We start from the raw sequence: 115,967 nt of genomic DNA, 5'->3' as shown, positions 1-115,967 counted from the left end.
GCATCTGACGTGGAGCAAGGGCAATCTTGTCCTTAACTTGTGAGAATCTGACACTCTCTCCAGGTAGATAGTGTTAGAATTGAGTTAAATTATAGGACACCCAGCTGGTGTGGCAGAGAACTGTTTGGTATGGGGAAAAGCCCCACGCAGTTGGTGACCAAAAGTGTCAGAAGGGAGGTGTTCTGTGTGAGTAGTAAAGGAGACACACAGGACTCAACTGTTTTCTTCCACAACTTGGTTAGGGTGGTGTCCACCAGGCCTCCATTGTAAAGACACCTTTTCCTTTTTAATAAGTAATTTCTGGGGAGATACTTTATATGAATATTCTGTTCCCCAACAACTTTTCACCCAATGGTTTTCGCGTCCATTAATGATGCTAAATTATTGATGATGAATCAGTTTTTATCATGATGGTTGCCAAACGGTGATTTTCTAATTTCTTCTTCATTTATTAAGCTGAAAACCTTTTGTATAGCCGAGCTCTCTCCATTCTTTCTCTTTTTTGGGTGGGGAGGGAGGTTGAGTATCACTATGCACTATGGATTCTTTCATTTATTTAATGTATAGCAATCCTTTATCATCATTATTCATTTTGATGTTTAAATTGCCCCAAATTTGAACAGTGGGAGGTGCTCTGAGCCAGCTCCTGTGTGCCTTGGTGTGTCTCCAATAACTTTGAACACTCCTTTGCTTTCGGGTACAAGATATTCCAGGCTCACCATTTGCCCTTGAAGAGGAGAAAAAGGAAGCTTGGCTCCTCACAATATTTAAAGATCTTGATCAAGCTCGGGAGTTTGATTCCAAATCCCTATGAAAGTGGTTAAACTGACAGACCAACCGTTTCTATAGTGCAGAAAGGAGCTTAATCAAGACATGGTGTGTAGCTGATACCAGATCCAGCTAAATCCTTGGTTGACTGTGCACCGAGCTTGCCTAAATAAGATGCAAACGTTGGGAAGATAACTTTAAACTTAGCAACACATTTCAAGGGTATCTCTTAAGAACAAGAACGCTTTTCTGCACAATCATGATGCCATTGTCACACTTGACAAATATAAATTGAATAAATGTGGGACAAGAGTGTCGGTTTTGGCCTAAGGGAGAACAGGGTTTCCTTTAAGACCCAAGAAGATTCTGCCCTTGTCTGTGTTTTTGGGCAAGTGACTTGACCTTGTGAAATCCCTGACTTTTACATCTGAAGGAAGGATTCATTCATATACATTACCTACTCCAGTGTCTGACATATGTTAAATGCTTGATAAATGAAAACTACCTTTATGAAGAGTGCTGTTATTATTATTGAAATCTGAGGAAATTCTGTTATTCAGAAGATTAAGATGATTGAAAAAGCAATGAATTGGGGTTTTGAAGATCCTAATCCAGCTCCGTGACCTTGAATGATTCTCGTCCTCATTCTGATGAACCTCATTTTCCTCTTTTGTAACTAAGAGCTGGGAATCCCTCCCCTGCAAACTTCATAGCATCATTCAGCGGATTTCATGAATACCTCCAATACTGTGTGCAGAGTAATCCACAGTCCTAATGCTAAAAGCCGGGAGTGAGTGTTGCTTTTCCCCTCCTTGAACACATGGTTAATTGGCAGTTTGAAGCCAAAGCGTAGCAAAGCAGGGATTCCATCCAGCTGTCCCTGACCTCCATGCCTGTCCTCTTTCCTTTAGGTTGCAGTGTTCGGAAGAGTAAAGGAGCACTGGATGCGAAAATGCTCTGCGAAGCTGCAGGGCCCTGTAAAGGTAAAGGGGTCTTTCATCAGCATAATTATATTCCTTCTATGGAAAACATGTAGCCGGGAGCACAGCAGGGGACTTCAGCAATTTTTTTCTTCTTTTCAATTCTTGAGATAATTCATGAGCATCTTAGGTTGATATTATTTACCAAGGACTCCTACATTCAAACTCACTGGGTGAAGGTAGCAGAGATCCAGCCAGCCCAGAACCAAATCCTCAATTGAAGAGGCTGATTAGAAAAGCTTTTTGAAGCTGTAATTCATTTAGGACACTATTTTGAAGAAGGAGGAGGGGGAGGAGGAGGGGGAGGAGAAGGAGGAGGAGAAGAAAAAAATAGAAGAATGAGCAATGAAGATTACTCAAACCCAGTTGCTGAAGTGGGTGTCAGACCTCCAGTCAATTCAACTGAGAGCTGGAGGGGAGGGAGATGCTCCAAATCCTTGACAAAGTGACCAAGAAGGCTGGCAAATGTTGTCTTAACTCAGCGTGCCCACACACCCAGCTATAAATTCTACCCCTTTAGGTAAAAAAGGCCGCTGGGAAACTATTAGCAGTGCCTACCCCACCTCTGTGTCCTGGAAAGGGAGAGAGCCAGGGAAACAGATGGGCCACTTCCAGAGGAGAGCAAGCAGTTATCTCCCGGAGGACAACGTGAGCCTCTTCAAGGACATCCTGCTGTTTTATAAGGCCAGCTGCTCCTGGATCACCAGGGGGGCCCATTAGGCAGACAGCGAATCCTGTGGGCATTAGGGCATTGCCACTTTTGCTGTGAGGTGAGTTCCTTAATAGGAGTCAATGCTGTGTGACATATCATGACCAGGTAGAAAGCTTCCCATAAAGCAATGGGCTATGGTGCTGGCAGAGACAAAAAGGGCAGGGAAAGCAAATCTAAATAAAAAGTAAATATAAGTATCACCTCACACTTGTCAGAAAGGTTTTCACCAATAAATCAACAAACAGCAAGTGCTGGTGAGGATGTGGAGAAGAGGGAACCCTTGTGCAGTGTTGGTGGGAATGTAGATTTGGTGTAGCCATTATGGAAAACAGTATGGAGTGTCCTCAAAAAATTAAAAATGGAACTGCCTTGTGACTCAGAGATTTCACTATTCCAAATAGTCCATATTTCCTTGAGGACCTGTTAGTTTTCTAGGCTTGTCATAGCAAAGTACCACATATTTGGTGGCTTAAAACAGCAGAAGTTTGTCGCTGCCATTCTGGAGCGCAGAACTCTGAAATCTAGGTATCGTCAGGGCTGTGCTTTCTCTAGGGCCACTAGGGAAGGGCCTGTTCTCCATGTCTTTTCTAGCTTCTGGCTGCTTCTAGGGGTTTCTTGGCTTGTAGGTGCATCACTCCAATCTCTGACCTGACAAGTCCTTCTCTCTGTATGTGTTTCCACATTGTCTTCCCTCTGATGTGTCTGTCTCTGTGTCTGAATTTGTTTCTTTTGAGGACACTAAACATATTGGATTAAGGCCCAGTTTAATGACCTCATTTTAACTTAATTACCTCTGTAAAGAGCATATTTCCAAATAAGTCTACATGTGGAGGTGTTCAGAGTTAGGGCTTCAACATACCTTTGGGGAGGGATACTATTCCATTGATAACAGGGTCTGTTATCTGCAATCCACTCTTGGGTTCTGATATCTGCATCATTTGTAACAGAAGGAAACTGAATGTATTGAGGGGGAGAGATATTGGGTAGCTCCTGGAATTAAAGGAGCACTTGAACAACAAGGCTTTGGGAGACACAGAAATCAGGGCATCCCCAGGTCAAAACTCGTGGACATCTCCTTAGGGCCTGTCTCCTAGATGACACTGCTCCCAAGTCCTTCTGGCCACGTTACCCTTCTCTCAAGATGCAAATTCTTGGAAGAGCTCGTTGGGTTAGCCTGTGGTGTAATCAGTCCCTATTTAGAGGCATGTGGATAGGATCAAGTAATGGGCAGTTTAGCTGGAACTTCATGGGGTGTGAGAGGGATAGTTCCTCCAAAAAAAGAGGGGCTTCTATCAAAAGATGGGGAGAGTGATGTTGTGCAGATAAAACCACAGCTGTTTTGCTACACATTGTAATTAATTTGAGAAAGATTTTCAGCGCAGGCAGTTACATTTCTAAACAGTTTGGCACTTAAAGTAGTCATTTAGTCATCCGGAAAGTGGAGAGTACTGGAAAAATGCAGTGTCATGTGGTAGAAAGAGCACTTATGGTGGAATTAGAAGAGCAGGTTTTGTTTTTTAAAAATATTTTCAGATGGTATAATACTATCCTGAAACCTGAAACAAATTACCAAGCTCTTGGAAGCAACAGGAATATTCAACCAAGTATCAAGTTACTAACTGGAAATAAAAATAATGCAATATAATCAAATAGAAAAATAGCATAACAGAACTGAAGATGTTATTCAAATTAGCAACCAAGGCAAATTGTAAAGGATTAAACTCAGCAAAAAAACACAGAGGGTCTCAGATTCTCCTGGGAGGCATAAAGGGTGAAGCGTGAAAAGACTCATGATATAAAGATGTAATTTCTGGACTTTCGGTCAAGATGGAGGCGTAGGTAGACATGCTTTACCTCTTTGTGCAACCACAGAAAAGAATTACAATTAAATCTCAAAACAAATAACACCCAGAACTGTCAGAAAACCTAACTGTATGGAAGTCCAACAACCAAAGAGTTAAAGAAGCCACAATCACCCAGGCAGGTAGGAGAGGTGGAGACACAGAGATGGGGTGGAGAGGCGGGGAGACACCGTGTGGCATGGAGAGGTGGTGTCAAAATGGGCACAGGTGGTCCCACATTCATGTGTATGGATAAAAATCAGGAGGGATACCTTGGGAGCGAGTGATCCCAGCCCCAGGCCAGACTGCACAGCCCAGGGTTCCAGTACCAGGAAGATAAATCCCCATAACTTCTGGCTGTAAAAACCAATGGGGGTTGGGGCAGCAGAAGAAACTTCCAGATTTTCAGGAAACTTCACTTAAAGGGCCAGCAAGGTCTTAAAATGTATGCAAACCTACTCACTCTGGGCTCAACACCAGGGCAACAGCTGAAACGGCGCCAGTCACATACGGGGAGTGGGTGAAGTGACTGGAAACAGGGTGAGTGCCAGATAAACCCCCGGAAGCCAGGCAGCAGCACAGTCCCCTCTCCGAGTCCTCCCCCAACACAGAGCCACAAACCAGTAAAGTGGGTTGGCCCACCTATTGATTACCTAAGGCTCTGCCCCACGCAATTTATAGGTACCAGGGAATTAAAGCAGCTCTACCTAATACACAGAAATAAACACAGGGAAGCTGTCAAATTGAGGAGACAAAGAAATATGGCCCAAATGAAAGAAGAGAACAAAACCTCAGAAAAAGAACTAAATGAAATGGAGATAGCCAATCTATCAGAAGCAGAGTTCAAAACACTGGTGATCAGGATGCCCTAAGAACTCAGTACAGCAACAACATAAAGGAAGAAATGAAGGTTACACTAAGTGAAATAAAGAAAAATCTACAGGAAACCAACAGTGAATGCAAGGAAGCTGGGATTCAGATCAACGGTTTGGAACATAAGGAAGAAATGAACATTCAATTGGAACAGAAAGAAGAAACAAGAATTCAAAACAAACAAACAAACAAAAAACCGAGGAGAAAATAAGAAGACTCTGAGACATCTCCAAATGTGCCAACTTCCAAATCATAGAGATGCCAGAAGAGGAAGAGCAAGAAACTGAAAACTCATTTGAAAAAATAATGAAAGAAAACTTCCTTAATTTGACAAAAGAAATAGACATACAAGTGTAGGAAGTACAGAGAGGCCCAAAGAAGTTGGACCCAAATAGGAACACCCCAAGACATATCATATTTAAAATGCCAAAGATTAAAGGTAAAGAGAGAATCTTAAAAGAAGCAAGAGAAAAGCAGAGGGTTACCTCCAAAGGAGTACCCATAAGACTATTAGCTGATTTCTCAAAAGAAACTTTTCAGGCAAGAAGGGACTGGCAAGAAGTATTCAAAGTAGCCCTGGCTGGTATGGCTCAGTGGACTGAGTGCTGGCCTGCAAAACAAAGGGTAGCTAGTTTAATTCCTAGTCAGGGCACATGCCTGCCTGGGTTGTGGGCCAGGTCCCTGGTAGGGGCATGCGAAAGACAACCACACATTGATATTTCTCTCCCTCTCTTTCTCCCTCCCTTCCCCTCTCTCTATAAATAAATAAAATCTTTTAAAAAAGTGTTCAAAGTGATTAAAAACAAGGACCTATAACCTAGATACTCTATCCAGCAAAACTATCATTTAGAATGGAAGGACACAGTGCTTCCCAGACAAGGTAAAGCTAAAGGAGTTAATCATCACCAAGCCATTAATACATGAAATATTTAAGGGACTTATTTAAGAAAAAGAAGATCAAAATTATGAACATTAAAAAGGCAACAAATTCACAACTATCAACAACTGAATCTAAAAAGAAAACAACAACAAAACCCTAAGCAAACAATCAGTACAGGAATAGAATGATAGGTATGTAGATCATTTGGAGGGTTATCAGCTTGGAGAGGGAAGGAGGTAAATGGGGGAAAAAGGTACAGGGATTACAAAGCATGATTGGTAGGTACAAACTAGACATGGGGATGTTAAGAATAGTATAGGAAATGGAGAAGCCAAAGAACTTATATTCATGAACCATGGACATGAACTAATGGGGGGATTGCTGTAGGGAAGGGAGCCATATACTAGGCAAATGGGGGCAAAGAGGGAAATATTGGGACAACTATAATAACAATCGATAAAATATATTTTTTTAAAAATGTCATTTCTCCATAAATTAATTTATTAGTGCAAAAATCTCAGTAAAAAAAATCACCTCAATCAAAATCTTAATTAAATTTTTTAACTTGAAAATATAGGTCTAAAATACATAGGTAAAGTGCCTATCCTTGGCGGTCTGGCCCTGATAGCCAAAAAGCTTCCTTCCAAGCTTCCTTCCAAGGGACGGAGCCTAGGTTTTGACTCTGTCTCTGCCACTTAATGATCTGTGAGACCTTAGGCAAGTAATGTAATCTTTTCATGCCTTAGTTTCCTCACCCAGGGAGTGGAATAATTGTTTTCCTGCTTCACAGAGCTGAAGCAGAATCACATGAGAGAAAGTATTTGAAAGCACTTTCTAAATTGTAAGGCACTCTTTGTGCTGTAACTTTTGTAAAACTCCCCCAACGATGCCAGATAAATTAGATAATCACAATGAAAAATGTTTTCATTGCTCTCATTTTGCAAAAAGGCATCCACCTTTTCTCTTATTAAACTCAGTTACATGTGATTTGTAACTATTTGATCCCTTCCAAGGAGAGAGAAAAGCTAATGTGAGCTGCTTGGTGCATTAGAGGGGCAGTCGTTTGTTTGGCCGCTCACTGGTCACGTGAACTGAGCAAGATGCTTATGCCTCCCAGCACTGCCTCTGCTCCACCCCCCAACCCCACCCCGAGTTATCATTTCTCATCTGTAGAATGAAAGGTTAGGGACTTAATGGAATTTGAGAATAAAAAGTTTGGAGTCTTTACAGACCTCAGTTTGAACCCTGATGCCAGCATTTACCCAGGACAATTCATCTTTTCTTTTCCTGGGTTTCAAAGTCTATCAGACAGGCTGATTCTAACAAGAAAAAGACTTGAGGATTAAATGCAATAATACATGCAAAGTGCCTGCAACATAGTAAATGCTCAATAAATGGAGCTGTTGTAATAACCATAATAACAATAGTTATTATATGTTAATATGATTAGTATTATTTTTATTACTACCTCTAAGGGCCTTTGCAGCTCTGAAATTCTAGGATAATATGTCAGAGAAGCTAAAACAGGGAGAAAAGAGAAAAGATTCCCTTAATAGGACTGTAGTCAGTATTGCAAGTGGGACATTTTTATGGAAGTCTGGCCAGTGTGCTCACAGAGCCTTATTTAACCTTGGTGACTCATAGTCACAGCTCAGTGGGACCCTGCCTCCTCTGGAAAAAGGGGAAGAGAGTTGGGCAGAGCCAGATGGGGCTGAACAAGGAAAGCTCTGGCCTGGGAGGCTACAATGCAGCTCGTGGCCCTTCAGAGAGTCTAGCCCAGGAGTTTTTAACTCGTATAAAATGTATATTGAACTGAGGGATTTCTTCTTTTGCAAATTATTTTTGAGATAGGTGTCACTGGCGGCCAACCCAAAGCTATGCCCCTCTCCTTCCTTGGGGGCAGAACCCTCATATGGGTCAGGATCAGGCAGCTGTGAGGGTCAGGAGAGAATGATGCAGCCTTAGGCCAAGTGCTGGGTACAGGGGTGTCCAACCTGTGGCCCACAGGCAGCATGCAGCCCAGGACGGCTATGAATGTGGCCCAACACAACATTGTAAATTTACTTAAAACATGATGAAATTTTTTTGTGTGTGTGAATACATGTCGCGATGTATTTAATGTGTGGCCCAAAACAAGTCTTTTTCCAGTGTGGCCCAGAGGCGCCAAAAGGTTAGACACCCCTGGTAGGAGGAAGCTTGATTATGAATGGCCATGTGACACAATTCTGGCCAGTGAGATACGAGGACATGTCTGCTCTGAGGCTTCCGGGGAAAACTTTCCTCATTCCCTACCTATACTTTTGGTGGGACTGCAAAAGTAGTACAGCCCCTATGGAGGGTGTATTGGTTTCCAGTTGTTACTAATTACCACGAACTTGGTCACTTAAAACAACAGAAATTTTTCTGTTAAAGTTCAGGACATTGGCAGGGCTGGCGCTCCCTTTGGAGGTTCCAGGGGAGATTCTGTTTATTTGCCTTTTCCACCTTCTAGAGCTTCATTCCTTGCATTCCTTAGCACATAGCTCTTTCCTCCACCTTCAATACCAGCAATGTACTATCTTCAAAACTCTCTCTGCTCTGTCTTCTTATGGCCTTCTCTTCCATGGTAAAATCTCCCTCTGCTTCCCTATTATGAGGATGGTTATGATTGTATTTAGGGTTTGCCTGGGTGATCCAGAATATTGTCCTTCTCAAGATTCTTAACTTAATCACATCTGTGAGTTCCTTTCTGCCATATAAAGTAACATCCAGGAATTAGGATCTAGATAAATGTGGGAGCCATGAATCATCCTACCAGTGGGGGAATTTTGGCACTAATTAGCAGAAGTACCTGTGCATTTATCTTTTTTTTTTTTTCAGAAGTCAGGTTTATTGAGGTATAATTTACATATAAAAAGTCACTCTTTTTCAACAAACACACGTGGCAGTGTAATTACCATCACAGTCAAGATATACAATAGTTCCATCACCTTAAGAAATCTCTTCATGCTGCCCCTTAGGAGTAAAACCATCCCCTCTTCTCAGCCCCTGGCAATCACTGCTGTGTTCTCTGTCCCTACAGGATCTCCTTTTGCAGAATGTCATATAAATGGAATTAGGGAGTGTGTAGCTTTTTAAATCTGGCTTCTTTCTCTTAAAATAATGCATTTGAAATTCATCCATATTGTAGTGTACTGGAAGTTTGTTCTTTTTCATTGCTGGGTGGTATTCAGTTGTAGAAATGTATCACAATTACTCCATCAGAGGAAGGACCCTTGAGTTGTTTCCAATTATTGGCAATTATTAATTAAGCCTTTATAAATGTTCAGGTACAGACAACATGTGAATATAAGTTTTCATTTTTCTTATAGAAATATGTAGGAAAGAGATGGCTGGGTCATACTGTAAATATATGTTAAACATTATAAGGGACTGCCAAACTGTTTTCAAAATAGCTGTACTATTTTGCTTTTCCACTAGTAATGTATGGGAGTTCCAGTTGCTCTACATTCTCATCGGCATTTGGTATTGTCATTTTTTTCTTTTAATTTTAGTCTTTCTGATAGGTGTGCAGTGATGCAGCAATCCCACTTCTAGAAATCTATCACAGGGATGCAGTGGCAAAAACGTAAAAAGACATACTTACAGAGCTATGCAATGCAGCTCTGTAATCACTAGAGACCGGAAGCAACCCAGTGCCATCAATGGAAGACTAATTGAAGAAACCTGAATGCCCATCAATAGAAGACTAATTGGTTGCTCCCAGTCTCTTACTATTTCATACAGACCTGCATTATCTAGTTGACTCAGGCCAAATTGTGACATTGTGAGTGGGTACAAAGATTGCGGAGAACGATGACTTGGATGGGTTTTATTGGTTGAGTAGGGAAAGCAAACAAGCAGTGCAGAGGATGCATGTGAGACAGGACACGAGCGAGGGGGCTGAGCTCCTCGCTGCCCCTGGGTCTTCACAGGGGCATGCTCCTGTGCATTGGTCAGCGCAGTCAACCTGGGAGTCAGGACCAGCCAGGCCGCAAGTGCTCAGGCCTCGGCACTGGTGGACACCGGAGCCAGCCCTCAGGGCTCCATTCACTCCCATGCAAGGGTCCCCTTGCCACATTGTGGTCCCACATTTGTCCCACATTATCCTATTTCTTACCAGGTCAGCAGGTCTAATACAGATCCCACCTGGTCTACCAGACAAGTGCAAGTGACAGCTGTAGCCTTCCATCTGTGCAGCTTCTGAGTTCCTTCTGCCTTCTGTTTTGGTTGCATAGGTTTGAGAAAATCCTGATTCACAGAGATAAATCAGGATTTTCTCAAACCTGTGTAACCAAAACTGAAGCGCGTTTTCACCATCTCCCATTGCAATGTCAGGCTCAAGTCACTTTTCAATGAAACTGATCCAAAAGATTAAGAGAGAAGAGAGTAGAAAAATTTTTATTTAAGTTTAAGTCATTAATAATAGTCCTATTTATGGATATTTCTTACTGTTCACCTAAATCAGGACAAAAGGAGCACCCAAGATTTAAAAGGAGTGCAAAAAGTATCCAAAATAAAATAATGTCATCAAATACACTCAGTAGTTACACTGTGATGCTAACAAACCCTGAAGTCAGCTCTGACTCACATAGTTCTGGTAATGAGTCATTAATGAAATATAATTAAAACTGCCTCACGGCCCTATCCCTGTCCCCTGCCCCCCCCCACCAAAAGGAAGTTCTGACCAATGAAGGGGGTCCACTAAGACTGCAGTGTTCGGTTAGTTAGGAGAATAAATGCTACACGATGGCTAATTCCTAATAACTAATATTTTCACAGAAGTGAATATAGTGCTTCCATATTCTTTCCTTTATTTGGTCTCCAGTAAGCCTGCGAGTTGGGTAGGACAGATGTAATTTTATACAGGGGGAGACTGAGTCTCAGAGAAGGGCCATAACCTAAGTTTGTCAGTGATACATAGTGGAGAAAACAAGTGTTGCAACTTAGAACCCTTGGCCTTTCCTTAATTCATCCATCTATCCTCCCTCCTTTCCTTCCTTCCTTCCTTCCTTCCTACCTTCCTCCCCGCTCTTCTCTTTTTCCTTCCTTCTCTCCCTCCCTCCCTTTCTCTTCCCCTCCATTTCTTCTCTTCCCTTCCTCTTCTTTCTTTTTCTCCCACTCCCTCCCTTGTACCCTCCCTTCCTCCTTACATCCTCCCATAAGCATTTGCAGATTCCTACTGTTGGTCAGGCCCTAGGCATGGAACCAGGGACTAAAGATTAATGAGATGTGGTTACTGTTCTGGAAGAACACAGCAGGAGAGACACATGTATCCACAGCAAAAAAAGGACACAATGTGAGGGCACCACAGAGGGAGGGAGGATATCTGACTGGACCTTGAAGGGTAAGCAGATCCCCAGACAGAGCTAATGGAGAAGGGAAGGGCATCCCGGGCAGAAGAAACAGAGCAAGTGCTTGGGAGGACACGAAAGCATAGACTGCTGGTAGGTAGAAGGGTAGGAGGGAAGCCCTGGTTTCTAGGAAAGAAAGAGAGCGGGTGAAGCTGGTGTGAGATCAAAGAGGGCCCTGAAGGTGGTTCTAAGAAGCTTGGAAGGTGGTGAGGGCTGTTGAAGAGTTTGAAGCAGGAACATTGTAGGATTATGTTTGTAAGAAAGATCATTTCAAGGCCATTTTGTGGTGGATAATTAGAATGAGGTTAAGCTGGAGGGACTGAGCCCAGTTAGGAGAACAGCTGGAACTGTTCAGACAAAGATGATAAAGTAGGATCTGAGGCCACGGAGAAGGTGAGTGGGGAGCTAGTTCACAATGACTTCAGAGAGAGAATTGATAAGACCTGCAGAGGGATACACAGGAGAGTGGGAGCATAACTCTGAAGTGGCTCCTGATGTTTTAATTCCTTCCCAAATAATGTGATCTTATCATCCATTCTTTTCAGAGGATATTTATATTTATGTTTTCTCTCTCCAAAGCTACTTTCTCAAAAATGGTTCTCCCTCTTCCTGATTTTAGTGAGCCTAATTGCTTTTTCTCCCGAGCCCCTACTTTCTGGTGCCTGGTTCCTCTATCATGGTCATAGTGAAAACCAACCGCACCCGGGGACTACCACTCTGGTCACCTGTGATTTGGACAACTGGGAAGGGAACAAGCTGAGCCAATCGGAGTCCTTCCCCAAGGTCTTGAAACTGGGTCAGAAAACATGGCTGCTGCTCTCTGGGAAGGAATTGGAAACTCCCAGATGTTGGCTGATGGTTCAAGTTCAAAATGGTTGTTTTCTGAGAAGTAAAGAAAGATGCTTTTTAGTGACAGGGAATAATGAAGTGTATATTCCAAGAAACAGATGAAAGAAGTAAAGAGGACCATGTGCTCCCCACAGTCCTGATCCCTCCTGATTCTGAGGCAGGATGGTGCTGCCCTTGGGGTCCCTTTTGCTTTAGCCAGCTCTGGCCAGTGTGACTGTGCCCAAAAGAATGTTAATACTGTTGTCAACAGATGCTGTCACACACCAGTGACTACATCTTCCAGAAGTGCCTTGGTGTTTCTGCAGTTTACTCTCTGAATACTTCCCTTTTTTGCTTTTTAATTCTTGTTTGTTTTTTAGAGTAAATTTTTAAATTGAAGGATAACAAACACACAGCTGATTTCATTGTTAAAAGACCTGTTTTCGATTATTTTTAAGTCATTATTCAAAAGTAAATAGAAGGCAAGTTAATCAATTCTCCTCCAAACATTTACTGAAAAAATTTCCAGTGCCAGCAGGTAATAGGGAAATGGAGATAAATAACATCCAGTCTGTATCATCCAGAGCATGCAACCTGTGGTAGGGGGGAGAGTGGGCAGATGGGTGTGGTCAAAGACAAACAAAGTTCTAAAGTAGGAAAATTCTAAAGTAGGAGCATTTATTTGACAAATATTTATTTAGTGTCCACTATGTGACAGGCCCTGTGAATGGAACCAGGAAGTCAGTCCTACGGACCCTAATTGCTGATGGAAGTATGGTATGTAAACAGATATGTGGCCTAACTGAAAATCAATTAATTTGAGCTGGGCTACCAGGAAGTAGAATTTTGGCAGGTGGGAAAGGTGGAAAAGGGGCATTTTATGTTCAAGAACCAGCATTAACAAAGGAGGAGCAATGGTTGGGAAGCTGAGGGAAGACTCCCATGACCAGAGGCGGATTATGAGTTGGGAAGCAGGGCAGTGGCAGGAAATGAAGCTGGATGAGACCCTGGGGCCAGATCACTAAGAGTTTTGAGATTTACTGCTCACCAAGTACCCATCTACTCCCTACATCTGCCAGTCTCCGTGCAGCTGGAGGGAACCACGTGATTTGTTTCACCAGTGTGCTGTAAGTAGAAGTCACATGTGTCAGTTCTGGGCTAAAGTATAAAAAAGCAAGCTCTCCCTTAGTTTTCCTGCCCTGCCACAATGAGCAAAGAGGCCACGTGTTCTAAGTGATATAGTTCCACAACGGTGACCCCTCCATCAGTCTGAGTCCATGAGTGATTCTGTGGAGCATATTCATGGGATATGTTCCATGAACGGGAAATAAATTTATGTTGTGTTAAGCCATTAGTCTTTGGGGGTTAATTTGTTACTGCAGCATAACCTAGTCTATCCTAACTAATATACCAGGCTGAAAAATTTGGAATTTACCCTAGAGGTGGAGAGTAGCTCTTAGAAAGTTTTAAGCAGGTGAGTAATATTGTCAGATTTACCAGACACTGCCATCCATATTGTCCCTATCTGAGTGTAACAGCAGTGTCATTAACCACTGTCCCATCTCAGGAGGGTTTGATCTTGTTCATTTCAGCTCCCACTTGATGATTCCTTTTCCCCCACCAGGTACAGAAGCCCAGAGCTTTCTTGTCATCACTCCACTGGGTCCGGGGCCCCATTCCCTTGCTTTGGGCTTATTACACCAGGGCATTATGTCACCTGGTGTATTGGGGCAGGTTTGTGTTGAAGTTGTATAGCATGGATGGGCATCTGTCCATCTGGGCAGGCATCCAGTGAGTTATCAATGCTAATGAAGTGACCTATTCACCAGCTGCCCATAGAGGAAGAGTATTGGGAAAGTTTGGTACAGGCCACGGGTGGTTCCCTCTCCGGTCATGGCTCAATGATCTGTGACAATGACGTAGCTCTTATCCCCTCCCCTTGTTCAAACAATGTCCCGTGAAGCCTTCTTTGCAAGTTCCATTCAGCTGGCTCAGTTGAGCTTCATGTCTTGCTCCTTTTTGGTAAACTGTCCCAGACTAGCTCCCAGGCCAGTGGGGTCCTTGTTTGTGGTGGCCCTCTGTCACTTCTCTCTCCTCTTCTCTGACCTCCTTCTACTTTTAAGAAAATCTTTCCTCTTTTCTGGCCTCCTCCATAGTAGTTCCTTCTCTCTCTTCTAGTTCCTATGTTCTCCCCCTCTTTAACAGAAAACCGTTGATTTATTAAATCTGGAGCATGGTTCATCAGCAATTAATACAAACAAACCAAAAAAAGAAAAAGTTTCTGTTTTCTTAAGGGTAAGGAGGGCTCAACATTCAAACTGCACAGTGAGGAAAAGCAGTTGCGGTAGGTTGGCAAGAAAAGGGAGGCAACTTCGAACTGTTTTAGTATGAAAACAGCCTGAGCCTTCATATCCTGTTACATGTACACTAGCAAGATTTGGCTTCCTCACCAAGACAGTCACTGTTCTAAAAGCTCTTAGCCCTACACCATTATAGAGAGCTGCTCTGTGCTGGAGGCCCATTCTTGTTTTTTTATTCTTACTTAGTCCCTTCTCTTTCCTTTTCCCTCCTTCCAGGTCCCCAATGCCCTCAACTTCTCTCTCTTGGGTCCACCACAGAAGAGATGAATTAAAATGAGAACTCCCTTTCCACCTGAAGAAATCATCCTTTACTTTCCAGCGGTTGGAACCTTTTCCCTCCAAACTGGGCTCTGGGCTTTGGCTTTGCACAACCAAAAGGCCCTTAGAAGGTTTTCTTCCCTAACACCGGAGCAGTTTTCTCCGGAAGATGAAGTCTCCTGCCACCTCTAGCAACAAGCACGTATAGCAATATTTTCGTGTCTCCATAGGTATGCTTTCTGCTTATTATTGCTACTATTTGGAATATATAACACAGTCACATGGTTTAAGATTCAAAGGCAACAAAGGGCATACACAGAAATACCCCCTTTTGGTCCCTGTCTACCAGCCCCAGTACTCTCCCCAAAGGTGACCAATGTTGCTAGTTTCTTACGTGTCCTTCCAAAGTGTTTTACACAAGTACAAGCAAACATGTATATCTCTCCTTTCCATTATTTTTTATTCTTCACGCATGCTGACATGCCGTACACATTGCTTTGTACCTTGCTTTTTTCAATTTAAAATAGGCATGTAACTTGGGGGTGCCCCTGTCTTACTACATGGGGTTTTACCATTCTGCGGTATTCAGTATACGCATGTTACATAATTTATTTAAACAATCCCCAACTGATGAACTTTTATGTGATTTCCAATTTTTTACTACTATAAGCAATGCTGCCCTGATAATCTTAGATATTCCATTTTTCACCTTTTTGAGTACATCTGTAGAAAAAATTTCCTAGAGATGGGATTGCTGGATCAAAGAGGATGACAAGTATTTTGATTGCTTGTTGTTGCACCGAATTACAGTCTTGCTTGCCATTAAGAGACTCTGTTTTCCCACAGAGAACATGTATTTCTAGAAACACCCTTCTGGGGCCCTGTGGAAGTTGGATTAGAGGGCAAGGACGCAGGAGCGCCTATGAGGGAGGTGACATTTTAGGAATGAAACGGATATTCATTCTCTGGGGGCCGAGAAGGCTCTCTGAAGGTGAGGCTCTGGAGGAGTCAGGAGCTCACCAGGCAGAGAGAGCAAAAGACTGTGTGGTCACGCTGGTTTATCCTGCGAGTTTAAACTAAAGAGAGAATTTTGGGGGGAAGAATAGGCCGTATGCCCAAGAATGTACACTGTAGAATTACTTGTAAGAGTAAGGAACAGGAAACCGTTTGGTAAGGGTTAAGTAATGATGATATATGAACTCAATGGAAAAGCAAAGTATAACAACAACAACAACAACAACAACAACAATATCAGCCACTGATTATTAAGAACTATGTGTCAAGTACTGGATTAAATATTACACGTGCATTTAAAAAAAAACCCCACTTAATCCGTATACCAACTCTCTGCATAAGGCACTCTTATTTCTAATTTACAGATGAGAAAACAGAATCAAAGATGATGAGTAACTTGCCAAAGGTAACATAACAAGGACATGGCAGAGCCAGGGTTCCACAAAGATGTGTGTGACCCCAAAGCCTCCGCTCTTGAATTCACCAGAATGCCTCCTCCCAAGAGCTCTGGGGGAGGTGTCATCGGAGACAAAGTGATCACAGGTGAGAAAACAGCGGCTCAGGAGGTTTTATGACGTTTTGGGGAGGAAATATAAAGAAGTTATTGCAACCTGGACAAATGTTTGCTAAATAATATAATGAGAGAAAAAACTGGCATATGACTACTTAAATGTGATGGTCACAAACTATGTAAAAATAGAAACACTTGTGGGTGCGCTAACTACTGATCCACAATATTCTAGCACAGTCCTGGGTTTAAAGTTTCTGATTGTTGTCCAGCTTATATCAGGTGTTTTGCTCTGACTTTAGGAAAGTTGGGAAAATATGGTTACTTACAGCTAAAGACTATATTGAAGACACTTAGTAGTTGCTATAGTTTTAATGCCATGAGCATTTAAATATGTATCTGTTATGGAACAAACACTGTGATACTTGGATTTCATCCCGGCTTCAGGTCAGAGCTCCTAAAACCTGCGTCATTTCCCAAGCGATAAAAGGAACATCTTTTGTTTTAATAGTTGGTCTTTGACCCCTGTTCCTGAGATGGAGCTCCTAAATTCCTTGGAATTTCTTGGGTGACAGGAGCATTTATTATTCTAATGAGGACGCTCTCAATGGACCCCTGAATAGCTGCAGGGTGGGGTCTGGTCACCAGAGAGACCAACCTGTGATTAGAACCTTTCTGCCCTCCCTCCACCCCCATCCTCTGAGAAGGGGAGAAGAGCTGGAGATGGAGTTAATCATTGATCAGGCCTATGTGATGAGGCCTCCATAAAAATCCCTGACATATGGGGTTCAGAGAGCTTCGGGGTTGCTGAGCACACAGAGGGGGCACACCCAGGCAGGCATGGAAGCTCCACGCCCCTTCCTCCACACCTCGCCTGATGCATCTCTTCCAACTGGCTATTCCTGAGTTCTCTCCTTCATAATAAACTGGTGCCCTAGAAAATAAATGGTTTTCCTGAATTCTGTGAACCATCCTAGCAAATTAGGAAATCCAAGAAAGGTTTGTAGGAACCCTTGATTTATAGCTGGTTGGTCAGAGGTATTGGAGGCCTGGACTTGCAGTTGGCATCTGAAGGGGGAGTGGGGACAAGTTTATGGGACAGAGCACTTGACATGTGGGATCGGATGCTATTTCCAGGTAGATAGCGTTAGCATTGAACTGAATTGTAGGTCGCCCACTGGTGTCGCTGAATTGGTTGGTGTGGGAAACCTCCCTGCGCCCCCACCCCCCGCATATTTGGTGTCAGAAGTGAAGCTCTGTGTGAGTAGTAGAAAAGAAAGAGTAGTTTCCCGTTTACAGACACAGACACACACGCACACACACATACACACACACACAGTTCAGTGTTGCTACAGTGACTCAAACTTTTTCAAAATGTGAAACTCAGAAACAGCAAGAGGTGATATTTGATACAAATCTAAAAGGTTAAGGAAGCATACATTTTGAGAGGGTATCTTAGCCTTACTAATTAATGTAAATTGATATCGATGTCTTGCCTATTCATTAAAAGGCTACTCCAGTCATTAGATTTCTGTGGTGATTGTTTTTTAAAGGTTAGCCTTGACCAACTCCATTCTTAATTTTTTTTCAGCAGTGCAAGTGAACAGAAGCAAGACAGGAGGCTTATATTTATTTCAAACAGTGGAAGTAGCAGCTATTAATTGGTTGTTGCAAGAAGGTTATTTGGAATTCCTTTATGCGCTCATTTGTTCATCCTGTCTTCGCATTCGTTCTTCTCTTTATTCATTTAATTCATTTATGTATGCATTTTTTGACTAGTTTCCTATTGTGTGCCAAGTCCTGTGCTGTGCACAAGGGGTTTTCTGGCAGAGCTAGAAACAAAAAGATGATTATAACACAGTGTGATAAGTGCCATTTCAATTCTAGACATGTATGTTGAGGGTCCGCTCTGTGCTGGGTGCTGTGCTGGGCACTTTCATAGGCGGAAGAGAATGGCCCTGCCTTCAGGGAGCCCACAGGCTAGTAGGGGGAGACAGGAAACAACCCGGTAACTCAGTCATTACAAATACCATCATTTATAGAGGAATTAGCAGGGTTCTGCGATAAGGAATGAGAGGGCAGGGGAACCAATCTTGGCAGGACGGGCCAGGAAGCGCTGTGGATGGAGTCATCGCAGGAGACCGTGGGAGCGTGGAGGGGCAGCTAACGTGGTGTTCTCTGGGGGTGTCGGGGTATGCTTTGCCAAGGAGGTTCCCCAAAAACTGAGCCTGCACAGGTAGGGGAGAGTTAAATAGGAGAATAATGTCAAAACAGGCCAGCCTAAGAGACAGAACTGGGGTACAAAGGTTTAGAGGTGTCGAGGTGACCGAAAGCAGGATCTGCCAGGGAGTCGAGGAGCACAGGGTTCAGGTGGGACACGATGAAACCGGAAAGAGAAAACAGGTCCAGATCACGTGTGGCCACCAGTGCCAGCTCCAGAGGCTTGGAGTTTGGATGATGATATAAAGTGGAACTCACTGACCCATGGCCCTGGCACAGAAGGTTCCCATAGCTTTTCATGGGTCCCATAGAACCAGACTGTATGAATGTGTTTTGTGCCATGATTAAGTAGCATACTTTAACAGAGAGGGTCACAGGTTGCCCGATGAAGATTTAACTTTTACTTTTTTAACTCCAGGGAAAGATGAAATTAAGTGCCCTTTTGGAGTAACTTACCTTTAACTACCTGAAAGTTGCTCCCTCGTCCCTGCAGGGGGACATGTGGGGCACCTGGAGACAAGAATGGGGGAGGTTTGGAGTCCCTAAGGGTGTATATGCAGGCACGTTTTGACACAGAGCTCCTAGCAGGCTGGAACCTTGGAGAAAGGCTGTGTGAGAAATGGAGCGCATGGCCTGGGCCGAGCGGTGGGGTTGCTGGACAGCTCCTGAGACACCTGGCGCCTGCCCAGGGACTGGGTCTGTAGGGTCATCTGAGGTCAGGGTCAAAACAGCAAGACTGGTGCACAGGGAGAAAGCAACACTCCAGCCTGCCTGCTTGTTGTGCCTGCGGACGATCCCTGGCTGGGGCTGCATTAGCCTCTGAGTTTGGGAGCATTCGGGGAGAAGCAAGCTCCACCTGGAAAACTCGAGCTTCTCTTAATCAGGCATTGGGTTTCTCAAGTCGGTGGTTTTATTTGAGAAAAAAAATAGACTCAAAGTGATTGCATTTACACTGTGAGTTTTTGAAGACATTCTTACAAATTACAGATATAATATAAGGTAACCTAGAGTGACTTGACTTAAAGTCAAATGTTTTGAAGGACAGTTCACTAGACCTTATAGACAGATGCCCTCTGGCTCTCCCTGGGGCAGGACATTCATGCCGAGGCCAGTGCAGTGGAACCAGGGACTGGAAACACTCCTGGTTTTATGAGTCAGGCATAACTCTTTTCAGAAATCGTTACCTCTGTTGTCCCACTTTGCAGATGAGATAGTAGAGGCTGAGAGGAATGTGGCTTGCCCAGGATCACCCTGTAAGAAAGAGGCAGGTAGGGAGTGAACTTGGAGGTCCTAATTCCTCCAGCGAGGATATTTAGGCTCCAGCAAAGTGCTGCCACTGCTGAACCAGTGGTGAGAACTGAGAAAGAGGAAGAGGGAAGAAAGGAAAAGGGAAGCCCAAAGGACAAGGGAGAAGGGAAAGGAGGAGGAACAAAGTGCAAGAGGAGGAAAGTGGAGAAGGGAGATTAACTTTAGACTAAAACCTTAATCTAATCAGCTGTTCAGGGTAGATTTTTTTTTTTTAAGTTTGTGCAAATTCCAAAGAAGGTAATGCATTGCTGGCCTTATTGTGTTTCCACTATAACTTGGAGCACAAGACAGCAGCACAACATTTGAAAAGCCCATTGTTCTGTGTTGTGATAATATAACTCACTGTAAATGCTGCAGTCCAATGTACAAAGTGCTGGCCCCTCCCACTCCACTGGTGACCTCCGGAGACAGCTGAATGCCTTCTGGTCCACTGAGCCCAGAAGAGTGGGGCTGGGCTTTCAGAAACAGCTGGGCTGATTCATCTGGAACAAAAGCTGGCTCTTCCTGCTTAATCCCTGGCAGGCACAGCCTGCGAGGCCAGCAGGCCCCGGTGCCCCTCAGCGGAAGCTTCTTGATCTAGCTCCAACAGTGTCAGTCTCCTGCATGAGAGCCTTCGACAGCTTCCCACTAAGCCCATCCCTTCAGTCTGGCATGTTCTCAGCCCCACGTGGGAGACAGCGGCTTTGGAGGGAAATCTGGGTTCTCAGCTCTGCCATTTGCCGCTGTGCAATGTGAGCAAGTGACTTTACCTCTCTGAGCCTCAGTTTCTCCATCTGTGAACTGGGAGTGAGAGCAGTTCAACCCAAGGAATTTGTTGTCAGATTTGAAGATTAGGCTTGGAACAGGCGCCCATACACCCCACTCTCCTCTTGCTGTCCTGAAATCCTCTGGCTGTCTGGTTCCATCTTCCATAACACAGTCCATGTGCCCTGCATTCCAGACACTCTGGGACATGCTCATGACTCATCTTAATCCCTCCATGCCTTTACGTACAGGATTTCCAGAGTGGTACCAGCTACTGTTTACGGAACCCATTCTGTGCCCCACTCTTTGCAGCAAGCAGTTGACATGAACAACTTCATCTTCGCACAACTCTTTGAGATGGACACAATGATCAGAAAGAGAATTGGAGGCAAGAGAGGTATCCTCCAAGGCCCTGCTCATCTCCTTCTTTGCAGTCCCCCAGCCTCTCATCACATCCCCCGCAGAGCTTCTTCTATCTTAGTGCCCATAACACTCTATTGTAAATGTCTGTTTCCTTGGCCACAGCCCCTGCAAAGATTGAGTTCATGTCTGATTCATTTGTATGCCCTTAGCACAGGGCTTACTCATAGCTGGTGCTCAGAAAAGTAGTAAGTAAACAGTAAGTAAGGAAAAGGCAGAAAACATGAACTTCTTTTGTGAGTGTAGTATAAAAGAATACAAAAATAGCACTGCCTCAAAAAATTTTTTTGGCCTGTGTATTTAAGGGGTTTTATGAATTTATTTTTATTTCTGCGGCACAGAAGTTTATAATCTTTCTTAAAATAGGCCTGCATTTCTTAAACAACTCCAAGTAACTCTCATATAAATAATGACTTGCCATAAATCATTACATGAAGTGTAGGGGGAAGGGGCTAACCTCAGACCCTAACATTGTCAAGAGGAAATTAAATAATCCCTGATCCTGAATGGGAGGCATGGAAGATGCCTTACCTTCCTCTTGACCTTCTTTCACTTTTGCTATTGAAAGAAGCTGGGCTTTGGCAATAGACCCATGTTCAAATCCCAGTTTACCACCCACCCAGATCTGGAGGCTTAAGCAGGTCACTTACCTTTTCTGAGCCTGTTTATTTATTTGAAAAATTAGAAATTATACCTAACCTAAGGCTTAATTGAAATAATAATACAGCCAGCATATAGTAAGCGCTTAAAAAGTGGTAGTTAAAATTACAGTTTTAGTTATTACAATAAGTGCTGCTGTTGTAGGGCCAGCAGCTGCGTGTAGTTGGAGACGGCAGGGACGAGCCTGGTAGAAAAAAGGATGGGGTCTGGGTGCTTTTGCTGTTTCCTTGAGGCTCATGCTGTCCGGCATCTGACCTGTGTTTGTTACGGAGCACAGCTGTAGAATTGTGCCTGCTAGGAATCCAACCATGTAGACATTCTCCCACTGTGGGTTTTAGAGCTGAACTGACAGTGACTGTATGGAACGCATACTTCTAAGTTCTCATTAAAATAATGGGACAAACACATTCCTGCCCGGGGATTCAGAAGACGTTGGGATTGGCAGCTTTTGGAGTTCAAGGCACAGCCCTCTCCTGAGTCCTTCTGGTGCATCCCAACTCGCTCTCTCTGACCAACGCAGCTCTCATTTCCCTCACCTACGGATTAATTCAATAAAAATTTTGCTAAGCATCTCTTCTGTGTTAGGCACTATTTGACCCTGGGAATGTATTAGAAAACCAAGCAAACGCACTGTCTCCTTCTGAGCTCCCAGCCAGTGAGGGAGAGATACAAGTAAATAGGCAACCTCGATGCAGAGGGATGAATGGAGGAACCCAGTGTATTGGATAGTATTGTGCTGGTAAATGTTAAACAGCAGGCTCAGGGGTCAGGGAGAAGGGAAGCTCTGATCTAGAGTCTTTGCTGATTTCTGTGGTATAAATACTCCCCCCATAGCTGATTTCACATTACCAGTGTGATGTTACTGAGTGTGGAATTGGGAAGTGATGTGCAATAGCACGCCATTATATGGTGTTTCCACTGTACAGATAAATAGCAAAAATACCCGTAAGAGCATAGATAACAATATATTAAAATAATTAGGAGGTGATAAGTTTTGAGGAGTTATACTAGCTTTATTTTATAATTCATTTAATTATGAGGTCATGTAAATTAACTTTTATTGAAGGCTGTGTTTAACAACTAGCTCTCAAAATTCCTGGAAACTTAACAACCAGCTTTTGCAAGCTGGTTCTAGCACACCACTGCAGGGACCCAGGCTGGAGCCAACAGCAGACTCCTTCCCTTCTTCCAGGCTTGTCTTCCTCCAACCTCCACACCTTGGCTTGTTCTGTGTCCTTAGCAGAAGATGCTGTCCCATTCCTCACCTCCGTTCTCTTTTCCTTCCTTTCAAGGCCAGCTGCTCCTTCTGCATAGTGAAGCTGTCTTCTTTGCCTGGAGTCCCTTCCTCATTTCTCTCCATCTGTAAATTCCAGTGGGAGCCCAGGTTTGTGTGGTGTGACCCTGCCTCTCCGGATAGAGTCAGCTGGATAAAAGGTAGGCGTCTGACCCAAGTTAGCTTGTAGGTCACAGACAAAGACTTCAGCTCACTGCTGATAAAAGCAGAAATGCTTACCTGATGTGACAGAGAAATAATCGGGTGGGCAGTGGGGAAAGATGGGGTGAGAGTACCATCCGGGTTTCTGTTAGTACTTAGGTCCTGCTTCTGCTCTGACCCCGAGGTCCAGCTGCATTCCTGCCCTAGGGCTCCTGGGGATATTCCAGGGTTTCCTAAGAGCACCCCCTCAACTAATCCTTGGCACTAAACTTCCATCTTGTGCTCTGCTTCTAGGAACTTGCTATAAGGCATTTGAAGCTCAATAAATACTTATTCTTTCTGAAGTTAGCTCCAGGAGAGGTCTGCACCTGGAGAGGCCCTACGGATGCATGCCTCCCCTGGCCAGCACAGCCTTCTCCACTCTGAGCTTTTCTACACCCATCTGGCCTTTTAATGAGGCTCTCACTAGCTTTCTCTGTGGAAGATGGCTGCTTCAGAATGGTGGCCTTAGCCTTCAGGGATGACCAGTCCCTCAGGCCTAGTTAATTATTCAAAATTGTTATGTCCCAAACGCTAATTCCAAATTCTGATAGCCCAGCTTGATTCTGGTGACTTCTAATGCTATCAACTATGTTTGGGGTGGGTGGGGGTTATTACAAACACAGGTGCGAGGTAAGGGCCACCCCTATGGGTGGGAGAGGCCGTCTCAGAAGAGGGACCAGGCACCCCCAAGTTGCCTACTGCATGGCCTGGGTGTAGCCCAACTCCTCACTCTCGGGGAGGAGGTGGTCTTCTGGCAAAAGGATACATCAGAATTCTTCCCTGAGCGGAGCTCCACGTCAGCAAGAACAAGGAGACATTCACTCTGAAGGTGAAGACTCAGGGAAGATAGGCTTCACTGATGCCTAGATCCAGTGGGGAGAGGAGTACAAAAAGGAGCCTAGAATGGAATAAGAATTAGCCACCACGGCAGAAGGGACTTCTGAGCATCCATGCAAGGCAGACTTAACCCGGACTGAAAGGTCAGGCCAAGATATTTCTTGACCAGCTGTGAAACCCACATGTTGATGTATAAAGCAAAGCACTAGGAATTTGGTTGGCCCTTCAATATAAGTATTTGTCATTATCATTGTCATTATTATTTTAAATTATTTTCAGGTGACAGCCTTGGCTACAGGCCTTTCTAATATGAAATGAAGAAATCATAGTGTTATGTGTGCAAGCTTCTCCTCTCTTGGCCTGTTTCCTTATTTCTGCAATGAGGGGTTGAACCAGATGTTCTCCAATGTTTCCTCCATCCCAGTATGATATTCTCCAGTTTAATGGAGGCACAGATTCAGAGGTTTACCTCTTTGCCTAAAAGAAGTTGCTTGGGTTGGAAATGATATGTTAGATAATAACAGGACATGTGTCTGCCAGAGAATATAATCAAAGAGCTCAGAGTCGAATAGTCTGCATTTCTGCTTTTCTCCCCGCTTGACCCACAGGGGATCACAGGAAGCCTCTGGAAAAAGCAGAGTGGCAGAGAGAGGGTATGAGCCTCCATGGGGGGTGGGTACCCTGCTTTAGTTCTGAGAGAAAGTGGAACTGGACAGAGTTTCCCAAGAAGAATGGTAGAGTATGATGACAGAGGACATTGTGCAAAGGAGAGAGTGCCAACAAATCAGGCATGTGTGGTGTCACTTGTGTGAACTTGGAGAGCAACTTAAAACCCTCTCTATGCCTTGGCCGCCTCATATGAAAACTGCACATGGTACTGCCTACCTTGTGTGTATGTGTGTGTGTTGGGGGTCTGGGGGAGGTAGTAGAGAAGCCCAGAGCATGGCACAAAGTGTTCAAGACATGGTTCCTGTAATTCCAAGTGTTGTATAAAAGAGCAGGGGCAGGAGGAAGAGCCAGGCTGGGATTCCCCAGGCCTTGTGGCTTCCCTGGCTGCCAGTCGATGGCAAAACCAGGAACTGAGTGCTCTGTTCTTGGCTTCTCTACTTTTCTTAACCTGATCCCCAGCACCCAGCAATTATCGACTTGGTGCATTTATTCTTGTGTTAGAGGGAGATTTAACCCAGCTGAAAGCATGGGGCTGCTGCCAGTACCTATACTGAGAAAGGACATCTTGGTCACCTGGTCCACTCTCCTGTTGTGTTAGTCTCCTGACTTGGAGCCACAGAGCAGCTGCAAGAGAGCCGGGAACCTATGTTTGCTGTTGGGAAGATGTCCTGGGCGCCCCCTTCCCCCGCCCCCATCATAAATGGCCAGCTCTCAAATGTATGTGAGGTGCTGTTGAGAAAAATAAAATGACACTTGTTTACATTACCTTGCGTTCATCTCTCTGACAATGTGGATTTGCTGACTCACCTAAACTAATACCTGCCATCACACTAGCAAAAACTACCATTTATAGGGAACCCACAGTACCTGTCATTTTGCTAAGTCTTTCTTTCACTGAGCCTTCCCAACGGCCCCACCAAGACGCAATTTTACAGAGAGGAAATTGAGACTTGGATGGGTTAAGTCATTTGCTAAAGTTACAGGACTAGTGTCAGGAGTTCCATCCTAGGCGGCCTGACTGCAAAGCCTCTGATCACTGTTTTAACTTAGGGAAAGAGTTGTGCTTTGGCATTTCCTGTTTCTTTGCTCTGAATGAAGTTGGGAATCATTCTTCCGATTTATTCATTTCAGTGGGTCTAGCTGCTCTTTGCAGACCTTCCCTGCTTTTGCGAGTAGTCCGTTTAACCCGCTGAGGGCTCCGCTGCCCCAAGTCGGACCTCAGCCGGGCTGAAATGCCTCCGCCGGCCCTAGTGGAAAAGGCACGCTGCCCACCCCAGCAGAGCTCTCCGACCCCGGCCCGGCCCCCGCGCTCCGCAGGGTCTCTCCCCTCCCCCCGCCCCGCCCCCGCCCCCCCCCCCCCCCCCGGCTCCTGCGGCTCCCTCCTGCGTGCTCCGGGCCTCAGTTTCCTCGCACAGAAAGCAGGGGGGTTTGCTGCCGTCCTTGGGCAAGTAGCGAGCAGTTGGTAAAGCGACTCGACTTGCAGGGCACTCGAAGAAGGCTAGCCTGAAGGCAGAGTCGCCATTCTCCCGGCAGCCTAGGGGCGGGGCGGGAGCTCTACACCCTCCCTTCCCCCTCAACACCCTTTCCCTGCCGCCCCGCCCCGAGGGCGGCTCCGGCCAGCGCCCAGCCCAGCCCTGCCCAACCGCGCCAGGCGACCTCAGGCTGCCGCTCCGCCGCCCGGAACCAGCTGAGCACAGCTGGACCCAGCAGCAGCCGTCGCCAGCGCCGCAGCAGCAGGTAGGGGAAGGGGGTGACCGTGGCCCCGAGCATCTGGGGATCTCGGGCGTCTGCGTCGTTCTTCTCCCTCCCCTTCTGGTCCCAGCTCGCCCACCCCGGGGGCTCGGCCTGGGGCACCGCTGGAAAAGGGCTTCCTCTTTCACCTAGCTCGTCTTCCAGAGGACTAAGGAAGTTTGGGTTGGGGGGCTAGGGCGGCAGAGGAGAAGGGTCGGGCCCCCACCGTGGGCCCCGCTGTGCGGCAAGCATCTGAGCTAACCCTGATCCCGCCCTCGCGGCTGGTGGAACTGGGCCCGGGGTTACCCCGGCGCTCGGTGTCTCTGACCGCGGCTTGCAGGTAGTTGCTCGCCTGCGGTGTGGGCGGTGGCTCCGCTGGGGAGCCTGCTCCGCGGATCCTTGACTCCAGGGTAAATAGTGCCTTTGCCTGCTCATCCTGGACCGTGGGGAGCCCTTCACCTCCTTCCTCTTTCTGCACTCAGCACTGTTAGAAAGTTTTCCCTGTACTCCCCGGAGATCTTGCATTTGCTACCTGTAGGTGCTGTCTCCTCCCCACTACAGTGTTTGTCCCCTTCCCTGACTCACAGGCAAACGCCTTTCAGAGCTGAAGATAGTGACTGGAACCTCCCTTTCTCCCTGGGCCCCCTTCTCTTCTCAGGTCTGATCACCCCAGACCTGTTTGCTCCTCCAGGGCAAGCAGGCTGCTCTGGGCCATGCCCAAGGGCAAGCCTGAGCCCTTGGAAGTTTTGGGTAGGCAGGGGACATCCTTGGTAGCCCCTCCTCTGCCCAGAGTGCTAAAGAGCCGGAGGCGCCCAGGGCTGTGCTGGGGGAACAGCAGTTTTGTGGAAGGCAGAGGCCCTGCTTCTGTGTGGCCTGGAGGACTTCTCAAAGACTTAATCTTGCACATCCCGTTCTTCCAGGACCACATTTCTCACCAGGGCACCCTCACCTTTTGCTGCATTCCACTTCTCCGTGAGCATAGCTTGAAGTCTGCCCCAACCAACATTCCACAGTTGAGAGCACTGAAGGGTCCTGAGAGTTTGTGACAGGCTCATAGTGACACAGAGAGGAAGGGGCAGGGTTGGGATCCAGTTCCAGTCGGCCCTTCGCTGACTCCCTGCAGCTGGTGGGACCCGTGACTCTTTCTTGAGTGTTCGATTCACTAAGGGACTGAGCACCTCCTCCCCATCCCCACGTACACACTTGGGAGGCCGGTTGGTGTTTCTTGGGGATGTGAAGAGGAGGAGGCTGGGAATGGAGGAGGACAGGTGGGAGGGGAGACAGTGGGCATCCAGCTTCCTTGAAACTCCATTTTCCTCTCTGAGGCCTCGCTATTTATAAATGCCAGGGAAATTGTAAACAGCCGGGGGAGCTTGAGTTGGCACCAGGGTGAGTTACACAGCAGCAAAGAAGGTTTCCGTGTGAATCAGGGAAGGAAACTTTACTCCAGAATTTTCCACAGTCTTTTTTACTATGGACTAATGTGAACTTGGAAGGGCAGGCAGCTCCCTGGAGGGGAGGCTGCAGGGTTCATCTACCATGGCATTTTCTCCCTCCCTGCTTCCTGATTCAGTACTCTTCGGATCTAGTGCTGTGTCCTCTGCGGGCCTTGCCCCTGAGGGGGACAGAGCTCTCTGTCCTGAAGATACTTCCCATCTATAGTGGTCAACACAATCATGTGACACTGATAGTTACTTCAGCCTGTAAGAGGGGTGGCTAAGTCTGTACAGGTGACCCAGTCCTCAAAAATGAATAATAGTTTCCCAGGAGATAAAGGGATTGAGGGAAAAGACATTCTAAGAAACCAGAAGAGCTTGTGCAAAGGCACTGAGGTTTTCTGAGCAATCCACATGGCTACGATGGAGAATGGGGGAAGGGTAGAGTGGTGGAGTTGAGACTGTAAATAAAGATGGAACTAGGCTGTGAACTAAGGGCTTGGACTTTATTTTTAAAGGCAATGAGTCGAGAAAGGGTTTTGGCCAGAGGAATGATAAAAACTCTCAATCTGGTGGCTGATGAGAAGATGCATTGGAAGGGGCTCAACTGGACGCAAGGGGAACCCAAAGAGGCTGTTGGATGGTCAAGTGAAAGAGAGTCCAGTTCTGACCCAGAGCAGTGACCCCGGGATGGAGCGGAGTGGCAGATTCCGGAAACGCAGATGAAGATCTCAGAACCTGCTATTAATTTTTATCTAAAAGCAGCCCTGTCCAGTGTGGCTTAGTTGGTTGGAGCTTATAGCTACTGGTTAAAGCTGTGGTTATTGTGAGTTTTACTGTGATATTTTTTCTTCTTTTTTAAGTGAAAAAAATATATATATTATTGAAGATTCAGTCCTGGCCGGATAACTCAGTTGGTTAGAGCAACGTCCCTATAACCCAAGGTTGTGGGTTTGATCCCTTATCAGGGTACATACAGAAATCAACCAGTGACAACAAATCAATGTTTCTCTCTAAGGAAGGAAGGAAGGAAGGAAAGGGGAGGGGAGTGGAGGGGAGGGGAGGGAAGGAAAAAAATCAATACATTTTTTAAAAAGTAAAAAAACAGCCCTGGCTGGTGTGGCTCCGTGGATTGAGTGCCAGCCTAAGAACCAAAGGGTTGTGGGTTTGATTGCCAGTCTAGGGCACATGCCTGGGTTGTGCATGAGGTCCCCAGTGAGGGGTATGCAGGAGGCAAGCACACTTCAATATTTCTCTCCCCCTCCTTCTCCCTCCCTTTCCCTCTCTAAAAATAAATAAATACAATCTTTTTAAACAATTAGAAAAAAACAAAGATTCAAACATGGAGAAGAGTGTAGAGTGACTTTCATCTTTCCAAATCCCCCTTTTTTCCCCCAGAGGTAGCCACTGTGAACAGCTGTGTATGCATTTGTGCAAAATTATTACAAGCAAGAGCTGCAGATTAGATGCTTTCACACTTCTTGGGTACCCAGTGCCAGTAGATCACTTCTCCCTACTCCGTTTGTGTGGTAGTTTGGGTCTTTCATGAGAAGTTGCGGAGCCATAGTGATGATTTATGCATGGTCTATAATCCTTGGCTGAGGCTGTGGTGTCTGGTTTTCTTCAAGAAAACTTTATAGCCTACATCTACAAACTCTGAGGGTATATATTTGCTTATTTGAGACTACAGGACTGAGAGGAGTTAAAAGCACTAACTTGGGAGTGGAGCCACAATGTTGGTTCTTCTGAGTGACCTTGGACAAGTGCTGGTTCTCTGGGCCTCAGGTTCCTTATCTGTAAAATGGGGGAAATGTTGATCTGCATCATAAGCCTAGAAAGCTACCTTTTTAGCATATGAAGCCCTGGAACATTAATTACTTTGTGGATTCCTCACAACCATTCCTCTGAGGTAGGTGCTATTACCCCCTTTTACAGATGAGATAACTGAGGCTTAGAGAGGCTAAATAACGTGCCTCAGGTTATAAGGCTACTTGGTGTTGGTGCCAGGATTCTGGAGGCCTGACTGTAGAGCCATGGATCTTGATCACTGCAAACGTTCTCCTGAAGGTTCTGTCTAGTCCTGACAAGAGAACTGATGGGGAAGTTTCGTTGAGGCTGTGACAGCGGCCATGAGTCAGTGTGCATGGCTCGGGACGCTCAGTCCTGCAGCAGAGGCCTGGAGGAGCCTCCCGGGGCTGTTTGTAAACTCATACTTTTCTGTAATACTCTCCATAGGACTGCAGAGGGGCGATCAGTTTTTCCTCCATTTCAAAGAACAGAAGACTTGCCCAAGGTCACTTGTTGAGTTGGAGGCCTAGCCAGGACCAGTCCCTCTCCTTTTACCATTTGAGCCCATGCCCAGGAAAAGTGGGAACCCCCCTGCTCCACAGTTATTCCCTGAGAAAATGCCTACAGATGCAAGAAAATGCAGGTCCCAAGAGTTATGCATTTTGAGGGGGAGGGAAAGAAAGAGACCAGTGTTTAGGCCTAAGTAAAAATATCTCCTCTCTTTGAACTGAGTGAGCGTGTGTCATATTTCAGCCTGATGTGGTTTGTGAGTTTGGAGACCACAGGCAGACTCAGTTCCTGCTGCTCTCGGCTTCCCCTCTCCCCGCTCTGCCTTGCCTGGGACCACATCGGCAATTGAAGGGCAGGACAAAGAAAAGCAGTGGGCGTGGACCTGGTTTTGCCACTGACAAAGTACTGGGTGACTCTTGCTAATACATGCCTTTCTCTGGGCCCCAGTGTTCCCTTGGCACTAGGGGGGTAGACAGGATAATGTCAGGCTTTCCTGGTCCTGATGGCCTTGAGTGAGAGGGCTTTGTGCTCAGTGGAGGAACATGGGACCGGCTTGTCTGCCAGCACTGAGTGAGCCCACGGCAGTCATGGCATTTAAGGTACTTGCTCCAGTGCCAGCTGGAGACTCAGCTGCTGTTTGTGGATGTGGTCTTCGTGGACTGAGTTGGTTACCCCGTTTTGCAGATAAGGAAGTCAAGGCCTGGGATTCATTTATGTTTCCTTTTCCCTGTTGTACAAAAAATGAGAATCATGGCCACCCTACACAGCATGCTTACTCTGCGTTCATCTTTTGTCTTCATTGTCTTGTTTAATCTTTTAACAGCCCTACGAGAGAGGCGAGAGTGACTCAGCTTTACAGATGAGGACACTGAGGCTTGGCCTAGAGGGATGAAATGATTTGCTTTCTGTTCTTCGAGCTTCACAGTAGCCCTGAGATTGTCATTATGGACCTCATTTTATAGAGGAGGAAGTTGAGACCTGGAGATGTGAGCTTTCCTGCCCAAGGGGTCCCCAGGGGCCACATGGCCACTTAGGTTCCTTCCCAGGCCCTCCATCCAACTCCTTCCTGGTGCCTTGCTGTCTCTGTCTCAGAAGGAGCCCCTGTGCCTCTTGCATTCAATGCTTGGACTAAGGGGTAGCAGTTTTCTTCCTGGGCTGTAAAGCATCCCTGAAATTTGCTCTTCCCAAGGGGACTCCAGGGATGTTTTGAGCCCCAGTGTCTCAGGGACTTCTGACGGAGGTGCCACACCGGTGGGACTGGATTCATTGATTCTGCTTTTAAGCAAACGGCCTTATTTCTTTCCAGTCTCAACGAGGATATCATATGGGTCCAGTTTATTTACCAAGCAAAGAACATATATATGGTAGATGTATGCTTTCAGGGTGGAGGTTGGCCCTTTATTTCCTTCCTATGGTGTCTGTGGCTGGGCTGGGCCCTTGGTGGGTTACTCAGTAAATACTAGTGCATTTGGGGGGAGTGGCCGAGTGCTATGGGTGGGATACCCATGGGATGTGGGGCGTTTTTTCCTCCTCTCCTCCAGGGATTTTTTTTTTTTTCTTTTTCTAATTATAACAAATGTTGGTCATAGGAAATTTGGGAAATAAAAAGTATTAAAAAAAAAAAGGACTGTCTGTAATTCTGCTGACCAGAGATAATGACTGCTGACATTTGGGTGCATTTCCTTCCTAATATTTTAAGCACTTTTTTTTATTTTTTTACCACCACATATTTGTGGTCATACTGCATTTATAATTTTCTATTATGACTTTTTGTTTCTTTTAACAGTATGACATAAATATTTTCTCATGTTATTCAGTACTCTAAATTTAATTTTAAAAGAGTTTTTAAAGTATACTGTATCTCAGTAGATAAATGCACATTTATTGCTATTTTAAATCTTTTGTTCCAATAGTCCAGGGGATTAAAGAAGTGAAATTATGCATTTTATTTGTAAAAAAGAACAGGTTTTACCTTTTTGTTATGAAAATGATAAGTGCCAGTCCAATCTTTAATCACTGTCTGTTACTGGATTTATGGTGTAAATATGCCATGGTTCATTTAACTGATCCTCTAGTATTAGGCATTTAGACTGTTTATAAACAATGCTTCAGTGAACATCCGAGGGCATAAATTATTCTTCTCTCATTATTTCTTAGAAAGGTACCCAAGACTTGGAGTTTCTGGATGAAAAATGACATATTTAACAGTTTTTACTGCATTTTGCCAAATTGCTGCCCAGAAAGGTTGCAGCCATTCTTGCTCCCACAAGCCACACATTGAAGGTGACAGCCTTTTGAGGGAGGCTTGGGAGCTGGTTATCAGAATTCTAGCTCATGCCCTGGCTGGTGTAGCTCAGTGGAGTGAGTGCTGGCCTGCGAACCGAAGAGTCGCTGGTTCGATTCCCGGTCAGGGCACATGCCTGGGTTGCAGGCTAGATTCCCCAGTAGGGGGTGCACAGGAGGCAATGACACATTGATGTTTCTCTCCCTCTCTTTCTCCCCCCTTTCCCCTCTCTCTAACAATAAATAAATCCAATCTTAAAAAAAAAAATTCTAGCTCAGGGCCCGTTAGCGGAGGCATCATCCTTCATTCATTCATTTAGCAAATGCATTTGCCCAGTTCAGCATCAGTACAGGATAACAGTTAACGTCCAGGCTGAAGAGGTAGAGAGAAGCTGGTTTCCATTCTATGAGTAGTTTCTGCTTTGCACTTGCTATAAGACCTTGAGCTTAGGCCAGGTCACTGCTCTGCTTCCTGACTTAGAACAGAAGGGCTTGACTTTGTGCTCCCATGACTTTGGTGTGACTGTGGTGACCCTCAGGTGAAGACCTGTCTTACCTCAAAACAGTTTTCAGGCTTTGACCTTTAGAGCTGGACCGTGGGGCTTGCCTGGCCCTACCTCCTTACTTCATGGCTGGGGATATTCATGCTCAGAGGGGGCAAGTGAATTTCCTAAGCACACTGCAAGGCCTCTGATTGCTACTCATCAAAACCAAAATGATTTCAGTTATTATTAAACCTAAGGCCTGGGAAGATTGAGGAACCTGGCCATGGTCAGATCTCTAGGTTGTCCTTGCAGTGTGGTCCTGGGCAAGTCACTTCCCTCTCTCACCGGTTTCCCTCATTGTAAAATGGGGCGTGGCACCTTCTCTTGTTCTCCCAGGTCTGCTTTTCTGCCAGTTGAAGGTTTGATTTCAAGATCCAATGGCAGGTCTTGGTGTGTCAATGTGCATCCTAAATTGGGGTGCTTTTTGAGGTCACTAGTAGAGATGTTAGGTCAGAGACTTCATACTATGACATAAAGAAAAATAACTTTGGACCCTTGCCCTCCTCAGGGGTAAGGTTTTGTTAACAATGTTGCAGCTGGACATAAAAGATGTTCTAGAGCATCTCAAACTTACCCTGCACACAGATGGACTGCAGATTTTGTTAAAGTGCAGATTCTAGTTCAGTACATCCGGGACAAGGGCTGAGGCTCTGCATCGCTAATGACCTCCCAGGCGGTACAGACCTTGCTAGTCCAGGGACCACACTTGGCATAGTGAGAGTCGAACTCCCTTCCTTGTTCACGGCTCAGACAAAAGCCCACATTTCTTAATGTCTTTTCTCTGAGGGTCCTCCTACCCATCACATTTGCCTCCCTCTTCTCTTCCCAATTCTGAGTCAAACTATTTGATCCACAGCTATGAGTTTCTAGAATCTGAACAGCTCTGGAAATACTTTGCTGCCTAATTTCAGGCTGGTCCTTCTTTAAGAGAGAGTGACTCAGTAGGAAGACATCTGAAGAGGGAGAAACACAGCTGCAGGACCTAACATTTGACTTTAACGTTCCCACCTGAAGTTTTTATACTTAAGCTTATAAACATTACTCTCAACCTACAGGCTGCAAACCGTGGCCCTGGAGAGGTCCCAGGCTGCTTTCTGCCTCTGAGCTAAGAATGGTTTTTACATTTTCAAAAGGCTGTTTAAAAAAAAAAAAATCCAAACCCAAACAAGGAAGAAGATGCAAAAGAGAGGGTATGAGGCCTGAAAAACTTAAAATATTTTATGACTGGCCCTCTGCAGTAAAAGTTTGCTAACCCCTGATCTGGAGTAACCAGAGCTTTATGTCCTCTGTTGAGCAAGAGGCCTAGCAGCCTCATTGCTTGAAAGTTAGTGAGACCAAGATGTAGGGCAGGCAGCTTGATTTGGTGGGAAATGCCCAGGCGTCTTAGCTCTGTGACCCTGAGCACATTATTTCACCTCTCTGAGCTTATGTCTGTCCTTCACAAAGTGGGACAAGGATATCAGCCTGGCAGAGTTATTGTGAGGATGAGAGATGATGTATGTTAGAGTTCAACACTTGGTAAGTGCTCAGAAAATGGTAACTTGTCATTGGGGTGGCCCTTTGAACCCTTCTGGCTTTTCTGGACAGATACCCTGTTTCTCCTGCCAAATCTGAAGGTCTTCCTGGTGAGCTGGATGCAGACTTTTAGGAGAAAAAACACTTCTGTTCCAGTCGCCCTCACCCCACTGCCAGGGCAGAAAGCCCCTCCTCAGCCACCTTCTAGACAGATGGGTTTCCTGGTGGCTTACATGCTTTTGCTAATGGGGAGCTCTCTATCCGAAGGCCAGCCTTTGCACTGGTAGGCAGCTCTGGCTCTTAGAAAGTGCCTCCTCTCCCTGTGCTCTAAGTTATAATTCAGCGAACAGGCACCTAGCTAGCTTGCACTGGGATCTGAGTACTGGAAGGAACCACCTCTCTTCATGGCTCTGACTAGGGCGTGTGGGCGATGGACTAGAGTCAGCGGTTTGTTCACCTTGTTTTTAAGCTGCTGCAAGCCTTAAGGTCCGAAATGGAAAACAGACCAGCTTGGAGTTAGCTGGGGCTCATTCTAAACCCCGCTGAGTTTGAAACTCCCAGGGTCCAAATCTTGGGAAAGAGTGTAATGCTCTTTTTGCTCATAGATGGCAGCACCTGTACTCTTAGCCAGCTCTGTGTGACAGGGACAGCCAGAGAGGCCTGTGGGATCGCAAGCTCTGGTCGTCCAAAGGGGGAGTTAGAGAAGATTTCCTGGGGGAAAGCTGGGCCTGATCAAGAGTGGAAGGAAAGAAGAACAGAGATGAAAGGGAGTTCCGAAACAGAGGAAGCAGTCTGGGCAAAGACTATGTGAGGGATGAAGGAACAGAGTGCAGCTGTGTCTGGCTGGCCCTTGGAGGGAGGGGAACAGGAACTGATGAGAGTCGAGGCTCCAGGGGCCAACAGGGGCAGATCATAAAAGGGGTCCAAAAGTTTGTAAAGGCTCTTGGACTTGATCTGGGGGCCTCGGGGAGCCAAGGTGGAATCTGAAGTACAGGCGTAACATGGTCTGACCGTGCTCTGGAGAGACTGCTTTTAGGGAAGGAGAGGAAGTGGGAGGAGCAGTTAGCAATCATTGCAGTCCCCGAGGTGAGAGGAGATATCATTTCTAGAAAAAGACTTAGGGATTTGATTAATAATCAGAGTAAATATATGTGCTGTTCAAACCCTTGACATATTTTATCTTTTTATATCTTTATAATGGCTCTGGCTTGGGTTCTTAACATAATACCTTGTTTACAGAGAAGGAAACTGAGAGTCAGAGGGGTGCACTGACTCGGTCAAGGTGCAGAGTTAGTTAACTGAAGGGCCATTTCGTCTACCTCCAGAATCCCCAGCCACTGCTCTGAAGTTGATTGTAAGGATTGTAAGCTGAATTCAGTCATGCAATAAGGTTACCTTAAATGCTAATGGGATTTTATGTTGGATTAATAGAGGCATGATATCTAGGATGATGGTGATGAGAGTTCTGCTTGCTCTGCTTTGGACAGAGCTCAGCTGTATGTCTAGTTCTTTCTTTTTTTTTTTTTTTTTTTGGTGGGAGGGACAGGATTCATTTGGAGTAGATCAGGGAAGGGGGTAAGGGAATTGGACACCCTGGTCTCAGGAGAAGCTGGAGGAAAGGGGCTGTACAACTTGTAGAAAACATAGGGACCCAGGATCACTGTTTTCAAGTCTCCAAGGAGCCATTGAGAAGCAGACCTGTTCTGGGTGACCGCAGAGAGAGATTTTAGCACCTCCTAATGACAATGTGTTTAGCCAAACTTTCCAACAGTTGGGCTTGAGGCCTCGGCAGGAAGTGAGTGTTCTGTTATTGGAGGTCTGCAAATAGGGGCTCTGTGACCCTGGTCATGGGGGCTGGGGAGCAGTGGGAGCTTTTGATTTGATCAGATGATCTTGAGCCTTTGACATTGAGTCTTGGCCCTTTATCTACAGGTGGTGCTGACACCCGCTCTTACGGTTTCTGCCTTGGTCCTAGTGCCTCTGCCTGGAAGAGCCTTCTTCACCCTTACAGCCCTGCAAGGTAGGTAGAGCAGTGCAGACTCCCCGAGTCCTCCTAAACCGGGCTCTGACTACCCCCCAGGAAGTCTGAAAGGGACAGTGAAGCAGTGCTGGTCGCCATAGTGGATTCAAAGGTAGTTTCTGAGGTTTTCTAGTAAAGCTCAGAGTACATTTCTGCCCGTTATCTCATGTGCTTCTCACCTGCCCTTGAGAGGGAGGCCAGGCAAGGCTGATCTTGTGGGGGAGCAGCAAGGACTGACGGGGCTGGGTGCCAGGGTGCCTGGGCCCCCGCCTGGCTGTGCTGCTTGCTGGCTGTGTGGCTGCCTCTATCGAGGCCTCTGTTGACTCTTCTGCAAGAGGGTGGGTTCCCTTGAGGAGGAAGGAGGTGCACAGATTCTCCCTGGAGGCTTTGGAGAGGTGAGAAAATCTGGGGTGCGGCTGCCAAGTCTCCAGCTTGTTGTCTGTAGGAGGAGCACCTGAGAGTGTGAGTCATGGCAAAGGTGGATGAGTCATACCCACCGGGGCTGGCTGGTAGGGCTTGCAGGGTGGGGGCCACCTGACGATCGCATTCGCAGGAGACCTGATGAAGTAGGCTGAGATCCAGGGGGCGGGGTGCAGAGTCCTGGGCTGGAAGCAGGAGACTCTGGTCACTTCCCAGCTTGGGACTCAGTGTCTCTGCCTAAAATATGAGTGTGTTGATCGCCCCTGTACCCCCGAATGAGATGTGATGAGGACTGCACAAGCTCGTAGATGCTGGAGGACTTTGTGAACCGCAAAATGGGAAGGATCACTGCTAGGGACTATCCCAGCTTCCAACCACAAACGGAAGTGAATTCCTAATAGTAGCAACCATGCAGAGAGCCTGAAAAACACCACTCCAGCTCATGACATCACCTTCGTGGCCAAAAGGAGAAGCGGCGGAATGCCTGCCCACTTACTCATCAGCTGCGGCCCAGATGGCTTCCAGGGGGTGACACTGACTGCAGTCAGCTGTTCCTCTTTCCCCAAGCTCAGATGAAGGGGCCTCCTGATGGCCTCCAGAGTGCCTTGTCCTCAAAGCGAGGATTCCTAGAAGCCTCGCTGGGCCCAGACAGGACTCTTGTCCCACTTCAGCCAAAGTGTAATACTACCCAGAGAGGAGGGGGGAGCTGGTCTTGGTTCTGAAGCTCCAGCTTTTGGGACTGAGCCCAGACCACTCCAGCTCCTAAAGCCAAATTGCCTCTAAGTGATCTGTCACCAAAAAGAGTGTGACGCTCTGTTCGCACTTTGGGTAACAACGGCACAGTGCTCTGTCTTCTACCTTCCACACTTGCCCAGACCCTGCAGGGTTAGACTGGCTCAGGCCCAGCTGTTAAGTGAGCTTGGCTGGCTCGCCCCTGCACTGTGCCCACCGCACGCCCTCTTCTGCTGAACTTGGGCTCAACCAAGGAGGCCCAGTGAGCTCCTGCTTGTCCAAATCCAGTGGAATTTCCTCAGATCTCCAGGTGCCACCTCCCTGGAGTCTGTGATACCTTCTGCTTTTAGAAGCTCTCTTTTTTGCTTCTGAGAGGCTGCACCAGCCAGTTTATCTCCTGTTTCCCTGACCTTCTTTGGGCCCTAATTTTCTGCCTCTCACATTCACCAGGATTCTGACCACCTTTCTTGTCTTGAGTTACATTATAGCTCCACTTGTTCATTCGCTCATTCATTCATCCATTCATGGGTACATTCACTTGACAGGAATTTAGGCCTTGAACGGAGCGTTGGAGAAAACCCCTGATGACCTTATAGTCCTGGGTCTTACCGTAAGCCATCACACATGTAACACATTTATTTCTTTAGCTGTGAGGGAAACAACCAGGGTTACAACCAGGGATTGGGTACGTGCAATGGGATTCTCTCTGGATGGATGAGGGAGGCTTCCCAAAAAAGCCCAGATCTGAAGAGGGAATGGAAGGTGGCTCGGTGAGCAGGGAAGGGAGCCCCCAGCCTGTGGCAACAGCATGGATGAGACTCCGAAGCAGGACTAGTGGGTGGAATCGTTGGGGATCTGAAGGAAGGGAGCGCATCAGGAGAAGGCCCTGGAGACCAGATAGCACTTCAGTCATGCAAGTCTTGGGGACCTTGCTTAGAGTTTGGATTTTATCCTAGGCCAGTGGGGAACTACTGGAAGTTCTAAAGTAGGGGAGAGATTTGCCCTAATTTCATTATTAGAACCCTGGAAAGATATAGACCTAAGTCCCAAAGGTGTAATTTTTGGTTCTTCCACACTGTGGCGTCCTGACACTGTGCCTTGGTGCTAGGCTTGGGGCAGTCCTGGGAAACGTGCCCTTCCCGGCATTCCCTGGGACCCTTGCCTTTTTTCATGGCTGAGCTACTGCGTGGAGAAGGGAGATGAATCAGGCCTGCCCCGCCCTTGGAACTCATAACTGTGGTGGCTGAGCCCGGAGTTCACTGTGCTAAGTATCAGGCGAGCCAGGGAGGCCTTGTCCTCTTCTGAATCAAGCACTAGGCCAACAGGGCGTGTTGGGCATCCAGGCAGGGGAGTCACATGTGCAAAGGCTTGGCCTTTTGGAGCCACTGTGCTTGGGGACTAGTGAGCAGTGTGACCATAGCAGGAATGTGTGGTTGAGGTGGGAAGTGACAGGAGACAACGAGGAGAGCAGGGCTGGGAGAGGCAGTGAATGCCAGGTCTCGATCCCTTGGCTGCCAGTGAGCCTTGGCTACATCTTCACCTGGGAGTGGCTTGATGGATGGATTTGAGAGGGGAGGCGGGGGGTGGGAGCAGGGCTATAAGCCGGTTGGAAAGAATGAGTATCACTGGGTGAAGCCTTGTCACTCCCACCTGCCTACACACAAACACAGTACAATACTCTGCCCCTTTCTGTCCCCTGCCTTTGTTGGGTTGGGTGATCTCCCGTGGGCCGGCTCACGGGAGCTGCCAGTATTGTCGCACTGCAGCGCCAGGTTTTGGCTACACGCTGGGCTGCAAAGGCAAACAGGCCTGAACCGGAAGCATCTTTCTGGCCCTGACTTGCTATGTGCCCCTTGACATGTCCCTTAACCCCTCTCAACCTCAGTTTCCTCTTCTGTGAAATGGGGGTGATTATAGGGTTTTGGAGAATTAAAGTCCTAAACTGATGACTGTGCATAGGGATGGCTGTTTATCTTTATTTCCCTGTTGGTTGCTAACGGCCCAGTCGATGTCCTAATCTGCCCTTTGGGGAGTCCTCTGTACCCATTGCTCTGTAATCTGACTGGAAAACAAGGGGTTCCCAGCAGCCCTGAGGGAGGCCTGCAGTGGGACTTAGAGCGGCTTGGAAATGCCTTTACGTTTCCCCACCGGGGCCTGGCACAGGGCTGGGCTCAGAAGGCTGGATAAGGTCTTATTTGTCTCTTTAGCTGCAGCACTTGGCACAAGGCTGGCCTATCATGGTTCTCATAAATCCTAAACAAAACACTTTTAAATTAAAAAAAAAAAGTCATACACTTTGAGTGTCATCTTGCCAGCACTTTTCACCTGGCGGCTGAGGCCCAGAGAAGGACAGTAACTCATTCAAGGTCACCCAGCCCTTTAGTGGCAGGGATTGGACCTATTCATTTCTTCCTGGCTCAAGTTTGTATTGCAATTCCAATTTTTAAAATGCCAATAATTAAGATTTCAAGTTAGCTGGGAGAGGGGTAACAATGGAATGGGCATTTTGGGTGTAGAGCCCTCCCCCAAGACCATTCCAGAGAGTATTTGGCTACAAAGTCCTTAAGGCAGGGGTGTCCAACCATTTGGCATCTCTGGGCCACACTGGAAGAAGAAGAGTTGTCTTGCGCCACACATTAAATACACTGTGGCATGCAATCACACAAAAAAATCTCATAATGTTTTAAGTAAATTTATGATTTTGTGTCGGGCTGCATTCATAGCTGTTGTGGGCTGCATGCGGCCCGCAGGCCGCGGGTTGGATACCCCTGAAAGGGTATCATTCAATCCCCTTAGTTTACATTTGGGGAAACTGAGGTGAAGAGAGAGGTAGTGGCTCGCTCAGAGTCCCCAGAGAGTGGGAAGCAGAGAAGCAGTTACAAGGCCCACTTTCAATAATAAGCAGTAGGTGGCAGTTCTTCCCCCCAGTCCAGTGCCTCATGTTTAAAGAGAGCAAATTAGAGTGTGAACAAAGGTTTCCTGAGGAAGTTTTGGTTTTTAATGATGTCAAGGAAAAGGACCGTTTCCGGAACTGTGCGTGCCCACGTGATGTCTGTGGAGTTGGGCCTGACACAGCCGATTCAGACTAAAGCCACAGGGTCCTATTTATAGGCTGATGTGATTAGGTTGATGTGGTCAGGAGCGGCCTGCCTGCCCTCTGTCCAGCCCAGCTATGGCTGAGGAAGAGGCCCTTGGGCAATTCCGACCCATGGGTGAGTAGCAAGGGATCTGGGGAGGTCCTTGAAGCTTGCTTGGAGTGGGGATCCAGGGAGGCCTCAGGGGAAGCCCCAGGCCGGACTCCCAGGTCGGCTACCAGCAGGCCCTCTGCAGAGAAACCGGTTCCGATCCTGCTCTCTCCCTGCTGAAAAGTCCTCTGCTGCCTCCGGTCAGTGCAGGACTCCTGCTCGTCAGGCCTCTCCCTCACCCACAAGGCCAGGTCTCCACACCTCTGAGCCTTTGCTGTTGCCGTCCCCTCCACCTGACCTGCCTGTTCCCGGTTCCCCAAAGTCGAACCTGCGCTCATTCTTCGAGGCTCTGCTCAAATGCTCCTCCTTTGTGGCCCCTCCTCAGGTCCTGGGTGCCCCCTGGTTTGTGTCATCTGAGTGATGACCCGAGTTCATGTGTGCTCTCCACTGGGCCAGGAAGTCCCGAGGAAGGACCTGACCTAGAGGGAGAAAAGGAGAAAGGCATTTGTGGCTGAGTACCTACTCTGGTCATTTACCTTACGTGTTTGACGGATACGATCTGTGTGCCACCCTACACAGTAGGTATGTTTTAAAGGTGTGTAGGAGTGAGAGTAAGACTTCAGAGTCCGGTGGTCCTGGATTCAATTTCTGTCCTGTACTTCCTAACAGTCATGTCGGGCTGAACCTCTCTGAACCTCAGTTTTCCCATCTGTAAAATGAGAATGATGCTTCCTGTGGGTTTTGGGAAATTGCTGTCAACAAGACAAAGCTTATAAGTATTTATGTTACTTGGTCCATAATGAGCTTCTGTGTGTAGTATAGGTATGGTTTACAGGTGCGGAAACTGAGATTCAGCCCAGGGAAGCACCTTCTCTGGGGTACCACGCAAGTCAGTGGCCAAGGAGAGAGACCTGATCTTGGTCCTGGCCTCCAACTCCACCCTTTGTTCTCGTCCCCTCCCTTTCATAGCCCCTTGGGCCTATTCTGTTCCCCAGATCGGGAAAGCTTTGTTTAGGGATTGTTTTTCCTAAGAAGTTTCCTCTGTGGTGCCATTGATGACTCAGAGCCCTGAGTCACCAGGAGGCTGAGGGCCAGGGAGGAGTGGGGAGGGAGGAGGGAGAAAGAAGAGAAGGGACAAGCAAGGTGGTCCCTGTTACAGCTCTGGCTCTCCCGTTGTTTAATCGACTACTAGGTTAGACAGGCCCCCTCCCTGTTCTGCCTGGCCTCAGTTTCCCCAAATGTGAAAGGAGATGTTGGGCTTTGATACGTGGTTTCCAGTTCAGGCTGAGCCTCAGAATCCCAGGTTCCCGGGCCCCACCCCGACCTACAGACTCGGAGCTGGGCGTGGGGCCTGGGAATCCATGTTTCATGGAGCTCCGCAGGGGATTCTGCTGCACACCTGACCTGCAGGGTGGCTGGGAACTGGGCTGCTCAAGGCTGCCCCCGGCTGGGCCTCAGAGAGGTACTTTACCGAATTCTTTGTCAGAGTGGTGCACAGGAAGTGCATAGGCCTTTCTTCTTTTTTAAACAACTTCGTTGAAGTATCATTTCTATCAGTTGTCGAAAAATACATATAATTCACCCGGCTTAAATAGCTCAATGATTTTCAATATATTTACAAAGTTGTGCCTCCATTCCCACAATTCGGTTTGAGAACGTTAACACGGCCCCTGAAAGGTGCCTGCGCCTGCTCGCTGGCGGCCTCCACACCCACCCCGTAGCCCGTCACTGGTCTGCTCTGTCTTCCTGAATGCCCGGACCTGTGTGCAGCCCCCGGCTTCTCCCTGTCTGGCTGTGCAGGTCGCTGCCCCTCTCTGAGCCTTGGATTTCTCCTTAGTCGGAGAGGGAATAATAATATCCTCCTGGTAGCTTATTGTTTGAATTTCACTAATGTGATCGGGCAAGTGCCACATACTAGCAGCGTGAAAGCCTGGCATGCAGTATATCAGACATCCGCACACTGGGCTAAGCACCTTAAATGCATTCTCTCTCTTACTCCCCACAACAGCTCTTATTAGGTGAGTGTTAACATCATTTTTATCTTGTAGCTAGAGAAACTGAGGCATTGAGAAGGGAGGTCACTTTTCCCAGCTTGTATAGGTAACGGCGAGTAGGGTCGGAAGTCTGTCCAAGGGCCCGCCTGCCTTCAGCACTCCACTGCAGATGGGAATCATGGCTCGAGGGGCACCATTCGTGGACCCAGGCAAGGTTATGGCAGCCACTTTCAAGGGACAGGGCATGGGCTTCAAAAGATGGTATGTAGTAGAGCGTGCACATCATGCAACAGGTGTGACATGGTGCATGGAGCATGATCCAAGGAGACACAGGGGACACAGTACATGGAACAACAGGGGACATAGCACATGGAACATGCATCAGAGTAGACATGCAGGACAAGGCTTGAGGAACACAGGGCCTGATATGGGGCACAGAGAGCATGGCGTATGTGATGCTGGGTATGATACAAAGTATATGACACAGGGATGTGGTACCCAGGGTATAGCGCTTGGGATTCAACAATGGGGCACAGAGAGACCTTTTTCACGTCAGTGCCTGGGGCCCCAGCACGCAGTGGCAGGAGCCAATTCTCTCTTTCCACAAAGGCCTGTCTGTGTTTTGCCTCTTCCTCCCTGTCTCTTTGGATGCCAAAGAGTGGGTGTGTCCCAGGGGACTGGGGCCCAGAGTACCTCTCTCCCCCATACTGGCTCAGACAGGGATCAAGGCTTGGGGCCAAGTCCATGGCTCACGAAGAGCCTGCCAGGCCCCCAGAACCTGTCTCTCAGAAGCAGCTGTGAGCACCAGCGCTGGCCCGCCAGAGCCTAGTAATTTTCCTGTAAGCCATCTTCCTTCCTGCCTGCTCCCTGGCTGCTACTTCTGGCTGTGGGCACTGCATTCCAGTGCTTAGGGGAGAGAGAGCCTAGGGGAGAGAGTCAGCACTGCCGCTGGGGTGGAAGTGCAGGGAGGAGGCAGCTGCTGGTGGCCTGGTGGTTCCTGGGCCCCCCTGGCACCTGGCATTCACTTCATCTTTCACCTGCACAAGAGGCCCCAGTAGCCTAGTGAGCTGAGGCTCTGAGAGGCCAAGAGTTTGCCCAAGGTCACATGAAGTCAGAGGCAGAGCCGAGGCCTGACCCCAGCTCTCCTGAGGCAGGAAGTTGAGGATGTATCGAGGCAAGATTAGATGGTTCAGAGTCTGTGGTTGGGGGATGAGCAGGTGATGAGGCTGCAAGAGCATGTGGGCGCCCGATCGTGGAGGGCCTTCGGTGCCAAGCTGGGGAGTCCTGCCTGCTTTCAGTGTGCACTGGGCGCCGTGGAAGAGTCTGGAGTAGGGGAATAATGCATTCTCTAGGGGTAATGGGAGAGTCGAAGGCAGTGAGGAAGCTGGTGCAGTGGTTTCAGAGGAAAGGTGGGGACCCAGAACCGGGACAGTGCTGGATCGTGGGCGTGGGAAGTGAGCGTGAAACAGGGAGTGCGTGGGGTTGCAGCTCTGGCCTCAGCCCTGTGTGCGGTCCTGGTGGGATGACTCTGGGCAGGCCCTGCCTCTGAGAGTGTCCCTGAGGGCTCTCGAAGCCCCCAGAGGGACCGGCACTGGAAGGATGATGCTGGTAACTGGCGTCTGCATGGAGGCGAGGCTGGGAGCACCCCTGAGGGGAGAAGACAGCGCCGTTCTGGAGCCCTGCTGTGTGCCGGCACTGGGTTCTGGGTGCTAGGTCGCGTTTGATCCTTGCAGCTAGAGGTGACCGTCCTCTGACCTGGGAAGGGAACAGAGCTTCCCAGTGCCGAACTTCTGTCTATATTTAAGAAGGGAAAGTACTTTAAAAACCTATTGAAGTGAAAAGGATTAGTAACCATAAAAAATACCTTTGAATCTCTGGAAGTTCTATTGTAGTTAAGAATTGGAGAGCCATCGCAAAGAATCTCTAATCATGCTATTGCATTTGGGATTTTTCCATAAGTGATTTTTTACTAGAATCAGGTGCTGACAAGCCTGTGACATGATCTGACCATTCTGTACCCAAAGACACAGGCTCAGAGAGGTTGAGTCACTTGCCCAGGATCACCCAAGTAGTAGGTGACAGGGCTGGGATCAGATGGCGACTCCAAAGCCCTTGTTCTTTTGGGTGAGGCCGACCAGAAGAGAAGGGAGTGTATCATCAGGAGAGACTTGTGGAGGGGCTGGGATGAAAGGCAGGCCCCTTAGGTGTGGGCTCGAGGCCCTCTCCTGAGATGCCTCCTCATCCCTGGCAGCAGCCTCCCACCTGGGTCTCTGGGCCTTGGCTGGGGCCCTTTGGCCTTCCCCTTCTTTGGATGCAGGGTCACGGAGGTAGAGGTCAAGGCTGGGTATGTGTGCACAGCCTGGACACTTGGTGGGGGCTCGTCTTTGGATGTTACGGTTGTTGAGCACCTAATGTGTCAAGTGCAGTGCCCCAGGCTCCCAGACACCCCACAAGGTAGAAGTTGTCATCCCAGTTTACAGAGGAGGAAATTGAAACTGCAGAAGGGCCACTTGCCAAGTCCAGATACACCCGACATTCCCTGTATTCTCTTGGCTGGAAGGTCATGCACCGCTCACCCTGCCAGTCATTCTTGGCATCCTGAGCTTACAGAGGCTCAGCCCCCTGCTCCTGGGGGCAGAAACTGGCATTTCTAAACATTTAATGCCAAGCATGGTCCTAGGATCTTACACATTCATGGTCTCATTCAGCCCTTTCCACTTGGCTTCGAGAAAAGTATTTGTATCTTAGTTTTATACCTAAGGAACTTCATCTCATAAAGAGAAACTTACCCAAGCCCCTTTGTAGGGACGTTTGCTATGCCCAGCTCCATGCCAAGCCCCAAATGTATTTCACCTTATAAAATTCCCACAACAGCCCTAGGAAGGTATTACAATCCCTAGGTGAGGGAATGGAGGCTCAGAGAGCAGAAGCGATGCTCAAACCACACAGTCAGAAAGTGGTAGGCCAGGAACTTACACCCAGATTTTCCTGGCGGGAGCTCTTTCCACAGTCACGCACATTGTTTTCCCCTCTTGGAAAGCCCTTCCTCTGGCGGAGGAGCTCATTCTGGCCTCCCAGGCTCCTGCTCATTCTGGCTCTGGCTGAGGCATCTTAGGCTCCGTCTTCCCAGGAGGTTTGCCGATGGAGGCTCTGCTCCATCTTCTACTGGTCCTTTGGCCACAGTACCTGCTTTTGGGACTCCGTGTCCTGCTGCTGATTTGTTTGTGCCTGGGCTCTCCTACTGGTGGGCTGCAGGGTTCCAGAGGGGCTGGAATAGTTGCTTGCAGCTATTTACAGCCCGGCCACTGGCCCATGCCTCCCAGGACCAGCCCCTGGCTCACAGAGAAAGGGAAACAGAATGTGAAGTGGGCCCTGGCAGGCTGGGCGCTGAGCTCGCACCCATGGTCAAATCTGGCTGCTTCCAGGGCACAGGGTCAGGAGGTGGTGGGGCCTGGCCGCCTCCGAACGTCCTGCCCTGGCTCTCAGCACTAGGTGGGGTTGCCTCCAGAAGCTGGGAACGGGCCAGTGGCTTTGGTCCCTGGGATAGTTGGCCTCCTGGAGGTGGCTTCAGCCAAGCCCCACTGGCCGCCTCCCTAGTGGCTGTCCACACCCAAGACAGACTGTGCCGACATGGAGGTCCAGCTGGCCCTTCCAGTGGGCCCTGTCATGCCGCGGAGACAGGCCTCAGCTTCGGCCTGCTCACCAAGAGATCTGGGTTCTAGGCCTGCTCTGCCAGGTACTTGTATGTGATTCTGAGAAGTCACACTGTTGTTCTTGGTGTCATCATCTACAAAGAGAAGATGGGCTGATGACCGTGCTGCTAACGAGTCCTGCTGTGTGCAGCGAACCCCGGCCATCCCACGCCAGAGCTCCCAGCTGTCCTGCAAGTGGCCATCACTATCCCTGTTTACAAACGAGGGGCCCAGGGCTTAGGGAGGGACAGTAATTTGTTCCAGGTGACACAGCCCAGAGCTGGACTCAAGAATCTCGCTGTGGAGTCCGTAATCTTTCTCCTGCCCCAGTTGCTCTCCTGTGGCGAGGCAACGCGGAACAAAGGCCTCTGCAAAGCAACCAGACAGTTCACGAAGAAAGGGCTCACTGGCGGGGAGCTCCTATTGTGTGCTGGGCCCTGGACCTCCTCACTGCCCCGTGAGCTACACATCATTTTCCCGTTTTCTAGATAAGGAAACTGAGGCCCTGATCACAAGTCCCCGGGGCTCTCCAGACCTCACTGAGGCCCTGTCCCGTTTCAGTGGGTTTCATAACTGGTATCTCTGTCAGCTGACCATTATCCCAATTAAAAAAATACTGGCCAGAGGGACGGGTGTTCCCGTGAGGACCCAGAGAATAGCCGTGAGCCAGAAAGCAAACAAGCTCCAAGAGAGGGCTTCCCATGAGTGCTGGTTTCTGGGAAATCAAGAACAACAGTGTTTGGGGTGAAGGGAAAGAACAGGGCGGTGTCTCCTAGGCTGGCCAAGGCCTTTTGTACACTGTGGGCGGGCGTCGGGGGTGAGGTTGTCTCTTCCAGCCTCTGAGAGCTGCCCAGGGAGGCTCAGAGAGACACGGAAACTAGTCTACGGTCCCAGAGGGAGCAAGGCCGGAGCTGGCCGTGGGGGTCCTGGGACCAGCTACAGGGGAGGGACGTGAGCTGTACAGCAACTTCATGGGGCAGACACCAAAAAGCCACCTACTGTGTGTGTGGCACTGGGCAAGAGCCAGGAGCACCCGAGATCAGAGGTTAAGGGGACGTCTGAGGTCTAGAGGAGGGGCGGGACTAGAACGCACTCATATAGTGAGTGGTGGAGAGCCAGGCGGCCTCCCAGGTCACAGAAACTACACCTGACCTGAGTACCCATGAGTGGCATAGAGTGTAGGTGCCACAGTCCCTCTTCCACTCAGTGACCCAGCCTGGGGATCTTCCCAGGACATGCCTCTGTCCCGGTGCTCACACGGGTGTTGGAGGGCTGGAGCGCGCTCCTGATGCAGCCTCCTGCCCTGACCTGGGAGGCGTGGTGGGGACGGCCGCCCCTCAGACCTGGCAGCCAGGCCTGGCTTGGGCTTGACTGGTTTAGCAGCTGCAACCCTTTACCTGGAAAGGACACTGTTGCTCCCTGCCTAGGCTGGACGGTGCCAGGAGCTCCAGCTTGATCTCCGCAGACAGAGGTGGGGACAGGAGCCAGCCACACTGTTTGAGCAATGCCCCTTTCCAGCTGGGTGATCCTGAGCAAGCGACTGAACCTTCCTGAGTCTCAGTTTCCCCATGTGGAAAATGGGAACTTTAACGCTCATTTCCTCTGGTTGCTGTGAAGAGACTGAGTCTTGGACCACCTCCCTTCTCACCCCCCACCCCCGCCTTCCTTCCCTCTCTTCTCCCAGAGCTGTCTGGACCCAGAGGAGAGGTGACATGCTGCTGCTGCTGGTGGCCGTGCCTCCTGCAGGTCAGGGGCCCTAGACTGTCAGATTCAGAAAGACCTGTACAGGTGACCTGGGCCAGTACCATTTAACAGATGGGAACCTTGAGGCCAGAGACACGGAGGCTCTGAACGTGGTTGTGCAGCCAGTATCTGGGAATGCTGGAGCTGGGAATAGCATAGGGGCCTACTTCATCTTTGCAATGGAGACCTGAGGCCCAGAGGAGGATAGTGACACCCAAAATCACCCAGGAAGTCAGTGACAGAGTCAGGCCTAGCAGTGGGGCCTCTTCCTTTCTACGTAGGGATCTTTCTCCTTCACCCAAGTCCCTCGCACTCTCCTGAACTCATACAGGCGGGGAGCAGCCTAAGACCACGCTGCCCCCATCACAGGCTCCACACATCTCTGCCCCGTAGCGATAGTTCCCAGGCTGTGGGCTCTGAGGTCAGGGGCCAGGGCCCGTTCTGGTCACCGGGTCTCCAGCGCTGAAGGCCTAGGCTCCAGAGCTGTGTGGCAGGCAAAGCTGCATGGCCTTTGTGATCATTAACCTGAGTGCCAGTGACCCTGGCCTGCCTCCTGGGGCCAAGGCCAAGCCACAGCAGCCCTCTGTTAATCACTGACTGAGGAGGTCAGGGCTGCACTGCTCCAAGAAGGGGCTGTACAGCTGGGCCATGTGCCAGCTCGGTGTTCTCGCTGGGGGCTGTGATGACAAGGACATTTCTTCTTCCTACTTGTTTGGCTTTTCCAAATTGTCTAATGAACAGGTATCACTGTAAGCATATTTTTAAAAGGTGTATTTTTTATATCAGTGTTTTGTTAAAAAAAAAAAAAAGACAAAACCCACTGCATTAGATATATACTTGTAAATTGTTTTTAACCAACCCTACAACAAGTTTTTTATTTTAAGCAAGTGTACTGAGGTATACTTTACACACCCTAACAATTCACCCCATTGTAAGTGCCCAGTGCTCTCGCTTTCAGGAGACTTCAGTTGTGTAATCCTCGCCATAACCCAGCGTTGGAATGTTTTCATCACCCTCCAATGCTTCCTTGCCCTGATTCCAGTGATCAGGCGCTCACGGCAGCCCACCGTCCCCCCACTCCCTCACCCCGCCCCCCGGCAGCCTGGGCAGCGTTTGAGCGGGAAACTCTCTTTCATCCCTTTCACATGAACGGCCTTGACAGTTTGCTCTTTGCCTTCCTTGACTTTTTAAGGATGTGTGCAAAACAGATATCCTTATAAAAATGATGAAAGGAGCCGAAGAGCTGTACAATTTGCTTTTTGCCCTTGGAGAGCTCTCAGTGGTAATTAAGTGCCTACTGTGTGCCTGGCACAGTCAGATCTGGCTCATTCTGGTTTCACAGCTGCAGAGTGCCCCATTGTGTGGTGGCTCTGTGATTTATTTCATCAGGAAATTTGGGTCTCTTCCAGTTTTCTTCAAACAATGCCTCAGTGAACATCTTTGCACGTATATTTTTGTGTTCCTTTGTAAGTAATTCTGAAGGAAGTGGATCTGTGGTTGCATTGTGTGCTTGAATTTGGATAATCAGATTGCTCTCCAGAGAGGTGAAAGTTGGTTTATGCTCCCATCAGAGCCTATGAGGACTGTGGGGATTTTATAATCCTCCAACCCTCCCAAATGCCCAAGGAGAGGGGAGAGCTCTCTGCATTTAGGCCCGAGCTGGCGCACTGCAGGCTCCGCAGGCCCTGAGAACTCAGCATCTCTGTGTGACCACTGTCCCCCACCCTACTGCAGACAGGGACTCTTCCATGTGGCACGTGGCCCCCGTGACTCCTGCCTCCTCCCAGCCTCATCTCCCCTTGCCCCCTGGGTTTCAGACAATCCCTCTGCTATTCGCTACTTGGGGCCTATGTTTGCTTGCCCTTTGCCCATGCTCTTCCCTCTCTGAAAATGCCTTTTCTTAGTCTCCCTCCGCCTCGTCCTTCAATGGCCCAGGCTACAAGTCCCTTTCTGCATGAGTCTCCTTGTAATCCTTACAATCTGGAATCATCTTCACTCTGTGTGTGTTCCCTTAGCCCTTTATCTGACCCACAGACCCCCTGAAGGAGAGGGAGGCTGTGGAGGATGGAGGGCAAACTTGAGTCTGGTTGCATGGAAGCTGGGCTCCAGGAGGAGCCGGGATGGGCCACTGTGGCTGAGGGCGGGGGGGATGGGAGCGCCCCTGTGCCCAGTTGTCAGCCAGGCTATTTTCACACACAGACACTGATTTAATCCTTGGCAATTACTGTGCCCCTTTAGTAGAGGAGGCGATTGAGGCGTAGGATAGGAAAATAACATACACAGTGAAGGTGAGGATCAAAGCCAGGTCTCCGACTCCCCAGTTTTCTTTCCTGTGATTGCACCGGGCTGTTGGGAGAGGGGGAATTCTGGGATGCAAAGAGACCTTGGATATAGAGAAGCTGAGGCCAATCCGGTGGTGGGAGGGAGGAGAGAGGGGTTGGTGGGACTAGGTGAGTCTGGATCGCACTTCTCTTAACCCAGGGACTGTGGCTCAGGAGTGGGAGGGTGGAGGAATGGGAAGGGGGTCTGGGAGCGGGGAACAGCCTTAAAGCCTTGTCTTCTCAGGGGGGAGCTGATAGATAGGACCGAGAACCAAAACCAAAAAACCCACCCCAAAACAAAACAAAACTGAAAACAACAGCTACAAAAAGCAACAGGGATTGTTACTTAAGACTTGAAGGTAAACCTGCGATCATCAGCTAAAGGGGGAAGGTAGAAGCGGTCGCCCCTGGGGGGAAGTAAGTGGGGTGGAGAGAGAACTACTTTGTACAAATATACATTAAGTCTTGATAAAAATAAACATTTTAAGAATAAAAACTTTTTTAATTGTCTAATCACTACTCTGTACACCCGAAACCAATACAAAATAATAATGAAGAAAAAGGAATAAAACCGTTTTAAAAAGAAGAAAAGAGGGGGGTGGCCTTGACTGAAGTAAAACCTGCAGTTGCGGGAGGTGAGAGGTCTGCCTGCCCCTTCCCGAGTCCTGTTGGCCTCGGGGTCCAGCGACCGGTCTGCCCCTAGCTAGGTGGACAGGCCACCCCAGATCTGAGGGTCCAGACACCCTCAAACCTTGGCTCTACCATTTCCCAGGGGTGTGCAGGCCGATTGTGAACTCTGCACGCAGCGTTCTCCTCTGTATTGTGGCGCTGTCGGTATACCCACTCTGCAAAGGATAAAGGGTGTTCGGGTGCATCAGCCTTCGTGCAATTGCGTGGAAAGCCTTCAATAAATGCTGGGGATGTTAGGTGTGGATGTGGGAGGGGTCTTGTGTGGGTCACACAGGAGGCTGAGCTGGACTCCCTGCCTCTCGTGAATGCGCCCATTTAGTTTGCACAGAGTTAGTGCCTGCTGTATGCCAAGCTCTGTGCCTGGTCTCCGCCCCCCTGAGCTGGGGGGAGGGAAGGGGTGGCCGCGCCCGGTTAGGTTGGTCCCGGTGGGAACCCAGCTGTCTCCAAAATCCAGGGCAGATCCCCGCCCCTGCCGGCCCGCGGGGACCAGCCCGGTCCTGCCCTGCGCCCTCCTTTGCGGGGCGTTCCCAGCTCGCGGGATGGGCCAGCGACTACTTAAGATCGGTGTCCGGGAGGCCGTGGGTGCCGGCTGGGTCTCCTACAGTCGCCGCCGCCATGGCTCCTCAACGCTCCGAGTCCGCAATGCTCTGCGCTCTGGTCCTGGCGCTGTGCGCGCTGTCGCCGCAGGCCCGAGTGGCCACCGCGTCGCGGGGAGCGTCGCGGGGGGCGGCCCCAGCACCGACGACTCAGGGGCGGGTGAGTGCCCGGGGGGCCCGGGGGCTCCCGGAGTAACTCTCTATTGTAAGTTCTTGCAGATACAGCACTAGGAAAAGGGGAGTAATTGAGGTCTAGAATGGATAAACTGTTTTGTTGCTTTGTAAGTATTTCTTGCTGCCTCCCGGGCTCCCGCGGATGGGGGTGGGAGCCTCGGGGACCTGGCTGTTTCCCTCCCTGGAGGCTAACCTCGCCTTGGCCGGATTTCTTTTCCCTCCCTGCCTTCTGATTTCTTACTGGTGTCTGCCGCCCCGTTTCTCCTTTTTCTCCTCCAGTGTCTCTGCCCGATTTCTCTCCATCCATCTTCTCATTTCTTTCATTTCAGATTTCTCTTTTTCCTCTGATTTACCTCTCCACCTCCAATATGTTCTCCCTCTCCCTTGTATGATCTCGCCTCTGCCTGCTTATCATCATTACGACTATCCTCTGCCCTGTCCGGTTTCTCTGCTCTCCTGTTGCCCTTTTTGTGTTTCTCCACCCCTCTGCCTGAGTTCCCTCTGCCTGGTTTCTCTGACCTCTCCCACCAGACCTGTTCCCCGGCCAGGTGACTTGCGCCTGCTGATTCCTGCCCTTGGGCCCCAGGCTAACAGTCCCGCTCTGCTCCATCTCAGCCCTCCTGCATGCCTGACAGCCTTTCCCCATCCTTCACCACCTTGTCTCCAACAGGCTCCTGCAGACCCTGGCTGCATCCTCTCCGCCTTTTCCAAGAAATGGAATTTGGGGGTGGGGTGCCGGGGGGGCAGGAGGGAGGAGGCAGACAGCGCAGGAGGCCACTTGGGCTAAGTCATTTAGACCCTCCTTGGGGTGTGGTGGAGACACAGATGGGGCATGGGAAATCTTCCCACTTCCCAAGAGCAAAAGCAAACAGGCTGTGTGTTGTTGGGCCACTCTCCTCCCCTCTTTGAGCCTCAGTTTCCCTGTCGGCAGAATGTGGTTGAATGATGAGCTCTCTTAGGAGCCTCCTAGTTCTAAGAGCCGCTGAGGATGCTGGAAGGGAGCAATAGAGTCCCTGAGGACCCCCAGATTTACGATTTCCATCTGAGGGGGTCTCCCCATGCTCCCAGAGTTTGTGTCCTTGGGGCTCGGGGCAGATCTTTCTCTACCATTTCCTACCTGGGGGTCCTTGGCAGAGTCACTTCACTGCTCTGTCCCTCAGTTTTCCCAACCAATTGGCACAGAAGGGAAGAAAAGAGGTAGCACCCTTTGTCCCCCACCGTCACTGGAGAGCTAAGTAGGAGAGACAGACGCTTGGCCAAGGACAGGGTTTGGAGCTTAAACCCTGCCCCGTTTGCTCTCTCACCTGGACAGGGGCCGTAGAAGGGGTTACACTTGTCTCGGGGGCAGAGAGAGTCAGAGGCTCAAGTGTGACGCTCTTGGTGCTAGAAACCACCCTCCCTCATGCCCAGGGGTCTCTCTCCCCGCTGGGCCCGGACCCTGCTCAGGCTCTGCCCTGTCTCTTCCAGCCCAGCAGCATGGTGGTGGAACACCCCGAGTTCCTCAAGGCAGGAAAGGAGCCGGGCCTGCAGATCTGGCGTGTGGAGAAGTTTGACCTGGTACCCGTGCCCCCCAACCTCTATGGAGACTTCTTCACAGGTGACGCTTATGTCATCCTGAAGACGGTGCAGCTGAGGAATGGGAACCTGCAGTACGACCTCCACTACTGGCTGGGTGAGGCCAGACCCCACCCCCATAAAGCTCAACCCTTTGAGGTGTGGTCTTCAGGCAGCCCCATGGGAGCTAAGGGGCTGCTGAGCATCAAGTATGTGCTAGGCCTGTGGCTGGGGATTACATCTCCCCAGACTCTAGAGCAAGCCTGCTTGAGTTCAGAGCCCAGCTCTGTCGTTCGGCAAGACGCTCAGTGCCTCTTGAAAGTGGGCGTGACAGTAATGCTCCACTGTCTCATAGGGGTGCTGCGAACAGTAAACAAGTTCAAGTTAGTCCAGCACTTAGAATTGGGGGTGACATGGGCACCCTGAGCCCCCTCCATAGCTTCTCTGGCCCGACTCCAGCCATGCCCCAGTTTACCCTTCAGAGTCGGGAGCCTGGAGTCCCTGCCACAACTCTGCTGTGTGACTTTGTAAGTCCTTCCCCCTCGCTGAGCCTCAGTTTCCTGATCTGAATTGATGCTCCCAGGCATACTTCATGCTCAGCAGGGTTGAGTGGGCGCAGGGGAACCGGTAAGGGAGGTGAGTGTAGGGGGATGTGTTGGAGTCTGGAGGACTAGAGACCATGGAGTCCGGCCCCCACCTCCCCATTATACAGATGAATTAACTGAGGCTCACGGAAGGCAGGGGCTGCCCAGCTTCTACAGCTAGGCCAGCACGGTGCCGGGGGCTCGGGACTCCCCCTCCGTAGGAGGCTGCGATCCGGAAGCCCGGCTTACGCCACTCTGACGTCCCCTAGGCAATGAGTGCAGCCAGGACGAGAGTGGGGCGGCCGCCATCTTCACCGTGCAGCTGGATGACTACCTGAACGGTCGAGCTGTGCAGCACCGTGAGGTCCAGGGCTTCGAGTCGGCCACCTTCCTCGGCTACTTCAAGTCCGGCCTCAAATACAAGGTGGGTCCCAAGCGGTGGGGACAAATGCACCAGTGACAGAACTCATTCAGGTCCACAATCCTTTCTGCCTTGTGGGGTGATGTGGGCAGATAGGTCAGAGCTCAGCCTTTGCAGTTGGCCAGCCCTAGGCTTGAATCCTGTACCCTTCCTAACTGTGTGACCTTGAACAAGTCATACTCTCTCTCTGAGTCTCTGGTTCTGCATCTTAAAATGAAGAGAAGAAAATTCCCTGTCATTTCACAGGGTTGTCTTTCTCGCCGCAGGAGGAAGGGGTGGGCCTCGGGTGGAAACTCAGCTGCTCACTTGTCCTGGCCCTGGGCCTAGTTCGGTTTCGGCACCACTTAGTCCTCGCACCCTGCCAGCAGAAGGTTCCGTGTGAGGTACTTCACAGGGCACCCTTGATCGCATTCCTCTTTCTTGAGAATTAGAATTCTAATTCTGATTTCTTGAGAATTAGTTCATTAGAATTCCCCTTGAATTTGAACTCTAAGGAGTCTGAACAAACACAGATCTCTCCAGCCAGGTGGGGCTGAGCGAAATCAAGCTAGGAGCCCCGGGAGGCTGTGCCCTAATACACTGCGTGATTTTTGGCAAGCCACTTGGCCTCCCTGAGTCTCCCTTGCCTCTTTGGTTGCGTGAGAGCCAGTTATACCTGCCCTTCAGGCCTTAGAGGAGGATTTGATGAAGGTGTAGCTGGGAAATGCCTTGCATGGGTCTTGGCACCTTGGAAGCGCTCAGCAAAACTGTGGTTTTGAGAAGCTGGGGTTGTCTTTGGTCAGGACAGGGAGGGGATAACATGCTTTGATAGCCAGATGGACGTTAATGTCAGAGCCCAAATCTCTTATTTTTAGGAATGGAGGGGAAACTGAGGCACAGGGTAATTAAGCAACTGGCCCAGGGTCACACAGCAAGTCAGTCCCAGAGCTGGGAGCAGAAACTATTTCTCCTGACTCCCAGCATTCTTTTTCTTACACCAACCTGTCTCTCAAGCCAAGTCGGTGTTGCTGATGTGTTATGTGATTTTATAGAAATCACTGTCCTTCTCTGGGCCTCAGGGTCCTTTGTGTCAACAGGGTGATGACCCTGTCTGCCCAGTGAGGCACAGGGAATTGGATGATGGGAAAATGCTAGTGAGACTGAGAAAGCAAAGGGCAGGGTGTATCCTGGGAACAGGGCTTCAGCCCTGGACTGGGCAGAGCTGGGCTGGATTCTCTGGAGCTTACTAGCACCCCCTGTCGGCCAGTTCATACGTGCCCACAGCTCCTCCTGCAGAGCTCTCCAGCTCTACCTTCTTCCTATGTCCCATTCTGGGGCCGTGGTACCTTAAAGAAGGAGAGGTGAGAAGGTCCCCTGACCTAAAGAAGTACCTGGCCTCTTTGCAGCTCCTGGAGCAGGAAGTGGAAAGAGCACTTGACCAGGAGCCAGAGAAATTGAGGTTCTGGTTCCAAAGCTACCCCTCCAACTGTGAGGCTTTGACCAATTTTGTGCCTCTCTGTGTGCCCTCTCACACATTCCCCATTTGGGATTCATTCAGCAAACATCTATCCATTATGTAACAAGTGTCTGCTTACTGTTGCTGTTGTGTGGACCAGTTAAGCAACTTGCACAGCTGGGCGGTGACGGAGCTGGAACTCAAACCGAGGTGTGAAGGGCCAGCTCAGAGCTGGTGCCGAGTGGGCGTTTCAAGGTCCCCTGGTCCATGATCTCAGTGCAGGCGAGACCTAGGAGTCTGCATGTTGAGCAGGTCTCTCCCACCTTCTGGGCACTTTTTCCAGTACGTTCTTCAGCTGTACTCTGAGGAATAGGTTCTCAACCTAGGCCTAGATTTGGGACTTGAGTCCTGAAAGTTCCTGGCTCCTGGTGCAAATGTGAGGTCCCAGGCCGGCGCTGTTTCCACCTTTGGCGAGTCCTCCGGCTGCCCCCGCACTTGGCAGGCTCAGCCCAGGGTTCTCGGCCCGGAGCCCTCATCAATTATAGATCCCCAAGGAGCAAAGCTTGTTATGCAAGACTTGTTCCTGTGAAAGCCTGCACCTCAGAGCCACTCCTGTCCTTGGGTGTGAGAAAGGGCAGGGAGGGGACAGGAGCCACTAGAAGGGGCTGTCACAGGGCCTGGCTCACCTTGTTCTGCAACCCCCAAGTCCTTTGTAAAAAAGTCACTGTGCTTTTCAGAATCCATTGATCTCTTCTCCTCCTCCTCTTCCTTTTCCTTCTTCTTTTCCTTCTTGACTTTAGACAGAACCCTAGAGACCCCTTGGGGCTGGGTTATTTGAAACCCTTTGTTCAAACAGAGTCTGGGCTGGCTGCTTCTAGAAGCCCCTGGCCTCCAGGAGCACAATGGGAAACTCATAGAATCCCTCGAACCCTTCCCCTCCGCCTTCCCATTTCGTAGGTAAGGAACCCTGCCTTAAAGGGTGGAGGGGACCAGCCTCAGTCACTTGTTTTTCTTTGTTTTATAAACAGTTTAACATTCTAAAAATGTAAATCTTTATATATATTTTTCCTTCTTCTGACTACAAGAATAATAGCAGCTTATTGTAAAGTGTCAAACATTATAGAAATATAGGTTTTCAAAAGTAAAAGTCCCCCATGATTCTACTCTTGGAAATGTACACTGAATGGTGGATAATTTCACTATGTGAACATGTAGGTATGTATATTCATATAGATACAGAACTATAGATATAGATACAGATCTATATCATACATATGTATCATCACTTTAATTTAGAAAGTGGCTTTTGAAACAATTTATCATATTAAATTTTGTTCAAATACTTTGATCCTAGTTTCTACCCCCATAATGATTAGACTATACAAAGCAATAAGGAATCCTGAAAATTGTAGTACAAATAGTAACAAACAGTAAAAATTTCAAAAAATTCCTGCCCCCTGCATTTGTAGATCCACTGTCTTCTAAGAGCTTTCTTTTATTATTCTATTAACTTGTCTCTTCAAGTCTAATTTGCTAGATCAGGAAAGTTCATTAATCAGGACATGCATGCCCAGAATTATTAGAAATCAAGTATTCCTTTATTTTATAAATTTATATGCAGAGAATTTATTGGAACCAAGATTTATGACACAAAACCACCCTTTAAAAATGTTTCTGTTTTTTTTTCTTAACAAATGAAAGGCATGCTTGAACAAATAAAATATTTTAGAGATGTAGGAAAAAGAAGTTAGGATCTTTCTCATCCCTCATTTCCTTGCTCTGAGGAGTCCATGGTAACGGTCAGACTTTAGATCCACTCTCTCTTTGCCCTCAGCTGAATGAAGCCCCCAGGTCAGTAATTCCTGAAGCCCACAGACACTCAGGAATTACTGGGCTGGCAGGCCTGGGAGTGGCTGGGTCCCTGGAACAGTGAGCGTGGTGGTAAAACCCAGCACTGCCACCAACTAGTTAGGACCATGGGCACTGGGCTTAACTTATTTGTACCTCAGTTTCTTTGCCTATGAAACGTGGTAATGAGAATCTCTACCTGGGGCTTGTGAGAACCACACTGCATGTCCATGAAGCAGATGCTCCAGCCGTTGGCAAGGGCTTGGTGAGTGGCCTGCCATTACCAGCTGAGCATAGGGCAGTACACTTTTCCCCCAAGCTGCCTGGTCTCACCTGCCCCCCAGCAGAAGGAAAGGCCCTTTGAACACCTTGGCAACCCTGCTGAGCCCAAGGGGATGTTCTTGAAAGGTCTCATGCTGGTACCAAGAAAGGACACCAGGGGGCGCTCCACTTGCAACAGGAAAAAATTTCTACCTGAAAGACTTTGCTCTGAACAGTGGCTTGTTCCTGCCTCTCTCATCCTGGGTGATCCTAGCGACCTTTGCTCTAAGAAAGCCTGATGTTGGGGGAAGAACCTGTAGATTCAGTCATGCCTGAGTTTGAATCCTAGCTTTTGCTTTCACTACCAATGAGATCTCAGGCAAATCCTTTCACTTCTGGGCTCTACTTTTGTCACCTGTTAGATGGGGATAATGACACCTGTCTCATAGATGACACATGCAAAATGCCCAGCACAGAGGGCATTGTCATTTCACAAACACTTCCATGTTGCTACTGTGTGTAGACATACGAGGAGCCCAATTAAAACTTGCTCCCTTTGTCCCCGTGCTTTCGTGGAGTCTGTCTGGCAAGAGTCAGCCTTGGCTTCAGTCTGTAAAGTGAAGCAGCAAAGAGGGGCTTCACTTCTGGCCATGGTGGAAGCCCTTCCTCCTCTGCCCCCATGGAACCCTTTTCTCAAATAATGTCCTAGGGACTAGGGTTCCTTAGAACATCCCTTGGGAAATGCCGGTTTTGAGAAAGGAATGCTTGCTGTTTTTTGATTCCAGAAAATGGTCCTGGAGGTCTTTGTTAGTGGAGTGTGAAATTCAAAGGGGTGGCAGCAAGTTGGTACAGAATTTGCAGGAAGGCCACCAGTCCATAGGCCAGAATTTCCTTCAACTCAACCCTTTTCCTTTCCCCCGTATCTGCTTGATGGGGGTCCCTGGACCCCATACCCCGGACTGACACTGTCTGCTTGACCCCACAGAAAGGAGGCGTGGCATCAGGATTCAGGCACGTGGTACCCAATGAGGTGGTGGTGCAGAGGCTCTTCCAGGTCAAAGGGCGGCGTGTGGTCCGTGCCACTGAGGTGCCTGTGTCCTGGGAGAGCTTCAACAGTGGCGACTGCTTCATCCTGGACCTGGGCAATGTGAGTCCTACCCTGCCCTTTCCCAGGGGACACTGAGGTTCTTCTGGGGTGGCCTGACTCTGGGGAGGTAGACACACCCATGATAGCACAGGCAAAGACACAAACAGGGAAAGCCACAGGCGCGGTAGCCCCATGTACACATGTGCTCTATACATGAGTCAGACACACCTGCAAAGCCTCAGGTACAGGTGTGCCCGGCATTCATAGGCTCCCACACGTGTAGACTCAAGCTCGTCATGCTCATGGGCACTGACCTCCTGCAGAGTGTACTCAGACTTTGATTGACATGTAGACTCCTTGATATCTTGTGTTCATGTGCATATCTCATGTGCCCTTTTACATATAGTCATTCACTTAAAAAATGCATGGCAAGCATGTGCAAAAACTAGAGGCTCTTGTCCACCAGGCATGGACGTGGCACCATTATGAATGGCAACACACAAAGACTTGGGCATGTTGGTCAAGGACCCACATATGTATGTGTCATATATGCAATTGCACATGAACACTTGTATATGATAATGTATGTAGGATGCACTTGCCCAGGCCTACCTTACAGGTGTGTGATGTATTGTGCCCATTTCTCCCCAATCCACATGTCCTCACACCTGCAAATGAACATGGACAGACATTGCACCCCAACATCATGTATATATGTGGTGTAATGTCCATGCAAGTGCAGGCACACTCTTATTTAGTTAGTGTAAGCTTTTTATTAAAAAAAATAGTGAAGAGTGTGTGGATCCTGAGTGCACAGCTCTATGGATTTCAGAAAGTGAACACACCACGTACCAATACCTGGATCAAGGAACAGAACATTATCAGTCCCCAAAAAGCCTCTCCTGTCCTCTTCCAGTCCCTGCACCTCCAAGGATGACCTCCGTCCTGAACTCTCACAATAGCACAGGGTAGTTTTGCCTGTTTCTGAACTCTGTACACATGGAACCTTTCTGTTTTATGTTTGACTTCTGCTCAACATTCCATTTCTGAGATCCATCCGTATTGTAGATTGATCAGTCGTCTTGCTCTACAAGATTCGATTGGCTAGATATGCCACAATTTATTTATGATTTCTATTGCTGATGGGCACTTGGGGTAGTTTTACATGTGGTGCTACTCTGATGTCCTTACACAGGTCTTTTGGTGGATGTCCGGATGCACCTCAGTTGGGTGTATTCCTCGGGGAGGGATTGCTGGCTCATAGGATATCGATAGACTGAGCTTTAGTAGCTATGGCCAGATGGTTTTCCAAATTGGTTGTACCAGTTTCCGCTCTCACTAGCAGGCAAACATTTTTATACAAATGCTCTGTGCAGTTGTACCTGTGAAAAACACATATCCCGAGGCATGCAGTCACAGCCTGGTGCACATGTATGACACTCCTCGTGCTGGGATGTGCACGTGTGCACGTTCTTCTGGCCCTGCTTGTACATGCCCCATAGTCTCCTCCTCACCTTGTTACTGGGCAGGGTTTATATAAAGGCTGGGGCACTGCCTTACATGGGGTCCCTGTCTTACAGGATATATATCAGTGGTGCGGCTCCAACAGCAACCGGTTTGAGAAGCTGAAGGCCACACAGGTGTCCAAGGGCATCCGGGACAATGAACGGAGTGGCCGGGCCCAAGTGCACGTGTCTGAGGAGGGCGCTGAGCCTCAGGCGATGCTCCAGGTACTGACAGCCACATCCCAGGAGTGCCGGGTGGGGGCTGTGCATGGAGACAGCGTGCTCTGCACTTTCTTCCATTTACTAGGCAAGTTTGAGTTGAATTTGCTTTTCTTCCAAGCTGGAACGCTCTAGGAAGTGGGGAAGATCAGCTTCCCTGACAACCCCCAGACTCCCCTGAGAGATGGGCTGTAATTGTGCCCGGGTGCTTGCTGGGGTTGTGCGCTGCACCCTCCAGCTGGGAGGGCCAGATCCTCGAAAGGAGCTGGGGAAGGGGGTCTCCACCTCTCCTGAGGACAAACCTGGTGCTGGAGCCAGGTCAGAAAAATACAGCCAGAACCCAGTTCCTTCTCTTCTCTTCTAACCACTCCTGGTGGTTCATGGTCCATTTAGTCAACTGCGTGATGCAACTATCAGGCGTTTTGCTTATTGAACATATCAGTGTTAGTCCACTTCACCGGGAAAAGGAGGGGACCGTGAGCTCTGCCCCATGCCACTTAGCTCCTGCATGGGGGTGTTGAGTTCTGGTTTTTAGGAAGAGTAGGAAGATTATGAGGAGGAGGAGCCCGGACGCAACCGTGGCTTGGGAGGGCTGGTCGCTGGGGCCACGGAGGGTAGAGGCAGCCAGAATGGCAGAGTGAAACAGGGAGTCACAGGGTCACATTCTGCTTTGCCGCTTCATAGCTGTGTGCACAGGCCAGTCCATCCCTCTGGACTTCTGTTTCCTCTTCTGTGAAATGAGAGTGATAATTTGTGCCTCCCAGCATGGGTGTGAGCATTAAATGGGGTCCGTTAAAGGCATGGGTCAGAAGGTGTGTTCAGTAGCTGTAGTTCTCCTTCTCGGGCAGCCTAGGAGGAAATGGTAGAGTGAATATCTGAAAGTCTGTCCTGGAGAGAGACGAGCAGGGCTGATGTGGTTGAGCTCTGCACACCAGAGGCATGTGAAGAGGTGCAGGGTGTCTTCAGAGGGTTTTTTCCCCTAAGTGGAGGGTCACTGTGGATGCCCGTGAGGTCCCTGCCTGCCTGCGGAGGGGGCTCTGTCCGGAGCCCAGGGCCCTCCCTGGGGAAAGAGGCTACTGGGAGCTCACAGCCACCCTTTCTTCCCTCTCTCCATCTCTGCAGGTGCTGGGCACCAAGCCCACTCTGCCCCCAGGTACCGATGACACAGCCAAGGAGGATGCAGCCAACCGCAAGCTGGCCAAGCTCTACAAGGTGAGCCTTGGCCACTCTGTCTCCAGGGGTCAGGACAGCGGGGCGGTGGGCTTGGCCTTCCTGAGCTCCACTGCGAGGGACCTTGCGCTAAGCATGCTTTGGGGGACGCGGCTTCTGCGTGTCTCCAGTGGACACCCATCATTTTCCTCTGCCTCCACCAAGAACAAGAGAAAGCCGTCGACTGCAGGCCTCTCTGTATCGTGTCCATCTGTGGCATCTTGGCAGCATGTGTCCTCTCTGGGGCTCTGTTTCCTAGTCCGTAAAGTGGGGAGAAAGACATAAAGTGTTTTTGCAGGATTTCTGGGAGTCCACAGAGAAAACTGATGGGAAAGGGTTTTCGAAAAGTATGTGGGGGAATATTACAGAATGGGCATGTGGCTGGAGGGGGGGTTGTGGTTAATGACTATGTATAATTTCTTCCTTGTGATTTTTAAAACTGAACTGAGGCTTCTCTTGAGCTAGGGACCTCTGGCCTGCATAGCTGTGACACTCAAGTTGTGCCCTGGGCTAATTTGCGGTAAAATAACAAAATGGGGCAGATACTCATTACCTCCAAAGAAGAACCACACTCGTGATTTTTATTCGGATAAAGTAATACATGTTCAGTGTAAAAGTAGAATAGTAAGCAATACTCAAAAATATAAAAAGATAACAATATACAGATGATTTATTATAGAATTGTACACTTGAAACCTATATAATTTTGTTAACCAATGTCCAATAAATTAGATCTGTATCTCCACAGAAAGGGGTTAGAGAGAGAGAGAGAGTGAGAGAGAGAGAAGTGTCCTGGTTTAAGATAACCAGTACTATTTTTTAGATGTGTTTTAATTACAAAAGTAACAATACTCAGATTAAAAAAATTGGCTTCTCCTCCTCCCCTCTCTGTAGGTTACCATGGTTACATAGTTACCCTTTAGTGAAAGAAAGTCCAGATTACATCTTTCTGTGTCTAATTATATACTTTTCCATCTCTCCTTGATATAAACGGATCCAAACTCTTCATGCTGTTTGGTGGCCTTCTTTTCTCCCCTCAACATTGTCCTTAATCTCTTTCTATAGAGACTCAGTTGGCCCTTTAGAAACAGCTATATGGTCTTCTGTTTGAGGAGCATAAGAATTTCAGCATATCCCTAATGATGGATGTTAGGGGATGTTTCCACCTTTTCCAATGCCAAGCAGTCCCTCTGTGCAGTTGTGCTAAGTGTGGCAGTAGAGCAAGTTCCCAGACATGGTCACAGGCTGAATAGTGAGTTGGTGATTGAAAATACTGGTTCTGGAGTCAGACTGCCTGAGTTCGAATTCCAGGGCTGGGACTCTGGGTGTGCAGGTTACTTAACCTCTCTGTGCCTTTGTTTCTGTGGGAATAAAATGGGCATAGTAGTAGGACTTTCATAGGGTTTTGGCAAGGATTAAAAGAGTTCTATAATTATGTAAGTTATCAGTACTGGCACATACTAAGTACTCAATAAACATAGAACCCTTGTTATTTGAAGTTCTGATACAGGTTACTAAACTGTACTCGAGAAGGGCTCCCAAATTACCCTCCTCAGGGGTTGGAAAGTGCCTGTTTACCCAGAGCCTTGTCCACACGGATTATTGTCAATCTTTTGAATTTTGGCATGTGGCTTTGTTCTGGGTTTTGTTTTTGTTTTTTAATTTAATGAACTTTTTATTTTGAAATAGTTTTTTAGGTTTACAGAAAAATTGCAAAGATAGTACAGAGGGTCCCCCCATACCTTTCATCCCACATCTGCTTAACATTTAGCATAACCAGGAACATTTGTCAAAACTAAGAAATTAACATTGGTTCAATGCCATTAACTAAACTACAGACTTCATTCAGATTTCCCCAAGTTTCCACTCCAGGTTCCAATCCAAGCTACTACACTGCATTTAGATCTTTTGCTTTTATTTATTTATGTCCTTGACGGATAAGACTGACTGTCTTCTCAGCCAACACGACAGTTCTTCTCCAAGGCTGCCCGCATCCCTGCATTTTACCCCCTGCCCTTTCCGTGTGCAGTGTCTGTGTGACACCTGTGTGTGGGTCACAGACGTGGTTAGATAAAGCAGGAAAGGAGAGGGTGCAAGTCCAGGTGTCCTTCTGCCCTGCTATTTGCGGTGGGGGTTGGGAGGCAGAGCACCTCCTACCTTGGCTCGGGGACGCCCTCGGGGCAGGCCGAGGTGGTAGAAGCCGCTCACATTCTGGGCTCCCCCTTGCCCTCCTAGGTCTCCAATGATGCAGGCACCATGTCGGTGTCACTGGTGGCTGATGAGAACCCCTTCGCCCAAGGGGCCTTGCGGTCAGAGGACTGCTTCATCCTGGACCACGGCAAAGATGGAAAAATCTTTGTCTGGAAAGGTAATGGGGACTGGGAGGGTTCCAACCGGGCCTTGGGTGGTAGCCCCTGCAGCCTTGTAGAGCGTGTGTTCCAGGTACCCCGAGGCGGTGGCAGGCTCGTCAGTGGACATCAGGAGTCAAGCAAAAGCCCTGGCTTTGCAGTTGACTTGCTGTGTGACCTTGGGTCCTTTACTTGCCTTTCTGGATCTCAAGCTTATTTGGGCTAAAATCAGCATTTCCCAAATGTGTTAAAACACCAGTTCTTGGAGAGGTTAACTGACATTTTATAAAAAACGTAAAAAATAGCTTTGTGGTCAAATAAGTTTGTGGTCAAAACTGGGTTAAATTATGTCCACAAGTCTGTTTACTACAGGGCTTATAATGTGTCTTTAATTTGCTAATGTATGTTGGGGCTTTTCATGAACGTGATCTGGTTTCTATTTGAAAAACACTGTGCTTGAGGTCCATGGAACTCTTTGTGGACTGTCTTGGGTGCTGATTATGGGAGGCTCCTGGACAGCGTTGTCCTAGACGTTTCTGAGTGGATGCATCAGCACTGTCTTCAGATGCTCTATGATTAGTCCAGAGGAAGAGGACAGAAGGGGAAGGAGGCTACGGGCGCACAGAGAATGGCAGAGAGAGGGGGAGAGAGTTGAGTACTTGTGGCTATCATCATCCTCATCGTTGTCATTGCCTTGGCTCCTCAGACTTGGTGATAAGACTGGGGACTTAGGGCTGATGTGAGCCAGCCAGGAGCATCCAGGCATGGGGCTGCTCTGAGGGCTGGGACAGACTTAAGACTGGAGTAGAAGGAGCCACCCCACCCCCCAAACCATGGAAATATGGCCTGGAGGCGAGGAGGGCGCCTGAGTGTATGGTATGTAGGTTTCGGAGTCAATGGGACAGAGATAGCTTCCCCACTTGCTGAGTGTCAGTGGCCAAGTCACTTAACCTCTCTAAGACACTGACTCCAGACTCCTCATCCTCCATTTGCTGATAGGCAGGCAAGCCAACATGGAGGAGAGGAAGGCTGCCCTCAAAACGGCCTCTGACTTCATCTCCAAGATGGACTACCCCAAGCAGACCCAGGTGAGTCTGGAATCAGGTAGGAGGGTGAGGGTGGGTCCGGGTTGGGTGAGAAAAAGCTAGGGTGGGGTGGGTGCCACCCCTCAGTGTGGACTGGGAGTCTGAGACCCCCCCAAGGACTCCTTCTGGGTGGTCCCTGTCCTGGGCGGTCTCTGTCCTGGGCGTTTCAATCCAGCCACATCCTGCTCTTCCCTGGTCGCCTCCAGATTGCTGTCCTTCCTGAGGGTGGCGAGACCCCCCTGTTCAAGCAGTTCTTCAAGAGCTGGCGGGACCCAGACCAGACGGATGGCCCGGGCTTGCCCTATCTCTCCAGTCACATTGCCAATGTGGAGAGGGTGCCCTTCGACGCCTCTACCCTGCACACCTCCACTGCCATGGCCGCCCAGCATGGCATGGATGACGATGGCACAGGCCAGAAACAGGTAACTACGGAGCTGGGTGGGTGTGTCTAGACACCCCCCCCCCCCGATCCCTCCTGGGCACCTCTGGCCCACGCTTGGCCTCCTGCTTCCCCAAGGAGTTTCTTAGATGGGGTTTTGACCACAGTATCTGGTGAGATACTTTTGTCTTAATTTTCACAAGCAGCATACTCTAAGCGCCTCCTGTGTGCCACGCCCTGTGCTAAGTGTCTCAGACCCACCTGCCCATGAGGAGTGCCTGTTCTGAGAGGGGCGGTGACCATAGCCACAGCTGATTGCTCAGACCGCTGTGGTCTGTGGAAGACGGGAAGTGGATACACGGATTATGGGAACAGAGAAGGACAGTGTGGGGGCGGGGGCGGTGTGGTCTGGGCAGTCCGCACAGAGGTGCAGACACTTTGGGTCTCAGAGCATGAGTAGAAATTAGCTGCCGGAGAGGAACAGTGGGCCTCACGGGCCGGAAGCCGTCCCGGGAGCCTGGTGCTGAGCGTATCCTCAAGGAGGGGACTTGGGTGCCGTGTCTGAGGATGTGGACTTACCCATGTAACTTGGGGGAGCTAGTGAGGGCTTTTGTCTTTTTCTTTCTTTAAAAGCCAAAATGTGTCAGGCTCAGTTCTGTGCTTTCAAAACTCTGTGAAAATGGATGAGAAGCAGGGAAATGAAGGTGGAGACCCCACAGAGATTGTTACAATAATAGTTCAGGGAAGAGATGACGAACTTGAGATTGGGAAGGTCACAGCAAAGATGGAGAAGAGTGAGGTACAGTTCAGAGAGGTTTATGAGGTATATAATTTGTTTCTGGAAAACATGGATTCCATTCCACATGATAGAAATAGCAAAAAGTTAATTTTTTTATTGTTTATGTCATTGGTATTATTATTCCTTCCTTCCTTCCTTGAGTGGGAGGGGAGGATGCAGTGAAAATGTTCAGGGTAGAGCAGTGGGGAAAGAGCCCTGGCAGCCTGGCTGCATGATGTCGGGCGAGTTACTTAACATATTTGAGCTTCACTTTTTTTCCACCTGTAAAATGGGATTTAATTCCACTCCATCACCTTCTAGAATTTTCAAGGTCCAGAGGTGGTGGGGCTTCCGTTTGCTGGGATTTAAAGGCTCAGTGTCTGCTCAGCATCACCAGATGGCGCTGCAGGGCTTCCTGGCCACTTGGGAAAACCAGAGCTCTGAAAAGAGATCTGCGGGCAGAGATCATTCTGAGGTCACCTAGTGATGGCCCTGCCTCTGGAGGTGATTGATAAAGTCCAGACAATTCAGTAGTGGTGCAGATAATGGTAATATTAGTAATGCCAACAATAATAATTCTAATAATAAGAGTAGCCGCCAACTACAGAGCAATCACCCTGCCAGGCTCTGTGCTAGACTTTCATGAATAAACTCACTTGATCCTCATAACAGCCTTTCGAGGTGGGACACTCTCATTATTCCCATTTTTCACACGAGGACACTGAGGTTCATAGAGTTTAAGCAAGTCGTCCCAGGTCACACAGCCTCTATGGGGGTGGCGGCTGATTTGGATCTGGGCCATGTATCGATTTGTGCGCTCAGCCCTCACTGTGCCATGCTCGCTGAAAGCACGCTCGGTCCACCGCCTGGCAGCCGGCAGTCCCTGTGCCGATTCCTCCGAGGAGAGGTGCGGAGAGGGGCAGGGGTGCGGTTTAAGGACTCGGAGCAGGACACCTGGCTTTAAATCCTAGCGGCTCTGTGATTTGGGTAAATTACTTAACTTCAGGCTGAGCCCAGCTGGAGTGACCCATAAAAAGCTTGCCCCACGGTAGAACCACAGGGAGGTTTCCCATCTGGCCTGAATTTGGGGGTGGAGGTGCCGTACCACGTTGAGACCAGCTTTGCTCTGGCAGATCTGGAGAATTGAAGGCTCCAACAAAGTGCCCGTGGATCCCACCACATATGGGCAGTTCTACGGTGGTGACAGCTACATCATCCTGTACAACTACCGTCACGGCAGCCGTCAGGGACAGATCATCTATAACTGGTGAGGGCCCGGGGCCACGGGCGGTGGGGTGGGTGGAATGTGGGAGGCACTAGGGTGGGGGGTGAACAGGGCTGAGGATGCAGCTAAGGGCATGCGGGCCTGAGGTAGGACAGCACTCTGCTGGGAAAAGCTCTCCAAAGGGCAACTCCTGAACTGGAGCTTGTTTAACAGACTCCCTGCTGATGCGTATACGGATTGATTCCAGTCTTTTCTTGTTATGAGCATCGCTGTGGTTGCTCTTCAAAGAATCCCTTGCCCTCTCTGTGTGTCAGTTTGATTGCCCATAATCTGGAGACTGTGGGCTTCTCATGTCCAGGCCCAAGTTGAGACTCAGGACTCTGTGTGGACCCCAGTACTAGGTTTCACTTCCTCTTCTAGGCAGGGTGCTCAGTCCACCCAGGATGAGGTTGCTGCGTCTGCCATCCTAACCGCCCAGCTGGATGAGGAGCTGGGAGGCACTCCTGTCCAGGTGAGCTCTCTGGGTGCATCTGTTCACTCATCTGTCTGACTGTCCATCCATCCAGCGAACATTTACGAGGGCTCCCATGTGCCCGGCACTGCGTCTGCAGCCATGAGCACACAGACCCGCCCCTGCCCTGCTGGGGTTCCCAGTCTAGGGAACAGAAAGATGTTCAACAGACACGTACACAACTGGGTGCTTAAACACACTGGAGATCAGTCACCCACTCTGACGCGCACGGTTAGTGAAAACGCTAAGATGCTGTGGGAGGGGAGCAGGAGAGGCAGCCTGGTGGACAGCTCAGAGCCTGCCCACAGGGGCAGCCTCTTAGGACTGAGTCCTGTCTTCACCTGTGGTCACCCTTGGGCAAGTCACGTAGCCTCTTTATGTTCCTGTGTTCTCAAACTGGGGGTGACGGCTGTCTGAGCTGAGTGCTGTGTGGCTGAAGAGTTAACATCTGTAAAGCGCCTAAAGCCGTGCCTGGCCCACAGTAGGCCCCTCATACATGCATGTTAAGTCTAAGGATAGAGATCCCAGGCAGGACATAATTGGGTTAGAGAAGGACCCCTACCCTCACCCTCCTGAGGAAGGGACTTTTCAGCTGGGGCCTAACGGATGAGTAAGAGTTAACCAGGTAAAGAGTGAAGGAGAGCACTTTAAGGGCAAAGGGACGAGAATAAGCAAAGGCCCTGAGGTAGGAGGGGACACTGGGTCCTAGGATGATAGGAGTCTGGAGAGATGCTCAGAGAACCCAGGAACCGTGGCGAGGATGTTGACCTTGACCCTGAGAACAAGGGGATGTTGAAGGATAGGCGATGCGAGGTGATTTAGGGGCCTGAAAGGTTCTTCTGGCTACAGTGGGGGGCCCTGGAGGCAGCAGAGCCAGGCTGGGGAGATGAAGGGGGCAGAGGCAGGATTCTCCTTCCTCTATTTGACACTTGGAGTGGATAGGGCTCTAGATTCAGATCCGGGGTTTGTGCCCTGAACTCTGTGACCTTGGTGTCCCCTGGGTCGCGGGCACCTGGTGGGATGACTGCTATCTTAGCTCATTTGTCCCAGCAGCAGCCTTGGGGGTAGCATCCTTGGCCCCATTTTACAGAGGAAGAACCTGGGAGGTTGAGGCACAAACCCGAATTCTTGCCATCAGGGTGGCGCTGGGATCCGAGCACTAACCCAGCAGTGGCGGGTCATACTGAGAAGTGACCACGGTAGCCCCAACATGGACGGTACTCCCAACACACACATGAGATATTCTGCCAGATTCAGCTCACGGGGCCACGATGGGGATCCGCGGGGCACATGGGCAGGAGCAGATGTGCTCTATCTTGGCTTACGCTTGCAAGCCTGCACCCCGGACACACAGGCTGGGCGGGAGGGGCCTCTGCAGCTCCAGAAGGTTCTGTTCTCACCACTCCACTGGCTTTTCTGCCTGGAGCTGACATCACCATCCTGGAAGCATGTCCACGAATGATCCCTGTGCTTCCATTTAAGGGAATATTTGCAAACATGGGCTCTCTTGCTTCTTGGACTGGACTCAGGGTCAGCAAGACAGGCCCTCTGGGGAGGGGAGAGCGACTGATGCAGGCCCGGGAGACCATAGGTCATAGTGGCCTCTCCAGATTTCCTGGAACATCCCTTTCCCCACCCAGCCCTGTGTACTTAGGGTCAGCTCCAGTACACACACATGCACACACACGCACGCATAAGCATGATGGCCTCGTTTGGAGAGTTGGCCTGGGTTGTGCTGGCCAGGGAGGGAGGGTGGGCTGAGTGCCACACAGAAGGACAGATGCCCCCACTTCCCTGACTTGTTCTGTCTTCCTGCCAGAGCCGTGTGGTCCAAGGCAAGGAGCCTGCCCACCTCATGAGCCTGTTTGGCGGGAAGCCCATGATCATCTATAAGGGTGGCACCTCCCGCGAGGGCGGGCAGACAGCCCCCGCCAGTACCCGCCTCTTCCAGGTCCGGGCCAGCAGCTCTGGAGCCACCCGAGCCGTGGAGGTAACTGACGCCCAGGCCTGGTCCCTGGGAGGGTGTGTCCTCCCTAAAACCTCCCGGGCTTGCTGCTCGGATCTCTGGGCACAGGATTGGGAGGGACTGGCTGAGGGGTTAAGAAACAGCGTTTTGTACCTTCCTGCCCTGGCATCAGGGTTGTATTTCTTAGGCATTCCCTTGTTTCAAGAATGCCCAGTGCCCCTTGCACGTCTTCCATAACAGGGAGCTCGCTACTTGCAAGTCACTCATTCTTCACAATCTGAACACTGTTCCTGATCACATTTCAGTTGGCTGCTGTCCCTTTTGTGGTGGAAGGTACCCACCCAAACATAATCCTACAGGACAGCCTGAGCAGCCTAGAGGAGAAGGGACTATCCCCTGCTTTATTCTGGGCACTCAGCTTCTGGTCATGCAGCCCAGGATTCTAGAATCACCTTGGCTAGCCACAGGGCACCAATGACTCGTGGATGTCAACCAAGCCTCTCAGTGTCCACAGTCTGTGCCTCCAGCTGGGATGGGCGTGCACGTCCAGGTCCCCACTTAAGCTGGCCCTGCTGCAGGGCCTGTGGGCTGTGCTAGTGGCGGGTGGAGAGCATTTTGTCTGATTTCCCATTAACCGAGCACCGTCCTCCCAGATAATGCCTAAGGCTGGTGCCCTGAACTCCAACGATGCCTTTGTCCTGAAAACCCCCTCGGCCGCCTACCTCTGGGTGGGTACAGGAGCCAGCGAGGCGGAGAAGACTGGGGCTCAGGAGCTGCTCAAGGTGCTGCGGGCCCAGCCCGTGCAGGTGGCTGAAGGCAGCGAGCCAGGTAGGAAGGAGCAGGGATCCTGCTGCTCTCCGTGGACTGTCGCTGTCAGGCTCCCCTGTGTTCCTTCCCTCTGGGGGGCTCCATATCCCCACCCCTCCTCAGCGCCTGCCTCCTGAAGTGTGTTAAATGAAGTGGGTTGGATGGGAGTGAGGGCTCTGGTGAGTGAGAGAGAGGCCCCCTGGAGTTAGGGAAGGAAGAGCCCAGCCTGGGCTGGGCAGCCAGAGAAGGCTGTGGGGCGAGGTGGTCAGCTGCGGGGAAGGAGCCGCCAAGGACCATGGGCAGGAGTGACAGCGTCCCAGGGCCAGCGGCCTCTGCGAACCTTTAGCCTCTCTGTGCCCAGCAGTGCCCCGGGCCACCTCTGGTTCCAGAATGTAGGTCGGGAACATCTGTCTGCCACCTGCTGCTCTTACTTTTAAGCTCGCTCCCTCCTGCATGGTGCCTAATAGGTCTGGGGAAGAGCAGCGTGTCCAGTGAGACCTTCGGAGAGGATAGACACGCTCTTTATCTGCCAGGTCCAACTTGGTGGCTACTAGTCATGTGTGGCTAATGGGCACTTGAAATGTCATTGGTGGGACAGAGTGAGAACGAGGAACTGAGTTTGGTTTTTTTTTTTAAAGAATTTAAGATTTAAAGAGTCCCCTGTGGACAGAGCAGGTGTAGTGGGAAGAACATGGGGACTGGGGTCTGGGAAGACCTGCTCCCTGGCTTTGCCGCTCGAGTACTAGCTGTGTGACACTGAGCGCGTCGCTGAACCTCTGAGCAGCAGCCGCCAGCTCAGCTGTTGAGCGGGGGTAGTGGTTGCCATCCTGCGGTCCTGTCGTCGGCCTCAAGCCAGAAGTAGTCCTGACTGTGCGGCTGCTGCCAGGTCTGCCCTCACCGGGCTCTGTTTCATCACCTTGGAGTCTCTCTTTGGCCCCCTGGGATTTTAAGAGGGAGGGTGGGGGCTGGGAGCAGTGGCTGCTCTAGGGCAGGGCTTGTCCCAGCACCTTATGAGAAGGGCTAGTCAGGCAAGTGTGTCAGGTAGCAATTTGTGCGGCCTCCCCTCGCAGACAGCTTCTGGGAGGCCCTGGGTGGGAAGGCCGCGTACCGCACGTCCCCACGGCTGAAGGACAAGAGGATGGACGCCCACCCCCCTCGCCTCTTTGCCTGCTCCAACAAGATCGGACGTTTTGTGGTGAGCGCCTGCTTTCCCTTGGGGAGGGGGCATGTGCCAAGGAGCGGGAGCCCAAGGTGGCAGGGGCAAAGAGAAGCAGATCCGATGGCCCAGCACAGAGGAAGGAGCCCCCTGCTGGCGAGAGCCAGCTCTGCACCTCCGCCGTGGGGAGCCTACCCAGGGTGGGAAGAGGGCTGGCCGTGTGCTTTCCATTCACCTCTTCTGTTCTGTCCCAGATCGAAGAGGTCCCTGGCGAGTTCATGCAGGAAGACCTGGCCACTGATGACGTCATGCTCCTGGACACCTGGGACCAGGTGGGTGAAGGACAGAAGGCAAAGGCTCTCTGGGCCTGAGGGAGGACCTGGACTTCCAGCCCTACGGTGGTTGACCAAAGGCTTTAAAGAGGCTGAGCCAGGTGTTGCTGGAGATGCCCTTGAGCCACTGCTGCCCTCATCCACTAGGGGGGAGTGGCAGCGCCTACTTTGCATACTCCGGGAGACAGGTGAGATGGAGGTAAATCCCTTCTCAAAGCAAAGCGCTGTGTAAATGCAGATCAGATGACCAGCATTCTCTCCCAGACCTTAGGGCGAGTGAACTCTAATTTTAAAAATGTTGGTCAGGAAAGTCGCACATAGCAGCTTGTCCTGTGCAAGCGTGAACTGTCCAGGTCACCTGGAGGCTTTGACATGCACCTCCTTCTGCCTTAGAGGACTGTGGGCTCCCCCTGCTTCATCTCGTAGGCAAGGCTGTGGTGTAGGACTTGGCAGGGGAATGCCGCTCATGCATTCAGCCAATACAGGGGTGGACAAAAGTAGGTTTACAGTCATTGGTATGGAAAAAGACATGCGGGTTGATTATTGTAGTAGCTTTATTAACTCTGTATGTTGCGTACTCATGACTGTAAACCTACTTTTTTGCCCACCCTGTATTAACTGGGCACCTGTGTGATGGCAGACGCTCTTCTAGATGCTAGGGATAGAGCTGTAAAGAAAGACATGTCTCTGTCCTCTCAGGGCTTACATTCCCCTGGATGTGGCAGTCGGTGACCCTTGTTGTCAGGTTGTCTTTTCCCAGAGTTGTTGGGGTAGAGGCAGGAGCCACGCAGGCATGGGACTCCCCTCTCCCCACAGGGCTGCGTCTCAGGATCCCCAGTTGGAAGAGCAGCATCAAAATGTTTGCAGCTTGAGCCATTCAACGGAGCTATTGGCTCCACTGGCGACTTGATCCGTTTGTTTGTGTGTCTGCTCATTCACTCAGCCAGCTTTTGTGAAGCGCTGCGGTGTGGGCATCCTAGGATGAGCGAAAAGGACCGCCTGCCATGGAGCGGCCAGTGCAGTAGGGAACAACCTGGGCAAATAAGAGCCACAAAATGATATCTTATTGCTCAATGCTGTTTTATCAATGATGGGTGCTCTTTAAAACATTTTAGATATACATAAAAATGGATGGTGCATAAAAAGCAGCTGAACAGGAATTTTTTTTGTTGTAACAAAACTTGTAGGAAGACTCCAAATGGTGGTTTTGGTGGTGAATTGTTTTCATTCCACGCATTAGGCCCATGTTGGCCCAGGCACACAGACACTGGTACCTGGCAGGCTTTTTCTCCATGAATATTTGTTGGATGAACAAAGCTGTGAGCCTGTGTTTGGCTGCTCACTTGTTGGCCAGATGAATGCCTGTAAAGGGATAATTCATGAACCCCTCGAGGGGGATCGCCAACTCAAGGCGCCCGGTTGGCGGCGTTAGTGAGCGGCGCAGGCTGAGGTGGGAGGCATGCAGGCGTGGTGGAGTCTGAGGCAACCTGGAACTTCCCATCCCAAGGGGCAGCCTCTGTCAGCCTCCCCCACGTGGGGGGAATGCTCAGGGTTGCCAGATGACCCAGGCTTCGCAGAGAAGCCATAAATCCAGATGCGGTGTAGTCAGGTGGCAACTGCATTTGTCTAGAAAGCTGTTGCAGACCAACGTAGGGTGGTGAGTGGGCAAAGAGAACATGTCTGTTCATCACTGGTTTGCCACGTCTGTTCCAAATGCTTCTGGTCATCTGCGGGCTCTGTCCGCTGGAAGTTTATCCAGGCCCCGCGCCTGGAACCTCCCCGGACCCCTCCGCTGCCAGTGAGTTTGGTCAGCACGCCTCAGGCCCTTTTTATTTCACATCTCGCCTCCAGGTCTTTGTCTGGGTTGGAAAGGATTCTCAAGAAGAGGAGAAGACAGAAGCCTTGACCTCTGGTGAGGACCCAAGTCAGCCTGTGGGTCTGTTTCTCGTGAGGGCTGGGAGCGGCTTCCTCATGAGCCTGGGAGTTCGTGGCATTGGGGTGGAGACGTCCTCCTCAGGCCTGCCCCTTTGAGCCCTGCCTGTGGTGGCGAGAGGACAGCTCAGTCCCTTCAGAAAGCCTGCCGTCGGGCCAGGCAAAGGAAGGAGGGGAAGCCGCTGCTTCAGTTCCCGGAACGCCCAGGGCCTGGGCTTGTCAGGGTTTAGGTGACGGAAAGCAGATCCCTGGTAGCTAAATAGACCTGATTTGGGGACTGGGAATCCCAAAGCTGGTTCTTTAATATCTCCCACTAGGGGACAACAAGAGACAGTGATCCAAGCTTTGTAAGGCAGGAGGTCAAACTGTGATACCCCCCTGCTGTGTTCCTGGGTGGGGGGTGGAAGTCATGTGTCATTGCCTTTAAGGGATAGTGGTGTCCAGTGCAGAGACTGGGCCTCAGGGACAGCAGGACCAAAAACCACCTTAGGTAACTCCTGCTCTGACCTGCCCCTGCCTGGCGAGGGAGGCACTGAGGATCTCTGGGTTTTCTTCTCCTGCCTGTGTGTCTGCAGCTAAGCGGTATATCGAGACGGACCCAGCTAATCGCGATAGGCGGACCCCTGTCACCGTGGTCAAGCAAGGCTTTGAGCCGCCCTCTTTCGTGGGCTGGTTCCTCGGCTGGGATGACAACTACTGGTCTGTGGACCCCTTGGACAGGGCCATTGCTGAGCTGGCTGCCTGAGGAAGGACAGATCCCATCCCTGTCACTGGTCAGTGCCTTCTAGAACTGTCCATCTCTCAAAGAGGTCTAATAGCAGGACCACTCAGATGTGTGTGTGTGTTTTTTTTTTACAGTAGCCAAAAACAGCCCTGCAAAAATTCAGGGTTCTATCAAAATTGTCTCAAGTATCTGTGCTTTTGGGAATTGAATTCAATAAAAGCTTTTCTGAAGTGTGTTAGCCTGCTGTGGCTCAGTACGTCCTAGTGATTATTCTGAGGATCCCCAGGGATGGGCCTCGCAAGTGCATGGGAACCAGTGGAGGAGCTTCCTTCGCCACGTGTGTCAAGCCTGGTCCTTCGAGAAGCAGGTGCGAAGATGAGATGAAATGTGCACAGACTGTACCGGGGAACTGCCTGTGTGGAGGGACCCAGGGAAAGCTGGAGAGCCATCAGACCCCGATGCCGGTCTGACCCCAAGGAGAGGGAGAGAATTGGGTGGAAGCAACTTATGCAACAGGGCAGTCCAGGGAGGTTCAGCAAAGCTTCTGGAGAATCCTTGAGCCAATGGGAACAAATATTTTTTTATGGGTATGGTCCCATTGTTGTTATTTTTTCTGTGTGGTAAACTATACATAACATAACATTGATCATTGTGACCACTTGTAGGTGTACAGTTTAGTGGCTTTACATACATTTACAAGGTTGTGTAGCTGTCCCCAAACCTTTTTCATAATCTCCAACATAAAATCTGTTTCCGTTAAACAATTTATCCCCCGTTCCCATCCCCCCATTCTCTTAGCACCTTTTAACCTTTATTCTACTTTGTGTCTTTATGAGTTTGCCTATTCTAGGTGCCCCAGGTAAGTGGAATCATGATATTCGTCCTCTGTGTCTGGTTTATTTCACTTAGCATGTTTTCAAGATTCTTACATTTTGCAGCAGATGTAAAAAAAATTTCATTCCTTTTAATGATTGAGTAATGTTCCAGTGAATGTACACTGTATGCCCCTCTTTCCAAAAGATCAAGTTAGGCCACTTCGCTTTTATGAAAGACCTACGTTAGTACAGTAGTGGCTCTTGTGTAAAAAAAGTCTTCAGACTTTCTTTGGTTGGCAAAAACAGGTTTTCACATAGGTCTTTTGTAACAGTGAAGTGGTGTAACTTAAACTTTTGAAAAGCAGGGTATACTCTTTGCTTTATGCCATTTCAGCGTATGAAAGGTTTTGTAGGAATGACCTAATTTCGGACAGCGATGGAAGCCTGTATACCACATTGTATTTTTCCACTGATGGACAATTGGGTCCTCTCCACCTTTGGCTAATGTGCGTAATGCTCCTGTAAACATTGGTGTACAAATACCTGTTCGATTTGGAGTTGTTAGGCCAAAGCCCACTCAGCCAGCAAAGGAGTTGTGCGTCTCCAGGGAGCGGCCGTGGTGTGTCCCATCTCCCCAGCACACTCAGTCATTGCGAGGTGTGGCCTTGGAGCACATGTGGGCATGGAATTCAAAGCCAGCAGCTGGGGCTCCTTTTCTGGAGGAGAAAGCTGGCAAGGTGGGTTCTCGTGGGAGCCATTCCCCGTAACGCCTGCCCAGACCTTCGCGGCTCCCGCTGGTCCCCGAGTCATTCTGTTGCCCCTGAGGCTCTTTGGAGAAATATCTGCTCTCACGGGAGGTGTCCCTAGAGGCTCCCAAAATGTGCAGCCTTTGGGGTTTGGGAGAGGGACTTTTCTGTGCCCCACTTGGTCCCCTGGGCCCTGACTCTGCTTGTGCTTGATTGTCACGAGGTCCCTCTTAGACATTTCCATGGACTTGTGCCTCTACACCTTTTCTCCATGGAGGTTTCAAACTCATCCAAGGAACTGCGGGAGGCCAGGCCCCATTCCCTCCCCTCTATCCTTCTAGTCTTTTTCTCACCACGTTTTCCCATTTCATCCCATGCCACTCCCCCATCCCATCCCCATCCAAGTTATGAAAAACCAATGTGAGGGTTTATGTGGTGGGAAGGCGGTGCATGTATTTGTACTGTTGTTTTCAAAGCTGTCCGATCACCCAAATTGCCCAGGCAGATTTTTAAAAGCACAGATTCCCCCAGGGCCCTACCTGCAGAGATTCTTCGAGAGGGGGGTGGAGAAGGAATTTTCCAGGCGGGGAAAGTCACCTCAGGCGTGTGCTGCAAACACAAAGGCAAGGGACTGTGAGGGAGGATGTCACCCTCAGGGACAGACAGCAGACTGGCATGGTTGGCGCAGGAGGTCGGGAGCGCCAGGCCTCAGAGCTGAGAGATTGTGAAGGGCCGCGAATGCCATGTGAAGGGGTTTGGACTTGATCTTGTAATGCCTGCCTGCCTTACCAGCCCCAAAAGGTTGCTTTCCTGGTCAAAGAGATCAACTTAACAAATGCAAAATTCTGGAAGAAAAACAGCATTTAGCACCTAGAGCTTCTGGGGCCTTCACTGGAAGCTGGAGGAGGCTTGTCTAGGCCTGTCTAGACAAGTCAGCACACATCCTGGAAGCCCTCGGGAGAGCAGGTTCTAAGTGGGCCTGATCAGGTGTTTTTTGTTTGCATGAACTGCCATTCAGGGCAGTTTATTCGCCGATTTCGGTTGATTGGTGGCTACAACTTGCAGAGAGCTTTGCAATGCTCTGAGAAAGGAAGTTTTCAGAAACAAGTGAATTTCTTGGACTTTACATCTTTCTCTCAAGGTCAAAGTAACGAATCAGGAACACAATCAGCCACTTCAACCACGTATTTTCTTTTCCTAACAATTTTTGAGAGACCTCCCACTTGGACCACAATGGAGAATTGTGGAATGTCCTGACAGGTGCCACAGAAGTGTCTCTCAAGGGACGGGCCTGGGCTTAGATCCTTGTGTCCTATTTTGGGCAGTTCAGTTCAACAGACATTTATTGTGTACCCTGTGCCAGGCAGTGTGCAAGGCACTAGAGATACAATAGGAAATTTTCTAGGATCCTCAATTTCCCCACCTGCAAAATGGCACTAATATATTAAAAGAGTACCTAACTGGAGGAGGTGTGGCTCAGTGGTTAACAGCTGTGCTTGGAGTCAAGCCTGGGTTCCAATTATAGCTCCGCGCTTATCAGCAGTGTGATCTCACTTAAACTCTTGGCAGCTTCCTGAGCTGCAAAATGGGAATGAGATTGTTTACATACTAAGATTTTGATGATGAGTAAGGGAGGTTTGGCTTAGTACAATGCCTGGTCCATAGTAAGTGCACCAAAATGGTAAAAGAAGAAAAAAAAGAAAGAAAAAAAAATGCCCCCCCCTTTTTTTTTTGTATAACTAAAGAGCCTAGCCCACAGCAGGACCTAAATATATTCATGGAGGTAAAGACCATGGATTAGATAGGTTATTTTTGGCTGTAATAGGAAACCAACTCAAACCAAATTAAACCATAAGCACACTTGCATGCTCTCCTACGTGATAGTTTAAAGCTTTGGGGGGTGGGTGGTCTTCATTGTTGACAAAAACCAATGGGTCTGCCTGGGGCCCTGTTAATTCTCTTGGCTCTGCCATTCCCGAACTGGTAGTGGACGAGCTGTAGGCGTCTGGCTGTCACACCCACACATGGCAATGCCCAGAGGAAAAGAGAGGATTGTTTCTAGAAGTTTTCCCAGAAAAGAGAGGAGGAACTGTTCCCTGGTCCACGGAAAATTTCCTAGTCTCAGGAGCCCCTGTGGAGTCCCATTACCATTCCTGACGCATCATGGGCTAGTGGGAGGGACTTATCCCTGGGCCAATTAGATTCATCTGAGGATCTGGGGTTGAATTCCTTTTCCCCTGAAGGGAGAGCTCTAAGGGGGAGGAACCTAAACAGTCATGTTTCCTAGGATGGAGGAAGGGGGTAAGTAGACATAGATTGATGGCCGTTTCTGTTGGAGACCTTTTGGGGGCCAGATGCTGAAAATAATTATGAATAGTAATGGTTACTTGCAGTCTTGTGGCATCTAGTAATTTCCAGAGGGCTTAATTTCCAGCCTGTTACTTCCAGAATCTTCAAGGGAAGATTCCCAGCCTCCATTGTGGTGACTTTCTAGAGCTTTCTAAAAACCTCACTTTTATCGGCTGTTTCAATTTCCTTTTCCTACAAACTGTTCTGGCTATAGGGTGGATTGCAAAGGGCTCTATCCTATCAGCAAGTGTGAATCCTTTAGGCAAATCCCAGCCTGATCTGAGCCCAGAGCTGCTGAAATTTTAAAAGATCTTAGTCATAACCTTGTCTGGTTGTTCTTAAATCTTCGGGCAGGCAGAGTGGTGGCGGTCAGTGCATCCGCTGAATTTGTGTGCAAATTTGTGCTCTACAGCTTCCCACACATTCCCAAAAGATCTGAGACCCAAACAGGTGGAGTCCAACTTCTCATTTTACAGGTGAAGCAAATAAGGCTCAGAGAGGGGTCTGATGTAGAGGGGAAAGCACTCAAGAGCAGTGATTCTAAGACAGGGAACTGCAGAATCCTATGAGATGCTTCAGTGATTTGACAAATATTTGATTCTCTTTTTAAAGTGATAATAAATATCACAGACACTTGAAACAAAATGGAGATATTAATCGAATGTAATCCTAATTTGACTGTAATTGTCTTTTATAACCTTGATGACTATTGTTTTTTAAAACAGCCTCATTGATTGGCATTAACAAATGTGTGAATTTAAGAATTTTTCTTGATAAAAGACACTTTAAATCTTTTCCCATTGTACAGTTTCCCTTGGTGGGAAAAAAAGGGAGGGGCACTGCTGCTGAAGAGAAGTTTGAAAATCACTGGTTCGCCGTTTACCAGCTGAACAAACTTGGGAAGCCCTGGTGCTGTGACGATCCCAGGCATAGCATGGTGTAAAGGGCCATGTAAGCTCAGAGCCGTGAAGCCTGGGTTTCCTCCAGCTCAGGCTAGTGTGTTGTAACATGTTAGGTTACAAACTCCCAATCTACTCCCCTCACTTGGAATCAACTTTGGCCTAGGTCTGATGGCCTAAAACTAAAGTTCAAATGAACCCACAGTCTTGCGAAGTTGTTATCTACACGTAAAGTGACGGCCGCTGGTGGCGCGCACATCGGGGTGGAGAAGGCAGGCACTGTCCCATAGAGCTCCATTCAGACACCTGGAGTCTTTGGCATTAGACAGCTCTGCGTTTAATCCCAGCTCTGCTCCTTAACATCCACGTGACTTTGGATATTTTAACTGTTGAGCTTCAGTGTCCTCATCGGTAAAATGGGGACAATAAAGTATGATCATCAAGCTGTTTTGAGGATAAAATGATAGAAGGTATGTACAAGTATTTGAGCAGAGCCAGGAACCTGGTGCTCCACAGATGGTAGCCATAGATTCAAGACAGTTCTTCAAAGGTTGAATGTTGCAGGTGGCACCCACGGATTTTATATAATTTATTTCTCTTTTTAAAGTAGAGCGTATGCATGTGTGATTAGCTGGGTGACAGCAGAAGTGAGTCCTGTCTTGCTTGGGTTAAGATGAAGGGACATGAAATCAGCCAAAGCTTCAAAGTTTCAGAGACCTCAGACTCTGGGGGAAATGTGTGGGCAGATGCAGCAGAGAAAGAGGTGGAAGACGGAGTACTGTAGCCTCTTCTCTTCCTCTGGCCCTTGAAGAGCATGTGATAAAGCATGTGATAAAGCAGGCAGCCCAGGACCGGAGTTTCTGAAGAACAAAAACCCACGTGCACTGGATGCAGGGAGAAACAGGCTCTCGCCCAAAGAAGGTCGAAGTGCACTCTGTTATGTACAGAGTTAGGAAGGGAGGCCGTGTGGAACAAACTCAGGCTCACACCCTCAGGCTCCCTCCCTCCCAGACGATTTAATTTCAGATTCCTGGGCTATGAATCCACAGACAGAAAAACAGAGGCTGTTTGGTATTGGCAGACAGGAAAACTCAAGAGACAGAAAGCATTGTTCCTCTTAAGTCTGGGAAGAAATTTTCAGCTGGAGTTTGTGGTTGTTTTCTGGTCCTCAGTACTTAAGGGTGAGCTCCTCATAAAAGAGATAAAATCATTTTCAAATTATAAATGCCACTTGCGTTTCAAGTCAAAATGCTCCTTATACATCTAAAAAACTAAGCCAGGATCTAGGATACATGGTGATGCAAGGTTTTCTAAAATAAACTTGGAAATGGGGTGTCGGGGAGGGGACACTCATAGCCGGGACTGAAAGAGCAATCCGGCTAATGATGGGTACAGGGAGTGAGTGGCTCTGGGTAAGGAAGCAGCTATTCTTAGACTTCTTGAGGGGAACCAGCCACAAAGAGGAAGTGTCAGTGTCACCAGTCAGCTTTCCAGACTGCTAAGAAGAATTCCAGGGTGCTCAGATCACCGGCATGTGTGAAACAGAAGGTGTCCCAATATCACAGATGAAGCAACTGTGGCTCGAAAGGGCGGGCCACTTCCTCTTTCAGCATCAAGGACATTGAGACAAATAAAAAAGATCCACGTCTGTTTATTATAGATACTCTTAAGTTTGACAGCATCTTTCCAAGATCATTGGATTGTATGTATAATATATTGTGAGTTCTCTATACTACTTAATGAATGGGATCTGTAACCAATATATTTCACAGTATACAATAGTTAATAGCACGCAGACCGAAAAATATAATGGCCTTCTGAAGATATTTTTTAAAAAAGTATTAGTTCTTAAGCTATTCAAATGACTATAAAAACAAGTGTTTATAGAACTCAGAAAGCTTTATTTAAAAAAATCAAAACTATTTAGAACCTGTTGTATGAAAATAGGCAAAAGTGAGAAAAAAGCACTTGTGTGACCAGTATTTAGCTGATTTGCATAACACACCACAGAGGAATCACTGACTCATAAAGAGACTCTAGTTAAAAATAAGACCTACCACGTTGTTTTAAAAGAATCTCTATAATAGTGGATTTAAAAGTCTTCCAAGTTAGGGTAATCATTTTCATTGACCTTGCCTTCCTCCAGTGCTGACAAGAAAATGCCTAGTCCCAAGTAAAGATTATTTTGAAACATGGTTTGGGTTTACAGTAAACAGATGTTAGGAAATTTTTGTGAAGTAAGATTCCCCGGAAGTAAGGCACACTTGGCCCAGAGAAGCTGGTTGTAGCCTAAGGTCACTGTTTTCGGCAAAGCATCTGTCCAGCCAAGGGCGTCAGGTGGTGGTTTCCTTTGGCCTGGTTCCTGGTTGAGAGGGTAGAGTGGTTCAATGACAAAGTCAAAAAAAGGGGAGGGGGGATTTAAACTATTATATAATGATCTAAAAATAGGAACTTTTTTATATTTAAAGAGTAAGAGATTATAGAAATCTCTCTCACACAGAATTTACAAGGTAACAATCTTTATCAGTTGCTTGGATCACTATACCTTCTAAGAACATCACATTCAACATATGGAAAAGGGACGGGAGGGAGAATAGTCAAGTTCCCCTCCCTACTCTCTCCTTGTGGGTTAAAGGCTAATTTGGTCCCCTGCTTCACCCTTGGAAGGGGAGAGCTCACCAACGAGGGCCTCAGTGGTTTGCCTTCATCATGCCTTGCAACATATCTATGGGCAGAGGGAAGACAATTGTGGAGTTTTTCTCAGCAGCAATGGTGGTCAGTGTCTGGAGGTACCGGAGCTGCAGGGCCGCAGGAGATTCAGTGATGACCATGGAGGCTTCTTTCAGAGCCCTGGATGCATTCATTTCCCCCTCGGCTGCAATGACCTATGGACAGTGAAAGCAGATCAAACTGGAGAAGATGGCAGGTATCCAGCGGCAATCACAAAACTTTCCAGGGAGCATGCCAGGAGACTTTTGAGGACTTGTGAGATGACTGAGGACCGAGGAGGAGAGAAGAGACTAAAAGCTGTTAGTGGAAGCGCTTCCGAGTGACGGGTGCAACCCACTGGTGTTGGGAGGCTGACTGTGTATGGGGAGGAGAGGGGACCAGAGGCTGAGCCCCAGGTTTCTAGTTTGCGGCTTCCTGATAGTTCCATTAGGTGAGACTGGAAGTATAGGATATGGAACATTTTGAGAGCAAGAGCCAAGTTTAGAGGATCGAAAAACTTAATTTATCAAGGCAAACATTATGTGCTACCTAAGTCTGCCAGAAGGGGCAAGTGCCAGATATGCTCAAGGAGAACCACATAACTGTGGCCCAAGGCAAGCACAGTAGAGAAAGCACAAGTAACCCCCTGCCACGAGGACAGCGGGGTCTTTTTCCCCATGTTGTCTCAGATTTCCAATTAGGCACTTTTTTTTTTTTTGGTTTGGACATGGACCAACTACAAAGATGCCTCACTCACCTCGCACTAACAATCAATATACAATCTCTTCTCGGCTGGGAAACCACTGTGCTGGACACACGTTTCGTTAATAGAAAAGCTGCTGAGTGAACTGCCCAAGATGTGGACCCAACACCACTGGCTTTGTCTCAATATAGATCAAGTATACATTGCGGATAGATTTTAGAAAGTGAAATAGGATACACGTGGGGATGTGGGGCTTTTGCCAAATGCATAGTAATAATTCCATATCAATCAACACTTTATATATATAGACCATCATTTTAAAATCTGGCACTTTCAAGTAAGTGAGATTACTGCTTTCTCCTGCTGCAGCACAGGCGGGCTGGTCTGGAAGGGCAGAGAAAAGCGATCTGTATTTTTGCACTCCACCCTCAAATAATAGACGACCAGGCCCAGAAATAGGAGCTTGAAAGCACGTCAAGCATTGTTCTAAAAGTTATGAGAAAGGAAATAAAGGTGAATGCAAGCACAAAAGAGACTACATTTCAAGTCATTAAGAGTTGTTCTAAAAACTTTCAAGAGATCAGCTAACATACTGTAAAACTGGGGGAGAATCTGTCTTCTTTTGTGACTGGCTCCTTTCTCTCAAATTATATTCGTGAGCACTTGTACGTTCATTCATTTTGCTGTACAGTGTTCCTTATGGGAATAAACCATACCTATCCACTCAACTAGCAATGGACACTGGGATAGTTCTGGTTTGGGCAATTACAAAGTTCTGCTGTGGATACTGCAGGGCTCACCTTTCAGAAACAAACGAGTGCATTCCTGTTAGGTACGTACTGCCAGACAGTTTTACAAAGTAGTTGTACCAATTTATACTCTTACCAACAAAATAGGAATTCCAGTACCTCCCTCACCCACACTTGGTTCTTTTCTTTCTTTCTTTTTAAAGCCATTCTGGTGGATGTCTAGTATGGCATCTCTTTGTGATTTTAATTTGTATTTTCCTGAAGCCTAATTAACTGAGGAGTTTTTCTCTGAAGTCTCTTCATCTATAGGTTCTCCTATCCTTTGCAACTTATTTGTTGAAGAAACCGACCCACCCTCCTTTCTGTGAGAACCTGAATATATAGTTTTGAAGATACGGCCTTATGGATATTGCAGGGTTATTGCTCTTTTCAGAAGGGCTGGACTCCTGACGGTTCTACGTGTTAACCCTGACCTTAAAGACAGAGTCACTGTCCGGGGGCCATGAGACTGCTTCCAGACCAACCCTAACGGCCCCATCCAAGTGGGCGCAAAGTAATTGATAATTTTAACCAGCTCCATTAATCTCCTCTTATTGTTGGGAAAGGAAATAGGAATTCCCGTTTTTCTAACGGGTGAAAACACTGGCAGAAGAGGCTCAGTCCACCCTGCAATGTCCCAGAGAAGGCCACGAGGGGCAGAGGGGACTTTGAATCTCCACCACCACCACCAACAGACTGTGTGACCTCAAGGAGATCACTTAGCTTTTCTAGGCTTCAGTTTTTTTCATCTGAATAATGGGATGGCGAATAAGTTTCATCTGAAGAGCCACTTCCAAGCAGCTGAGGATTGTTGCCTAGAGTGCTGTTGAAGGTCAAGTCTAAGCTCGGTGGAAAACAGCTGTGGTTAATTACTGGCATGGAAATAGGAGGGCGGAGTAGCAGCATCTGGACGAGGTATTTGTCTCCTTCCGGGGATAACCTTTAAGGACCCTTGGGGCTCTGGTGTTCTATGTAGTCTGTGTGTGACAAACTCTGTTGTTCAGTGTGATTTGGAAATGGGGCTTTTGGTTAATGACATAGTGTAGGTATGAATGATTCCTAATTTTTAAAATAATTAGATTCTAGTAGGGCAAATTTAATATTGTCATAAATACAAGTTAGTCTTCTAAATGTGATGATTTGAAAGAAAGTACTTGAGGGTCCTGAGTGTCCCCAGGTTAGCATCACAAGCGTCAAGAATCACATTAGAAAAAGCTAAAATTTCTGGTTAGTAGAAAATCCTGGGTGTATTTTGTCAAATGAGCTACTATATTTGTGGCTAGTTAAGAAATTATCGTGACCCGTTTGTGGCTTAAAGGGCATCCTAAGAGAAGGGCAGGGTGCTGTGGTTACCAATTGCCACCAGTTACTGCTAATTTTCTAACAACAACAAATTGGTTTACTCCTTGTGTCCCCAGAGATCTGCCAAGTCCACAGTAACCTCTCCTACCGAACTGCCCTACTCCTCCAGGCATTCCCAGGCAAGGGGCGCTGAGGCCTGGTTAGTACCTGACTTCACCCTTTGACCAGAGTTGAGCCAAAGATAGTCTCTCTGCTGTGAATTTGGAATCAGGGCTGGTCTGTCTCCTTCAGTGTTCAACTAGAGCCAGGCAGTCTCCCCCTCAAACCACCTGCAGTGAGATGTGGCCCAGGAAATGAAATGCCTCGCTCCCTTCAGTCTTGACTCCTTTCAGGTCGTTGGCTCCAATTCCGATGAAGCACGACTCTACTTCCTAACCTTGGGTTTGGTGAGATAACCCTGTGTCCTTATGCAGTATCACCTCAGTAGAGCCTCTCTTCTAGGTCAGGTTAACAACTATAGCCGTCAGCACTTCTCAAAGGGGTCGGGCCTCTATGCAGGGTTAAGGCATAGGAAGGGGTGATGAAGAGAATAAAGAGGGGAAAGAAAAAGCAGACATGAAAGAAAGAATGATTTTTTTAAAAAAGGAAAGAGAAAAGGAAGAGGCAATAGTAAGAAGAAAGATGATCCAGAGAAAAGAGAGAAAATGAAAGGAGACGAAATGAATGAATGGTAGGCAAATCGATGAGGCTGCGCATTTGCTCTGATGTCAGAACTGTTCATTTGTCCTTTATAGGGGATTGGGAGAAAAAGGCACAGGACATACAGTTAATAAAAGAATAAAGTAACTCTGTATGTACTGATATTCCCACGCAATGTTGAGTGAAAAAAGCAAGGTGAAGAACAATATGTATAGTGTGACCTACTTCTGTAAAACAAACAGGCCAACAGTCTAACCAGCTAGTCAAATAAAACCCAAATAAATGGGAAGCGATAATCTGAAGTAGACACGCTAACCTGTTAAGAGTGGTGACCTCTGGGGAGATACAATTTGAAGTGATGGGGAGGGCTTTCGCCTTAAGTAAATACTTCAGGATTATTTCTAATTTTTATAACAAACATCTTTCACTTTTGTTACTTAAAAATAAAATTCAATAGGAAAAAGAAACAAAAAAGCTGACCTTTGCTCGGGCCTCCCGGGAGGCTTCCGCTTCTGCAGCCATAGCCCTCTGGAGCTGCACAGGCAGTTTCACGTCCTTAATTTCCACGCGCTCCACCTTGATCCCCCAGTCATCGGTGGCATCATCCAGGGTGGTCTGATGGGAGGAGAGGAGGCAGGCTGAAATGTTCGGTTGGCCAGAGGCCTAAGGCTGCTGCGCACACGGGGCTTGGAGTGGGTGGGGCGCTGGCCCACTGACTCCGATTCAGTCGCTAATAAGCTAATGTGGGCAAGCTTTCTCTACATAGGCCGGGTAGTAGGTATTGGTTTTCAGTCTGCCGCAACTATTTAACCCTGCCATGGGAGATAAAAAGCAGCCATGGATAATACATAAGCTGATGGGCATGGCTGTATTCCAATAAAACTTTCCTTAGTAAACAGGTGGGCAGCCAACTCCCAAGCTAATGTGACTCTGTGTAAGCCATGTTACTACTCTTTTGTGCTTCAACTTTCTCCCTTTACAATGGTAGGAATGAAATGGTACTATTTATTTCCTATGGTTATTGTGAGTATCAAAGAAGATCAGAGATTTTACACACAGTGAAGTCCAAACAAATGATAAGAGTTCAGATTTATAGTGCTCTTGAACAGGTCAGGTTTAATGGATGATCTGTTACTCAAGCAACATCGGAAAGTGTGATGCTTCCCAGGGAAGTCATGGGACTCAGGCAGAGAACACAACTTTAACAACACTTGCACTATGCAAACAGCCTCTGAACTATTATGCTAAAGAAAAGGTTAATACTAATTCTGGAAAAATATACACTGGAGGGGAAAAAATAATACATGCATCTGAGTATTATTACCCATGAACTATTTGTGTGAAAAACATCCCCTTCCATCAAGTTTGGGAAAACCTTTCGACGAGGGAAAAAGGCCAGTGGTTCCCCAACTTCAACTGGTAAGTTCTTTTTTTTTTTTTTTTTAATTAATTTATTTACTTTTTAAATACATTTGTCTCTGCCTTCCCCCCACCTCTTTCCCTTGCCCCCTCCCACCTTCCCTCCCTCAGCTCTTCCCCTTTGGTTTTGTCCATGAGTCCTTGCTATATGTTCCTTGACTTTCCCCTTCCCTTCCCTTTCCCTGCCCCCCTCTTCCCTCTTGTCTCTGTTGATTTCTTTTCCTTTCAGTGTTGCTGGTCATATTTTCCTTGCTTCTTTGCATTGTTGGTTAGGTTCCGCTTATAGGTGAGATCATATGGTATTTGTCTTTCGCCCCCTGGCTTATTTCGCTTAGCATGATGCTCTCCAGTTCCATCCATGCTGTCGCAAAGTTTAGTACTTCTTTTTTTCTTTCTGCTGCGTAGTATTCCATTGTGTATATGTACCATAATTTTTTGATCCAGTCATCTACTGATGGGCATTATATATATTTGCTAATGATACATCAGATAGAGGTTTGATCTCCAAGATATACAAAGAACTCACTCGACTTTACTCCAAGAAGACAAACGATCCAATCAAAAAATGGGCAAAGGACCTGGGCAGATGCTTTTCTAAGGAGGAGATACAGAGGGCCCAGAGGCATTTGAAAGGATGCTCAGCATCACTAGCCATCAGAGAAATGCAGATCAAAACCACCATGAGGTACCACCTCACACCGGTCAGAATGGCCATCATAAACAGATCCACAAACAACAGGTGCTGGCGAGGCTGTGGAGAAAAGGGAACTCTAGTCCACTGTTGGTGGGAATGCAGACTGGTGCAGCCACTATGGAAAGCAGTGTGGAATTTCCTCAGAAAGCTGAAAATGGAACTGCCTTTTGATCCAGCGATTCCCCTGCTGGGACTATACCCTGAGAACACCAAAACGCCAATACAAAAGAACCTATGCACCCCAATGTTCATAGCAGCACAATTTACAATAGCCAAGTGTTGGAATCAACTGGTAAGTTCTTAAACAGCCATTGAGTCTTTGCTTCAACTTTCAGTTTCTTTCACTAGAAACTGAAAGAAACTGAAAGCAGCACCAGGGCACGCCTCACCTGCATGTTGTGAGCAATTTCTTCTCTGTCAGAGAGGATCTCAGAAAGGTTCTTGGTGCCCAGGACATTCCTCAGAGTAGTTTGTGCCAACAGGCGGGTTGCTGAGTCGGCATTGGTGATGTTTGCCACGGCCAGGGTTGCATTCTGGACACGGTAATAGACCACACCATCCACACTAATTGTCACGGAATCCTTAGTGAGGATCTACAATACAAAGAATGCAATTTTACATCTGTCCACCAGCTCTTTCTTTAACAGAACTGTAAGGAATGTTATTCTACAGAACATCTTATAATACTAGCTGGTTTTCTTTAGCAAGTGCTGTTGACCGAAAGTGTTCCCCCAATATTCCTATGTTGAAACCTAATACTCTTATCAGAGAAACCTCGGAGAGCTCCCTCACCCTTCCGCCACCTGATGACACAGTAAAGACGGTCATTTATGAACCAGGAAGCAGACCTTCGTCCCTCGTCAGACACTGAACATACCAATGCCTTAATCTTGGACTTCCCATCCTCCAGAGCCATGAGAAATAAATTTTTGTTGTTTATAAGCCAACCAGTCTATGTTATAGCAGATCAGATGGACTAGACCATAAAGCATCTGAAAGCCTTCAATAAAATATTCATTTACACATTAATTCCATTACTTCATTCAATCATTCAATAAATGAGACACCACTCCATAGCAGGCACTGTACTTGGTACCAGGGATAAAGGTATGAAGAATCTCGGTTTCTACTTTTAAAGAGGTTGAGGAATTAAGGGAGGCTTTAAGGAACAAAAAATGAGCAACTGTGGGTGGCAGGGGTGATTCTTGAACTGAGTCTTGAAGGAAGGAATAAAAATTTTTGAAGGGTGGAGGGTGTAGTGAAAGTATTCAAGGCAGAGAAAGCAATGTGTATGGGAGAGGCTAGGTTTCTAAGTGTTACTAGATTTATTAGTAGAGTGTTACTAGGACAAAATGTGAATGGGAAATGTTTTTATAGGGCAAGTTCAGGGTAAAAATATCTTTACAGCATGCTACATTAAAAACGCTTCATAGGACATAAGGTGCCAGTTCCTCCTACCGCCCACAGGACAAAGCCCTTAGTTTGGTACAAGTCCTTTGATACCCAGCCCTCTGACATTGGGCCCTCTGGCCCCACTCCTCCCCACAGCACACTAGATGAGGTGTAGACCTCTGTATGCATCGTGTTCCATGTCCCCTGGCCTTTATGCAGATGTCTCCTCTCTACGGATGTCCTGCCCTCTCTCTCGCTCTCCCTCATAACATCAGACTGGCACGTTCCTACGCAGCATTCAAGACACAGCTCCAGCATCCTTTTCCCTGTGAAACCTCCCTGACTCACATGGCACAGTATGCCCTTCCGTTTGCACCTCACTGCAGTGACTTTATTGATTTACATCATTATTTCTCTATTAGACTATGAATTTCTTGCGGGCATTTGTCCTGTATCTCTATCACTAGCACAATGCTTGATACATAGCAAGTTGTCAATCAATGACAGATGAATTAAATTGAAATGTGGTCCTGGGAACACAGTGATTAATGAGGAACACGGGAGTGAGAGTTCAGAGACCTGCAGTTTCAACTCTGCCTATACCTCCCTCGGTGACCTCTAGCTTTTAAACCGTTTGACCTAGCCCTGGCCACTCTGGCTCAGTTGGTTGGAACATCGTCCCACAAACTGAAAGATCGCAGGTTCAATTCTCAGTCAGGGCACACACCTAGGTTGTGGGTTCAGTCCCTGGTCAGGGCCTGTATGGGAGGCAACTGATTGATGTTTCTCTCTCACATTGATGTTTCTCTATCTTTCTCCCTTCCTCTCTCTCTAAAAATCAATAAATATATCCTTGGGTGAGGATTAAAAAAATTAAAACTGACCTAGAGAGTCCTTACTTGTGAGACGGGGCTAATAAGACTGCCCAATTCTACAAAGATTTCTTTGAAGATCAAATAAGAAAACCTTTGTGAACAAAGCTCTCTGGAAAGTATTAAGAGCTACGTAAACAGAAAATAGTAATGCCAATTATATATGACACAACTGTTTAGTCCTGCCAGGCATCAAAGCAGTAATCCATTTTTTATATATATTCTAACTTGAAATATAATTCTAAATATATAATTCTAATTTGAAAGAGAGGTGGAAGATTCATAAATAAATGTATAGTATATTACCATCTTCTGTGAAAATTAATTCTTTCCCATGAGGTGATGGGAAAAATGCATATCATTTTTAAACAAATTCTTGACACTGTGACTTGGCCGCAGCTGGAGCTTTCTAATGCTGCCGCCTCTCTGCCCGCTGTTTATCCTAGGCTGCATGTTTATCTCTCTTCACAGCAGGCTACCAGGGGATCGGAAAAAGGACTGCTTGCCAAGTCCCAATGCGCTCTGCATTCCACAGCTGGCAAGAAAGCGGAGGGCAGCTGGAAGGCAGAAGCAGGCAGCGACCCTGCCAGATGCCTGCAGCGCTATAGAGGGACACGCCAGAGTTCCTAGCTACTCTGAAAGGAGCTCCTTCTGAGGGTCAGCCTTTCCTGAAAGATGGAAAGACATGCAGGGGATATAGCAATGCTCTCCATCTTGCTCTTCAGGGTAAAAGTAATTTCTGGTTTCACTGCCTATGTGCAGATGATGAGGTCTGACCTCACCAACTAACTGGCTCAGTAGTAGCAAGGAAGTTCCAAGGCTGGTTTCTGGCTTTCTGTGACAAGAGAAGGCAACATGGCCAGGCTCCACGACCCTGGTAGATACCTGGCTTTTGGCCAGGAAACACTGGCAGTATTTTTCTGTCCCTCCCTTCATTATGTTTTTAGGCCTTCTGTCTGCAGTATTATTAGGCCTCCGTAGACATCAGTACCAGCGTGGCCCTCTTTACTTCAAGGGCCATGAGGGAGCTAATACAGAATGCACGTAGCATGGAGTTGTGCAAAAAGCACCGGACCCGGAATCCAAGGAGCTGGGCCGTCGTCCGGCGTCAGCCACTGCAGTCTGGAGGGGTTCCGTGGTCTCAGAGCAGCTATACGCTTTCTAGGTAGGGGTTCTGCTGTTTCAACTGTGATAGTATTTGTGAAGTAGTTTGAAAAAGCAGGAAATAATTACTAATCTAAAACATTATGTACTTTATCTAAAAGGCCAAATAAGCAGTTTCTAATTCTCTGGCTTTTAGCCAATTTATCTAGAATAAAGTCAAGACCTTTAGGAAGAAGAGTACCATACTAAACAGGATTTTCTGTCAGAAAACCCAGAGAGAAGAAACGTGGTAGTAAAAATGACAATAATGCTAACATTACTATTACATTAACATTATACCACATTTTATAAAAACAAGCACTTAACTATCAGCCACTGTTTGAAGTATCTTACACATAACTCACTTAGTTCTCTCAAGAACCCTATAGAGTAGGTCTTTTATTATAATCTCTATTTTATAGATTATGAAACTGAGGCTGAGAGAAATTAAATACCTTGCTCAAGGTCACACAGCTAGAAAGTGGTGAACACAGACAGGCCCTAAACCGATGCTCTAACCCCTGCACTCCGCTGCCTCTCACCGTCAAGCACCCTCCCACATGCTGCCTCAGTTATTCACAGCAAAAGACCACCTTACCTCCTGAGGAGGAATATCAAATGAAATAGTTCGCATGTCCACTTTGATGAAGTTGTCAGTGCATGGCAGAATAAAAAACAAACCTGCAATAAAGATCCACAGAAGATTATAGGGAGATACCGGCACCTAATCAGTTTACCTTCCATTCAATTCTAATAGCATCAACCTAATCAACTGTAAGCCATCCATTTATATCAGTAAATGAGCCAGAAGCTAGGAATATTATCCTTTACTCCTCTTGCTTACTTTCTGTCCTTAATTGTCCTCTCTAAGGCCTGTGAATTTCATTTCCTTACTCCACTGTGACTGTCGCTCTGTTTTCACTTAGACCTATGCTTCCCAAGTCATCTGTTTCTTCTAGTGTCTCTTCTCCAATCTGTTTTCTAAGCTGCAAGCAGAGTGATCTTCCCTGAATGCAAACTCCGGACCAAGCCGTACAAGGTTCTGCACGGCCTGCGCCAGCTTACCTCTTCTGCCGCTCCCCTCTCCCCACGCTGGGCACTCTGGCTGGGCTGAGCAACCTGCAGTTCCTTGAATCTGAAATACTCTCCTCTTTACTGCTCTGCACACGTTGCTATTTCTGGCAGGAGTACCTCCCCTAGTACCTTTTTGTGCCTCAAGACTCAGCGAAGTTGCCACCTCCAGAAAGCCTTGTCTCATTTGACAAGGTTGGATCAGTCACTCTTCTCTGGGTTTCCAAGGTTACTTGGATCATAATACTCCACACAGAACTGTAACTATCTGTTTCCTTGTTGGTGTCCCACCACTAGACAGTAAGATCCTTAAGGGCAGGAATTGTGTTAAAACAGGGGTCCCCAAACTCTGGGCTGCGAACCGGTATCGGTCCGGGCCTGTTAGGAACTGGGTCATGCAGCAGGAGGTGAGCCTAAGTGTAATGTGCTTGAAACCACCCCCAAAATCATCCCGAAACAATCCCCGGTCCATGGAAAAATTATCTTCCACAAAACCAGTCCCTGGTGCCAAAAAGGCTGGGGACCACTGTGTTAGAGTCTCCAGTTGAATTCCCAGAGCCTGGAAAACAGAAGGAGCTTAACTGAAGTTTGCCAAAAAACAACTCAAAGCCTTTACTTTATTTTATTTTATTTTTTAAAAGATTTTATTTATTTTTGGAGAGATGGGAAGGGAGGAAGAAAGAGAGGCAGAGAAACATCGATGTGCAAGAGATACATCAGCCTCTCCCATGCCTCCAACTGGGGACCTGGCCACAACCCAGGCATGTGCCCTGACCAGCATCAAACCAGCAACCTTTCAGTTTACATGCTGGCACTCAGTCCACTGCGTCACAGCAGCCAGGCCTCAAAGCCTTTGTTTAAGTAGGGATTCTCATGCTTAAGCTTCCGCTGTAGCTATTCCTGGCCTATGACAATCTTATCAGCTCTAATGGGAAGGGGAGGGGAAAAGAAGGAAGGAAAGAGTGGTTATAGCAAGACTGGCTAGCACCCCTGCTATTGTTATACAACTTCTGTTATACGAAAAACTCCTTTCTAAGTCAACAAAGAAGAGAACCTCATAAGGGAAATCACATCAATGAAAGGAAGAATTTCAGTTTCCAGGCAAACGATCTAGAATCCCAATACTGACCAGGTCCTTTGGCTCCTCCTTGTAAAATGCGACCCAATCTAAAGATGATGGCTCTTTCATATTCTTTTATGATCTAGATTAAAAACACAAATAAAAGTTTAATATGAGTACAAGTATTTATATGCATAGCTTTTTAAATATATGTTTCTGCTCTAAAGAGGTTACATGCCTCTATTTTCTTCTCTATAATCCAGATTATATCTACAAATAATAGGTCTAATGATTAATACCCCCACCAGGTATGATATTTATTTCCTTTTTTTAACTAGTTATAAAAACAATAGCTATTCATTGTATAAAACTTGGAAAGTATAGAAAAATATACAGAAGCAAATCTATAACCTCACTCCTCAGCTATTAACATTATTACTCAATTACTTGTGCATTGTTAATACAGAAAATAAAAAGCTAAAGGTCTCCTAGTTTGTCTCCTGATTTCTAAAATTATAATAATTCTTGTAGCACACTTATCTTTCTAGGAATAGATAAATGACAGCCATTTATCAAAGTATTAATAACTGTACAGAAAAATAACCAGCATTTGGGAAGCACTTTCCATGTGGCAAGCATTACGATAAGTCTGTTTAAACACAGTAAGTCATTTAATCCTCCCAATGGCCCATTTTACAAGTGAGAAAAAGCGGCAAAGGTCACACCTCAAACAATGGAGCCAGCAGTCAAACCTCAGCACCCTGACTCTGGAGAGCTTCTCACAGGACCACCCCATATTCCCAACGCCAAAAACGTTCAATGCGGATCTTATTTAAGCCTCAGGAAGGACCGACTAAACTGGCTGAAAAGAACTTTTAAGATTCCATTGTAATAGGTGACTAGAGTGAATTTTCCAAAGGAAAGATGGAAGAAAAAGAATTATAGGCCTCTGTGATCTCTCTCTCTTGCACACATGCATACACAAAGTGGGTTTATGTAGCTAGGAGTTGACCCCTTTCCAGAGGTGAATGAAATATTCTTTACCTTTATGCACAGCCATATCGATATTGGAAAAGTTATGAGTGTGAACAATAATGAGACAAACACCAAAAGCCATCCACAAACTCCAAGGCCTGTAAAGGAGCTCTCTGTGAAAACAAAAAATACACAGCTCTTATCATTGTTACTAGCACAATCACCACCATCTTTATCCTTATTATTCACTGAACACCTATGCTTGGCATTTGTTATACTAGATGTTTTACATGAATTTTCCCATCTAATCCACATAACAACCTTAAGTGTAGGTGCTAGTGTCCCTAATCCACTTAACAAAACACAGGTATTTTTCACATTATTCTTTCATTCTTTTTAATTAAAAAATATGTTTATTAATGTTAAAGAAAAAGAAAGGGGGAGGGTGAAGAAAGACAGACAGGGAGGAACATCACGGTGAGACAAAAACACTGATGAGTTGCCTCCCATATACACCCGACTCGGGGTTAAGCCTGCAACCTAGGTATGTGCCCTGACCGGAAATCGAATCCCGACTTTTGGTGCACAGGACAGCACTCCAACCAACTAAGCCACACTGGCCAGGGCCACATTATTCTTTTCCTTTTCCGGCAATCACTTACTAAGTACCTAATATTGAATATGCCCTGTACTTTGCACGGAAATCATAAAAGTAAGAACGAACCACTCGTAGCTATCAGGAAGGTTAAAGCTTAAAGGGGAAGGTAAATAGATTATAATAGTATATGGTAAGTGCAGATATAGAGTATCTGGGCAGAATATTACGAACACACAGGATGGCGTAACTCACACAGCTGGGATGGAGGCGAGAGTAGAGTGGGATGAAGCAGGCAGGTGACGGTGGTAGTTGTCAGAGGGCCTTCTCGTGGGATGTAGTGTTTCAAGAAGACACCAATGAGAAGAAAGGGGAAGGAAGGAAAGGGGCATTTAAGCCAAGGGTACAGGGTACTTAAAGGTGAAGACCATATGATATGCGATAAACTCATTTAGATCCTCTTTTTAAAAATGACACCTATAAAATATTTCACTAGGTATACACACCGTAATTTATGAGCTCTTTCTTTACCCATCCTTCCAATTGCATAATTTTGGTTAGGTTAATATCAAATTTTATATTATCATGAATATAGAAATGCAATTCAAAGCTAGGCCATGTCACGAAGTACAGTTTTCCTTGCATATACAACTTTTTTTCTTTTTCTGGAATCAAGGCCTTGTATTTTCCCTTTGTTTAGTTTTCAATGTACTTACTAATTTAACCTCGAACTTTTCATCAATTGTCTACATCTTTCAGAAGGGTCAGGTACTCTATGAATTCCATCTTCCGACAAAGAGTCTCTCTTGGAGCCCTGTCTGGCTGGACTCACTCTCTCAGCTGGTGCACCCAGCTCTCGCTGCGATTGCCTTTCACTGTCATCCTGGGAAATTCCCTTCACTTCCGGTATCCAGTGTCTTCCTCCTTTTTCGTTTGCTTATCTTTTTTTTTGTGAAGCATAGAGGGACTGAATAGGCCAAGAGATACTATCATTTTTCTTATCAACCACAGAAGACTTCTGCTCTATTTCCAGGAATTGTTTTAATAATGGGAGATTGGCAAGAAGGGAAGAGATATGCCAGGCACATATCACTGCTTAGAAGGTGGGGCAAAGATAGCAGGGAGACTGGGTTTGAATAAACAGGAGGCCAAGAAATAAGCAGAACTAAGGCTGGGAGCACGGGAAAAAGAGAGACACAGGTCAACTGCTCCAAAACACAGGATGAAAAACCAGAGATACAGAGTATTTTGGTTATCTGTGACTTCACAGTCTTCTGATCCTGTGTCACACTGTGAGGTAAACATCCCTATGTATACTTAAATAAAAGCGATCTAAGTTAATTCTGGAGGTTTCTAAGTTATAATTTTGAGGGTATACCACATTCACTGAGAGAATATTCTAAGCAAGGCCACAGTGGTGCTGTGGAGAAGCCTAGATCAGGTATTATTACGATAACTGATAATAATCACAGTGGCTATTTTTAGGTGGTTCGTCATACACCAAGTGCACTGGGCTAAGTTACTTTAGATGTGTATCTAATTTACTGCTTACAAAGCCCTCTAAAGTATTTTTAATTCCATTTTACAAATGAGGTAAACAAAGCAACACAACTTTCCCAATGTCAGGCAATGGAGGACCTGGGATGAAACATAGGTCATCTTACTCCAAAGCCCATGTTCTAAATTGATTCACCCTGCCCTTTGCCTCTGAATTTAAAAAAAGATCCTCATAAAAGGAGTTTGCGTTTGCAGCACTTTCTTAAGGTGACATTCAAACTGGGAAAGCAAGGTAGGATTTCTAAGAGTGAAATCTGACATTCCTACAGAGGAAGTCCTCTTAATTCCAGCTATGTCTATTTATAGAAAAGGATAGTCTCAAGGCTCTTTTTCAGATTCAGGCCTAGGTTTCCAAAGTGAAACGAATTCCAAACAAGGAGCCGACTGGCCACAAAGACTTACCTCACAGCTTTCTAAAATACCCCTGTACTACCCCAAGTCTCTCATAGCTGGGTCCCGAATATACTGGACTATAAACTCTCTGAGGGCAGGGATGTTTATTATTCATCTTTATATTCTTAATGTCTAGCACAGTAACCAGCATACAGCTGGAATAAGATAAAATCTTACTAAGCTTTCCAGGTAGATGTGTTTTTCCATCCCCTGAATCTTGATAGCACTTTATTAACTTCTCCTATGGCACTTGTATTTTGCCTAATACTTTAGTTTATTGTGCATTTATATCCCTTATGAGATTGGGATTTCCTGGGAATAGGGAGCATCTAAGTTTCCATTTAAATTCTGTTACTTCTTAATTGTGTGACCTTTACCTCTTTGAACCTTAGTTTCTTCACCTGTAAGTATAATTAGACCGGCTTTGTAGGGTTGAGGCAGTGCACAACAAATATGGATGGCAGTCTTGTGTAATTCCCCCTATTTTACTCCACTGTTCAAATTTTCACAATGTAAATGGGAAACTAGGTAGCATTTATCCTTTTTGATAAGGCCTCTTAAACTACTTAATTTTCCCCTCACTTCATGTCTCCCTCCTTCCAGACTAGGCTTAGACATTCACAGGCCCTCAAGAAGTTCATTTATATATTGATTTACTAAATTATTGAATTGTGATCTACATGAGAAAAAGCCAGAAAGCCTAGTCCAGTTTTTCTTTCTTTCTTTTTTTTTTTTTGTGCTTAGTTTCCATTGCCACATTATGTTTTTGAGAAGCTCAGAGGAGTATACGGAATTACCAATCAAGAGGAACAATTAATTAAGTGGATATTCTAAAAACTGGGTCTGGCCTCTCATATTTAAAATGCTCAGTTAGAAATAATCAGAATGTATACACTGGGGAAATGGTGTCATTTCACATTATTCTAGTGCCTTTAAAATAAAACTATCCTATTTTCAACTCTCAAAATTCTTTCCCACTTGCTTATAGCTCAAAAATGTACATAAATCACATTCCTCAGGTGAGGTTTAAATTCCACCAGGCCATGAACGAACACTTAGTCATCTACACTTACAGGCTAAATGGTAGAGTCTAAATAATAATAATACTGAATAATATTCCATTGTCTCATATGATGGAACATTTTGGTTGTGCCCAATTTTCTCAATTAGAAACTCCACTGCATTGAATATACTTTTTGCAAAGTTTCCATAATCCTTCTTATGTATACTAATTTTGCTGAAAAGATGAAATTACATAATTCTTAAGTTTATCTTATTCTGGAGGTATCTTTTACTACTATTTAAAAAAACCATTTATTGAATGTTTATTACATGTCAGCCACAAGCCCTAGTTCCTTATATACATTACTTCTAATGTTTACAAAAATCTGTAAAGTAGATATAAAGTATTCCTCCAGGAGTCCAAAAGTAATAAAGCAAAAGACTTTTTTGGGAGCAGACAAAAGAAAACAAACAAAAAACATGAAACAAATGATAAAAACCAATTGTAAGTAATTTTTGTGTGGTTAGCTTCCAGAAAAGCAGTAAAATATTCTTTTCAAGATGATAATAAAGCATAATTTCAGAGCACTGTATGGTGTTAATGATCCCATGTCAGCTGATTTATGTTAAGGTCTACTGAACTTGGTCCTATGCACTGGAAATCACATGGAGTAATTTTTACATTCCATTTATTAATGCAACTTTATTATGAAGTTTAAAAATTTCCTCTTCAAGGAAATGCCAGAAACATGTCTTACACAATCTAAGAGTCTGACTCAGATTCAAATGCATTACCATACACACACAAAGAAATGAATTAGCCAACGAATTATTAAAATACTTAAGTACCGACATGTAAAAAGGACAATCGTTTCCTTCCTCTTTCCTGGAATAAAAGTGAAACACGTCATGTTGTAAGGATGTTCAAGGACAGTTTGAGTGGGGAAAGATAGGATAGCTAGGAATTGTCTCAAAAACACACTTCTACCTGGGTCTAACAGCTCTTTCTATGGGGCAACAGTAGGTCCAATGTCAATTTTTGAATTTTTCTTAAAAGCATACACATTCAGGGTATTATGTTCTTTTTGACCAGTACTATTCCTCATCAATAATTCTATGTCAGGATTTGGCAAACTTTTCCTGTGAAAGGTGAGAAAATAAACATTTTAGGTTTGGTGGGCCATAAGTCTGTCACAACTACTGAATAGTGTGACATTGTACCACAAAAGCAGCCACAGACAATACATGAACGAGAAAGGCTGTGTTCCAATAAAACTTAACTTATTGACACTGAAATCTGAACCTCATATAATTCGCATGTGTAACAAAATCTTCTTTAAAAAAAATTCATAAAGGTAAAAACTAGTTATAGCTTGTGAGCCATACAAAAACAGGCAGTTGACCAGATTTATACCTATTTCTGTTCTATGTCATACAGCTATTTCTTTGAGGGGGAAGACTTCATAAATTAAATACGCTTGATCTTTTTCCAGCTTTTCAATTAACAGTACACTTCCCAGATTCCCAGTTACTCTTTCCTTTGCTTGTTTTGAAACAAGGTGTTTATCAGAACTGAAAAACAAAAATTCAAGATGAAAACAGGCAAAAGGGCAGATGAAGTAAGTGAATATAAAAACGCCTTGACCAAAATTTTGCTATACTCAATTTTTCAAATGACTCGAATTTTAGGGGGAAGAGACAAAGATGTGAAGGAAACAACAGGAGGAAAGGAAAACTAAAGGAAATGGAGAAAAAGAGTTAAAGAGGAGAGGGACAACAAAAGTGAATGTGGTATTCTGCAGACAGAAAGATTAAGACAGGCAGAGATAAGTGAGAGGCAGAATTTAGCATGTGGTATGGTCACAATAAAATATATGCAGAAAACATGACAGTATTTATTTGGAGATCACAACTTGCAGCTCACTTGGGCAGAAGTTTTCCAAGCAAACAAGCACACACTCCAACCCATCTTTCAAGTCATTATTTTAATTAGGCATGGTTTACAGTTCTTTGAATACCCTTATCCTTAGACCTCTAGGGAAAACGTTATTCTTTGGACTAGAATGGCTATTATAGGGCAGATGATTTCAAGCTAAGAACCATGACTGAAGACTATACCCTTTCTTTCCTATTATTAACCATCTATAATTATAAACAATAGTTCAAAAGAACTGATAGTGATTAAGCATTGCGTGATTTGAGTCATAAAATTTAAAATATGTTTACTGTGAGATATTAAGGAGAAGAAATGGACTAATCCTTTTAAGAAAGGGTTTCAATTAAAATTGAAATAAACAGAATCCTTTGCTTAGCTTGAAAATAAAGAAACTAAGTATAAGTATTTTCTTTCCCAAGCATCTTAAAGATTTTCTGTAGCTTCCCTTCATTCACGTTTCTAGCTGTAAAATAAAGAGGAAAAAAAAAGATGAGAGTATACTCAATAACTTTAAATTTGAATCCCTCAGTCTTAAATTGGCCCCCCTTTCTTAATTTCCTATAGCACTTCATCCTCCCTAAATAACGTTGAACACATTTGTTAATTATGCAATGTCTCTGTCTTCAAGAGATTTTGGTCTTGTTAAAGCTATATAGCATATAGGCTTCAGAGGTGGCTCTGCCACTTATTAGCTGTGTGATTTTAGGAAAGCACCTTAACTCTGTGCTTTAAAATAGGGCTAATAAGAGTACCTCTTCCGGCAAAACCGTCATTATTTGCAGGTGACATGATACTGTATATGGAGAACCCTAAAGATTCCACCAAAAAACTACTAGAACTGATAAATGAATTCAGTAAAGAAGCAGGATACAAAATAAATATTCATAGATCAGTTGCATTTTTATACACCAATAATGAACTATCAGAAAGAGAAACTAAGAAAATAACCCCGTATACAGTTGCATAAAAAAAACAACAACAACAGAAACAAAAAGAACAACAACCTAGGAATAAATTTAACCAAGGAGGTAAAAGACCTGTAATCAGAAAAATATAATATACTGAAGAAAGAAATCAGAGAAGATATTAATAAATGGAAGCATATACCGTGCTTACGGATAGAAATAATAAACATTGTTAAAATGTCCATACTACCCAAAGCAACCTTTAGATTAAATGCAATCCATATCAAAAAGCCAGCGGCATTTTTCAGAGAACTAGAACAAATAATCTAAAATTTTGTGTGGAAACATAAAAGACCCGAATAGTGAGAGCAATCTTGAAGGAAAAAAAAAAAAAAGAGCAAAGCTGGAGGTATCACAGTATCTGATATCAAACTATGCTACTAGGCTATGGTAATCAAAACAGCATGGTACTGGCATAAAACCAGACATTTAAATAAATGGAACCAAATAGAGAGCCCAGAAATAAACCTATGCCTATATGGCTAATTAATTAATGGCAAAGGAGAGAAGAACATATAATGGGGTAAAGAGAGTTTATCCAATAAATAGTGTTAGAAAAATTAGACAGATACCTGCAAAAAATGAAACTAGACCCCTTTTTACAGTATAAATAAGAATGAACTCAAAATGGCTTAAAGACTTAAATATAAGACCCCAATCCATAAAAAATCTTAGAAGAGAACATAGGCAGTAAAATCTTAGACATTTCTCTAATATTTTTTTCTGATGTATCTCCTTGGGCAAGGGAAACAAAAGATAAAATAAACAATGGAACTACATCAAACTAAAAAGTTTTTGCACAGCAAGGGAACCCATCAACAAGGCAAAAAGACAGCCTATTGAATGGAAGAAGATATTCACCAATGATACATCTGATAAGGGGTTAATATCCCGAATTTATAAAGAACTCAGACAATACCAAAAAATCAAACCCGATTAAAAAGTGGGCAAAGGACCTGAATAGACACTTTTCCAAAGTGTCTATTTTCCAAGATGGTCAGCAGTCACAAATAGATGCTCAACATCACTAATCATCAGAGAAATACAAATTAAAACCACAATGAGATACCACCTCACATCTGTTAGAAAGGCTATCATCAATAAATCAACAAATGAGTGGTAGCAAGGATATGGGAATCAAGATTGGTGTAACCACTATGGAAAACAGTGTGGAGGTTCCTCAAAAAATTAAAAATGGAACTGTCTTATTCCCCAGGAATTCCACTTCTGGGTATATATTTAAAGAAACTGAAAACACTAATTCAAAAGAAGGTTGCACCCCGGTGTTCATTGCAGCACTATTTATAATAGCCAAGATATGGAGGCAACCCAAGTGCCCATCAATAGATGAATGGATAAAAAAGCTATGGTACAGCCCTGACCAGTGTGGCTCAGTTACTTGAGTGTCATCCCACAAAGCAAAAGGTCACCAATTCGATTCCTGGTCAGGGCACATGCCTGGGTTGTGGGTGTGACCCAGGTCAGTGTGCGTATGGAGGCAACCGACTGATGTTTCTCTCCCTCTCCTTTTCCCTCTATCTAAAAATAAATTTAAAAGTCTTTAAAAAAAAAAAAAAGCTGTGGTTCATATACACAAGGGAATATTATTCCATCATAAAAAAAAAAAAATCTTATCACTCGTGACAGCATGGATGAACCTAGAGTATATTATGCTAAGTGAAATAAGCCAGACTGAGAAAGACAAATACCATATGATTTCACTTATATGTGGAGTATAAAGAACAAAATAAATGAACAAACAAAATATAAACAGACTTAGAGATATAGGGAACAGACGGATGGATGGCAGATGGGAAAGGGTTGGGGGCGCAGGGTGAAAAAAGCTGAAGGGATTAAATAGTACTAATTGGTAGTTACAAAATAGGCATGGGGATGTAAGGTAAAGTATAGAGAATATAGTTAATAATGTTGTGGTAACTGTCTATGGTGCTAGGCGGATATTTGAATTATCAGTGGGAACAGTGTGTAAGTATATGAATGTCTATCCAATGGCTGTACATCTGAAATTAAAACAAAACTGTGTTGAATGCAGTGTCCTGGAAAAATTTTTGAAAAAGGTAAAAAAATAATTCCTATAAAATTTTAAAAAATCTCCGTCCCAAAGCAGTTGTCATACTGCTTTTCTCAAAGTGTTCTTTTCTCTTGAAAATCAGACCTTTCCATCTGTGAAGTTAGAGAATCCAGAAAGGTAGAAGAATGTGCTGAATATGGTCCATGTCTGGAAAGACAAAAACAGTTATGTTCAGAAAAATGTAAGGGGAAAACAATTTTATAATGGTATTAAGTTAATTAATTTTAGTCTAGGCCTGAAATATATTAAAACAAAACAAAACCCTCCTACTTCTTGTTTTTTTTTTCTTTTTCAGCTCTTGCACTTGGACATCTTAAAAATATCTATAAAATTTTTCTCATAAAAGTCTGTATAGAGTAACATCCTTTTAATTTAAAAATGTAGGAAACAGGGGCATAAGGAAACTAAATCATAGGGTTTTCCCAATTCTTTGGCTGAGGCTTAATAGCTAAGCAGTAGCTGAGAGCTTGCTTCAAGTTTTGGTGTCAGATTCCAATTCTACCACTAAATTTTCTCATTAATAAAATGAGGGAAAAGAGGGGTAATTATGAAGTTCTTATGAAGATTAAATGAGAAACTGTAAAATGCTTGATATTTAGGCAGTGTTCACTAAATAGTAGCCATTATTATTATTATCACAAATTTAAGATCATTATTGGTATAGTTTATAGAAATAAACTTTTTACTAAGTGAATTATCTTCTGGAACCTGCACACCATAGGGAAAATATCAAGACTAACAATCTGCTTGGGGACTCTATCTCTGGAGGAAAACAGGACACCATTGGGGGAGGTAAGTTAGATTTCTAAACTTTCTTGGACCATCTTCATATATAACTTTTTGAAATTTCTTGTATTACTAGGCTTTCTGAAAAAATAAGTAACTTTTTAATTTTGTTTTCCCCATTAAGTATCTTAATAATTTACATTTTAAAGTTGCAAAAGAACATTCACATAAAATTTCTCATTTGATACTCACAACCTTGGGAGATAGATATTGCAGTAACATTACTGTATTTTGCCATATGTAATGTGCACCCATGTTTTTGACCCAAACTTTCAGGAAAAAAAATCTTTCATTTTAATTTTGTAATTCAATTTTTTTATTTACATTTAGAAACAAAACCAATTATAGTATTCCCAGGTATTATTTTGCATACAGATATCATTAATTGCTTTCTAGAGTTACACTTTTGACACATATGTATAAATAAAAGAATTAAAAACATTTAGCTTCTGGCCAAGAGGGAGGTGTTGGTAGATATGCTTCACTTCCTTGCACAACCAAAAGAAGGATAGCATCCCATTTAAAAAGAAAAAACAACCAGAACTGCCAGAAAATCAAACTGTATGAAAGTCCAACAACCAAGGTGTTAAAGAAGAAACATTCATCCAGACTGGTAGGAGGAGTGGAGCAGCGCAGCTGGGGTGGAAAGGACACGTGGCGGGGCAGCAGCTGGCGGACAGGGTGGTCGCATATTTGAGTGTGGATAAACCAGGAGGGACAGCTGAGGAGCAAGATGGACTGCACAAGCCAGAGGTCCAGTGCAGGAAAAGAAAGACTCCAGATCTCTGGCTGTAAAAACCTGTGGGGCTGCAGTGGTGGAAGAAATTGCCAGTCTCACAGGAGAATCTGATGGACGTACACAAGCCCACCCACATGGGAATCAGCACCAGGGCACCCCTCAAAGAGCGCAATTCACTTGTGGGTAGCAGGGGAAGTGACTGAAAGCAGAATGAGAGCCGAGCAAGTGGCATTGTTCCTTCTCTGACCCCCTCCCCACGTACAGTGCCACAACCCACCCAACTGGGTTGTGCCACTCTGGCAAATACTTAAGGTTTCAACCCTTACAACATAACAGGTACACCAAGACAAAGAAATATGGCCCAAATGAAAGAACCGATCAAAGCCCCAGAAAAAGAACTAAGCAATGAGGAGATAGTCAACCTATCAGATACAGAGTTCAAAAATCAGGATGGTCACAGAAATGATTGAGTATGGCCGCAAAGAAAAGGAAGATGTGAAGGCTACACAAAGTGAAAGAAAGCAAAATATACAGGGAAGGCAGTGAAGGGAAGGAAACCAAGATTCAAATCAATGACTTGGAACAAAAGGAAGAAATAAACATTTTACCAGAACAGAATGAAGAAGTAAAAATTTAAAAAAATGAGGAGAGGCTTAGGAACCTCTGGGACAACTTTAAACGTTCCAACATCTGAATCATAGGGGTGCTAGAACGAAAAGCAAGAAACTGAAAACTTACTTGAAAAAATAATGAAAGGAAACTTCCCCAATCTGGCAAAGGAAATAGACATACAAGTCCAGGAAGCTCAGAGAATCTCAAACAAGTTGGACCCAAAGAGGAACACACCAAGACACATCATAATTAAGGTACCCAAGATTAAAGATAAGGAGAAAATCTTAAAAGCAGCAAGAGAAAAGAAGAGAGTTACCTACAAAGGAGTTCTCATAAGACTATCAGCTGACTTCTCAAAAGAAACCTTATAGGCAAGAAGGGGCTAGAAAGAAGTATTCAAAGTCATGAATAGCAAGGACCTACATCCAAAATTATTCTATCCAGCAAACCTATCATTTAGAATGGAAAGGCAGATAAAGTGCTTTCCAGATAAGGTAAAGTTAAAGGAGTTCATCGTCACCAAGCCCATATTATATGAAATGTTAAAGAGACTTATCTAAGTAAAAGAAGAAGATCAAAACTATGAAAAGTAAAATGACAACTCACAACTATCAACAATGGAACCTAAAAAAACAAAAACAGAAGCAAACTAAGCAAACAACTAGAACAAGAACAGAATGACAGAAATGGAGATCATATGGAGGGTTATCAGTGGGGAGAGGAAGGGCAGAGAAGGGGGAAAAAGGTATAGGGAATAAGGAGCATAATTGGTAGGTACAAAATAGGCAGGGGGAGGTTAAGAATAGTATAGGAAATGAAGAAACCGAAGAACTTGTATGTACAACCCATGGATATGAACTAAGGGGGGTGAAATGCTAGAGGGGATAGGGGTACCAGGCAGGGGTTTGGGGGAGAAAGGTGAGAAAAAAATTGGAAAAACTGTAATAGCATATTCAATAAAATATATTTTGAAAAAAGAAAAAAATTATATAGATATGGAATTAGTACTACCCATATATAATGCACATCCTTATTTTTCCCTAAAAAACTTGGGAGAAAAATGTGCATTTTACATGGCAAAATATGATATGCCCTATGTATAGAGGAGGAATTAACTCCGGAGGTGGAAAGACTTGCTTAAGGTGACCTAGGTTGTAAGTGATGGTATTGAGATCTCAACTCAGATCTTTGAATTCTAACTTCCACTCTTATTTTACTACACTATATGAACTTCACAACTGAATAAGGTTAATATAGTTGTCACTGATACTTTAGCATAAACACTTGATGGTTTGCACCTTTAAGAATAACCTACTGAAATGTCAGGCCAAATGTTTTGGTTCAATTCTTCACCAGTCCCAGAGTACAGACAAGGATTAAAAAAGAATTGAGGAGGCCTCAACTGGGTCACTCAGTTGGTTAGAGTGTAGTCCTGATAAGCTAAGGTTGTGGGTTCGATTCCCCATCAGGGAACATACAAGAATCACCCAATGAATGCATAAATAAGTGGAACAACAAAATTGATGTTTCTCTCCCCCCTTGCCCTCCTAAAATCAATTTTAAAAAAAGGAAGGAAGAATGAATGTGTGTCAATAGAAAATTGACACTTTTTTCTATTAACTGTAATATCTAACTTCTCTCTTTCCACATTTTAATTAAAAAGAGATTCCTTATTAGGTACAATATATTTTCTTGGCAATTATAATCCCCTTATTAACAATATAAACCCAGAAAACAGTAAAACTTGTAATAAGAACATATAATAGGGAACATGATGTTTACAGCCTAAAATCAACAGTTTGGGTTATAACAAACTCAATAAACTGTAGACAGGAAACTTTTTCCACTAACATAAGCCAAACATTTAAAAATGTGATTTACCTCATGGAAGATCTTGATCTCCCACCTCTATTTCTTTTTTCTTTCAACAAACATTTTTGCAAACCTACTATGTACTTGATACTGAACTTATTACAGCAAAGAATGGCACAATCTATGTTTTCAAATGATTTTCTGGTCTAATAAAGGTGATTATAACTGACAAGTATAATACTGTGTATTAGATATGCTAGAGGTATGCACGAATGTCAGGGAGACAGAGGAGAGATGCTCACTTTTTCATGGTAACAGCAGTTTTCAGGAATATGTCTTTCCATACTTACTTAAAATACAGATATTGAATCCAATCTCTATCACTTTATTAACATTAAAAATTATCTTTCTTCAAAGTTAGCCAGGAAGTTATTAACTGTCTTTTAAACCATCAGGTGGTACCAAGAACCTAATTAATCATTAAAAAAGTAGATACATGCCAGCTTTTGTAGACCTGGTCCTCCATCTGAATTAATTTATGACCAGTGATGGTTTAACTAAATTAATTATTGAAGAAATTACAAAGTTCTCCCCAATCTGATGGCTGCAACAACTGAAATAAACAAATCAGTCCCTGGCTTCTGCTTATTTTCAGGCATTCTCCCTAAAGGATTTGTTTTGTTGACATGACTCCTAATTATAATACATTTCTTTGCAACCCACTTGCATTGTTTCATTACCAAATGAATGTACTGGCTTTAAGAAAAACTAGTCTTGCACTAGGTTTGGTCATATTTATGTTCCTAAGTATCAGCTTTTATATCCACTGCTTCCCTCAGAAGCAGCCCACTGGAGTGGTCTTATTCAAGAGGTCTAGATTGAAGCTGGGTACTTTGTTTTTGTCTCTCACATTCAGTGAAATACTGATGTTTGACAAGGTTCTCAGTTTGGATATGCATTTTGGAGGTGGCTCTAGGATAGGGAAATGGTTTGGAAAACCGGATAGCCCAAGTTTGAAACCTAGCTCTTCACCACACTCAGGTGTATGTGATTTTTCCACTCTGAGCCTGTTTCCTTGCGGTAAAATATTGGACAGTGATTTCTTCCTTGTGAAGTTGTTAGAGGACTGCAATTAGATACTGTTTGTAAAGCACTTAGACTGTGTTTGGCATGTAGTAGGCACTCAATACATTCTAGTAAAGACTTTTTCTACCAGTTCAGATCCCGTAAAGTCTACATTTCTTTAAAAAGTGACTGCAATAAATGAAGACTTTTTCACTAATATTTTCACTGAACAAGAGGTTTTCCTGTAGCATCTGCAGAAGAAACGGGGATCAATCTGCATGATTATTGCACTGATAAGAATACTATTATCGATTGTGTAGCTGATGTACTGAAATAATCCAATGAAAACAAAACAATGGCTGAAAGTTTAAAAAAAGTAACAGAGCAAATTTTGTTTGTATATATAATTTTCTGAGGAGAAGGTGCACAGTTTTCACTATATTCTTAAAAGATTTGTAAAGCAAACTTCAAAGTGAAAACTGGTCAGTGACTACAAAAAACAAATAAATGAACACTAACTAAGCACAACGATCCTGTTTATTCCCAAAGAACTTCTAGACACAGAATTCCCACTGCAGTGTCTCCAAACTTTTAATATTGTTAGTCCTTTAGTCTCCCATGGGAAAAGGGACCTGCCCATTTTCCTACCTAGAAAAAGAGTGAATGGCACAATTTTTTTATGTTCAAGTGTTAGTCAAATCCAGACTTAAAATATGGCTCCATATAAACTGTGTGACATTTAAGTAGTTTAACCCCTCTGAGTATCAGTTTCTTCAAGTATAGCCACCCTGTTACGCTCCTGACTTGGGAGGAGAGCTCTACAAGGTGCTTACTAGAGAAAAGTGAGGGATAAAGATTTCGATAATTCTTCAGATGCTCCTGGGAAGGAACTAAAGACAAGGATCGCTGGGAAAGGCAAACGGGGCTTGTACAGGGTGGGTGGACAAGACCGGCTCTAGGAATACGCAGAATAGATGAGTTCAAGATACAGGGTCTGGCAGAAGTAACGCCTGCGGGAGTGTGGTTGGTAAGGTAATAATGTGGGTGTAATCATTTATAGTTGTAATTTGAACCTTTCACCCAAGGTGTCCCATGGTGCGCTTGAGTGTGATAGTGTATGTTACAGAATTACATGCTTATGCTTTTGTAATAAAAGATTCTGTCATAAAAAATGGGCGTTATTTGGGCCTGACCCCTGCAGCGTTCTCTGTGGGGGTGCTGAAAAAGCCCACTCTGTCCCCTCCATTTCTTTCACTGTCATCGTGTCTGAAATTCCATCCATAGAAATAACTCCTCTGGGTGGCTACGAGCCCCTGGGAGGGAACCAAAGTCTCCTGAGAGGTTTGTCGCCTCTTTTTTTGAACCCCCTAAGGAGTTAGCCAATAATGGTTTAAGGTGATAGTCTACTCTAGGGCACTTGTTCCTTCACAGGACAACGACACTGAGCCACTCACCGTTTCTGCCTTCAGGATGCGAGGCAGGGTGAGGGAACTTAAGAGACCCCTGTGAGGAACCAAAGCGGGGTCCCTGGGACAAAATAAAGTGGAGAGGGCGGGGACGGGGTAGGAAGCGAAGCGGGGAAGAGGTGCCGGATGAATGCCAAGAAGAGGCTTCTCATTTTCTTCCCCAAATACGGCCCACTCTGCGTCGGGAGCTGGGAGCAAAACCTCACAGGTGGCCTTGCTTATTACAGGACACGGCACTGGCCGGGGTTTTTAGTCGGGGAACAGGAATTCTTTCCGCGGCCGGAGGCGGGGGCTCGCGCCGGGGGTGGGCGGAGGCTGGGTGGGGGAGGTGGCCTCCGAGGAGATGGGGCGGGGAGGGCGGGGGAGTCGGCCGACGGGGAAGATGCGGGGTCCCGGGTGTGCAGTGCAGGTGTGAGCCCCGCCTCCACCACTCGCTGGCCCCGAGTCCCTTTTGTACTTCCTCGTCCGCGTGCTGGGCAGGAGATAATGAACCAAAAGCTCTGGTACAGGGCCTGGCAAGCACTGGATAACGGGGGCCCCTGGGACAGCTTTGCGTCCTGGAAACGCGCCCTGCCGTTGGCGCGTCCACGGCGTGCCGGGCACGTCGCTGAAGTTCACTCTGCACCCTAACATCCCTAGACCTGGCCCCCGAGCCCGTGAAGCAGTGTTCGTCATTCTCGGCGTGCAAGTGAGGAAACCGCAGATTTAAGTAGCGGTCGCACAGCCAAGCTACTGGCCTGGGAGCTTCCGGCTGGGGCTTGTCCCTGAGGAGAGGGTTAAGGGGCGCGGGGCTCACCCTTGAAGGTGTCAGGGCCCCGCCGGGCTTGGGTGTCCGATCCCTGCCGTTTCTCAGACATGCTGCCAGAGACGGAGTCGCTGCTGTAGAGCCTTGATCGACGAAGCCAGACCGGGCGCAGCAAGGAATGCTCTGAGCAGACCCGGGTTTCGAAACTCTGGTTGCGGTCCCGCCCCCTCCGCGCAGCCAGGCCAATCGACGCCCAGTAGCAAACAGGACACACCCCCCCACCCTCTGCCCAAAGGCGGTGACCGCGCGGTCGTGGGTTGTGCCTTTCCCGCGCGGTCCTGTAGCTGAGGGGCGTGGCCAGCGGGGTGAGGGACCCGCGAGGCCGCCGGGGTAGGGGCCAAAGGGCGCCACCCGAAAGAAGAAACGAGGAGGGAAGTCGCGAGGCACGGGTCAGGTGCTGAAGGTATTGGGGAGGCCGCTGACTGGAAGGCCTGAGTAACAGCTGCGAATAAAAAGTTGCGAATAAGGAAAAGGCGCCCTTCTGGGCAGACGAATGAATGACGAGAATGGCGCCTTCCCTGAACTGGTGGGTCCGAGTGGAGGAAAGGAAGCGAAACGTCACCCATTGGTCAAAGTGAGGGCTCTGAGACAATCCCTGATTTCTAGGACCGATGAGGTGAAGGGAAGGAACTCAGGTGACCTCCCTCGAGTCAAGGGAGTGAATTCGAGTGAAGTGCGTTTATTCAAACAACGTCCTTTGGAGCACCTTCCTCCTGCCAAGCCGCGTGCTCTTTGTTGGGTACAGTGGACAAGGCACAGACCCAGTGCCGCCCTCAGGGAGTTTAGAGTCTAGTGGACAGACAAGCAACAAACAAACTAAACCGTTACACGTGACTAAGAATGCGGTGAAGGGAACGCGAGAATAGCAGATGGCATCCACTTTAGTTAGGGGAGGAGGGGAGGTCTCCGTAAGAAGGTGGCATTGAGATGTGACCTGAAAGATGAGAAGGTACCAGCTATGGGAAAGGGGGCAGGAGGTGCGGAATGCTGGAGGTCGGAAAGGGTATCCCAGGCAGAGGAAAAGCAGGTGCAAATTATTCCCAACATCAAGCTACCGCCTGGGTTGTGGCTGAAACCTCACATTGGAATAGCAGGCTATGTTTTATCCCCCATGAGTTATTCTAACGCACAGTGTTCAAAGTATGTTGATAGACATCACAAGGTGCACTTTGAAAAACATTTTATTTTGAAATAAATACAGGTTCACAGGAAGTTAAGACAGGATGGAGAGGTTATGTGCAACCTCTACTTGGTTGCCCACAATTGTTATGTCAGACAGTTTACAGGAAAGAGGAAATTGGCAGTGCCTAAGATGTGTGCATAGTTCTACCATTTTACCACGCATAGATTCATATAGCCACCACGGCAATAAAGATACAGAGCTATTCCAATCGAGAAGCACTTTCTTCTTTTTCTTTTTCTTTTTTTTAAATGTGCTCAATATTTGGCTATATAATACCTAACACGTTATGGTGTTTGGGTAATATGAAATGATAGACTTTCTGATTTAGCTCTGGAGCCTTGTGTTGGTCAGGGCTGAAACGAGTATGCACAACTGTGACAAGTGTTAAGAGAGTGCTATGGAGTGCAGAGTCTACTATGTGATAAAGCCTGATGCAGAGCTCTCAAGGTGTCTTCCAATCACTTATGGACTAAGAACTTTATACTCCTGGGGTTGGAGTGCATTCACTTGATTTATAAGCCTCCCAGACAAGATAAAGAAGGGGATATAGTAATTTAATGAACTTTCTTTTTTTGAATCATCCTTGAGAAAGCCTACAGCTTCATTTTTTCCATTCTGCAGTGTATAAGCCCCAGAGGCACTTCGTGTTTATGCTGTGATTTCCAGGAAAGTGAAGTCGATTTAGTTGAGGAGCGCTTGATTGCAAACTGCTTATTGTGAGAAAGTATTTAGCTTTCATTTTGCTGGAAAAGAAAATATTTCAAAATGAATTTCATGTTTGTATTCCTGCCTGCTACCTTTGCTTAAGTCTGTCGCTATCCCAACCACATCACTTCTGGAGAATTAGAAAATGCTTCTCTCTTTGGAACAAGGGCTTTGGTAAACACTTGTTGGCTCTGGTTTCAGATTGCATCAGTTTGGGAGCTGATTCCCAGACCAAAACAGAACAAGCTTTAACTTAATTTTTAAATTACTTCCAGAATGGATGAGAGTTTCCAGATTTTTTATTTCAAAATGCTGAATTTCACTTGCCTATGAAACTGGTGGATTCTGGCTTTCTCATGTATATTCTGTATAAATGTATTGATTAAACATACTTTAAAAATAAATATTAGTGTATCATCCTCTCCCTTGAGGGGAATTTCTAATCTTAAATTTTCTCCCTGTAATGATTAGAAGTTAGAATGGATTTTGAAAACTTTATGCTTTAGAAAGAGAGACATATAAAATTACAAATAATTTGAACAGAAAGAGAATTACTTATAAGTTTATCACATCTAACAGACCTATAATTTGGTGGGGTTTATTTTTTCGCTTTCGCTGTTACTTAAAAGATATTTGCATATAAGTTAAAGTCAGAGTACTTTATATATTCCATATTTCTTTTGTTTTATTTTGCTATTATTACCCTAGCATATTTAGGGTGTCAAATTAAGTGTTGATTGATGGTGATAGTGATTACATTAAGACATGGAAATCAGTTTAAAAACAGACATGCACCATGAATCTGTAATTGAATAAGTCAGAAGGAAATTTAATTAGTCTTTTTCCTGTGTCCACACAAGAAATGCTTTAATAAGAACAACAGCAAAGTCCTTGCTCATGTTTTTACTTTAAATTTTAAGTCCGGGCTGTTCTCAGTGCCTTTAGTGAAATCAGCTAACCAGATATTTTGAGGGAAAGACAATGCCAGCAAGTTAATCTGTTTGTGGCATTTTCCTCAGGATGGAACTAATAACTTTGATCTGTTTCTCTATGTGGACTAATTTACATTTATTGTATTACAGCAGCTTTTTTTTTATCTTCTTAGCTCTTCTCATAAGGAAGTTGCTCCAGAAACTGAATCATAAGAGTTTCACCAGAGGATTCTATAGTTTTGGGCTGTGGCAGCAGATGCACTACACCACAGCACTTGGTAGGAGCATTGGGAGTCCAAGTTCTCAGGTGTTATGACAATAAAAAAGCATTACTGAAACACTGGTGATATTTAATAGAGTCATCTAAGGGAAGAATTTTATTGGCCTGTTTTATTTATTAGTTGACTCTGCAAATATTTATTGAACACCTATTTATGCCAGGCATTGTTGTAGGTACTTGAGATACATCAATGAACAAAAAAGACAAAAATTCCTGCCCTCGTATAGAATATATAGAGCTTATATTCTAGTATTCCTTTTCACATGTATTAGTTTCCTAGGACTTACATATCAAAGTACCACACACTGGATGGCTTAAACCAGTGATTTTCAACTGTTTTCATCTTATGGCACATGTAAACTAATTGCTAAAATTGTGCAGCACACCAAAAAATATATTTTTTGCCCATCTGACAAAAAAAAGGTATTATTTTGATTCATTCACACAAGATGGCTATTGTATTTGTTGCTGTCATTTTTATTTGACAATCTAAGGAAAAAGAGGTCAGTGCCCCTGACTAAATAGTCTGATATTGCATATTTTAAAAATTCTCACAGCACATTTGTTGAAAATCACTGGCTTAAACAACAAATTTATTTTTCTTACAGTTCTGGAGGTGAGAAGCCCAAATCAAGGTTTGGCAGAGTTGGTTTCTTCTAAAGGGACTGAAGAAGGATCCATTCCTGGCCTTTCTTCTTGACTTGTAAGTGGCCTTCTTCTTCCTGCATCTTCACATTGTCTTCTATGTGTCTGTATCAAAATTTTCTCCTTATAAGGACACCAGTCATATTCAATTAGGGCCCACCCTAATAACCTCATCATAACTTAGTTACCTCTTTAAAGACCCCATCTCCAAATTCAGTCACATTCTGAAGCACTGGGGGTGAGGACTTTAACGTATGAATTGGGGGAGTGGGCATATCAGCCCACAATATCACATATGACTGTGGTGTATCCAAATCTTTGTCAAGCTTGTTTTCTCATATCTACATCTCTGAAGTGTTCAAACCCACTTTTTCTTCCCTGAAAAGTGCATCCAGGTAACCTGAAATTATGTGTCATTCTTTTTCTAGACATGATTAATTTTTAAATAAATATTAAAAGTCTTGGTTAGGGAAGATATTACTCTCTTTGGAATGTTGCTCCATCTAGTGTCCATCATATTCTGTTATTTTTGTCAAAGTTATATAAATGAATAAAGGCGAACTATATTGGAGAAGGGGTTCTCTATTCAACAGGTTATTATTTGCATGGCACTAAGGATTTGTGGTAAAAAAAAAAAATTCCAACACTATCTGTGGAAGGAAAGAAAGGCCTATATAATGATACTGTTTTTAATAATTCAAGTAATATCATTACCATCACCACCAATTACTATTTATTTTTATCCCATGAGAAAACTGAGACTAAGTGTAATCACCTGCCCAACATCTCACAAATTATAAGTGGCATTTGCCCCAAGTCTTCATGACTCCAAGGTTTAAGTTCTTAATCGTTCTGAGTAAAGAAAAAGAAATTTAAAAACTCAAATATTTTATAATTCATTCCTTAGAAATGACATATCTAAGCATACACCTAAATGAGTGCTCAAGTTTGCTTTCAATCCTGATTTATCCTGAAATGATACTTTCTTGTTCAGTATCTGTATCACTGTTGATATGCTGTGTCAAAATCTGTCTGTTTTAGCTATCAAATTTGTAAAGGACATAATCCACAACACAGTCAGTATTTTATAATTTATTTCATTGTACATATTGAATTACATTGAGAATTCAAAATAACTATTTAAAAGTTTGAATTTTTTTCTTTGTAATTAAAAAATAATTTCTGTTTTTATGTACAAGTTGAATGGGGCAGCTAAACTGCCTGGAGACCTCAGGAAAGGCTTCTACAGAGAGCTGAGTTTAGTAGGATAAATACAAGTTAGAAAAGGATG

The 115,967-nt window shown here is 46.5% G+C and overlaps 2 protein-coding genes across 3 annotated transcripts; one reads left to right on the top strand and one right to left on the bottom strand.

Moving 5' to 3' along the window:
• The first annotated feature begins 26,407 nt into the window (after positions 1–26,407).
• On the top strand, positions 26,408–75,703 carry GSN (gelsolin). 2 transcript variants are annotated; one of them, XM_054584460.1, is made up of 18 exons: positions 26,408–26,466; positions 36,470–36,557; positions 53,572–53,776; positions 54,512–54,666; positions 59,193–59,354; positions 60,875–61,024; positions 62,141–62,230; positions 64,463–64,595; positions 65,575–65,663; positions 65,867–66,082; positions 67,951–68,084; positions 68,463–68,553; positions 70,373–70,543; positions 71,173–71,347; positions 72,397–72,521; positions 72,737–72,814; positions 74,666–74,726; positions 75,322–75,703. In XM_054584460.1, exons 3-18 carry the CDS (start codon positions 53,581–53,583, stop codon positions 75,489–75,491), a joined length of 2,196 nt encoding a protein of 731 aa, XP_054440435.1. In that variant the 5' UTR covers positions 26,408–26,466; positions 36,470–36,557; positions 53,572–53,580; the 3' UTR covers positions 75,492–75,703. The 2 variants fall into 2 exon arrangements, with proteins under 2 accessions (XP_054440435.1, XP_054440434.1); XM_054584459.1 differs by lacking the exons at positions 26,408–26,466; positions 36,470–36,557 and adding an exon at positions 51,893–52,090.
• A 6,198-nt stretch (positions 75,704–81,901) lies between these two features.
• Positions 81,902–111,056, bottom strand: STOM (stomatin). The gene is made up of 8 exons (XM_054584458.1): positions 110,923–111,056; positions 95,176–95,279; positions 94,201–94,273; positions 92,599–92,681; positions 88,983–89,186; positions 86,961–87,095; positions 82,959–83,164; positions 81,902–82,641 (listed from the first exon to the last, which is right to left on the bottom strand). Exons 1-7 carry the CDS (start codon positions 110,981–110,983, stop codon positions 82,970–82,972), a joined length of 855 nt encoding a protein of 284 aa, XP_054440433.1. The 5' UTR covers positions 110,984–111,056; the 3' UTR covers positions 81,902–82,641; positions 82,959–82,969.
• Positions 111,057–115,967: the final 4,911 nt, after the last annotated feature.

This window comes from Pteronotus mesoamericanus, unplaced genomic scaffold (genome assembly GCF_021234165.1).
Source record: "Pteronotus mesoamericanus isolate MK-2021 breed Mesoamerican mustached bat unplaced genomic scaffold, CSHL_Meso_final contig_78, whole genome shotgun sequence".
Lineage (NCBI taxonomy): Eukaryota > Metazoa > Chordata > Mammalia > Chiroptera > Mormoopidae > Pteronotus > Pteronotus mesoamericanus.
Note: the sequence above shows the minus strand (reverse complement) of the source record. Positions and strands in the feature narration are given on the sequence as shown.

Excerpts from the sequence above, each read along its gene's own strand:
- GSN (XM_054584459.1), top strand. The coding sequence starts at position 51,950 with ATGGCTCCTCAACGCTCCGAGTCCGCAATGCTCTGCGCTCTGGTCCTG. Across the intron at positions 68,554-70,372 it reads TGGGAGGCACTCCTGTCCAG|AGCCGTGTGGTCCAAGGCAA; the intron begins GTGAGCTCTCTG and ends TCTTCCTGCCAG. Across the intron at positions 72,815-74,665 it reads TCCTGGACACCTGGGACCAG|GTCTTTGTCTGGGTTGGAAA; the intron begins GTGGGTGAAGGA and ends TCTCGCCTCCAG.
- STOM (XM_054584458.1), bottom strand. The coding sequence starts at position 110,983 with ATGTCTGAGAAACGGCAGGGATCGGACACCCAAGCCCGGCGGGGCCCT. Across the intron at positions 95,280-110,922 it reads GGGCCCTGACACCTTCAAGG|AGAGCTCCTTTACAGGCCTT; the intron begins GTGAGCCCCGCG and ends TTGTTTTCACAG. Across the intron at positions 92,682-94,200 it reads AGGAGGAGCCAAAGGACCTG|GTTTGTTTTTTATTCTGCCA; the intron begins GTCAGTATTGGG and ends TCTTTATTGCAG.